At 45.3% G+C, this 144179-nt stretch overlaps 1 protein-coding gene across 4 annotated transcripts; it reads left to right on the top strand.

Moving 5' to 3' along the window:
• The first annotated feature begins 24426 nt into the window (after positions 1-24426).
• On the top strand, positions 24427-106597 carry LOC144791170 (uncharacterized). Of its 4 annotated transcripts, none has more exons than XM_078665820.1 (4): positions 24497-24564; positions 27431-27860; positions 103162-103222; positions 103890-106597. In XM_078665820.1, exons 1-4 carry the CDS (start codon positions 24514-24516, stop codon positions 104119-104121), a joined length of 774 nt encoding a protein of 257 aa, XP_078521946.1. In that variant the 5' UTR covers positions 24497-24513; the 3' UTR covers positions 104122-106597. The 4 variants fall into 4 exon arrangements, 1 of the variants encoding a protein (XP_078521946.1); XR_013602318.1 differs by lacking the exon at positions 27431-27860 and adding an exon at positions 58249-58293 and having other exon boundaries at positions 24498-24564; XR_013602317.1 differs by lacking the exon at positions 27431-27860 and having other exon boundaries at positions 24427-24564.
• Positions 106598-144179: the final 37582 nt, after the last annotated feature.

The following is a 144179-nucleotide window of genomic DNA, read 5'->3' as shown; positions in this document are numbered from 1 at the left end:
TGCCAAGACTGGGATCTTTGAGCTCCAGCCTTTCTTTTAGCTCAGGTAGAAACTTGAAACACGGCTGTGAAAGGGACTGCCTGGAAGAAGGAGGATCTGCCTGCAGTATCCAGGAGGTCAGTGCTGTCTTAAGGCATTGTCTTGCTGGATAGCATCTTGGGGTCCCCACGAGCATAGAGGCACCATGCAGACCAGAATTGAACACAAATGTTCCGTTAAACATTTTTATTCCTGTGAGTGGTTGTGTAGGCTGGGCCCAGTTTGCTGCTTTGCCCGTGGGCCTATAATGCTGTTAAGACAGCCCAGCAGGAGTGCCTGCCTTATGGAATGATCAGCCCAGTAGTCTGGTGACACACGGTTGTGCACAGGAGCCTGCCAGAGTAATGGCTGTACGGGCGAGGAGATCATAGCATAGCGGCCTGCTATTTGAAGAGGCTACTCGGAGGGTCTAAAAAAACCTCTATCCATCATCACTGCTAGGCGCAGGTGAGGGTCAGCCCTACAAGGACCTGTGGTAAGCCAGCTTCAACAATGGTTTGCTCCTGGGTAACCTTAATGGTCCTCGAGCCTGCTTGGTCCTCCTCCCAGGCAGGGTGTCTTAAGTGGAGTTGCAACTTTGGTTGTAAGCTTTCAAACCCTACAAACTACGTCCCAAATGTCCCAAAGGTTGTGGGACTAACAGAAGCATAGCAAAGGGTGGCCGGGAGGTGGGACGGACTGACCATGGTAGCACAAATTTTGGGGGTGGTGGCCGGTGGCCCCCTGCTCTTACCTGTGGCCGTCACAGGGCTGCAGGAACCCCAGCACCCCCCACTCTTAGATTAGGCCGCTGCGAGCAGCAAACACAGGGGTGGCCATGGGCGGCCTAAGGCCTAGCTACGCCACTGGGGACTAATTGAATTCAAAGTCCACAGTATGCACTTGTGCGCTTGTTTGTAAATAACATCTCAGGAAAGAAAGCAGTTACTCTTTACTTTCATACTGTCATACATGAAACCTGCTATCAAAGCTCAAGGGAAGTGGGTGACTGGTTGTGAAGATAAATCTAATAGGCAGTAGCTTGGTGCTTATGAAAAATCCCTTGTGGAAGTCTGTATGCAGAGGCTGATTTATTCTGAAAAACCTGCTGTTATACTCAATAGGCAGTGTCTTATTTATTATGAAATCATTTGTGAAAGAAAGGCAGTGGGTAAAGATATGTTAATTGTGTAAAGCCTTCATTTGCTGCTTGTTTCTCCAAGTACATTATATTTGAATCTGTAGTATTTAACTTTATTTTTAATAAAGTACTTTTCCATTCAAAGTAAAAGCGGGTGACGCTCGTAGTTGTGTGGTGCTGTGGAGAACTGTGGAGTTTGGTTGCTCACTTGTGCCCTGGGCAGCTTTGGACCGGCATTTTGGCAGTAAAAAGACGGAGTGGGACTGCGAGTCCCAGGCGTGTTAGCGGCGTCCTCAACAGCCGCACCTGGAGACTCTTCCCGCCCGACCCCGCCTCCCGGGAGCTTTTAACCACAACTCGCGGCCCCCGCTCCGCGAGTGCTGCTCGTAGTTGTGTGGTGCTGTGGAGAACTGTGGAGTTTGGTTGCTCACTTGTACCCTGGGCAGCTCTGGACCAGTATTTTGGCAGTAAAAAGACGGAGTGGGACTGCGAGTCCCTGGCGTGTTAGCGGCGTCGTCAACAGCCGCACCTGGAGACTCTTCCCGTCCGACCCCACCTCCCGGGAGCTTTTAACCACAACTCGCGGCCCCCGCTCCGCGAGCGCTGCTCGTAGTTGTGTGGTGCTGTGGAGAACTGTGGAGTTTGGTTGCTCACTTGTGCCCTGGGCAGCTTTGGACCAGCATTTTTGCAGTAAAAAGACGGAGTGGAACTGTGAGTCCCAGGCGTGTTAGCGGCGTCCTCAACGGCCGCACCTGGAGACTCTTCCCGCCCGACCCCGCCTCCCGGGTGCTCTTTACCACGACTCGCGGCCCCCGCTCCGTGGGAGCCGCTCGTAGTTGTGTGGTGCTGTGGAGAACTGTGGAGTTTGGTTGCTCACTTGTGCCCTGGGCAGCTCTGGACCAGCATTTTGGCAGTAAAAAGACGGAGTGGGACTGCGAGTCCCAGGCGTGTTAGCAGCGTCCTCAACAGCCGCACCTGGAGACTCTTCCCGCCCGACCCCGCCTCCCGGGTGCTATACCTGCCCGTCGGCTATAAGATCACGCCCCCTGACGCGCATCGCGGAACGCGCGCGGGACGACGCCGGGCGAAGCCCGGGCCAAGGGCGGGCCCGTTGTAGCCCATTTGAGCCATGGAGAGACCGGACCGGGCTACCTCTCTGGGCCCTCCCTGTTGGAAAAGCACACTTAGCATCCGAGTGTTCCGTCTCACCGGGTATCCAGACACGCCAGGATTAACGTTCCATGACATCAAGGGAGACACGGAGTAAAGCTACGGCTGCGTCCATCATGGCCACAGGTACTTTGGATAGCTTTCTTATCAGAGCTAATACCGTAGTAAATAATGAACTCTCGGCCTTAGAAAGACAGCTAGCAGATGGCATTGAAAGTACTAGCCACCCTAAAACACTAACCTTAAACACCGCATCCCCGGAGATAATGGAGGCCTCTCATCTATCCCTTTTGGATAGTATAGATCAAACAATTGAGTCTGTTCTACAACAGCTAAGGACTTCCTCAATTTCCCAACGTGACTCTCACCAGTCCGCACTTGAAGTCACCCCACCTCCATTATCTGATCCAGCCCTGATTCAGAGTGAAGGGAGCGAACTAAACCTATCTCATGTACGGGGTCTCCGAGAAGGTGCTATTCCTAAAAGGAAAAGAACTAGACAATCTAAGGCGGTTAAAAGGGCAAAACTGGATCATGTCCCTAGTAGTGTTGTTAACATCCCTCATACTTTGGATGCCTCACCACTAACGACTGTCAACGAAATTGTGACTCTAATACAGCCTTCTCAATTGCCGGTGTTAGGGGATGCGGGTCCATTCATCTTCGGTGAAGGGTCTTGTGGAGGGGGGGACCAGCCTATATCATATATTGTCAGTGTGTTGCGGAAGCTCCTAGAACCCATTATTGCGCGACTCGATTGTATTGACACTAGATTACAAGCAATTGAAAATGTCACTGGGGGTATGAAGGAACAACTAAGAACTTTGGGTAATAGCTTCAGTGCAACAACAGCGAGTGTGGGGAGTTCTCCTCACTCTAATTTAGTTACTACCCCAGCTACAGGTCTTACTATATCACCTACGATAACAACTGTACCTATAGTTAGTCCTCCTACCCCTGGCCCCGTGCCCCCCCGAGGAAAGTTCAGCCAGTGCCACTAGTGCGAAAATCAAAGTTACCTGTGACAACAATCCCACCAACGCAAGAAAAAACGCAATATAAGATCGGCGACCGCCCCGCCCAGAACGTTTCTACCCTAAATCGGCCACACATAGTCAATCTCCCTCCAGAGGCGGCAGCCTACACTGTAATCCTGGCCGGTGTACCGGAACTTTCTAGCTTTGTACCAGAGCCTTTTGATTCCTTAAGAAACAAGGTGATTAGCTGGTTAAACATCCACAGGCCTCTCCCGCCAAACTTAAGAGGGGAAATACTAATGGTCAGACGGGTTCCTTGGGTGGGGCATACAAGAAAGGAGATTAAGGGAGATTGCATTTTGGTAACTTTTAGAGATTCTCAGATTGCCACCCATATCACCAACTGATTGGGCAGTCTGGGAAACACCACTATACAACTGCTACCATTGCCCTTTTTCTATCCGCCTAGAAACCACAACTTGCATCCCAGGGCCAATGATGGTTGGACAAGGGTGGGTTTTGCCACTGATGGTACTAGGTATAGGCCCTCACGGCAGGAAATGTCAATGCAGAGTAACTATTTGCATCCCAACAGGTATAGCTGTCTCGAAGAGGTAGATTGACTGCACCGAGATGTATGTAAGGGAGGAAGCGATAGGGCGGTGCCTTCCGCAGAAATCCTAGAGACTGCTTCGGATATCACTGATATTGTAAACTCTCCCGTTGCCCTTGTGTCTAATGACCAGCCGAGTATTACTACTTTAGAATCCCCCACACATTCTCCAAAAACTGCTCCTAACTCCCACCCATTAAAAATTCTTTCCTGGAACATAGCGGGTCTATGTAACAAATTGCCCTGCCCTGACTGGGGGTCATACAATGACTTGAATGACATATGCTTGTTCCAAGAAACATGGGCACGGGAGGAACAACATCGTTTGGGATTCGCATCATTTTCAGTTGCCGCTAAATGGGCGGGAAAAGGTCGCCCGTCCGGAGGGCTAACAATTTGGGTGGTAACCCATCTGGGCTGCAGTGTCAAAACCATGGACACAGCCACAGATGATGTCCAGTGTCTAATTTTGGAATGGCCAAATGGATTCAGATTGGCAGTGGTTAACATCTATTCAAGACCTGTGAGCGCCTCGTCTGAGTCTGGAACCATTGAGGAATCATCCTCCTTTTTAACGAACATCCCTGAGGGTCTTATGTATGTGGTGGGAGGTGATTTCAACTCTCAGTTCGAACCACTCGACGGTCTGTTAGACGCCATAAATCAGGAGGAGGATGATGCTTAGGAAATTCCTCAAGTATCAGGTCCCTCAGCAAGAGCATGGTCTCCCCTAGCTCTACAAATTACTTCACTGATGCTGACCCATTCGATAAGGGCGTGTAACGGGCGCTCTAAGTCTGACACACCACCTGCCTTTACTTTCCATCAGTTAGGGAGGAGGGCACGCCTTGATTATATTTTTGTGGAGTGCAGGGCTTGGAAAAGAATTCTAGATTTTAGGGTTACTCAGAGGGGGGAGAGCGACCATAACCCATTAATCCTAGATCTTATAATTCCGGGTCCTGACAGGGGCACTCTATCGCCTCAACCTGACATTCCTAACACGTCCACCCTAACAAGTAACAGACGAAGGGTAAGATGGGACAACTTGGCTAAAAATCCTAACGGGTTAGCCAAATTGTATACCCAGATAATCCCAGTATTGGAGAATGTTGAGGTACTAACGGAAGAGCATCCCATGGACTATTTTCATGAAAAACTGGGAGAATTACACACTGCATTATTAAGCACCATAAAAGAGACCTTAAATCCCATAGGACCAAGTAATGGTGGGCTTCACAGGAATCCATCCTGGTATAATTAGGCATGCAGGCAGGCGAAAGGTGACCTCCTAGAGGCTTTAAAGCAGAATAATATTAGGGACCTCATAAGAGCCAGGAGACAAGCATACAGGAACCTTATACGTCATGCCAAGGATGAATGGGAAAATGAGAAATGGGCAAATTTAACCTCAGCAGTTGCGGTCAAATATGCACGTAAGTTCTGGTTAATTGTGAGTACTGGCTCCTTCGAGCCAGATCAGGCAGTAACACCTAACATTGCTCCTGAGGTATGGGAACAACATTTTGCCGACCTCTATAAGGAAGATATCCATGGTACAAATGCCCATATGCCGGATATAGTAAGCACTCTGGCCTCCGACCCGCATGACTTCAGGTTTTCCTTAGCTGAGGTCCGTGCGGCCATAGCTAAGCTCCCTATGGGAAAAGCCCCAGGGTTGGACAAGGTCCCGGGGGACCTTTACAAACAGGAACCCGAGATATGGGCCCCTTATCTTCAAAGAATTTTTAACGCAGTCCTCGGGGGGAATGGCACATCCTAATACTTGGTTGGGAGCCGAGCTGGTCCCAATCTTTAAGAAGGGATCACCTCTCCTCCCACTCAACTATAGGCCAATCAGCCTAATAGATGTATCTCAAAAACTTTTCTCAAAGCTGATTTTGGACCGTCTTTTAGATTGGGTTGAGGACTTAGAAATCTTGAACAACTACCAGGAAGGCTTCCAAAGGAATGTATCCACCACTGACCAGATCTTTAGATTAAACATGCTCTATTGGAAAGTGGTCAAAGTCCAGGGCGGTTTGCTCTACACAGTTTTCGTTGACCTCCGTGTGGCCTTCGATTTGGTCCCACGGGGGAAACTTTGGAGCGTATTGAGGGATTTAGGCATTCCAACCCCCCTCTTAAATATTCTAATTCGCCTCCATTCTCAGAATTTCGCGAGGGTAAGGTGTGGGAGACATGGTATTTTGTCTTCTAGCTTCTCCGTTGGCAGGGGGGTAAGGCAGGGTTGTGTTTTGGCACCAACCCTGTTTTGCCTCTTTGTCAACGGAGTAATCAACCACCTGAACTCGGTCCCCAACAGAGTGACCCCAAGGCTCGCTGGCGAAGGGATCTCTGCGATTATGTTCGCAGATGATACCCTGTTGCTGGCTAAGACACCAATGGGCATACAGCAAGTCTTGGACACTTTCGTCTCATTTTGCCATGACCGGGGATTAGAAATTAATAAATCCAAAACTAAGTTCATGATTTTTAATTCACCGAAAACATCCCGCCCGAATCCTGCTATAGGAGGTGTTCGTTTAGAGAGAGTCCAAACGTTTGAGTATCTGGGACTAACTCTAAACGAGGATATGACTTGGGTACAACAGCAGATCAAAACCCAATTAAAACTCTCCCAAAAAGCAGGAGGGATTCTTAAACTTCTGAAGCAAACTGCCTCTAAACCTATTTCCTCCCCCCTAGAAATCTACAAGATGCAGGCACGGGGAGCAGTGATCTATGGTGGTGAGTTATGGGGCTATAATTGCCACCCCGATATCACCACTATAGAAAATAGGTTTCTTAGGCAGATGGTATCCCTGCCAGCCAGTACGCCCCTACTTCCCCTTAGGATGGACCTGGGACTCAGACCCCTCAAGGAAGAATTGGGTCTTAAACCTCTTACCTTCTGGAGACGCCTCTGGGTAACACCGGAACTTGCCAGCTACTTGCGAGAGCTTGCAGAACTTTTAAAAACATCAAATGTTTGGAACTTGCCCTGGCTGAAATACATTAGGCAAGAATTCGATAGATTAGGATGTCCCTTATTATGGACTAACCCTGAAGAAGCGTGTAGAGGGTTATCCTGGCGGGAATTGGTTAGCCTGTATTATGATAAAAACATGTCCGTCTGTCTAACCAATGCCAAAACTGGAACATTGACAAGCTCCTTTTTGTGACAAAAGGACTACTATAAATTGGAGTCTGCTTTTGATATTATCAGCCCTAATGGCCATAGGAAGCTATATCTCCAATGAAGATATGACTCCCTACCGATAAGGGCTTTGACCTCACGCTGGCATCCTAACGCCCCCAGAAATTGCCCTGCGTGTAGCGCCAAAATTGAGTCTGAGTTACACATGGTTTTCTTTTGCCCTTCCTATAAGTTTTCTAGGAAGAAGTGGATTATCCCTATCGGCAAAAACCTGGGTATTAGGCAGTGTTTTCACTCCTATCGAATATTAAAAACTGATTTGTCCCCAATAATTGTTTTTGCGGTCACGAAATTCCTGGCGGCCATATGGAATACCAGAAGAAAATTTTGGGAAAATTGAGATGCATATAGTTGTGTAATTTGTCTTGGTGTTCAGGGGTCCTGATGAACTGAGCCCTTTTCCGGGGGATTGCCTTATGATTTGTTGTTGGATAATGCTTTTTATAATAATTTTAACACTAATGGAACTTGCTCTCCTTTTAACAATTGTAATGGTATACGATGTATTTTATTCTGTATTCTTTTATGACATCATCTTTGTCGAAATAAAGATGAAATGAAAAAGCGCTGTGTGGAGTGCAGGTGTTACCAGTGGTGCTATGGTCTCTGCAGTGTTCTCACTTTCCAGCCTACACCACCTCCCTGAATAACCCTTGGACCGGCATGTGTCCAGTTTTGAGTCAATAGTATGGAAACTTGAGGTAAAGGGCTCCAATTAACACAATTGAAACCATATAGCTCCTCACCATCCTGTGACCCTCTGAACCAGATTCCCTTATGTGCTGACAGCCTTCAAAGCAAATAAAGGCCCAGGATAAACAGTTGCCTCATGAGTGGTACTGCTAGAGATCGCGGGTCACCCGACCAATAACTTCGCCACTTCTGGCTTCGGGCCCATACACTTTACTTTATCATATACATTGATCAGATGACCACGCAATCTACTACCAATAATTGTGAGTTCCCTTTCGATTTTCCAGTGTACCCAACTTACCATCCACCGTTATGGGTACCTATGACAACGATGGGTCAGGGAGCTAGCTGTAAAAGGAAAAGGCAGCAAAATATACATATGACTTTACTTTTATGAAATGACCACGGACAACTGGAAATTTTGAAAGCTTTATCTTAAATTCAAATAAAGGGCAGTCATACAGCTTTATCAATAGAATACTAGTGCGACAGGGAACCCGCTAAGTGAGAGGAAAACTAAGATAAGGGCAAAGTGAACACGCTATAAATCTGAGTTACTTTAGTCAGTTTACGAGAGAAAAACCAAGATCATAACAAGAAGTTGCAAACTGCAATACAGAAATGATTTCTAAAAGGTAGGGTAACATAGGAACACGCTATGAAAATCAAATGCAATGACTTTATGAAATGCAATGGTTGCAGGAGAAAGCATGGAAAATTATTCACGTGCAAGGTATGTCTTTATTAAAGCAAAGACAGAAAAATAGAAAGGTGCAGTTTAAGAACTCAGAGCGATATTTACCTAGACTGGTGTGAAAACCAACCCTGGCCACGGGTCAGTTTAAGGACAGGAAAACCCTCAAGGAAGGATAACCCTCAGTGGGACAGGAGGTGCAGAATGGACACCCCAGGACAGGACAGGAAACCCAGATTCGGATCAGGACAGGACAACCAGGATACGACCAGCACCCACAGTTTGGAAGCAACGCCTGCGCTCCACCCTCTCTGCAGCTATCGATCAGGACCCCGATTGGGTCAGCGAATTCCCAGAAAAAGTGCTCTGCCAGCACTTAAGGTTCAGTAAAACCTTCAGAGTCTATGGTCAAATTTCGGACAGAGAGCTCCGCAGCACCTCTGTATCAAGTCACCTATTGAGTGCGTTGGGTCAGTGACAGGTCAGCTATTCAGACAAGTCGGACAATTTCTCTAGCTAAACCTAGGCTAGTTATACTGTTTTGGGACAGGGTACCACCCCCCCAAATGTTGCAAAGTGTCAGAATCCCCAATTTGGATTGGTCCTAAGGTAGGCTTGGTTAACACACCAATCAGAACAGACTATTCTAAGGCCTAATTTGCATCCTAAGGTGCCGCCTAGCAAGATTGGGGTTCCCACGAGAAGTCGCACGGAATACAATGAAAATGTATACAATGTATTACAATATAGCATAATCTAGATGCTTCTGGCTGGGTGAAGGTGCATGTTCCCAGGCAGGCTCTGCCAACAACCTTCTTTGGCTTGGTTTCAATGCCGTTTCACTGCATCTGCTCATGCGCCGATCTGCCCTCCAAGATGGACTCCCCATCCCCATTCACCCCTCAGTGCCGAAGATACATGAAAAGTAAGCGAAAACAAATTAGTACATAAAAATAAATGAATGTATTACATGTCATGATTTCACATTTCAGGTTTATCATTATAAAAATATACTATGCATTATTGGTAAGTGCAACGAACAATTTCACAAGAGCAGCAGCACAAAGCTTCACCACGTTATCAGCGCATAGCCATCTTATTGCTTATTACGCATGCGCACCCTTTCCCTCCAAAACTATTTCTACACGAAGTCACGTGAGTGTGACTGACGCATGCGCAGAAGAGGAAAGTCAAGCAGCGGCCATTTTAGAAACACGGATTAATCGTATTAGTAAAACACATAGGCAAGCATCTCTATGATACCCACGCACATCCAAAATACATAAAATTAGTAAAATGAACAATTAAGTTACGAGATTATAATAGATTTTCGAGGTTCTTGAATTGAGCAAGTCGCGATGCGAAATCTTGCTCTATCAATCCCTTCTTTGATGATATTTACTATCATCACAAAAAATGGAACCAGATGCCAACTTTCTTTCACACCTTGTACATTTCTATCTCTTCCAACAGACGATTCAATTTTTCTTTCTCATTTAAAGTAGGGTGTGAATTTTTCACCTTTTTATAAATCTTATTATTCATTTCTTCTAATTCAAGCTCATCCGCACTTCGTTTCACTCCTCTCGCATTCACTTGGTATTTCTTTCGGTGTTTGCGACATTTGCAACAGACGAATATGAGAAATAGGATAAGACCTATCACTCCAATTGGCACCAGTACCTTAAACAATAAGCTTTTACCTAAACTAGCAAACCAATGACCTACATTGGAGAGACCATCAACCAGTCTCTTCCAGGCACTGTCAACCTCGAGTGGTTTGAGTTCCTTTTCCAAATTAGTAATGTTTTTCACATATCTTTTGAGCTGTACGCTCTTGTCCGGAATGTAAGTGCAACAATGTTGCGCTTTCAACATCCGGCAGACTCCGCCCTCTTTTGCTAATAAGGTGTCAAGAGCAAGTCTGTTCTGCAAAACCATTGATCTGATCGCAACCATTTCAGTATTGACCAGCAGGAATCCATGAGCTGTGTCAGTAGACAACACATCCACTATTGTGGACAATTTGCAAATTCTGTGAGTGTTCAGAACCACTCCCACTCCAGGTATCAGTGCACTAAAAATACTACCCATTATTTCACCTACGCTTTCTCTTTTGCTACGCACTAAGCCATTAGTATTTTCATTGCTTCCAGAAATTTCATTCACATGGTATATTTTCGGAAAGACAATGCCAAAATAGCAGCTTCCATACCAGTGATCCGGCAATTTGAAATAAGCCTTGTCTCCACATATATAATAAATTCCAGGAAACACAGGCTCTGACCCATTTTTGAATCCCCAACCTCCAATTACCTTGTAATTGTGTTCACATTGACTGGAACCAATGAAAATGTTATTATAATAACTAGTCTTCTCGCGATGAAGACAGAGTTTCCCTTTCTTTTCGAAATCCAGCAACAAAGCAGGCCCTGCCCCGCCATTTGAGGTGCTTTCCATGTTCTCAGCCCATTTAGGTGTTTTCTGCCTTTTGTCATTTGCCTTCCTTTGGAAACTCTCCCTTCTTTTCTCTGCCATGTTTAAAAATATCTTTTCTTGTTCATGTAATGTACAGGTCAAGTTATCTCTGTGTGCTTCAGCTATGTCTATATTGCCTATAGTCAGAAAATAGTCTCCCATATATCGTATTACGTCACTTTTGGTATGTACAGGATTCAGATTTCCACGAATGGGAAGTTCAGAAAAGATCACGTCATTATTAGAATAATAGTACTGTAACGGTCCTCTTTTGTAAAATAAGCTTGCTAAAATACTACAGGAAATTCCATAGGTCAGAGGTAGATGATGATATGTCACGCCTTCAGCCACAGAAGTAGGCAGCTTCATGCAGACATAACAATCTTCTATTTCCATAGTTTCTACGTAATGCACTAACAAATTTGCGAAAACATTTAAGTGTGTCTTGTTTCTAACTCTGTGGTAATGTAGTCCTTCCTCATCTGATGCTTCTAAGTCTCGTTTTGTCTGTCTGAGTGCTTTTTCACGTCTTTCTACACTTCGTGTTGTCAGTTCTTCAGTGTCGGTAATCTGAGTAGGGTCAATATTAGTATTTTTGCTAACCATAAAGGGAATGAAAACTGTTAATCCTATCCAAATTAATATTACTATAACTATACTACATATACACACTTTGCAGCATGTTTTGCAACAACTGCGGCTAGGTCTACCACTCACGTTTGAATCAGACATTTTGGCTCAGAAGGAAATTTTAACCCCTCTTTGCAGCTTTTCCCAGGTATTTTTATGGCTGACCAATTTCACGGAGGTTCTTCCTCTTCCTCTGCAGAGTAATCAGGAATGGGTTCTCCGTCGCTTTCATCAGTAATATCAAGATCCTCAAAGTTTTCCAAGATTAAGTAGGTCCACTCCGGATCCTTGTATTTTTCGTTTTGTCTTTTTATTCTTTCACTCCTTCTCTTGGAGCTATCCTCGGGTATTTCCGCAATTCGGGGACTTCTTCTTATGTCTGCAAGTTTCTCTTGGACTGTTTTTATTCTTAATCTTAGTCTTTTAATATACCTCGGCTCAATGTGCTTCTTTTTCTTGAGTCTTTTAGCTGGCACTGTTATTTGGCTTTCTTCTAATGTCCTTTTATTTTCACTTGTTTGTGGCACTTCAATTTCTGTATTCTCCCTTTCTGTCTGGCTAGTCCCAGGTCTTGTATCTATTTCTTCTGCCTGGTCGCTAAGCTGGCCTGGTTCAGGTATTTTTTGTGTTTCGCTTTCAACTGTCTCTGTTTCTATGTCCTGAACATGTTCTCCTAGTTCTGTCTGATCCTGCTCGAGCACTTCGATCCCTTGATTTTCTTCTGCTCGAACTATTACACTATGTCTAGTCTGTCCCTTTTCGATATCAGGAGTCTGTGGAGGAGTATCGATCACTTGTTCTGTCCCTGTCTGACCTTCTTCTCCGTCCTCAGATTTGATGTGAATCTCAATGATCTGAGGGTCTTTGCCTGTGCCTTGCTCGACCTCTCTATTCCACTCTCTGTCTTTCCTTATTCGCTCTCTTGTTCTCAGTGGATCTCCAGTAAGATCGATTATGGGTATCAAATCTTCTGGCCAAATCCTCTGCAGCTCGTCATCAGCTACTTTCGGACCAACGTCTGTGGGATCCTCGGCAGTACTGGTGCTTGGCCGTACGTCATCAACTGCCTCTGGACCAACGCCTAAAGGACCCTCAACGGGACTGGTGCTCGGCCGTCTGATATCAGCTACTTCAGGACCAACTTCTGTAGACCCCTCAGCGGGACGACCTTCAGCTCCAGGCTTCCTCGTCTGGTATCACCTTCTGGGTATGGCTGGCATGGATCCACTTGGGAACGCCTGCACACTTCACTGCTGTCGCCGTTACCAGGATTACTTGGCGCTTTTTCCCCCACCTTGGCGCAAGGCAACTTGAACGAGTATGCTTCCTTATCTTAACCCAGTCACCAGGAACCAATTTGTGAATTGGAGTTGTCGGGTTGGCGACGGCGTCTGCCCCAATCTGGCGAGAGATAGAACGCACTTGGTCACCCAGTTGCTTGCAGTATTCAAGTACCAAATCATCAGAAATGCTTAACAGTTTGTATCCTGGTACCCATGCTTGTCTCATCACTCTTCCCATCAATATCTCATGGGGGCTCAGGCCTGTTCTTCGATCAGAACAAGAGGCAGGGCATTTATCCAGTTCAAGCCAGTAGAATCACATATTTTTGCCAATCTATTTTTTATTGTACCGTTTATCTGTTCTACCACTCCAGAAGCCTCTGGATGATATGCACAGTGCAGCTTTTGTGTGATGCCAAATGCTGTACAAAGCTGGGCCAAAATTTCATTCTGAAAATGTCCGCCTCTATCTGAGTCAATAAAGACTGGAACCCCGAATCTAGGTATCAACTCTTTTAGTAACAATTTGGCTACTGTTATGGCATCATTCTGTGTGGCAGGGTAAGCTTCCACCCATTTTGAAAATAAGCAGACAATGACAAGGACATATCTTTTTCCCTCACATCGTGGCATGGTAATGAAATCAATTTGTATTCTCACAAAGGGACCCCCTGATCTCCCAATTTTCATCAGTTCAACTTCTGTTTTCTTGCCAGCGTTGAACTGCTGACATGTCAAGCACCTCTGGCAAAGGGACTCTGCTACCTTCCTGAATTTCTTGTTGTACCAAGTCTGTTGAAATACCAGAACCATGGCGTCCCTCCCAATATGTGATCCCTCATGTATCAATCGAGCCATTGGGGCAAGCAGGTGTCTTGGTAACACAGGCATACCATTTGGGCCCACCATGACACCATCCTCACGTCTCGGTTTACAACCTTGTTCTTTCCATTTCTCTTTCTCTTCCCAGGGCGTCACATGCTGCCATTCTCTCACTTTATCCCAAGTAGGCACTTCTTCAAACATTCTAAGTTGGCAGCTGTTTCCAACCCCACCCCGATTGGGATTTATTCTCAGTCGATCCTTAGCACATTGTTTTGCCACCCGATCAGCGAAATCATTTCCCAAAGATACGGGGTCAAGGCCCTTCTTATGAGCAACACATTTGACCACTGCCAATTCTTTTGGTAATTGGATTGCCTCTAAAAGGTCTTGGACAACTTTTCCATTCCGAATGGGGGTACCTGAAGAAGTCAGGAATTCTCTTTGTAGCCATAATTGGCCAAAGTCATGCACAACCCCGTAACAGTACTGACTATCAGTATACACTGTTACTTTTTTGTCTTTTCCCAATTTGCAAGCTCTTATCATGGCGATCAATTCAGCTATTTGTGCAGACTTTACTCCAAATAGATAAGATGCTTCTTCAATTTTGCCTAACGTGACCACAGCATAGGCAGCACTTTGGCCTCCTAGTTCATGTCTTAGGCATGAACCATCCACGAACCATTCCACATCATGTACAGGCAAAGGAGTTTCTTTGATGTCTGGGCGAGGTTTGGTACCGAACTCTGTCAGGTCAATGCAGTCATGCTCATTATCTCCCTTATCTTCCATTACCATTGAGTCAGGGAGTAGAGTGGCAGGGTTTAAAATGTTACATCGGGTAATAACGATATTTGCAGCACCCATGAGAATCCTCTCATATTTAGTCAGCCGACTAGGGGTGAGATACTGAGTTTTTGTACGAGTCAATAGGATCACAACCGCATGTGGAACATATACAGTTACAGGATGTCCCATAATGATAGACTCACTTTGTTCTAAACTGGTGCAAGTTGCAGCTACTGCTTTTAGACATCCAGGTAGTCCAGCAGCCACTGGATCCAAAGTGGCAGAAAAATATGCCACAGGCCTTCTGATCAACCCATGCTCCTGAGTCAGGACTGACAATGCACAATTGTCACGAGTGTCACAGAATAAGCCAAACTCCTTGGAGTAGTCAGGCATTCCCAGAGCAGGGGTTGTACACAGGCAATTTCGCAACTGTGTGAAAGCTGTTAGGCTCTCGTCATTCCATTCAACTGGGTCCTTTGCTCCTTTCTTTGTCATTTGTATCAAAGGTTTTGCAAGAACTGCAAATCCCACAATCCATTGCCTGCAATAACCTACAACTCCGAGGAACATTCTGATTTCTTTCTGAGTACGGGGTAACTGCATATTCTGAATTATTCTGACTCTCTCTGAGGTGACTTTTCTGATACCTTTTTCTATCTGGTGTCCCAGATATTTCACTGATTTCGAACAGAACTGTAATTTCTCATGGGCCACTTTATGTACCTTTTCACTCAGGTGATTCAGTAGGGCAATGGTGTCAACCACGCAATCCCTATGGCTTTTAGACGCCACCAATAGGTCGTCAATGTACTGTACCAAAACAGATTTTCCAGTAAGACTAAAGTTTCAAGGCATTTTTTCAAGATCTGATTAAAGATAGAGGGGCTTTCTGTGTACCCCTGGGGGACCCTATTCCAGACATACACGTTACTGTTGAAAGCAAATGAGAAAAGAAATTTGCTATCTGGATGCAATGGGATCGAAAAGAAAGCATGACATAGGTCTATCACAGTGAACCATTCAGCATCCCAGGGAATCTGATACAGGATGACTGCTGGGTTTGGGACAATGGGACAGCAAGGAACCACAATTTTGTTTACCTTTCTCAGGTCCTGCACTACTCTGTACTTGCCATTAGGCTTTTTGATGCCCATAATGGGTGAATTACACGGGCTACTCATTACTTCCTGTATGATGTTTGCTTCTAGCAATTTCTGTACTTCAATGGCAACACCTGCTCTCACTTCGGCACTCATTTTGTAAGGCTTAGTGTTGGGGTAAACTGCATTTTCTTTCATTGTTATCTGTATGGGATCTACGTTTTTCATCAACACTACATCCTTTCCAGTAAAGTCCCACACTTCTGACTTCACTGTCTGCTGGAGTTCTTCAGGTAAGTCCTGTATAGTCATTCGTTTTATTTCTGAGTCAGGTCTAATTAACATTAGCTTGTAGATACCGTCCTCATCTGGTGTTTGAATTTCGACGCCCTTTGGTGTGCAAAAGATGGTACAATTCATTTTGCACAGCAAATCACGTCCCAGCAAATTTACCGGACTGGTATCACAGACAACAAATCTGTGCATTTGTTTAAAGTTTCCAATTGAGATCTCCATGGGTTCGGTAACAGGTGTACTAATCAATTGATTAGATACTCCTACTACTTGGATTGCTTCTCCCGAGAGGGGTAGGTTTGGAACGTCCACTGTTCTCACAGTAGAACGGGTAGCACCAGTGTCCAATAGAAAGGTGACATCATTTCCATCAACCTTTCCTTCAATATATGGCCCTGACTGGTCTACCGGCAAAGAGGCGCCAAGTACGCACTCCTCGTCCTCCCCTCTCGGGCCCCGTCAGTATTGGTCATCACAGAAAAAGGTGTCGTTCAACAAATACTGCGAAGTTGCTGTATTTCTATCCTCATTGCCTCCCCAGACTTCTACATCATCCCCCTGTGGTGACTTCCCTTTAAATATAGGCTTTGGCGCTTGAGGCACTTGAATCGTTTTGACCTGTTGCTGGGTCTTTCTTTGCTTTTCATTCTGCGTCTGTGGAATTAAATCAGGTGTTTGGGCATTATCAACTTGTAAATACGGACACTCGTCTCGCCAATGTCCAATTTCTCCGCACTGATGGCAGGGAAATTTCTTTTTGGCTTCCTCTCTACTCATTTTAGGTCGGGGCTTTCCTCCATTCCCTCCCCCAGGACCTTGGCTCTGAGCCACTTTATTTAATTTACTCAGTTGCTTTTCCTGTTGTTCTGCGAGCTTTACTTGAGCCCACATCACCTTCTCCTTCAGGGCCTTTTTCTTTTCTGCCATTTCATCCTCACAGTACTTGGCGTACCGTAGGACCTCATCTATCTTTTTGGTATGCCAACAGATTTTATTATCCTTTATCCACTGACAAATTTCGGGTCTTAAACCGTTTACAAACCTGTAAATGAAGTGGGTCATGTCCTTCATCTCGATGTTATCTATACCACTGTATGTTTTGAACACCTGCAACAGCCTTTCATAAAACGAGTGCACTGTCTCGTCCCTTTCCTGCGTGGTTCTATCTATCTTGGTCCAATCAGTTTCTTTTGCAGGTACTTTTATTTTCAAATGTTGAATTACCTGTTCATAATTCCTCATCACTTCCTTTGATGGTTCCCCTGTTTTGTCATCTCTCGGGTATTCCTCACTAGGCCAGGCGATGGCTATTTTACACTCAGTCCACAGATCTACAGGGACCACTATGTCGAAGAACCCATCCAGGTCTTTCCATAGGCATTTCTGCACTTTTACGAATCTTTCTACCTGCCGGTACCAGTCGACTGGTTTTTCTCATAATTTTGGGAAGTCATTTGTGAAGGACACAATATCCTGACGGGACCATGGGACATGTACATATTTTCCCCCTGGTACTTCACGCATAGGGCATAACTGTTCTGGCTTTTCAGCTTCTCTTAGGGCGAATTCGGGAGTGACCTGCCTAGACCTGGCCTCATCTTTTTTCCTAGCCCATCTGGCTTTCCATTTTTCCACGTCTCCCCATTTCTGCAATACTGTCAATAGTTCCTTGACCTGTGCCTTTTTCCCTGACACATTCAGGTTTTCCAAATCTTTGTCTGAAAATTCTGCTCGGTAGGGTTTCTGCAAGGCTTTCGATTTTGAAATGTCTATTCCCATACTAGCAGCAGTATCAGTCAATTTTTCATGAAGTACTCGGACATTTCGGGTAAGACTTTTGCACATAAACAACAGCTCTTCTTCAGAGTAGGTATTTAATCTGTCTAATCCCACGTTTCCTGCCATTAATTCTTCTATTTCTACTCTCAGTTTGTAGAGGTCTAAAGGTTTCGTTTGCAAAGTTTGTTTCTCTAATTCTTGACTCCATCTTTCGATTTCCTCAGGTGTGACCAAAGTGACACTTCTAGTACCCGAAGTCGATTCCATTTGAATCTCCCTCGCATTGAAAGGATTATGTCTTTTCTGCATTCTTTTCCCTGTATTTCTAATGGGCAGATCCAGCAGTGAGACTTCAGATTCACACTCACTCGTCTGTTCATCTACAATTAAGGGTTCTGGTCTGGGTTGTGCTTTTACGGGAGTAATAACTGGAGGTTTTGGACTTTCATGCCGATCCCCGTACAATGAAACTACGGGTCCGATTGTTACTGGGATTGTCAATGCTTCAGGACTGGTATTTAACTGGGTCATTTTCTGAATGATCTCAGCTCTCTGTTTTGCTAGAACCTCCCGCTCCTTTTCTTCCAGTAATCTCTCTATGGGTTTGTCATGTAACACCTGCGGGGTTAGTGTGGGAGCATAACTTGGGGCAGTGGGATGAGTCTCACTAGGTCCTTCACCATAATTTGGTTTTGGGAATAAACTTCCTGTACCTAGGGATCTTCTTTCTTCCTCATACTGTGACTGTAATAACGGCATTCCTGAACTTGAGGGTCTCATCTCGCCTCCGTAGGGAGGTCGAGAACAAAAATCTCCTTCACGGGAATATCCGGTCTCCCCACTAGCTGACATCCTGGGGTAAATGTTTCTGGTATCCACTGGTCCTAGACTCTCGGTATAGGGAGGAATGTGGTAACCCCCTCCTACACTTGCGGACCTAACTTCTTCCTGAGGAGGAAGTCTTCGGGAAATATCTCCTGTACTGGAAGGTCGATGTCCCTCATTATAAGGAGGCGGACTTCTTGTACATAGGTCATCTAATAATTCATCATCCGACTCTCCGATGGGTACCCAATGTTTAGATTTTTCCAATCGTTTCTGTCCCCCAGAAGGATCATCTGCTGGCATCATGGGAAACAATCCCTCCACTATCATATTCTGCCTCCACTGTTTCATCTTTTTAGCTCGTGCTTCCTGCTTCAACTTTGGATAAAATTTAGTTAACCCTTTTTCCATCCGTGGCTTATCCCTTTCGAAAGCCTCAATTTCCCATTCCTCTAGCGCTTCATACTGCGTTAATCTAGGTCTGGGATGTAAATCATTCATTCGGGTTCTCAAATTAAATAGAATTCTGCTGTTAAATGTTCCATCTAACGGAAAAGCCAATACTCCGTCATCTTTCGTGTATTTCACCCAATTCTCCAACCATACACATGTGTTGTACCCTTTATCAAACATCATGAAAGATGCGGGAGTGTTGGGTTGCGGTATGACAACACCTTCTCTAGTTTTAATCGGCTTGTCCTTTTTGAAATAATTCTTCACCTTATTTACAAGAGATACTTTTCTCATAGTTCCGTACATAATGTCGTTTTTAACTCCTTTCCACTGATCGTTCTCAAATCCCATATAACGTGGATCAGGTCTGGTATGCGGTCTATACGAATGCCACATACGATTTTACGAGTGATTTTTGTTTACAAAATCACTTCCAATCCGAGTGCGTCTTTTATTTTCGTGCGACCAATGAAATGCACGAGTTCAAATAATCTCGACCAATGGGTGCGCGGCCCTTTCGTGAGACAGTTCCCACGCTCCGGCGCTCGCCCCTCCTTTACAATTCCAGCTCCGCTACCAGCCCGCTGCGTCTACCAATCCCAGCGCGGCACGGAGTGACGTCAGAGCAGCTTCGCGACTGACTCCCTCCTTCACAAGGTAACGGAAACTTTCTTTCTTTCTAAAGTGCTTAGTGCTTGGTTATTTTACAACGAATACACATTCGCCACTGTGCTCAAGTGTCTAGACAGGAAAGAATTTGTTTCGCTGCAAGTAAACTACTTCCATTTACTTTTCACTCACTACGGGTAGATCTCTTCTGCCTACCCTTCACACTAGCATTGGAGAACCTGTTACTCCCCTAGACTTATCCACTTCTCCGGGATATATCTGAGACTAAGGTTTCCCCCAGCGAACCCCTTTGCTTTCACGCAAGCTCCGATGAACCCGCTACTCTTCCGATGTGACCCTGACTAGGTTACGCCACAACGGGAATTTTGCCAATGAACCTCGTTACTAACATTTATTCAATCATATATTCAGAAAAAACCCTAGTTAGTGCTTCCAGTTCTGCCTAACCTGCACCAACTTTCCTTAAAACAGGTGACCTCAACGCGAATGGATTCTATTCACCACTCGCTATTCAATTCCCCGGGGACTTCCGACACAACAAATAACGCTTAACTTACAACTGTGTTAATACATATATCAGTACAATAATAGAAAAAAACAATTTAAAACATTTCATAACTTTTCAAAGCAAACACTTCAAGAGAGTGATCAGATCACCCGAATTGCCTACTCTTGTTAGCAGCATCCGACTTAGCTAGACTAACTAGTCCTACCTATCCTTTAACTAGTCCCTAACCATAACTCTGCTACCAGAAAATTACTGCTAGAGATCGCGGGTCCCCCGACCAATAACTTCGCCACTTCTGGCTTCGGGCCCATATACTTTACTTTATCATATACATTGATCAGATGACCACGCAATCTACTACCAATAATTGTGAGTTCCCTTTCGATTTTCCAGTGTACCCAACTTACCATCCACCGTTATGGGTACCTATGACAACGATGGGTCAGGGAGCTAGCTGTAAAAGGAAAAGGCAGCAAAATATACATATGACTTTACTTTTATGAAATGACCACGGACAACTGGAAATTTTGCAAGCTTTATCTTAAATTCAAATAAAGGGCAGTCATACAGCTTTATCAATAGAATACTAGTGCGACAGGGAACCCGCTAAGTGAGAGGAAAACTAAGATAAGGGCAAAGTGAACACGCTATAAATCTGAGTTACTTTAGTCAGTTTACGAGAGAAAAACCAAGATCATAACAAGAAGTTGCAAACTGCAATACAGAAATGATTTCTAAAAGGTAGGGTAACATAGGAACACGCTATGAAAATCAAATGCAATGACTTTATGAAATGCAATGGTTGCAGGAGAAAGCATGGAAAATTATTCACGTGCAAGGTATGTCTTTATTAAAGCAAAGACAGAAAAATAGAAAGGTGCAGTTTAAGAACTCAGAGCGATATTTACCTAGACTGGTGTGAAAACCAACCCTGGCCACGGGTCAGTTTAAGGACAGGAAAACCCTCAAGGAAGGATAACCCTCAGTGGGACAGCAGGAGCAGAATGGACACCCCAGGACAGGACAGGAAACCCAGATTCGGATCAGGACAGGACCACCAGGATACGACCAGCACCCACAGTTTGGAAGCAACGCCTGCGCTCCACCCTCTCTGCAGCTATCGATCAGGACCCCGATTGGGTCAGCGAATTCCCAGAAAAAGTGCTCCGCCAGCACTTAAGGTTCAGTAAAACCTTCAGAGTCTATGGTCAAATTTCGGACAGAGAGCTCCGCAGCACCTCTGTATCAAGTCACCTATTGAGTGCGTTGGGTCAGTGACAGGTCAGCTATTCAGACAAGTCGGACAATTTCTCTAGCTAAACCTAGGCTAGTTATACTGTTTTGGGACAGGGTACCACCCCCCCAAATGTTGCAAAGTGTCAGAATCCCCAATTTGGATTGGTCCTAAGGCTTTGGTTAACACACCAATCAGAACAGACTATTCTAAGGCCTAATTTGCATCCTAAGGTGCCGCCTAGCAAGATTGGGGTTGCCACGAGAAGTCGCACGGAATACAATGAAAATGTATACAATGTATTACAATATAGCATAATCTAGATGCTTCTGGCTGGTGGAAGGTGCATGTTCCCAGGCAGGCTCTGCCAACAACCTTCTTTGGCTTGGTTTCAATGCCGTTTCACTGCATCTGCTCATGCGCCGATCTGCCCTCCAAGATGGACTCCCCATCCCCATTCACCCCTCAGTGCCGAAGATACATGAAAAGTAAGCGAAAACAAATTAGTACATAAAAATAAATGAATGTATTACATGTCATGATTTCACATTTCAGGTTTATCATTATAAAAATATACTATGCATTATTGGTAAGTGCAACAAACAATTTCACAAGAGCAGCAGCACAAAGCTTCACCACGTTATCAGCGCTTAGCCATCTTATTGCTTATTACGCATGCGCACCCTTTCCCTCCAAAACTATTTCTACACGAAGTCACGTGAGTGTGACTGACGCATGCGCAGAAGAGGAAAGTCAAGCAGCGGCCATTTTAGAAACACGGATTAATCGTATTAGTAAAACACATAGGCAAGCATCTCTATGATACCCACGCACATCCAAAATACATAAAATTAGTAAAACGAACAATTAAGTTACGAGATTATAATAGATTTTCGAGGTTCTTGAATTGAGCAAGTCGCGATGCGAAATCTTGCTCTATCAGTACAACTACACCGGATGGCTTCAGGGAGTCCCTCCTGAAATACACTGTAGGTAGAGTGACCACCTCACTCCATGTCCTTGCGGACACTGCTTCTTATTCTGGGTGTTGTAGTCTTCATTTGCTTCCTTTGAGCTCACTAGAGGGACACCCCTGATGCCTATGTTAGTTAAAACCCCATGACTGGAAACATACCTATGGTGATTTTTGGTGACGTGGTCACCCTGCTACGGGTCATCTCTTTCAGGGCTTTCTGCATTCTTCACCCACAGATTCATTCTTGGAGGCCCTCCAGAGACCACAGTGATGAAGCAAAGCTCCACGCCCTTAGGCCCAGTCTGTGTGTGCTTTTTTCCTCCAAATCCCTAACCCTCTTACATGTTGCATTTTTTTTCAGTTCAGCCCCCACCTTCTCTCCATGCTTTTGAACACGCTGACTGTCAAAACAGAGAAAATACTTCAGACCCATCTCTTTGATTTTTCATTCCTCCTGCCTCCGCTCCTGCACTCAAAGAAAACACCTTGAAAGATTCAAGTCTCAGAGCTGCACTTTTCAAGTGGCTGATTCTGTTGTTATGAAGTGTTATGCGCTTTTTTTCCAACAGCTCACTCAGTCCCTTGGTGTAATCATTCATTCCTCTCTGCTGAATGATCTCTCACCATATGTAGGATGAAAGTTACAGGCGTGAATCCTGGTCGGGTGACTCAGCCTTTCATCTTCCCGTGGTCGATAAGAAGACCATTCATTTGAGCATTAGAAGTATCTTTTTAACAAAGCCTCACAGAGCAATCCTGTTTGTGGTGTTGGTTGAAAAATGCTTAACAATAAAAATATACTATTTCCCTGCTGTTCCCACAAACATTGCATGCAGTAAGCACGAATTCATGCAATTCCCTATACCTCGCAAACGCCTCTACCGTGTTTACTCACCAGTTGAAAACTGTCACAATTTGCAAATATGGGCCACGTGTTTCACTATCTGATTCAGTAATGGATGCCACTTGTTTAAACGCCGGGGACTATTTTCTGTCCCCATTTGACCCTTCGCAGAATTGGTCCCTCTACTCTGACTGGAGCTGTCCTGGCGCCAAAACTCATTCTCAAAGTCTCCCTCTGTCGACGACAAAACACATTATAGGAGACCTGCTGAGGTGAGACCTGGCTGCTGAAGTGAAACCCGCTGTCCCTGGGCTCTAAAAACTGGCATTCCCTGCCAACACGAAGCCCCAGTGCACTGCGAGCGGCGCACTCGAGCCAACTACCCTCAAACACCTGCTCGCTGCTCCTAGGCCCAAGCGCCCACCTTTGCTACTGTGGACAACCCCACTGAGAACCCTTGAATCCTGGTGATGGCGACTCTTGTAACCGAGCTTTCGAGCTCGGAACACTCAATGAAGGGCTCCTCTCATGTTAGTCTGTATAACAATAATAATGCACTTTTATACAGCTCGCAGCAAAGGGTGGATCGCCTCTTCTGTTCACTGAAATAAATATTCACCGATACTGAACTTTTATAGTTATCTTTTATTGGTATTTGTAGTTCATGAAAGGAAGGAGGAAGGTTACTGAACAATATTCTAGGGAAGGAGCAAGGCAGACACAGGATGTGAATGCGGCTCGGTAAAATCGTTTCATATGTACATCAATGGAGCCCTGTGTAGGTAGACTGTGACAAGGAGATTTAAGGTGAAAATATCATTTATTTTACAGGAAGACTAAGGAAGGGCCACATTCTAAAATTCAATTGAAAGGTACCTGTCTTTCCCGTGCACCAGAAGCATTACCCTGCAAATGGAACACACTTATGCTATCACATGCTCTTCAGTGTGATGTCACGAAGCCCACGGTACGAGAAGAGAGTGGGGGGGGGGGGGGTTACTGCAGCAAAGGGAACATGAGAGCCCACTATTGGGGTACTAAGTCGTGTAGGAAAAATACGTCTTTCGGGTTCATCGAAGGATCATTTTTTGTGACAAAATGGTTGCATTTTCTCAAGAAACATGAAAACACGCGTGTCCCTGTTAACCGTAAACACATGGTATCACCCGCAAAGTGGTGCTGTATGATGACGTGATGAAAAGGATCCATTGTGACGTGTCGTCGGTTTGAAAGGCTGGTAACCAGGGAGCGGCAGCATTGCACTCGAGGACACCGGACGGAGAGGACCACTGCTGGCGGCTGGAGGCGCGACAGTTACGGGCCGAAATTATAGGGAATGAGCAGGCCCCTAAACAAGGAAAGGGATAGGGATGGTGTAAGGGCCAAGGTGAGTGAAAACAAACATAAACGAAAACTGAACTGAACACCAAACTGAACAGAACACTGAACAGGAACTGACGACTTTCCAATTTACCTTGAATCCTTAATTTCTTCACCCCATTCTTTCACACAAACTCTTGGAATCCATAGCTTCTCAACCCTCTGCTTCCCTTCTGTTAAGATGACCGGGCACAGGTAGGTTTACAACTTCATTCAATTTAAGTCATCAGGTACAACACACCGGCAGGAGCGACTGTTACAGCTGCCGGCCAGGGTTCAAGATAGTCAACTGTCAAACTGGTTATCAGCTGGCATTGTAGAACGCCAGCTGATGTCACAGGGTGAGCGCGGGGGCAGGGGACGCGCGAGGGGACAACAGAAGCCTACAAGGGAACACAGTACTAAAGAACGGATTATAGATAGCTCAACACCTTTCCCAAATGTATAGTTCACGTTTCTAAAGCAATGCATTCCTTTCTCTCCTAACCCTTGTCCTGCGTCCTGCCGGCTTCTCTACCCTATGCCCTGTTCTCCCCTTTCTCTCACTCCCTCAACAAATGTTCCTCCCTAATTCTCCAGTAACTTTCCTACTACTTCCTTCCTTTCTTTTGGTTTTACTCTCGTCCCATTTCCTGCAGCCGTTCGATAAACTATCCCTTTTTTCCCTGCCCCTCAGCTCCCACTACATAACCCTTCAACCTCCTTTCTTATTCTTTCCTCCCCTTTCCTCCCTTTCCCCATTTAATCTTCCTTTACATCCACTTACTTCTCCCATCCCCATTCTTCTATTATACTCCATTCCTTTCCTCTCTCGATCCCCTTTCTTCCCCTCACCTTCTTACAGTTCCTTACCCTCTCTATCTCTCCTTCCCTTCTGTATCATTCCCTTTACCTCCCCTAATTTTCGAACCCCTTATCCCATCCCTTGCATTTCCCTATCTCTCGCTTCCCCGTCTCTCTCTCACTTCCCCTTCATAGTCTCTTCCTTTCCCTCCCACTCTTTTCCCATCCCCTCTTATTCGTCTACCTTCCTTCATTTAATCTCTCCTCTTCTCTCCCCTTCACTAGCCCTTTCCTTTGCCTCCCTCCCCGCTCATTTCTTCTCCCCATCACTTACCCTTTCGTTCCTTCCTTTTCTATCTCTCCTCCCTTCCTCTCCCCTCCCTTCCTTACCTCTGCTCCTCCCATACAATCCTCAACTGTTTCCTCCCACTTCCCCTCCATCTCTGAGTCCTCTTCTTTCCCCTCCACTCCCCTCCCCTTTCCTTTCCTCTCTTCACCTTTACTTCCAATGCCTTTCCTACACTTTCCTTCACTCCACTTTACCTCCCTACCCTTCTGTATCTCCCCTTTCTTTTCATCTTCCCTCACCATTGTATATCCCCTTTCTTATCCTCCTCCGGGAAACGGCCACTACAACGCGGCCGTTTCCACGAATACATTAACCACGCATGCATTACAACGCATGCGTGGTTAACACGAAAGCCTTTACCACGCATACCTTTACTACGAGGTATGTAGTAAAGGCATATGTGGTAAAGGTTCAAAATAAACAAGGGGGGCTTCGGGGGGTCTCCCCCCCAAATAAAAACCTCACCTGAAATCACGTCATATTATGCCGGCAATCGTCGTCATTTAAGAGGAAACGGAAAAAACTTTCCGTTTCCTCTTAACGACGTACGACATCACCACACAAGAATTAGAGGAAAAGGTTATGCGTTAAAAAATCATTCCGTTGTAACGCATGAGTGGTAAAGGCATGCGTTGCAACGGAATGCGTTGTATAAACATACAACCTCCTCCTCCCTCATCACACCTTCCTCCTTATTTTAATTTCCCTCTCCCCTCCTTCGTTTCTCCCCTTTCCTTCTGTTCCCTTCCCTTCCCTACTCTACTTCCCTTCCTTTTCCTTTCGTCCCCTTTGTCCTTTCCTATCTCTGCTCCACCTCTTTCCCCTTCTGTTCCCTCCCATTCACTTGTACACCCTCCTATTCCCTCTCCTATACTCCCTCCTCGTGGCTTCCGTATCATTCCATTTGCATCTCCAAATTTTCGCTCCCCCCTTCTCTTGCATCCTTCCCTATCTTTCGCCGTCCCTCCCCTCCCTTCCCTCCCACTCTTTTCCCTTTCCCACTTTTTCCTTTCCTTCCCCTGCATTCCCTTCCTCTCAAGTCCCTTCCCCTTCTATTCCCTTTCTTCAGTTAACCTCCTCTTTTCTACCCTTCACTATCATTTTGCTTTCCCTCTCTTCTGTTCTTCCATTCTGTTTCCTACCTTAACAGTCCCTTCCCTTCCTATTTCCTTCCTTTCCCTTCTGCTTCCCTTTCCTTCAGCTCCATACCCTTCCACCCTCTTTTCTTTTGCCTTCTTCTTTTCTGTTTCCATCCTTAACAATCTCTTCACCTCTCTTGCTTCCCCTCTGCTTCCCTTATCTTCCCTTCTCTTATCTCTCTCCCTTCTCTTCCCTCCCCAACTGTGTGATGATTAATAGTTGTGTTGCTACTATCATTCCAATGCTGGCTGGGTCCCCTCTCCTCCCCATCATTTTGCATCACGTTAGTCTTGTTCTGATGGATACATCTGCCAGTGGATTCCTCACCTTGTGAATATCCCCCTGCGTCAGCAACATTAGAAAATTCTTTTGTAGCTCTTCACGCCGACGTGGACGACGTCACAGAACGCACGGCTTTGCGCGCGCGTCTCTGCTGACGTCACTGACTCCTTATTAGGACCCCGTCGGCGTGATGACATCAGTTCCCTTTTTTCCGCGTCATCGACCCTAACGGTTTTCGAGGGATCCTCTGTAGCTATTGAGTAACTCTGTTACTGTTTGTTGCTTTCAGTGTTTTCTTGTTTCTTTGTCTCCTGTCGAGATGTCCTCGAAGAAGACCGGATTCAAGCCGTGCGGAGAATGCGGGAAAATTATGTCAATCACGGACTCGCATGAAGATTGCGTATGGTGCCTGTCCTCAGACCATGATGTCCAAGGGTGTCCATGCTGCAAGAAGATGAACCCCAAGGCCCTTTGTGAAAGAGAAGTGAAGCTCTTGGTTGCCAAGATGAAGGGTAAAAAGGACAGGAAGAGCTCGAAGTCACGATCGAGGCGGTCGAGGTCCCGTTCGAGGTCGACTTCGAGGTCGTCATCGGGGCATGCTTCCAGGTCGACAAAAAATAAGCATAAGAAGAGGAAGCATGGATCTCAACACCATTCTGGGAAGGATTCGGATTCAAGGCCGAAGTCGCCAGGTAGAAGACATCATAAGGATGATGTATCTCCTCTTCCAGATGTTCTGGATCCGGAAGGTGAGGCTTTGCTCATGGAGTCGCCGGAGCATTCCCTTCTTTACCATTCACATTCCTTCCACGCTTTCGTTCCATTGGCTTCCCTTCCTGATCCTTCATTCCCATCCACTTCCACTCAATATCCACACACTCCCTATTTCTGCCTTCTCACCTTTCTTCATTCCATATTCTCACCTTGGATTGCAAACACACTCCTCCATTTTCCTCTCTCGAACCATACCTTAATATTTGGAAATTGGCAAATATAAAGTGCAAACTCTTGGTCTGCAGATTCTCTTTTGAATCAGGCAGATCACCAGTTTTCTGATGGTGCTGCCTTCACTAACTCAGGGGGCGTCTGAGTAAGGGTCTCAGATCACCTGCTCAGTTTAGAGCAGGGGTCTCCAACCTCTTCTGGAAAAAAGCAACTATGTTCATTTGTCTTCCCAAACTACTGTCTGAAATTATCAGTGCTGTGATAGTGACCAAGTCCATTATGTTTACATTGTCGGCCAACCTATGCAAGATTACCTATAGTGAATACCTAAATGCATCAGGTAGGGTTGCTGGAGTAATGTATAAAAAGCTTCAGTTTGGAATGTTCCCTACAAGGGCAATGCCATAACATCTCTAACTAGGTGCAATGCCCCTGCCTCCAGGCTAAACACGTTGGTAATGAGTCTCCCCCACTACCAGCTTCAAATATATTTAGGTCATTTGCATACATTTCTCCAAGCGTTCTGAAAATGTGCATTCAGTATGCGTACTAAATTCAAGAAAGCAAATGCTTCTAATTTAGTAAGCTGGGCAGCATATAGGAAAGCTAATTACTGGAAGTTGGAGAGTTACCAGTAGCTCATGAGCCACATGTTGGAGAAGCTTGATTTAGAGTTTTATGCAGTCTGATGTGCTTTTTTCTGCCTTGTCACAAACAGAAAAAACGAATTGCCCCAGACTATGGGAGTCAGATCTGAGGACGTGGGACCATTAGTGTTTTGCTTTTCAGAAACAAAGTGCTGTGGGTGCTTATTTCCGAAAAACAAAGACGTGTTCCGTGAAACATGACAGACATGAAGGAAACGTTATTTACCTTCACTGGAGACACTATGGCGGTGGATCCTGTGAAGATAGATTACATCAGGGCAGGTGAGCATCTCCAGATATGGACAACGACCTGCTTGCCATATCTTAAATCAGTCCCTAAACCTTGTTCTATCTTCACTTTTACCCAATGAGAGGTATGCTCACCTATCTACATTGCATCCATACCACCTATTCACCTCTGCCAAATTCACTGTATACTACAGATCAGGCATTAAACTTCATAGATCCTGTCTCCCCTTCCCTATTAATGAAAATGTATGTTCAACACCTCACTCTCCCCAGCCTCTAAGCCCTTTTCACCCTCATCCTGCAAAGTCAATTCTAAGCATGCTTGAATCTGTTCTAGATCACTCTTTACCTTAAACTCCTCGAAACACATATTTTATCCTTTCACCATTCTCTCATATCTCCATCCCAACTCTGGTGGATTCTTCTAAATTTCAAAGTGATGAAGAAACCGTTTCTCCACATCAGGGGTCACATATGGGAGTTCAACCTGATCCATTCTTGACAGAAACAGGGTTGAGTGATGATGCACTACCCATATTAGATGAGAACCATCCTACTGGTTGTAAGATACAATATGAGAGTCGTCCTGCAAAAAAGGCTGGAGACATTGTATTCTTAGTCCACAAAGTTGCCTTGGTGACCAAACAAAGGGAATTTAAGCCTCTGAATGTGCTGGGATTGTCAACCAAATAAAATGAAAGCTACTTCAAGCCTCAAAACATACACCGTTGCATGAATCGACCATTAAGTACTTCTACCACCAAAACCATAAAACTGGCAGTGGATTCCAGCACCTGCACTATTACTCAAACAAAGGTCTGACAAGCTGGCATCCGAATCTTTTGTCAGCTTGCTGTGACTTGATGGATACCATACTGGATAAAACAATGAGATTATATCAATGTGAAGTGATCGAATTATTTTTATGTATATTTTCAACTTTGCAGTGAAGGGAAGTGGGACCGGCTCTCTTCGCGAGTGGCAGAAAGAGAGCACTATGTGCTTTTAAAATACCCCTCACACACTAAGAATCCCTTAGTGTCATGCTTCATCATAGGGGTCTTCCCGTCCCTCTACGGGGCGGGGCGTGCTACGACCTACGAGCTACGCGGGAGCACTGATATTAATGACGATAGGCTATGTGTGGTGTAGGACAGTGATAAGTGATATGAGTGTAGGGACCTAAATACGTGAATGTAAAAATTGTTAAAAATCCCCTGGCTAATGGAAAAAATTGATTTAATGAATTCCCTAGCTGGGAACAGTAAAAAGGGGGTTTGAGAGGTAGAACAGAATACGTTAACTACCTAGTCGACATGACATGTTTCGTAAGCAGTCCCCTACTGCTTACTCATCAGGACCTCTGATGGTCCCTACTTGTAATACTCAATTTCTAAATACAGTATGCCTAAAGTCCTAAAACCTAGTAGCAAAAATCGGCTACTTGGTTAGGCTTCTGGACTTGAGTGGGCCCTCAGTGAAGTGAAAAAATGTATTGACCTGTAAAGGAAAAATGAAAAAGAAAATACAGTATTGTAAATGCACAAAAAAGATCAGCACATATTCCTTATAGTCCGCAATTTGCGTGAGTCACATTGTGGCAAAGTAGCCATGTCTTGGTTAGAGGCTAATGCCTCGTAGGTCAACTAAGCATGTAGACAGATAGTGATATATTTTTCTGCCCCTCAGGTCGTGGGTATAATAACCCTCCAAAGTATCACACACTCGAATGTGGCAGAACCCACCACATCACACGCACACATTCAGCAGCGTTCCCATAAAATGTGAATTGATAAAAATGGAGTAGCTGCTTGGAAAGGTTCCATGATAAAACCACAGAGACTCAATGTTCAATGAGAAAAGACAATCCGTTATCTGAGAAGGCGTAAACTACACCTTGTCGTAAATGCATGCACATGACATACAGTGTTTACATACAGTTCTTTTATATGCTGTGTGCCCCATGAGACTGCATCCTGGGGATCGCTATCTTGCGGTCTACTGTAAAAATACAAAACAAGGTCGGGTCTCACGAGGTGATCACTGAGAAGCGTGGCCCATTAATTTGCGTCTGACCAGGTTTTTAGTGACCCATGGACAGGGTCTTACTTATGTAACCGCTACAGATATTCTGGCATTAATCCTACCCCTCGGCAGCTCCATGGCATCAAAGGATGGCCGCCCGGGCTCAGTATTTATGCCAGAAATACTTCCCTCGGCAAATGCTGTGTCATCCCAGGTTTAGTCGGAGAGCTAGAATGCTGACAAAAATGGCCGTTCGTCGTGGCACGGTCGGGGCGGGTCACCCGACTGTGAAGTCTTTCTCCCATCCTTATGCTTTCTTTTCGTGTGGGAGATATGTATACCATAAGTCAATTTAGTACAAGAATTCGCTCGAAAAATAGAATTAGATTGGCCATATCAGTGTTGTGCCCCTATAGGTAAAGCAGAGCGCGATCTAGCAGAGGAGCTCAGTCCTCATAGACTAGTGCGCTAAAAAAAATGGCCGCCCGATCTGGCAGGGTCTCAGAAGAGAATCCGGAGTTACAGTCTTTCTTCTATCACTATACATGCTAATGTGCAAAAGGAGAAATTAGATAAGAAAAAATGTTAGATAAGAAAAAATGGTACAATAATGCTTGGTATATACTATATTAGTAAGTAAAAATCTTGTAAAAAAGTGGATTGCTAAAAGGGGGATAGTCCTTTTGTGGAACTACCACAAATGTCTGTCCCTCCGTGCAACGGATGTTATGGATGTTGTATGATGTTCCAGTGGGTTGGCATTCATGTCTAGTGATTGCAGTTGGATGATGACATGTACAGACACAAAGTCATATCTATTCAGACTGATATCGCTGAGACACATGGTAATTAGTCATATATACCCATCCACGTTGCGGCAAGTTGGTTCTACGTCTACCAGCAGATGCACTGTGATAGTCATATGGGTGCTGTAACAAGGCCATATAGGGGCATTTCTTGTGTCCGGATTCGGTTCATACCCGCCCACCAGTCTTACTCTCTTAAATGGTTAGCAACAGTTTGGAAAGTTTTCTCAGAGCTGGCCCCACAGAATCTCGTCGTTCAAGCCAGTGTTGTTAGTATCCAGGCGAAACACCCATCTTTGTTGTTTTTCCAACAAGTGTTCTTCCCTTGCCACCTGTTCAATTATGGTCCAGGAGATGTCTTCCAGTTTATGGTCTTTGTCCAAGAAGTGGGTTGTTAATTTGGTACTGGCTCTGTGACATTTAATGGTACTCTTGTGTTCTGCTATCCTGGTTTTTATTGCCCTGCTGGTCATGCCTACATACTCTAGAAGGCAAGGGCATGTGATAAGATATACAACGTTGTTGCTGTTGCAAGTCGTGAAACATCTTTGTTCCCAGCTTGTACCATTGCGGAAAATCAGTTGTTTGCTCTTTTTTGTCAGACAACAGACCATACATTTGCCACATGGATGGTGGCCTTGGACGAAATCAGTGTTCCTCTTGGGGTTGTCATTCGGGTTTCTCGGTCGGGTGTGCACCAGAATATCTTGTATGTTCCTCCCCCTTCTGTGGGAAAACATGGGTTTTTGGAACTGCAGGCCACCACTATTGAGAATTTTCCAATGTTTATTTATGATCTTGGTGACTTGTTTAAAACTCGTATTATATGTAGTTATACATATTGGTCTTTTCTCTTCCTCTCTGGGTATTCTTTACTCCAGGAGGCTCTCCCTGCAGTTATTTTGGGCCCTTTTGAACGCTTGATTGATTACTCTATCTGGGTACTGGCGGGCTTCCAATTTCTTCCGCAGATCTTTGGATTGAACTTTGAAGTTCTCAATTTCAGTACAGTTACGCCTTACGCAGAGAAATTGCCCGTAAGACAGGTTGTCCCGTAAATGTTTGGGATGGAAGCTCTGGTACATGAGTAAACAATTCTTGGATGTACATTTGAAGTGTGTGGTGGTCATTAGTCGGCCATCTTTGGGAAATATATTGAGGTCCAGAAAGACAAGGCTGCTGTTAGAGCACGTGCTCGTGAACTTTAAGAAATCGTCCTGTAGGTTCAGCCACGTCAGGAATTGTTGTGATGTTCGTTCATCACCATCCCAGATTATGAGGATATCGTCGATATACCTCTTCCAAGTTCTTATGTTCTGTCTGAAGGGGTTGCTGGGGTGGAGTATCCTGGTGGTTTCCAGATTGTGCACGTAGAGACCAGCTATACTGGGAGCAAATGTGCTCTCCATGCTGGTCCCGTGCTTCTGTAAGTAGAGGGTGCCGTCATATTCGAAGAAATTCTCTTTCAACGCTAGTGAGCAGCATTCCATGATCACATTCCTCGGTGTTTGGTAATCCCAATCGTCCTCAAATAGGACGTCCTCAATAATGCTGAGGGTCTCGTTGTGTGGGAGGCTGGTGTATAGACTCTCCACGTCACAGCTTATCAATAGTTGGGTGTTGGGGTCAAATGTTAATTCCTCTAAAAGGCTCAGTACGTCCTTGGTATCTCTCAGATAAGTGGACGTCCGTTGGACCATGGGTCGTAGGAAGGCGTCAGCGAATTTGGAAACAGGTTCCAAAACCGATCCAATTCCAGAAACAATTGGACGGCCAGGTGGGTTTTCCAACCGTTTATGTATCTTTGGTAAAGTGTATAGATATGGGGTTCTTGGATTCTTTTGGCAAAGCAATTCACCTTCTTTTTTGGTGATCCAGTTATGGGCCAGTGCTTCCTCCACCATTGTGCCAATTTTCACTTGTACTCCTTCCGTTGGGTCAAAGCGGAGCACCTCGTAGTTCCATCGGTCCTGTAGGAGTCTCACGCATTCATTCTCATATTGTTGTTTACTTTGTATGACCGTCGCGCCACCCTTGTCCGCTGGTTTTATAACAAGACCAGCGTTCCCACTCAATTCTTGTACTGCTTTTCGTTCATCGCTGGAGATGTTCTGAAACACCCTCCTGTCCATTGGATTCAAATCGGTCAGGTCCTTCATAACCGCTTTTTCGAAGGTTAGAAGTTCGATAGGTAAGGTGTTGTCCATTGGTGTGAAAGTGGACTTAGGTCTTAGTCCAGTGTCGCCTTCAGTGGTACCTGTTTCTTTGTCTTTGAAGAAGACTTGGATCTTCAAGCGTCTCATAAACTCCTGCACTTCATTACACAGAAGGAATTTGTCCATATTGGCTGTAGGAACATAGCCTAGACCCTTTTCTAGTACTTTTTTCTGTGCCTCTGATAGGTTAAAATCGGTTAGGTTCACTATGAGGCTCCCTTCCGGTTCTTTGATGCACCTGTCATGCTTCTAGTTGCCATTCTTAGTGGCTCCTCTTCTCCAGTAGTCCAGTGGACGGTTGTGCCCCTCCGATTGCGTCCCTTGTTCCTGCCTTGGCGCACCCCTAAAAAAGGATTCTGATCATAGTAGCCATAGTCTTGTTGTTGGTATGCCCAAGAGGGGTAGGGTCCTTGTGGGTGCTGGAAAGGAGGGGGTCCATACTGTTGAGGTGGATACATCATTGGTGGTAGGTAGTTGTTCCATCCTCTCGCCCCATGGTGGTTGGGTCGCTGATAGTTAGGGCGTATTCCCTGGTACCTAGGGCTCCTTCCTCTGCTCGAGTTTTAGCTATTGGAGCCAGAGTCAGATGACTCATCGTCAGTGATGTTGTTCCTGGAGGATCTGTAGTCATCCTTGATGTAAGGATAGATTTTCTCTTGTGTCTACCTCGCGGTGTCCTTTTTAAATTTTTCATATTTACTTAGTTTCAGCGACGTCCCAAATTCGTTGAGTGTTTTATTGAGCTCCTCAAGGATTTTCTTCAGAATTGCCGGAGACTCATAACTCTTTAGTCGTACCTCGATAGCTTGAATCTCAACCTTGAGTTCAGTGGCTAGTCTGCTGGCAGTTTTTATTATAAGAACAATCCAGCCTCATGTGCATCGCCATGAGATCTGGGACCAATCGGTTTTGAAAGTTTTGTCATCAAGGAAAATGTATGGTTCATTCCGTACCACCAGACCCGGTGGGGCTGTGTTCACTCTTAGATATTCAGACATGAGTAATCCATGGAGCGCAGTTTTTATTTGTGTCCTTCTTAGTTCCTCTAGTTCATCCCAGTCACTGTTACTGGTGGATGGTACAGCAGAGTTTAGGCCCTCGAAGGTGCCTAGTGATGACATAAGATTGGAAATCTCATCATCCGTAAAGGCAAGGCCCACGTTGGCCATGTTTCAATAAGTCTCTTGTTAATGGAACCTTTCGTGAAAAAGTACATGGAGTGTGAAGGTACGGCACTCATGGTGAAGGTATTGGTGTTAACAACTGCTGCAGCTGCACGCTGCCCTTAAAGATCCAAAGAACAATTGAGGAAGTGTAGAGGTAGTGGTGATAGAATCACCCTCCAAAACGATATGAAAAAACAATGAGATTCTATCAATGTGAAGTGATCAAATTATTTTTATGTATATTTTCAACTTTGCAGTGAAGGGAAGAGGAACCGGCTCTCTTCGCGAGTGGCAGAAAGAGAGCACTATGTGCTTTTAAAATATCCCTCACACACTAAGAATCCCTTAGTGTCATGCTTCATCATAGGGGTCTTCCCGTCCCTCTACGGGGCGGGGCGTGCTACGACCTACGAGCTATGCAGGAGCACTGATATTAATGACGATAGGCTATTTATTTATTTATTTATTTATTTATTAGTATTTTGTAAAGCGCCTGGTTACACTAGCAAGTGTGTCCCCGCGCTGTAAATGCTAATAGAAGATGTTCGTTGCTGACGCTTCTTACGATTTTAGTTCTTGGGGAAGAGTATTGTTTTCAGGTCTTTCCTAAATTTAGTTTCTGAAGGTTCGGTACGCAGTTCTACTGGCAGTTGATTCCATTTCTTAGCCGTTTGGACTCTGAAGGATTTTCCGCCCATTTTAGCTGTCTGGACCCTCGGGACATGCACTTGTCCCGTCCCACTTGATCTCAGTTGGTGGGTGGGTTCATACCATTTCAGAAGACCGTGGAGGTAATTGGGGCCTTTGTCATGCAGAATGCGATGACCCATGCATAATGTCTTAAAAGTCACCCGTTCCCTGATCGGAAGCCAGTGGAGGGTTTTCAGAGCTTTTTTTGATGAAGCTCTCCTGGGTAGTTGTAGGATCAGACGTGCCGCTGCGTTTTGTATTCGTTGGAGTCTGTAAAGACTTTTTTCGTTGGCTCTGAGATATAGGACGTTCCCATAGTCTAGTCTAGATGTTATTAGGCTGTGGACTATGGTCTGGCGCACCGATACAGGCATAAGGTCGAGCGTTTTCCTGAGGACTCGTAGTATCCCGAAGCAGGTTCCTGCTACCTGTTTGGTCTGGTGGTCGAGCGTGAGGTTTGTGTCTAGCCAGACCCCTAGGTTCTTTACTAACTGTCTAGGTGTGGGCAGATCACCCAGCTCTTCCGGCCACCACGCTGATGTCCATACTGATGGGGCTTTGCCTATGATCAGTACCTCCGTTCTGTTGCCATTTAAGCGAAGGCAGTTGTCTGCCATCCAGAGTGCCACCTTCTGCATACAAGCTGCAAAGTTAGAGGCGCTTTGCTTCTCAGGTTGTGTTAGGGTTACAGTCAATTGCGTGTCGTCCGCATACGACACTATCTCAACCCCAAACGTCTCTGTAATTCCTCCTACAGGGGCTACATATAGATTGAAGAGAGTGGGGCTGAGACTGGAGCCCTGTGGCACTCCTTGGTTGAGTTCTATTTCTTTAGACTTGAACTGTCCCTGGGCGACCTGGAAGGTTCGGTCGGTTAGGAAGGATTTCATCCAGTCCCAGGCTTTCCCTCTCACTCCTCCATTTTTCAGACACTGTAGCAGTGTGTGGTGGGCTACAGTGTCGAAAGCGGCACTGAGGTCAAGGAGAATTAGTGCCGCCATCTGGCCTTTGTCAGCATATCCTCGTAGGGCTTCTGTTGAGGACAGCAGGGCTGACTCGGTCGAGTGATGGACTCGAAAACCCGACTGAGAGGGATGGAGGAGTCCACTAGCTTCAACAAATGCTGATAGCTGCATATTCACAGCTTTCTCAGCAATTTTAGCGAAGTACGGAAGAAGGGAGATGGGTCTGAGGTTGTCCAATCTGTCAATGCTGATGTTGGGTTTTTTCCTCAGAGGCAGGACAGTCGCTTTTTTCCATACGATGGGGACTTGTCCTGTACTAAAGGAGAGGGCCAGAAGGTGGCTAATGCGGGGCTCCAGGATGGAGATGCTGTCATGGAGTCTTTTAGGGGTTGCCGGATCACAGGTTGATCCAGATTTGATGCTATTAGCTATACTGCATAGTGTTTCTTTGGGCGGAACTATAAATGCTGAGAGGCATTTATCCTCCTGTATGTGAAGGTGGTTGTCTACCTGTTCCCCGCCTGCTCTGGCCCTGTCTGGGAAACTAGCGTAAATTTTGTCCACTTTGTTAGCGAAGAATTCGGCTATTTGGTCGCACGTTTTGACTGATCCAGTCGTGGGGGTGACTAGTGAAGTGAGATCGGAGAGTTCCCTGTAGACTAGAAACATTTCCTTCATAGAGTTGTCAGCGTCTTTGATTCTGGTACAGAGGTAGGATTTCTTGGTTTTTCGAATGAGTGTGTGGTATGTTTTGAGCCTGTTCTTGTACTCCATTCTGTCAGCCTCGTGGTAGTGTAGCCTCCATTTTCTCTCGTGATTTTTGCATTTTGCTTTTTGATCTCGGAGTTCACCGTTGAACCAAGGGGCAGATTTGGTCCGTCTGACCAGAGCCTTATAAGTCCATGGTGCTGTATGGTCCAGCGCCTTTACGATCAGCTTGTTAAGATTTAAGCAGGCGGATTCTATATCTTTATCTCCAGGGGGAGCTTCTAGAGTTATGATTTTGTTGAAGGCCTCTGTGGAGAATTTATCCCATTTCCTGCGTTTGTTAGCGTAGGTGGGTTCCTTGTGTGGTCCATCATCTGGCACCGACACCCTGAAAGTTATAAGGAGGTGGTCTGACCATATAACTGGAATGGGAGGGTCTATGGTTAAGGCATCCCAGTTGGCAAAGATGGGGTCAAGGAGATGTCCCTGGCAGTGAGTAGGTAGTTCTGATTTGAGTAGCATCTGGATGCCAGCTAGCTCCTGTTTGATTTCCTGGGCCTCGTTGTTCTTGGGGTCATCAAAATTATAATTTAAATCCCCTAACAGGAGTAGTCTATCATGTTCTAGAGCAGAGAGCGTGAGGGTTTCCAGCAGTTGGGTGGGGAAGGTGGCTGCGGGGCCTGGGGGGCGGTATATAAGGTAACCCCTAATGCAGTATGCCTGGTGAACTGAGATGGAGAAGAGGCCAGTTTCGCTTTTGTCAAGGTCCCTTCCCTCTAACGTGCAGGCCAGGTCCTGTTTATGAATTATAGCGATTCCTCCCCCCTTTCCTTTAAGTCTGTCTAATCTTTTGATATCGTATCCTGGTGGGAGGGCCATCAGAATGTCCGGAGCCGAAGTGGCGTTTAGCCACGTTTCCGTGAGAAAGAGGGCATCTGTTCGACCATCAGTTAAGTAGTCGTGCACCTCCATCTTGTGTTTTCCTAGGGAGCGGCAATTTAGTAGGGCCATGTTCAGTATCTTCCCTTTGTGTCTTGGTCCCAGGTTTCTTTTGACGGAGAAAGCACAGTGTGCACATTTTTTCTCTTGATTATTTACATTTATACTATGTCGGCAGGGACAGTCTAGAGGGGGACATAGCTTTCGCAGGTCTAAGGCGCTATAGCTTTTTTGGGGGGTTGAAACCAGCAGGGTGTCCTGCCCCTGCTCCCGGGCGGTCACGGACGGGCACAGACGGGCTTGCCTTTGGCGCGCCTTTGGCGCGCCCGCTGCGCCCGTCCGCTGCGCCTCCTGTGAGAGTCAGACATTTATTGGAGGAGTGCCTCGGGGTGGGCGTGGCCAGGCAGCAGCAGCGCTCCCCTCCCACCTCCCTCACGATGGCGGCTGTTTTCTCGTTTTTCCTGTCCCCTAGCAGGGCTCAGATTGGCTGCGGGGGGGGGGTCTAACAGGGGTCAGAGGTGAGTGGAAGTCACGCGCTAAAGCAGCGAGTGCTTTAAAATATTTGTGAGCTAAAGTCCTAAGTCAACAGAATGTCACAATTGCACAAGTCCTCGAGGGCAGATTAAAAAGATTGGCAGGTTAGCCACAATTTACTTACAATACACAGCTAAAAGTCATAAAATCGAAGTTTAGCTAATACACAGCGTGTCTCTCACCTCCCGGCTTTCCTCCTCAGGAGTAGAGAGTAAGCATTTTCCCCAGCGTTAAGGAAGGTGGTGTTTTATGGGAGTGCCTCGCGGTGGGCGTGGCCAGGCAGCAGCAGTGCTCCCCTCCCGCCTCCCTCACGATAGCGGCTGTTTTCTCGTTTTTCCTGTCCCCTAGCAGCGCTCAGATCGGCTGCGGGGGGTCTAACAGGGGTCAGAGGTGAGTGGAAGTCAAGCGCTAAAGCAGCGAGTGCTTTAAAATATTTGTGAGCTAAAGTTTTAAGTCGACAGAATATCACAATTGCACAAGTCCTCGAGGGCAGATTAAAAAAATCGGCAGGTTAGCCACAATTTACATACAATACACAGCTAAAAGTCATAAAATCGAAGTTTAGCTAATACACAGCGTGTCTCTCACCTCCCGGCTTTCCGCCTCAGGAGTAAGCATTTTCTATGTGTGGTGTAGGACAGTGATAAGTGATAGGAGTGTAGGGACCTAAATACGTGAATGTAAAAATTATTAAAAATCCCCTGGCTAATGGAAAAACTTGATTTAATGACTTCCCTAGCTGGGAACAGTAAAAAGGGGGTTTGAGAGGTAGAACAGAATACGTTAACTACCTAGTCGACATGACATGTTTCGTAAGCAGTCCCCTACTGCTTACTCATCAGGACCTCTGATGGTCCCTACTAGAAATACTCAATTTCTAAATACAGTATGCCTAAAGTCCTAAAACCTAGTAGCAAAAATCGGCTACCTGGTTAGGCTTCTGGGCTTGAGTGGGCCCTCAGTGAAGCGAAAAAATGTATTGACCTGTTGTGGTCCCTGTAAAGGAAAAATGAAAAAGAAAATACAGTATTGTAAATGCACAAAAAAGATCAGCACATATTCCTTATAGTCCTCAATTTGCGTGAGTCACATTGTGGCATAGTATCCATGTCTTGGTTAGAGGCTAATGCCTCGTGGGTCAACTAAGCATGTAGACAGATAGTTACATATTTTTCTGCCCCTGAGGTCGTGGGTATAATAACCCTCCAAAGTATCACACACTCGAATGCGGCAGAACCCACCACATCACATGAAGCATGACACTAAGGGATTCTTAGTGTGTGAGGGGTATTTTAAAAGCACATAGTGCTCTCTTTCTGTCACCCGTGAAAAGAGCCGGTCCCACTTCCCTTCACTGCAAAGTTTAAAATATATATAAAAATAATTCGATCACTTCACATTGATAGAATCTCATTGTTTTTTCATATAGTTTTGGAGGGTGATTCTATCACCACTACCTCTACACTTCCTCAATTGTTCTTTGGATCTACCATTCTGGATATTCAGAAATAGGAAAGGGGGCTATTGCAATAAAGTGAGGATCCTAACATATTTACCTATATGGTACAGCCATCACTTGAAGATCATCATAGAACATACGGCAATCAACCCCATAGTTCTTGAATCTGGTCTTCACCCACCCTCAATGCCCACATATGTAGAAATGGGTGCCAGAGCTGCAAAATTGTATTTTCAATACTGGCCAGGTATAACTAATCTACCGGATCACTTGTCTCAGTGAATATGTGATGTAACAACGCGATCAAAACGATCGCGGTATGTTACATTGCAGTCTTTAGTAGTAATATTTACTATTCCAACACCAGTCTACATACAGTATGGAAGGTGTTGGAATAGTAAATCTTACTATTCCTTAGGATATAGCGCCATCCAGCGCAAGTCGCTTGCGTTGTAACAGCTGCGTTGCAACGGCATCGCGGTGTAATCACCGGGATGTAAAGGATGTTTCCCATCTCAGTATCAATAACCTCGCACCAACGTGTAACAACTTCATGTAGAAAACATTGAATTACACCTGAGGCTTATGGTGTAAGGTATGTGCTCCAATGCCATCTGAGTGGAGGAACTATGATGCATTAGTGGCATAAAACTGAATACATGGGAGGCATTTTAACAAGGGTAATACAATAATCTCTCTACCCAAAAAGCGCGATCTCCTGGCAGAAAGTCATACATGACCTATGTTCCGCTGAAAAGGAAACTGCCCTGAAGGTTGACTACATTGTTATACTAGCAACCATGATTGTTAAAACCATGAACTTAGCTCAACTGATCAGAGCGGCGTTCTCAGCCCGATTCATTCGGCTCCAAACTCAGTGCACGCGGGTCGCTGGAAAGTAATTGCACGGCGTCTCCGGCATCCCCGTCCTCAGCCCGATTAATTCGGCTACAAACTCAGTGCACGTGGGTCGCTGCAAAGTAATTGCACGGCGTCTCCATCGAGACTCATCCGGCTCCCACGACTACGGATTGCTCGCACCCGTTGTTCCACGATGCCACGAATTGTTCTTTAGTGGATCGCGTGTTATGATTTGTCGTACCCAAGGCTACAAAGATATCCCGCGTGTGATTCTGGGTAGATACACTGGATGGCAAGAATCTTTCGGCGTCCACTGTTCCCAACCATCAGTACTTATCAAATCTACAACCAAGGTTGCTGGCCCCGTAATATGTCCTGATGAAGACCCCACAGCAAGGGCACAATTAATTCCTGCAAAACTTAGAGGGTCGAAACGTCGACAACATTTTGCTTGACTGTTAACTTCACGCCATCATATTTACATTTATTGTGTTATGTGAAGTATAACGTTTCGTTGATTCTAATTTTGAACCATTGGTCTTTGTTTGGTTTTGAGTATATCTAACCAATATTCTGTAGTGAATTTGCTGATTTTACTGTCACTCATTCCCTCCCATCACTATATCCTCACTTGACCACCTCCCTTCCTCCTCCCCTTTGGGGCACTGCACAACCGTCCAGAAAGTTTTGATAAAAATTGTCTGTATATGAAGTATACCCCATCCCATTGTGAATAAAACATTGTGGATGCATTTATTGTTTTACGAACTGAATTTTCAATTAACGTTCTACTACACTGGGACCCCCTCCTCTCAGTACTTATACAACCCAGGTCCCAGTGACTATGTTTGGGTAAACCCCCTCCTCTTTACACTAGCTCAACTGATAAGCAGAGAAAATATCCCCTTGAAGTAGAATCACATGCACTCAAAACCTTTTTCACACGCTCAAATGGCTCTACACTTGCAATTTCAGAATTCAAACTACTAATCACCAGTAAACCCACGTACTGTGGCATAAAAATTAAACCCCACGCTGAAATGTAGTCCTAGCACAATTTTATTTAAATAAAAAGGAAGCAAAATATGCCTCAATCCATACACATGGTAAAAACTTTCATGAATACCTGAGAGGATAAGCCTGAAATGGTGCATATACTTTTAAAAAACCAATACAGTACTTTTTATAAAAACATTTAAACATTAAAAACACATTTTCAAGAAAACGGAGACCCATAAAGTACAGTTATCATATTCTGATATAACCCAATGAGATCCAAACATAGTACATTATACAGAGATCTTTTGGTAAAAAATATTATTCTTATCCAAATGTCCCTTGTTTTTTGGATTCTTTGTAGGAGAGTGTGTCAACGCGGTTCGGTGGTATTGGAGCTTGTTTAAAAGAACCACCCTCTTCAGGACCAGATTTTTGGGAGGGTCAAGTTTCTCCAATTTATAAATATTTTATCTACATGAAAATAAGACAGGTATCAGCCAAGCTTTTCACATCACATATATAGTTGTTATTATCATATTCCCATTATCCCGGTGCCCTATGTAGACGTGTTCAAGATTACATGCCCTCTAGGTGCCCACTTGTCCGTCTAGAGGATATCATATCTACATGCACATCATTTCAATTTAGAGCAAAACAAAAGGGTGCCACTCCCTTATATTGCATATTACTCTCATTCATCCCTATTTTGCGTTATTTCATACCATACTCAATCATTCATACTTAAATAGTTCCCTTTTTCTTACTTGTTTTACTGACCGTAGCAAATGAAGATTTATATCATACGATCCATGTGCGCAATGTCTTATTCATAAACCTTCCTATGAAGGAGGCTACTACACCCCATTCAAACTATATCAGGGAATAGAAGGAAAAAGGGTAAGAGGATCTCCTATTGATTCTTTATAATTTTCTTAATAGAAGTATTATCGTCTTTATCCCTGCCTCTTATCTCTTACCTTAAGGCTGGGTATATATAGGATGCACCTCCGCTTATTTAATATCACCGCTAAAATGGCCCACCTTTCGTCTTTTCAAATAAACACGGTGCTGTGTATGTAGCAATTTGGCAGCCACACCTTCAATGAAAGCATTAACGAGAGAGGGAAAGAGACGCATTTTATCTCTATTTTCATATAATTACTAGAGTTCTACCCCGATGGTAGCTTGACTGGGATTTTCTGGTTGGCTAAGGCTGACGCCAAAGCCAGGCAGAAACCACCATTCTAGTCAGGGCAAGGGAGTCACACACCAAGATATCCCCTGCTCACCCCTTGGTAGCTTGGCACGAGCAGACAGGCTTATCCCAGAGGCAATGTGTGAAGCATTTGCGCACGCACACAACAGCAACAACATCGTAGGCACACCACAAAAGGAACTCCACACAAGGTTATATAAAAATAACTTTTGTATTGTCAAAACACATCAGATAGTAATCAAACAATATACATTGTGCCAACTGGTACGGGCAATATTCACAAGGGATTATTTACAAGACAGGGCCACATGGGCCACTGTCAGAATCAGCACTTAGTAGAAATAGCACTTCTAGAACATAGAATATAGGATGTAAAATCACTGTAGCACAAATTAGCAAGCATAGCACACAACCAGTAACTACTGGTAACAGGTAAGTACCACCTACGCAACCCTAACCACCTTAGGAGAATGACACGCAGGGAACCAGGGCCTCACTAGGACCACCTGTACTAGAAAGAACAACCACCTAAGTATCACAATACAATTAGGGGTATCAGCAAGAACACATTACACATGATGCATCACAACATTCAGAGGTGTAGGGAAGGAAAACACATGATGCATAAAACATACATTCAGCGGTGTAAGTACAAGGAAGACACATGATGCGTAAACACATTCAGAGGTACCAGATCACAACTCAATAGCGCAAAAACACATGATGCCTAAAAACATTCAGAGGTGTAAGATCAAGGTGCCTAATCATATTAAATGCATTACATTTCCTAGCACCACATCACATTGCGCAAAACTCACATTAGGCCATTACCATCATAAACATAGCAGGTAACCACATTGCGCAGAAATTACATACCAGCCCCCTGGCCAACTGGCCTTGCAAGGGCTCAAATGCCCGTAGTCCAAATGTCAGGCAGGCTGCGCAGGCAACCAAGAACACAAGCCTAAATGCGGTAACTGCCCACGAAGTGCTGGGCAGTTGAAAGCAATGTGGATGCCAACGTTGGAGCCTCGTGGGCTCAAGGACACAAGGGGGGCAAAACACTCGTGACCCCTAGAGCCTCGTGGCTCCAAACAACTAACTGCCCCTCAAGAGCCTCGCTGGGCTCTACACAAACAAGGTGGGCTGTGAGCCTCTCTGGGCTCTAAATACGAAAAGGGGGGGGGCACGCTGAGCCTCTCGGGGCTCGAATACCAGGTAGTGCCCTCGGAGCCTCCTCAGGGCTCTCAATCATAAAATGCCGCCTTGGAAGCCTCTCAGGGCTCAGGAACAATGTAATGCCCTCAGAGCCTCTCATGGGCTCTTAATCACAAGTGCCCTCACACGGAGATGGAGCACACTGGGGGGGACGGGCACCGGCAATGTGCCCCGACGCCCCCCCTTCTGCAACTACCGGGAACCACTCACCGGTCTCTTCGGTACTCTGCACAAAGGGCGCCTTGAGCCTCCCGTGGCTTGGGAAACAGATGCGGCGCTGTAAGCTGGAGTCCCCCTCCCGGGGACTCCCAAAGACAAAGGTGCTCTTTGAGCCTCTCGGGGCTCTCAGCAAGAATGCGGCTGCTGTTGGAGTCCCTCACGGGGGACTCGAACACAAGCAATGCCCCTAAGCCAAGACGCCCGCCCCACACTCACCAGCTTCTCTGTGCGGCGGCGGCTCCTGGGGCGGCTCTCTTCCGGCGGCTCGTCGGCGAGGGCAGCGCCCTCCTGTTCACCCGGTCCCACCCCCGGGGGCTGGGTACTGCTGAAGGTGGCGGCCGCGAGTTCCACTGCATCCCGGGGCTCTATCGGCAGGCGCGCTTAACTTGCGGGGCTTCCCTCTCCCCCTTGGAAGCCCCGCCTCCCCGCACACCACCTCGCCTGTCTTCCGGGTCACACCGGCAGCGGCCCGGAAGAGGATTATCTCGCAGCAGCAATTGACAACAAACTGAGGGGTGGGCACCCTCGAAACGGCAATCCAGGGGGGGCAATGCCGGGTGGGCACCGACCGTAAATGGAAAGCGCTCCCAGGCGCTATAAGGACAAAGAGCGCTTCCAGGCGCTGGTGATAAGGAGAGTGCTCCCAAGCGCTGGGGACAAAAATAAAGCGCTTTCAGGCGCTTGTGGGCAATGAAACCGCGCTCCCAGCGCTAGAGGCAAAGATAAAGCGCTTCCAGCGCTAGAGACACAAACAAAAGCGCTCCCAGCGCTAGATGTACCCAGGGGTCCTGAAATAAAAAGGAAAGCACTCCCAGGGTGCTAAAAAGGATGCAGCAAAGTCTTGGGACCAAGAGTTGGAGAAACCAGCCCATCAGCAAAGAAAAGTCCTCCAATCCCCCTAGGCAAAGCAGAGGGGTCCCAGCACAGGGTCCATCAGGCATCCAGGGGCTGGGCAGGGCCCAGGGAGGTAAGCCTCCCCTGGGCCCAAGCAGCAGCACGCCCCTGGCAGGATTCAAGTCAAAAACAAGAACATTTCCAGAGTGTCACAGCACCCTTTTTATACCCAAAAATCCTTTGTCTAAAGGGTGCAGGCAGTGTGAGAAACAGCTACAACTGGTTATAGGGAACTCCTTTCAGTGTGAGGGGCAGAGGCGACAGCCGCCCAGCAGAAGGTGGAGCCAGCATTGTGGCAGGCAGGCACAGCCCTATTCACTCCTAGGTGCTATCTCCTCCCACCACTCTAGTTGCAGATGCAGTCATTCAACCAAGGGCTGACTCAGACAACCTCCTGGGGGCTCCCCAGCCCCTGTCACCCTCAAACCAGACAGCCAATCCACAATCAGGCCCAGGCACACTCCTGGAGCCACGCTCCAGCCAATCACACGCCAGGCACAAATTACACAAATATGCCAACTTCTAAAAGTGGCACTTCTACACTAGACACAATCATGCCGCATACATCATTACGCAGCATTCAATCTCACGAGTTCGCACATACCAAACTCGACCCTGCACTCCCCACACATCAGGAACTACCATGGTCACACATATTTTCCATGCATTCCTATGGGAGGGCAGGTTACTCACCACACATACACAGAGAGCTCACGCACTTTACACTATACCACAGTGAAAAAGTGCGCAAAGGCCTAAAATCACCAACACCAGGTTCCAGAAACAGGCTAGGAAAAAGCAAAAAGTTTCGGGGTGAACCTGCCAAAAAGGGCCAGGTCCAACACAACCCCCTTCCAGCCAAAACGCAGGGTAGACCAATCACTCCACTAATGGGCTTCCCTGCTTTGGGCGACAAAACACGGACACGGGCCCGCACGGCAGGGACACCGTCCGGTTCTACTCCATTTTAACCCACATGGTTACCTCCAAACCAGAACTCTCTGACCCAACTAGGATACCCCACTGGTACTCCCTAGTCATCCACAGCCAGGACCAGGCCCTAGGCCATCCAAATGTCACAGGTCCTAACCACTCCACAGAGTGTGGGGCAGTAACCCCTCGCACACAATAGCCATTCTCCACTCTCCCTCTCAGTGTAGCTACAACTACCACTGATCCTTCAACCTAGGGACCATACCCTCAGGCTGACCAGAGGTCACGGGCAAGAACGCCCCACCCTACCTCTACTTCTGGGGTTCCGCACCCTCCCAGGGAAGCACCCACCAGAACACAACTCTCCTACCAGTTCAGGACCTCACTCCATCACTGGTCTACCTCCTGGGATCTGGAAACTATTTCACTTCGGAGGTACAAAGCACACAGCACAGTCCCTCTTCAAGCAGGTGGGGGGACACATCACACAGCAAAGTCCCCTTTCCTCTACCTCAGTGGAAACAACAAACTGCAGGTGGGCCCCAGAACACACAGCAAGGGCAGCCCCCTCAGTCTCTTCAGCTGATCTACTTTGGCAGAGATTCCTTCTTGACCTGGAAGTTTCCTAATCTCCCAACCTAGGACCTAAACCCTCAGGTTGCACCGGGGTCCGAGACAAGGACACCGTCCCTCTGCACCCCCTTCCAGAGTTCTTCACCCTCCCACCTTGGAGCGGTACCCCTGGAAGCCAAAACCGGTCAGGACACTGATTACAGATGCCCTTCCCTCCAGGTCAGGCTGAACCTGAACCTGGCCTCCCCCCTCCTCGGGGAACGACCTCCAGAGGCCCCACAAATGGTCAAGCACTCTGGACGGTCAAATGTCCAGCGAACCAGGACTTCTGCACCCACCACTTCGGAGCGGTACTGCCCAACACCAGGACCGCCGGAGTTCTGGTTACAGACACTCCCCGTCATCAAGACACAGGAATATCCTCCTCAAATGACCTGTAAGTACAGCCTAGACCCCTGACCTGGCGCTCCCTTAGGGAACCCTCCAGGCCCTGAGATAGGGTTTCGGGCCAACGTGGGACACACCGTCCCACACTCACTCCGCCTCCACTGAGACAGGACGTGAGCCCCTACACCCCTACCATCCTACTGGGACCTAGCTGGGCTACACATGAACCTCTTCCCCTACACAGGATCATCAGATACACAAGCCACTCCTTTTAGAATCACTCCCCAATGCCTCTGCAAGACATCTAGCACACCGTCAGACGTCCACCTACTTGTCCAGTGCCTCTGCAGGACCTCCTGCACAACACCAGAGGTACACCTCCAGTGCAAGCTTCTTTGATCACACAAAAAAATTCACACCAACTCCTCCAGTTCAACACACCACTCATCCACGCACTCCCCCTTCAGACTGGTGAGACAGTTCCTCACTGCCCCTGACTCTCAACCTGTACCCCTCTTACTGAGCACCAGGCACCATACTCTGGGAACTGGGAATGGGACTTCACGCACTGGACACATTTTAGCTGCCACCACTGGATCCTACCATACTGGGGAATCCAGACACACACACTACACTCAGGGGATAACCACCCTCCCGAGCAAGTCGTTTCTCCTCCACACTCCCTCTCTTCCATCTACCCACACAGGGACAGGAACAGGGATTGGGCACTGGACCCAGCAAGGAATTCCTAATCTATGGGAACTAACCCTGGGCGGCCAGATACGCTCCGTGCACGGAGTGCACGGAGTGCCGTCTCCTACGCATTTTGCGTAGCCGGCGTAGCCAGGCGGCACTACGGGCGCTCCGCACACGGGGCGTAGCCGGCTGCCACCCGCCTCCCTCCCGCCCTCCCTAAATACATAAATGAAGGCATAAAAAGCTTTTAAAAACACTTACCTTGTCTGCCGCGTCCCCGGGGCTCCCTCTTGCCGTCCCGCGATGCGCGCCGCCATTTCGGATTCTAATGCGCATGCGCGGGCGGCCGCGCATGCGCATTTCTCGTGAGGAATGCGCATGCGCGGCCGCCCACGCATGCGCACTAGGATCCGATGCGGTGGCGGCGCGAATCGCGGGACGGCGATAGGGAGCCCCGGGGACGCGGCAGACAAGGTAAGTGTTTTTAAAAGCTTTTTATGCCTTTATTTATGTACTTAGGGAGGGCGGGAGGGAGGCGGGCGGCGCGGAGTGGGGCTACGCGGAGTGCGTGGGTGGGCATAGTTGTGCGCCCACTTCACGTAGCTCCACGGAGCCCCACTCCGCCCAGGGTTAATGGGAACCTCCCCCTCTACTGGCGTCCCGCCCTGTCATTTTCTCTCATCTGCCACCAAACATAAAGCGCAGGAACACCATTTGAAAATGACACTCTTGAGGAAAAACAAAATCATAAACAATAATCCCAAACACGTGACTATCTAAAAATGCAGAGTTTTGTAATGTAGCCAGCTGTCGCTGTGGTACTGCGCAAACACAAGACCTAGGGCCACATGTAGGTAGGACTTATTTACCGATTTTTAATTACCGAATTTTACCGATTCGGTAATTAAAAATCGGTAAATAAGAAGGGGGGACATGTAGGAACATCCAGATGTTCCTTTTACCGAATCGGTAAAAATCGGTATTTACTGATTCGGTAAATACCGACCGGTAATGCCCATTCATTCCTATGGGCTTTGCAGCCCATAGGAATGAATGGGCATTACCGATTCGGTATTTACGGAATCGGTAAATACTGAATTCCACAAGGGTGCAGGGGGTGTCACTTTGACACCCTCTGGCACCCCCAAAAGAGGCTTGGGTGCCATGTGGCAGGCATACCTGCCCTAAGGGCAGGTCTGCCTGTCATATGGCACAGGTGTGCATGCACACATGTGCATGCACACCGGAATCGGTATTTTACCATCAAATATATTTGATGGTAAAATACAGATTCGGTAAGGGTTGTGGGACTCAGAAGAGTACCACCTACATATCAAATTAAACTAATAGGTAAAAATACCGAATCGGTATTTTACAGATTCGGTAAATTTACCGATCGGTAAATTTACCGAATCTGTAAAATATGTGGCCCTACATACCATTCCTGCAATACCGGTCGGTAACGGCCGAAAATACCGATTTTCGGCCGTTACCGACCGACCTACATCCGGCCCCAGATCCTCACCGCTGTCCACCAATGTTAGAACTGGGATTTTCTGGTTGGCTAAGGCTGACGCCAAAGCCAGGCAGAAACCACCATTCTAGTCAGGGCAAGGGAGTCACACGCCAAGATAACCCCTGCTCACCCCCTTGGTAGCTTGGCACGAGCAGACAGGCTTATCCCGGAGGCAATGTGTAAAGCATTTGCGCACGCACACTACAGCAACAACATCCTAGGCACACCACAAAAGGAACTCCACACAAGGTTATATAAAAATAACTTTTGTATTGTCAAAACACATCAGATAGTAATCACACAATATACATTGTGCCAACTGGTACGGGCAATATTCACAAGGGATTATTTACAAGACAGGGCCACATGGGCCACTGTCAGAATCAGAACTTAGTAGAAATAGCACTTCTAGAACATAGAATATAGGATATAAAATCACTGTAGCACAAATTAGCAAGTATAGCACACAACCAGTAACTACTGGTAACAGGAAAGTACCACCTACGCAACCCTAACCACCTTAGGAGATTGTCACGCAGGGAACCAGGACCTCACTAGGACCACCTGTACTAGAAAGAACAACCACCTAAGTATCACAATACAATTAGGGGTATCAGCAAGAACACATTACACATGATGCATCACAACATTCAGAGGTGTAGGGAAGGAAAACACATGATGCATAAAACATACATTCAGCGGTGTAAGTACAAGGAAGACACATGATGCATAAACACATTCAGAGGTGCCAGACCACAACTCAATAGCGCAAAAACACATGATGCCTAAAAACATTCTGAGGTGTAAGATCAAGGTGCGTAATCATATTAAATGCATTACATTTCCTAGCACCACATCACATTGCGCAAAACTCACATTAGGCCATTACTATCATAAACATAGCAGGTAACCACATTGCGCAGAAAGTACATACCAGCCCCCTGGCCAACTGGCCTTGCAAGGGCTCAAATGCCCGTAGTGCAAATGTCAGGCAGGCTGCGCAGGCAGCCAAGAACACAAGCCTAAACGTGGCAACTGCCCACGAAGTGCTGGGAAGTTGAAAGCAATGTGGATGCCAACGTTGGAGCCTCGTGGACTCAAGGACACAAGGGGGCCAAAACACTCGTGTCCCCTAGAGCCTCGTGGCTCTAAACAACTAACTGCCCCTCAAGAGCCTCGCTAGGCTCTACACAAACAATGTGGGCTGTGAGCCTCTCTGGGCTCTAAATACAAAAAGGGGGGAGGGGGGGGGGGGGTCACGCTGAGCCTCTCGGGGCTCGAATACCTGGTAGTGACCCCGGAGCCTTCTCAGGGCTCTCAATCATAAAATGCCGCCTTGGGAGCCTCTCAGGGCTCAGGAACAACGTAATGCCCTCAGAGCCTCTCACGGGCTCTTAATCACAAGTGCCCTCACACGGAGATGGAGCACACTGGGGGGGGACGGGCACCGGCAATGTGCCCCGACGCCCCCCCTTCTGCAACTACCGGGAACCACTCACCGGTCTCTTCGGTGCTCTGCACAAAGGGCGCCTTGAGCCTCCCGTGGCTCGGGAAACAGATGCGGTGCTGTAAGCTGGAGTCCCCCTCCTGGGGACTCCCAAATACAAAGGTGCTCTTTGAGCCTCTCAGGGCTCTCAGCAAGAATGCGGCTGCTGTTGGAGTCCCTCACGGGGGACTGGAACACAAGCAATGCCCCTGAGCCAAGACGCCCGCACTCACCAGCTTCCCTGTGCGGGGGCGGCTCCTGGTGGTCAATAACGTTTTTCTTTTTTTTAAAAAGGGGCTTTCTGCATACACAGTATAGTCTGATTACTGAAAGGGTAGCATTCTTAACGCTGCATGCAGGACGAGCGAGCAGGATATTTTCCCTAGAAATCTAGCTAAGCGACCTATTAAAGAGACAGGAGGAACGCAATATATTTAGAAGCCAAGAGTGGAGAAGAAAATAAAGTCGGTATATCTTTACCATTCACAGATACAGCGGGCAGGTCTGAATTATCAATAACCCGTGAACCCAGATAGACATATCAGAAGTCTACGGGAGTAATCTCAGTATGTGGGCAGAATAACGGACCCCCACAGTACGTTGTGCAGAGCAAACAAGTATTTTAATTTAAGGTAAGCAACTCAAGCTACCATCGAGGGGGAACTCTAGTAGTTATATGAAAATAGAGATAAAACGAGTCTCTTTACTTCTATTTATAACGTGGAGAAACTTGACCCTCTTAAAAATCTTGTCCTGAAGAAGGTGGTTCTTTTAAACAAGCTCCAATACCACCGAAACGCGTCAACGCACTCTCCTACAAAGAATCCAAAAAACAAGGGACATTTGGATAAGAATAATATTTTTTACCAAAAGATCTCTGTATAATGTACTATGTTTGGAACTCAGTGGGTTATAACAGAATATGATAACTGTACTTTATGGGTCTCCGTTTTCTTGAAAATGTGTTTTTAATGTATAAATGTTTTTATAAAAAGTACTGTATTGTTTTTTTTAAAGTATATGCACCATTTCATGCTTATCTTCTCAGGTATTCATGAAAGTTTTTAACATATGTATGGATTGAGGCATATTTTGCTTCCTTTTTATATAAATGAAATTGTGCTAGCACTACATTTCAGCTTGGGGTTTAATTATTATGCCACAGTACGTGGGTTTACTGTTGATTAGTATTTTTAATTCTGAAATTGAAGGTATAGAGCCATTTGAGAGTGTGAAAAAGGTTTTGAGTGCATGTGATTCTACTTCCAGGGGATATTTTCTCTGCTTACTGGTTATAAGAGATCTAGGTTCCCTGGAACTTTTTGGGCCACCTCTCTTGTTGTTTACTTAGCTCAACTGAGATATCAAGGTACGATGAAAACCATAGCACACGTATGAGAGAATCTGATTTCTAACTTAGATTAGTTGGTGTATGGGACATGGTGTCTTGATGTCATCTCTTCTAGACCCCAGGAAATGCTGAAAATACAGTGTACATTATTAGTGAAGAATGTGCCCACCTTGGGCTACAGTAAACTGTCAGAGGTCTAATTCATAAAGGTACATACATGTGTATATTTATTCATGGTTATATTTACTACTACACTGTCACAGGCCAGAGGACGGTATAAAAGAACTACTACTTCATATGAGTTGAGGATCGTGGTCTTTATTTACACAAAAATTAGATAGTCTTGTACTGAGGATTAATTCTTCAGTTCCTTTTTTATATTTATTTACCTTCACTCAGTTCCACTGAAGTATGCTTCCATTTGATCCTAGTCCTTCTGTCTCCTTATGGGGCCATCTTTCCTCTGGGCTGGATGCCTATGACAGTCAACAAGTATGGGTAAGTATACCTGTTTTCTGGTTGGTTCAGGAGTCAACCTCAGCATTAGCTGGAGGTGGCGTCTATTTCTGCTTGGCTTTCAGGTTCTGGCTGGTTCTCCCACAATGTATAATTTAACCTTCTTGTACTTCAGATGAGCGGGGGGGAACTACCTTCCAGAACCATGATATTTTCTTGGTGACCAGTTCATTACCTTTGCTGGAGGTTATCATGGTCCCATTCGTTTGGGTGACAGTCGACACACCCGGCTCAAAGGGTGTCTGGAACTTCCACCCTGGTGACAACATCCGGTGGACGGTTCGCCGCCTGACACTTGCACGTACATTGGTCTGATTGCGAAGGGCTTGAGTGCTCACCGGGTCATACTGTTGTGGAGACCAGATGGGATGGACTGGGATTGTGTCTCATCAATGGAGTACTTGGAATAATTGTCAACTATGACTACGGTCGTTCTCCCATCCAGGAAACTTCCTAGGTTCAGACTCACCATGGCGATGAGCACGGATCTTTTGTCATGATGGGTGCTGGCACCTCTTGAGAGCTGGCACGAAGGGCATAGCCTTACCATTGCGTCAATTTCAGCTTCGACACCAGGGAACCAGACAGTTACTGTCATGCAGGATTTCAGCTTTGCTGTCCCCTGATGTTCGCCGTGAGTCAGCCCTGTCACGTGGTGCTGTAGTATCGCTCTGATTACCAAGCGTTGCCCTTTCAGGATGAGCCCATTTGTTGGGGCAATTAGCCCATTGCATACTCACCAAATGTTTGTGGGTGTTTACTTCTCTAGGGTTTGCCATTCATTGGAGTCTCATAGGAAGTTGTGCCATGAGTCGTTACGAAGAGCACCCATCACTTTTTCTTTCTCTGGGTCTGTTGCAGTGGCATCTCTGATGTCCTGTAGGCTCAGAGCTTGTGGGTAGGCCCTTGGGGATACTATGACGATGTAAGCTTTGGTGAAATCCGTGTTTTGTCATTGTTTTTGCTAACCGATGGGGGTGGATGGGGTGGAAGAAAGTCTGCTGGGTTTTTGGATCCTTGTCAGTAGACAACCTCGTTTGATAGTGCTGTAGTTGGATGACCTAGCATTCAATTCATGGCAGAGGTTGCGGGCAGAGACAAAAATAAGGAGTGGTTGGTGGTCTGTGACTACTCTGAACGGCCTGCCACAGAGGTACAGGTGGAAGCGTCTGCACCCCCATTTAATGGCTAGCGCTTTGCTCTCTACTTGGGAGTAGCGTGCTTCCACCGACCTCAATTATTTGCTGGCAAAATCTAACAGAGCCCCACCAACCAGGTTCTACGTCTTGGGTGAGCATGCCCCCCAATCCAACAGGGCTGGCATTGACCAACAATTTGGTTTGTTTCTTTGGATGGAAGTAGGCCATGGTGGCTTTGCTTAGCAGGGTTGACTTCACTGTTTGAAACTTGCTTTTTTCAGTGGAGCCCCATCTCCATGGGATGTTAGGACTTGGGGAGGGCTCTCAGGTGCTCGGCGATGATAGCCAACTTTGGGATAAACCTACCAGAGTAGGTGGCCGTCCCCAGGAAGCTTCGGAGTTCTGAGACAGTAAACTTCAGAGGATTGACTTTCATACCAGCCTGATTGAACACAGCCCAAAAAAATTCTGGAAAAAAGAAAATTTTCCTTGGTGTAAAGAAACACTGTGCTCCCAGAGGCATTAGTGTGGCTCGCAGGTGTCTGTGGTGTTCTTCTGCCATTGTGGAATATATTAAGCTTTCGTCGCTCATATTCATGACACCCTGGAGGCCGGACAGTGTCTCTCTGATGGCATCCTGGTAGACCTCTGCTGCAGTAGAGATGCCAAAATTCTGAAATTTTTACCGGCGCAGCCCCAAGTGTGTTGAACTTGTGGTGATATACCTGCTTTCTTCAGAGAGGAGCAGTTGGTGATATCTGAAATTAAGGTTTAGGTTGGAGAATCCTCTGGACCCATTGAGGTCAGTGATGATGTTGTCTATCGTGGCACATGTTGATGCAGACATTAATCTTCATTGGCTGTTTTGGCTTCTCTTCCATGACCATGGGGGATACCCAAGGTGATGGCCCAGATACTTTCTTAATGACGCCTTACCTTTCGAGCTTATCTAGCTCCTTTTTGACTAGGGGCCACAAATGAAAAGGCACTCGTCCATGGCGAAGGGAGACTGGCATAACTGACTTGTCAATGTGTAATTTAATTTGGAGGGGCTTTCAGGCACTGCAGTTCTTTGAAGAGTTAGGGGAATTGGCTCAGGAGCTCATCGGCCTGGCGGGCTGCCACGTTTCATTTAAAGGACACTAGGCCTAGATCTTCCAACGTTGGGCTCTCGATGAGAGTGTCAGCCTCCTTGTCGACCACGTGGAATAAGGTTGTGACTTCTTGATCATCCAACTTTACATGGAATGTTATCCGCCCTTTCAGGGGTAGTGGGGTCTGGCTGCCTTAGGTGAAGATTTTGGTATTTGTTGGGGACAGAGGTGGTCTTGGCTGGAGGCATCGGTATTGATGGATTCCCATCACATTCACTGAGGCACCAGTGTCAATGAGGGCTTTGATGTCTGCAATCTGGACCATGCATGTGGGCTGTCATTACAAGCCACTGGAGAATGAGATGAGGAATGCTTTTTCTTCATCTGGTTACAAGTCCTCTAATCGAAATCAGTGTTGTTGCGATGACTTGGTGACGTTCTGCGATTCAGAGTCATCCAGTGTCATCTAGTGTCAGCTGTCGTATGGCTTTGGTGGGGGTTCACCTGCCCATAGTGCCTCTTTCACAGGACCTACTTCTTCACACAGTAGAAAAGTGATTTGCCTTACCACAGTTTGAATACGTGCAGCCCTGTGCCAGGCAGTTGTCAAGGGGGTGCTCTTTGCAGCCACAATACCAGCAGCGGCGCCCTTGTTGAGGGTTAATTTGAGTCTTAGGCTTGTTCTGCCTCTCCTTTGGGTGGATGGCATCTGCACGCTCAACTTTCACTGTGGGGGGTTTCTCAGTCTGTTGCGTGATTGCGACATCCATTTTCACTGCTTGTGCTGCAGACATGTCAAAGGATCTTGCCATGATGAGGATATCATTGAGGCTGATGTTAGGCTGCCTGAAGTCTTGTTTCTGCAGCCTTGGATGTCATGCACCCTTATCTCATTAGGTTGGTCAACGGCTGTGCACGTGCTGGCAAGTGCGAGTAGGTGCTCATAGAATGCATCTATGGATTCTCCTTCCTGCTGCGGGCTTGGTGAAGTTTGAAACACTCAAAGTCTGCGTTCAATTGTGGATCAAAGGGCATGTAGAGCGCGCACACAGCAGCGTTGTAGTGTGTGGCAGCGCCTGTGTTTGGGAGATGTTCGAATAGTTTGTATATTTCTTCGCCTGTGTAATGAAGCAAGAGGGAGCACTTGATGGCTCTATTGGTCTCGCGGGTTGCGACAAAGAAGTTCTCCAGCCTCCCAACCCATGTCTTTCAGCATGGTAATGCTTTAGCTGGGTCAGCATGCTCACTGAACAGTTGCAGCACTCCCACGAGCGCATGCTGAGGGGTTGGTTCTCCCTGTTGTAGGCCTGGCTGGGGCCCAGCAATGGTGTTGTCAACCAATGGTAGGTCGATTCTCGTGTGCACTCTTCTGAGTGTGAAAGCTTGCGGTACTGTTGTCTGAGGCTGTGTTGGCAAGAGCTGGTTACTTGCCTACCTCGGGGTGTGGCCACTCTGCAGGGCCGAGGTTGGGAATGTTGTTTAATGTATATAACAGAGACAGTATTATGCCTTGCTTGTATGTCATCTGCTCCCTTCTATAATTCGCCTTCTTTACTTTGAGGACTCAGGCTACAAATCCCTCTTGGCATTAGGCTCAGGCAGTTCCGCTGTGCAGCAGACAGGTGGTCTTGAAGGGAGAGTTCTGTTCCTAGTTAGACCACTCACTGGGCTGTTGTAGCGGGGAGGCACCCTCTGAGGCGTGTCAGACTGGAGGGAGGCCTGTGATGCCAGAGCAGGTCACGCGGTGCAGGCAGGAGGCGCGGTGCCGCACAGCAGTGTGAAGGGCTGTTGTTTGCTAGGAGGATCTTAGCGGCGGTGCTCTCAGGTGCCGCAAGCTGATGCAGCAACATCGTGTAAGCGTGGACGGTGCAGGCAGGCAGGCAGGCAGGCCACGGAGTGTTATGTGGCTCGGAGGCACATCACCTGGTACCTCGGGCGTTGACTGTGTGCAGCAGGCGTGGAGATGTACACCTGTCATTGCCATTGTCATTGGGACACGCAGGAAGGCCGAAAAGCTTCCGTGATCCAAAGAAATACACACACACGCCCCTGAAGGTTGTATGTTATTACAACGAATTCCGTTGCAACGCATGCCTTTACCACGCATGCGTTACAACGGAATGCTATTTCAACGAACAACCTTTTCCTCTAATTGTTCGTGGTGACGTCATACGTCGTTAAGAGGAAACGGGTTTCTTTCCGTTTCCTCTTAAACGACGCCGAGTAACTTTAGGTGAGTTTCTTTTTATTTGGGGGGGAGACCCCCCCAAGCTCCATTTTTTAATGTTAACCTTTACCACACATGCCTTTACTACGTACCACGTAGTAAAGGTATGCGTGGTAAAGGCTTTCGTGGTAACCACGCATGCGTTGTAATGCATGCGTGGTTAATGTTTCCGTGGAAACGGCCGCGTTGTAGTGGCCGTTTCCCGCCCATGAATTATATAACCGCTGGCTGCGCCTGGCTTTCGGGGCAGACCTCCAACACGGGGGGGGGGCTAGGTGGTCACAACAGTACCGGTGTCCTGCCAGTCCTTTATCACGTTCCTTGTCCTTGCCTGAATTCCGTCTCTCTCCTTCCTGTCTTCCCCCCGTGAAGAAAATGTGTGTTGGTTCTCTGTTATTTTCCGTCCTATCTGTTTGTCCATCACCCTTCATTAATGTTGTTTCTTGGTTTCTTTTCTCTTTAGGTCTAGTAACGTTGGACCCTGTGGAGCCTATCGATGGTATATGGTGTCAGTATTCTATTCCATCTGTCTCTTGCTCGTCCCATTTCTGACATAAAGCTAGATGTAATTGCACTTTTTGCTATTCACCGTTTTTGAGTGTATCTTTATACCTAGGTGTAGACTTGCATGTCTCCATTCCCATATTGGGGGCTGGGGGAAGCTCTAATAATTTTTCACTCGAAGGCAAGATCTATGCCACTGTGGTGGAGATATCCCTGAGGCAAAGAAAAGGGAAGATTCTTTTAAACAATATTAGAAATATTCAATGTCTAATATGAATGTAAATTAATTTAAAATATTTTCTAACCTGAAACTAAATTTTCATAGCAAATTAACTAATAACGTTACATTTGTTTTAAATAATTCACATTTAAATATATTAATTTAATGTCTAAATCATTTTAAAACAATAATTTTATAAATGACAATTTAAATTATTTAAATGTTTTTTTTTATTTCAAAGAGTTTTATTGAAGACATTTTATAATACAGTACAGTGGTAATGCAAGGGGCAATACAGGTGAGATACAAGCGCCTTCGTGGCTACAATAGGCATCACCGCAGGATTGGCTCTGTAGGCCCCAGGAGAAGGGAAAGAGAAGAGCGAATGAAAGTTTAAAAGTTTGTTTCAATTATTTTAATTCCATCTCCATTGTTTTCTATAGCAGTCACAGCACCTCTGAGTAGCCATGTGAAGTGACTGACTTACTCACAGCATGGACTGGGGTACATGTATATTCATTTTGACAACTTTATTGCAAATGTGAGCAAAGAAGTATAGTTTTTAAATAACATTAGTCTTACTCTTTTGTGGGTGTATTTGTAAACACCTACTTAAACTTCCCTAAACCCCTCCAGTTTAGTACAGAGTACCGCCCCTTTGCCAGTCAGTCACCCTTGTCTCTCCCACATTTGTTACATAAATTTACTTGTGCGAAGATATCTATACAAAAAAGATAGGAGAGGCAGAGAAGGAGGTCTCCAACCGTAGCTTTTTTCTAGCAATTTGACTGATGCGGCTTTCACATCAAGTGAGGTTATCCTGAAACTGGAAAGGTATTTTCAGCCTATGGTATTCCTTAATAACTTCAGGCAGATCCACGTTTTTGGGCCCACAATGGCCTACATTTCAATGTGCATATTGTCCAACACCTATGCCAATCAAGCATCAAATATCAATCCGTCACCTCTGACGGGCCAGTGTTAAAGCATTCCTGCAGAAATCCCTGTGAGAAGTTGGCCTGGTATATGATGTCCACAATTCTGTGGGCAATATAACTTCAGGCAGATCCACGTTTTTGGGCCCACAATGGCCTACATTTCAATGTGCATATTGTCCAACACCTATGCCAATCAAGCATCAAATATCAATCCGTCACCTCTGACGGGCCAGTGTTAAAGCATTCCTGCAAAAATCCCTGTGAGAAGTTGGCCTGGTATATGATGTCCACAATTCTGTGGGCACCTTGTATCAGTCCAAACAATCCCTTATGGTGATGGTTGTAAGTCAACCTTAAAAGACAAGCTATCCTAGGGGTAGCATGGACTAAGCAGCCTAAAAGGCTTAACTCAAGAGGGCATGTGAAGCCAGCTGTTCTACCATATGCAATCCTGTAATATCAAATGAAAGGACACCACACAAATTATATATTATAAAAATATATGTATTTATTCTCAGAATAATCCCCTATACTCTGTATGAGTAAAGAAGCACAAGCGTTTAAACAAAAGCACAATATAACATATGAAAGTTGCACAATTATGGATATGGCCGGTGGCCACTCAAACCATATATAAAAAAATTGGTATAAGTATCACTATTCGATCAGTGGTAAGGCCTAGGGCCTTGGGAATCGCTGGGACTACACTGGACTAACAGCAGTTAGGACGGGAGTAGCCCGCGGGATTCGGGTGCAGCGCTTAAAGCACACGCATGTACCAATGCAAAGTCAATGGTGCGTAAAAGTTATCGAGTTACAGTTTTAAGGGTCTTCCGACTGGACTAGAAGGACAAAACTTTAGACTTAGACATTAGAGGTGTAAACCACTACAGGAGCACCGGCGTTTAAGAGTTACCTCACCCACAGGAAGCGGGTGCACAGGTGCAAAAGCGTGTCGGATTTCGTCGTGAAGATCTATGGAGCCTGGAGATGAAGATGCTGCAGGCGGCCAGAAGAGAAGAGTCCGGTGTGATCCAAGGGTGGATCGAAGATGTAGAGTACCTGAAAGCAGGGTGGCAGAATCTGGGTCACTAGCCAGTGACCAGGAAGGAACCAGGAAGGAACCAGGCGATGTCGGGCGCAATCAGGTGGTTGTCGTGAAGCTTGTCTCCGCTGCCACGTGGACTCTGGGGCACCGAGGATGTCCAGGAGTGGATCACAAGCTGTCCCACAAAGGTTCTCGCTGTCGGCGGTGTCGGCTTCCAGATCGGAGTTAACAAGCTAAGCCAAGGGCAACCCACGCAGGATTCGAAGATCGCTTCTTACTCGGACCAGCAAGGTCAGATCGGGTTCTCCTTTTCAGGGGAGCGAGGGCCAGTCTGGAGCAACCAGACTAACAGAGCAAATTCAAAGGTTCATCGGTACTGGGGCCACTAGCCAACGGGCAAGCGACCGGACCAACGCGTCAAGCAGAAAAATGCAAAAGGGCCCCACGCAGCACTCGGTGAGTATGGAGGGGTGAGCTTCGGTGCAAAAGCTGCTCGGGGCTGGAGCTTCTCAAACTCCAATGCACAGCTTCGAGGGATCCTCAGAAGCTGCACGGTCAGTGCTTCGTAGTTTTTCCAAGTTGGCCGGCCCCACGCTTCAGGTCGCCTCCACGGGTCTCAGCTTTGCAGGGACTGTGGATCGGGCTGTTGGAATGCAGGAAAGCTGGGTCTTGTTGATCTCTGTCACTTGGGTTCCGGCGGGAACTGCAACAAAGCAAATGGTGAGGTGCTGGACGGTGCCTGTTTGCACAGGGTGGTCACTCCTTGACCACAAGGGAGATTCTTCAGTCTTCCACGTCGAGTGGGATGTCGAAGGGTCCAGAGTTTCGTTTCATAAGTTTCAGTCAGGATAATCTGATGTGCATCAGCACAGCTCCTACCTTTATTCCAAATCAAGGGGCTGGATTACCTGCTAGGTCCCTCCTATGGGTGGGACCCAGGAAGGGGGTGGTTACACTCATTTCCCTTTGTCCAGTTTCGCGCCAGGACTGGGGCTGGAGTGCCCCAGAACCGGTTTGACTGGATTTTGCCTGGGACACCTTGTGCGCCCAAAGCAGTGTCTAGTTTCTTTCAGCCCTCCCTGCTCCAATCCACTATCTCCTGTCTGGGGTGGTGTAGCACCTCCCTGTGACAGGAAACCCTTTGTCCAGGCCTCCCCTGCCAAGTTTCGGTCAGCAGCAGGAGGTCAGACTTGTGTCGGGGCAGCAGCATCCAATTTGTGATGCCGAGGCTCTGGTTAGGATTAACCGCGTTTTAAGTAAAGTAACATGTCTTCTCCCTCTAGAAGGGTGGAATCCATCAATCAATCAATCAGAGCATTTATATAGCGCACTACTCACCCGGAGGGTCTCAAGGCGCTGGGGGGAGGGGGTCCGCTACTGCTCGAACAGCCAGGTCTTGAGCTGCTTCCTGAAGGCGAGGTGGTCCTGGGTCAGGCGGAGGTGGGTCGGAAGGGAGTTCCAAGTCTTGGCGGCCAGGTAGGAGAAGGACCTTCCTCCTGTGGTGGCTCTTCGGATGCGGGGGACGGCGGCAAGGGCGTGGCTGGTCGATCGAAGCTGGCGTTTGGGAGCGTAGAAGTTGAGGCGGCTGTTGAGGTATCCTGGTCCTTGGTTGTGTTGGGCTTTGTGTGCGTGGGTGAGGAGCCGGAAGGTGATTCTCTTGTTGACCGGGAGCCAGCGCAGGTCTCTCAGGTGTCCGGAGATGTGGCTGCGGCGGCGGATGTCCAGGATGAGTCGTGCTGAGGTGTTCTGGATCCGCTGGAGTCTCTTCTGGAGTTTGGTGGTGGTTCCGGCGTAGAGGGAGTTGCCGTAGTCCAGACGGCTGGTGACGAGGGCCTGGGTGACCGTCTTCCTGGTCTCGGTGGGGATCCATCAGAAGATCTTACGTAGCATGCGCAGGATGTTGAAGCACGACGAGGAACTGGCGAGGGGGTAGTATTACAAAGTGTATGACACCAAACACGACATGTTTTGATAAAGCCAAACCAAAGTTAGCATTAACCGCGAGGATTATAATGCACTTAAGAGTTTATGGTATGGCAGTATCACTAGAACAGCTGTACGGAAATGGTTCCGACCTCTGCAGACAGGCTCAGCTCATGCTAGAGCACCATCTCACATAAAACCAAGCACTCTGCATCCAGGATTGTTAAGGCCTGCCATAAGAGTGACTTATAGGTATATATGTGTCCAGATATAGGTTTAAATATAGGTATACTATATCTAAGCAAGGGGTGATTACACCACCTTGCCCCAGCTGAGTGATCAGCCAGTTGTGTTGATTTAAGTACCAGTCAGGGGTGGCAAAAGATATGCTGCAGCCCCTGGGAGGCCTTGGATGCACCTATGCCCTGAGCACCTATAGTGCATGGTACAGGGGCTGACAAGGTGTCCAGTACCAAATTGGTGATGTACCTAGGGTACAAAGAGTCCATTTAAAGAGAGAGCAGATAGCATGGGACCTTGATTAGCAGGATCCCAGGCCAACTAAATCGAAAACCAGCTAAACACAAGGCAAAAAGTCTGGGGTAACCATAGTCAGGTATCCACCCTCCTACATAACCCCCCCCCCCAAACGAAAGAAGATAAGGCTATCCTTGACCAGGTAAGCCTATATTACCTGAGTGGCCATATAAGGAGGAACCTGCACTGGCATGGTTACCCCCTGTGTCATGGTCCACCAAGTAATCCCTCACCCTAGGGGTATCAGAGGGTCTCCACCATAGGGAATCACTGCCTGTGGTGTGTTTTGGCAAAGTAAAAGGCTGGTGTTGAGATGGAGTACTGAAGTGAGGCTCCACTAATGTAGGGCTCAGCTTCCTCCAATCAAATTCCACCATGTGTGCGTTTCTTTCCTTGACTGAGTTGCACTGTGCTCTCAGGGTCAACCTCTGGCTGCCTAAAGCTGGAGGCTGGGTCCCTTCTGTTGGCTTACTGGAGGGACAGGTCAGGTTTGGGGCCTTGGGGTCCCAGGTTTGGCTGTGCCCAACAGTGTCCATTTGGGGGAGGTCCCTAACTAGTGGTAAGGGGGATCCCTCAGGAATTTTTTAAGTTTTCACCTTGCTAGGGCTGCTAGCTTTGGTGCCCCTAATCTGCTGATGGGGGTGTTTAATTTGGCAGGGGGCCCTTTGGGGCTCACTGACCTCCTTAACCTCTGCAGCCCTGGGCTGACTGAGGCAGGGTAGAGAGGGGCAGGTTACCTGCTCCAGACTGGGTCCCACCTTGGAAGGGTCCACTGACACCAGGGGCTCTGCCAGGCTAGGCCTGACTACCTCTGGGGCAGTTTCTTCACAAGGGGTAAAACCAGTTCCCTGAGGAGGCTGATCCTTTCCTAATGTCTGTTGGGAGGGAGATTTCTCTTCCTCCTCAATGCTCTCTGTTTGTGTGGAGTGATCCATAGTTTTAGGCTTCACAACACATGAATCCGTTTGAGTTTGGGCTGTGGCCATCACAGCCCCACCAACCTTTTCAGGAAGGGACTTAGTTTGGGTATGGGCTGTTACCATAACAGCTCTGCTAACTTGTTCAGGGAAAGAATCTGTTTGAGATGGGGCTGACACTAGCACAGCCCTACCAACCTTTTCAGGAAGGACATCTTGGACTGGGGCTGTGGCCATCAAAGCCCCACTAACCTTTCCATGGAGATTTACCATTTTAGAATGGGTTTCTTGTTCCACCTCAGCCCAGGCTGAGATTTCTAAATCATTCCCAAGTAGACAACCTACAGGCAAGTTTGTTGACACTGTCACTCTCTTTGTGCCAGTGACACCTCCCCAGCTGAGATTTACCACTGCCATGGGATGATTTTTCTGCACACCATCAATATTAGTCAGCTGATATGTGGCACCAGGTAGAAGTTGCCTTGAGGGGACTAGGTTCTCAGTCACCATAGTGATACTAGCCCCTGTGTCTCTGTAGGCCTCAACTTTTTGACCATTGATGAGGGCTCTTGCCTGTACCTGCTCAAAGTGTTTGGGCAATCAGGGAAGTTGGCAAACCCCATGCCATTTTCACAGACAAGAGTAGCTGTATTAGGGGACCTGGTTAGGCCAGAGTCCACCTGAGTTCCAAAAGTAAACCCACCCAAATTCTTGGGGGTGCTCCCGCCACCTGGGGGATTACTGCTAACAGCAACAGGAGGCGTTGGAGCTCTACTTGGAGGTATATTTTCTTTATTGTTATTCTTTGGACAACAGCTGTCTGTTTTCCAGTGGCCAGTCTGCTTACAGGCATGGCAGTAAGGTTTCTTCTGGATAGAGGAAGTGTTTTGGGACCCACCCCCATCCTTGGAGATTTGGAGCTCTGTGGGAGATTTTTCTTTAGATTTATCCCCACCCTTCTCTTGAGCCTTGGAAGTATCCTTATTTTGGTCATTACCCTGATTCTTAGGCCTAATCCTGGTTCTGACCCATTTGTCTGCCCTCTTACCCAATTCTTGTGGAGAGGCCAGATCTGAGTCCACCAGGTGCTGGTGCAAAAGCTGGTTCTGACAATTACTTAGGATCTGCTCCCTCATACTCAAATTATACAATCCTGTATAGTCATGTACTTTGCTGCCATGTAGCCAACCCTCCAGAGCCTTAGTAGCACAATCTACAAAATCAGTCCAGTCCTGAGTCTGAGCTTTTTGGGTGTCTCTGAACAACAACCTGTATTGTTCAGTGGTTAAGCCAAACCCATCAATAAGAGCACTCTTTGGGACTGTGTAGTTTTTAGCATCCTCAGGTCTAACTGTGAGGAGCTTATCTCTCCCTTCCTCAGAAAAGGAGTACCATAAAATTGCTGCCCACTGTTCTTGAGGAACCTGCTTTACCATGCAGGCTCTCTCCAGAGCAGTTATCCATTTGTGGATGTCATCCCCTTCCCTATAGGGGGGCACAATCTTTGTCAGGTTTCTAGTATCATAGGACCTGTCTTTCTCTTTGGGAATAATGCTGCCACCAGTGGGTTCTAACCCACTCAATTTTTGTTCCCTTGCTAAAGCAAGTTTGGCTTGGGCCAAGGCTACCTCCTCCCCCTCTATCTGGAGTTTGACAGCCCTCATTCTGGCCCTATACTCTTTTCTCTGGGGGGAAGTCATTCCCCTTTGAGATTCCCTTGAGGCACTAGAAAGGTGAGAATCCCTGGAAGGAGATCTCTCCCTTCTATTGCCAGGAAGTATTCTGTTATGTACTCTGGGGAGGTGCTGGCCCTCTCCATTTCCATGTAGGTCCAAGTTGACTTGGCTAGGGGGAAAGATGGCGGCCGGTCCATAAGTCCGGTCGGGAGCTCCGTGCCTGAGGTTAATGCCGGAGTGAGAGAGCCTCATTGCCGCCCGTTGCTGTTTTCCGCTTACCCTCTGAAACGCCGGAAAAGTTATGCGTGTCTCTGTTGGTGCACTGGAGGGGAGACGCGGGATCTAGGAGGTGCCGTTTTTCAGATTCTGATGACGGCTGATACGGCTCCGCGGCTCTCGGCTTCGCGCTGACACAGGCGAGTTACAGCAGCCTCAATCCGCTGCAGTTCGGCGGTCAAAAGGAGGGAGGAGCCCGTAAGCGCGGAAGCACAGAATGGTATGCGGAGCCGGGCAGACACTAGGAGACTGAGAGAGCCGTTTCAGCAGGTAAAACAGAAAAACAAACAACTAGGAGTTTTTTTTTCCACCGCTTTTTGACAACAGCTTTTGACAACAGCTACTACTTGCAGTGGAAGATGAGGTGAGGTGACGCTTTCTTCAGAGAGTGTAGAGCGCAGTGGAGGTTGAAAGGTGGCGAGGCAGGTGAGGAGGTGAGGCAAGCAGGGGGGAAGCGACCCAGTCTGGCTTTGAGCAGTTTTAGCATGTCAAATAAGGAGAGAGCCAGGGGGTGATTAAGGGAGTGATTCAGCGAAATATAGGTCATTAAAGGGGGATGGTTTTCACCACAGCGGTAATTTCTAAGTTTACAGGTGCCGCCTGTGAGCACCCGAGCCAAAGCGCTACTACCTGCCCGGAGAGTGGTTTAAGACGGTGGCGGATAGCACTTAGAGCTAGAAAACAATGTCTACAAGCTCTTAGTAAAGTAGCCCAAACACTCAGAGGGAGTGCGAGTAGGGCAGAATTATGGCCAAGACTCTATCAGTACTCTGCTGATCTAGTCGGCTCGAATGAAAATCCACAGGCCGATCTGCTATTCTCAGTCCAAGAACCCAAATGTGGGGAAAAAAGAGAGATATGTCAGGTGTCTAACAATCTGCCCTCTTTGTTTGATGTCCCTTGTGTAAACAATCTAGAGGTAGCAGAGCAGTTAATAAGGCCGTCTGGCTTAACATATATCAGTGAGGCAGAAGAGGCAGAAGAGGGTTTTGTTCAGGTATCTGCAGCGTCAGATCCTTTTGGTTGTTTGGGCATATTTGATATAAAACTTGGCGTTGTAGGCGCGCCAGATGGTCTAAAACTAGAGGGGCTGAGAGGGGACAAAAGAGCATCGCAAGCTGTATCTAAAGATCTAAAAGAGGTTATACCCCCAAGTAAACAGTCAGGACCCCTCTCTTCGGTAGTCCTAGAGGAGGAGAGAGTTGAGCAGAACTCAATTCTAACTGAGGCAGAGACAGAGGCAAGTAAGGCAAGTAAGGCCAATACGGTTAAAACGGCGGGGTCTGACACTACAGTAAAATCTAGTTATAGCCTCAGAAATAAGCAGTTCCTTAAAACCTTGGCTCCCCCTACTCCAAAGCAGGCGGTAATCCCTAGAGTTACAAGGAGAGTTACACGGAAAACATTGAACTTACAGGTAGGGGTTGCCGTAAATAAAAAGGGAGCGCCGGGCGAAAATTTGGCCCTAGGAAAGAGAGGAATAGGTGATAAAGTAAAAATTACGCCGTCCTTAAGATCTTACTTTAAAGCACAGGAAAGGATCAGTGGTAAAGAGATGGCAGAATGCGTGGCTCTTCAAGTAAAACTGATTATCACTCTCCTGAAAGCGTGGGGGGGCAGGAGAACCTAGTAAACTCAGTAGCTTCTACAAACGTGCAAGATCCCCAATCCCTAATGGTGCAACCGGAACTTTCGGCATCGACACCAGTGTCATCACAGACCCTTATTCAGAGTCGTCCTGAGCAGGACCTTATAATGAGATTACAGCCTGACTCTCTGGAACCCTTATCAATAGGGTCTAGTACCCTATCTCAGCCAGTTACCCATCCAGTTTTCCAACTCACTCCGTTAGCTTACGGCGACAACCCGCAGAGCATCCCCGAAAGGGTTCTGGTAATACTACAGAGGCTTTGCTAGAGCTGATGCTGGAGGAGATGAGGTCTAGGTTTAAAGTCTCTGAGGAAAATCAGAATAAGCTTCATGAGAGATTTGAATCTTTAGACAATAAGCTTTCTACTTTGAACGAAAGGGTCTCCTTAGTGGAAGCTGAGACGGAGGGGTTGGCAAGGAGAACAGAAGTTTCAGAGAAGAACATCAGAGACTTAAGGGCAAAGGACAAATCAATAGAAAAGAAACTGGAGTCCCTAGAAAATCAATCAAGGAGATCTAACCTAAGATTTCTGAATATACCCGAAGGGCAGGAAGGGTCCGATATAAGAAAATTTATTATTTCCTTGATTGAAGAACATTTTCCTTGGAGCAAGGCTTTAAACTTGGAAGATGATATCCAACGAGTACATAGAGATCCTTTTAGGAAAACTAAAGAAAGGAAGAATCCAAGGAAGATCTTAGTAAATTTTAAGTCATACACTACTAAAGAAAAAATTCTAAATGAGGGATTGAAAAATGGAGAGTACAGCGGAGGTAGTTGGTCTTTTAAAATCCGCTCGGATATTGCCAAGGTAACACAGGATAGACAATGGGAGCTGGGCCAGAGAATGCCGGATTTAAGATCACTGGGGGCTACAGTTCAAATGAAATTCCCTGCCGCATTGAGGATCATGTGGAGGAATAAAATGTTCAATATAAGAGACCCGTTGGAAGTTGACTCTCTGCTTGAACAGATCCGCACTGATATCCAAGTGAATCTTACTCATAAAAACTGATTTACTTTATAAACATAAACATAAACATAGCTAAAAAAAAAAAAAGAGAAGGGGTAGGAAAGGGGTATGAAATGATTGTAAATAGGGGGCGGTAGGGGTGAACTCACTCATTGGCATTTTCTCTTATATATTTTTTTTCTTTCTTATCCTTTTGGCACGGGCTCAAAACGGGCTAAAGTATAGCCCAAAGAAAAGGGAGGCTTTCCCAGGGAGGGAATGTGTTTCCCCGTGCCTTTTCTTTTCAACTTCACATTTTTTCAACTATTTTACAGTCTCTTTATGAATATACACGAGAGGGAAAGGACGGGGAACACAAGGGGGTGGGGAGCAAACTAGGGAAAAATGGAAAAGAAGTCCTCATCATGCCCTCTGTAAAGGAGAAACATTGTCTAAAAGTTAACTTACCCAGCTTTGTTAATATTGCCATAATCAATAATGGATAAAAAACAAAGATCTTTAAAAGTAACAACATGGAATGTTAATGGTCTAAGAACCAAGAGTAGGCGCCGGAAATTTTTTGAATATCTAAAGTGTCTAGACAGTGAAATTATAATATTACAAGAAACACACTTAGTTAAAAAAGAGTGGGAAGAACTAATTAATACCCTCAAGTGGGTCGACTGTTATATCTGTACAAACCAGGAGTGTGTTATTAAAGGGGTCGCAATCTTGTTTAAAAAATCTCGGAATGTAAGAATTATCTCCACTGAGACAGACCCTAAGGGAAGGTGGGCAATAGCCAATATAAGTATTCTAAATAATACTTTTACGGTGGCCGGATACTATGGGCCCAACTTAGACGATCCAACCCCACTTCAATCTCTATACTCCCACTTGATTTCCACTACATCGCCCGTAATTTTGGGAGGGGACTTCAATATTATCTTGGATCCAAGAACGGATCGCTTCCCCAGGGGTAATCAAAATAGTGTACCAAAAATGAGGGTGATAGGACGCGCGGATCACCTGACCAATAATTCGCCACTTCTGGCTTCGGGCCCATATATTTCAAATCACCATATACATTGATCAGATGACCTCACGGTCTGCTATCAGATATTTGTGAGTTCCTTTCGTTATTCCTCAGAGTACCCGACTTACCATCCACCGACACGGGTACCTATGACCACAATGGATCAGGGAGCTAGCTGTAAAAGGAAAGGCAGCAAAATACAAACCCAACAAATAACATTCAATACCTTTTGTAAAATGACCACGGACAACTGGAAGTTTTAAAGTCTTTATCTAATTTAGTAAAATTCAAAAATCATCAAATTCACAGTAATTAAGCAATCGATAATCAGAATAACAGAAAGTACATAGCTAAATAGCAAATAAGTCAGAGCAACCATTTATAAACTAATGGAACCAGGACACATTTCAAATGAAGGATCAGGAATTAGAACGTTTAAGATGAATCACTAAAGATGGGATAGGCTTTGATTAGGACTGGTATTCTAGAATTATCTCAAGGGAATGAGACAGGAGTTCGGGACATTTATACAACTAGGAGAGTCTATGAAGAGAGACACGCTATGTTTAAGGCGAAAGTTCTTTAGACAATTTAAGTAAGGAGGTTCTAGACCATATCAGGAAATGACAAACTGCAATGCAAAATATAATTTCTAACAGGTAGGGTAACATAGGAACACGTGGATGTATGACGTTAAAACGCATACTTTTACTCCGCAGACCATTACAACGCGACTTTTACTCCGCATACCGTTACAACGCATAGCGCCTTGGGGCGCTGGATAGTGGTAAGTATAATTTACTATTCTAACTCCAGTCCCTGTGGACCCTAGGGAAGGTGTTGGATAGTAAATTATACTTATCCCCTATCCTAGAGCGCCCCCCAGCGCAATGCGTTTTAATGGTATGCGGAGTAATGGTCGCGTTGTAATGGGTCTGCGGAGTAAAAGATCCGTTGTAACGGGTGTATACCGAACACGTTATGAAATAAATGCAAATGACTTTATGATTCAATGGTTGCGGCAAAGCATGGAAAATTAACATGTGCAAAGGTATGTCTTTATTAAAGCAAAAGACAGAAAAATAGAAAGGTGCAGTTTCAGGAGATTCAGAGTGATATTTACCTAGACTGGTGTGGAAACCAAACCCTGGCCACGGGTCAGTTAAGAACAGGAAACCCTCAAGGAAGGATACCCCTCAATGGACAGCAGGTGCAGAATGGACACCCAGGACAGGACAGGAAGACCAGATTAGGATCAGGACAGGACCCTCAGGACAGGAACCCTCAGGACAGGACCGGCACCCACAGTTCGGAAGCAACGCCTGCGCTCCACCCTCTCTGCAGCTATCGACCACGACCCCGATTGGGTCAGCGAACTCCCAGCAAAGTGCTCCGCCAGCACTTTAAGGTTTAGTAAAACCTTAGTCTATGGTCAATTTCGGACAGAGTACTCCGCAGTGCTCTGTATCTTCAGTCACCTATTGAGTGCGTTGGGTCAGTGACAGGTCAGCTAAACCAGACAAGTCGGACAAATTCCCTAGGTGAACCCAGGGTAGGTATACTGTCTTGGGACGGTGTACCACCCCCCAATGTTGCAAAGTGTCAGAATCCCTCAATTTGGATTGGTCCTAAGGTAGGCTTTGGGTAACACACCAATCATAATAGACTATTTGGAGGCCTAATTTACATCTCTGGGTACCGCCTAGCGAGATTGGGGTTCCCATGAGAAACTGTACGGCAAACAGTAGCGCTACACACATTGTATCATATAAGGAGCAACTTTCTCCGTTCTCGTAGGGCAGAGGTGGCTTTCCCATGAGCATCTTGACTGTGGCTGCCAGCTGGCTGAGTTCCACTGTCCAATGTTGCCACCTTTCAGTGCTCCACGAGTATGCGCAGAAGGGACCTTCAATATGGCTCCCAACCGGTTCGGGCCCCCATTCCCCGCAGTACATGAAAAGTAAGCGAGAACAAATTAATACATAGAAATAAATGTATGTAAACACATCATTGGTTTTGTACTTTAAACTTATCATTATAAAAATATACTATGCAGTTTAAATGTTAGCAACATATACACTCTCACAAGAGCATCACCACGTTATTCACGAAAGCTGTGTATTACGCATGCGCACCCTTTCCCACCAAACTTATAACTACGTCAGGTCACGTGAGTGTGACTGACGCATGCGCAGAAGAATTTTCCAAGCGGCGGCCATGTTTTAGAGACATGGATTAATTGTATTAGAAATCACATACGCAAGCTTCCTCTACCTCGTTCGAATATAAAAAATAAAAGATTAGTAAGACGTACGAAATATTAATTGATTACACACGGGCGAGGTTCATGACTCGAGCAAGTCGCGATGCGATGCTTGCTCTATCAATCCCCTCTTTGATGATATTTACTATCATCACAAAAATATAATGGAACCAGATGCCAACTTCTCACACCTTATACAGCTCTATCTCTTCCAACAAGCGATTTAGCTTCTCTTTCTCATTTTTGGTAGGGTGAGAATTTTTCACCCTTTTGTATATCTGATTATTCATTTCCTCTAGTTCAAGCTCATCCACACTCCGTTTCACTCCTCTGGCATTCACTTGATGCTTTCTGGTGTGCTTACGACATTTGCAACAGACAAATATGAAAAATAGGATAAGACCTATAATTCCAATTGGCATCAGTACCTTGAACAATAAGCTTTTACCTAAACTAGCAAGCCAATGACCTACATTTGAGAGACCATCTACCAGTCTCTTCCAGGCACTGTCAACCTCGAGTGGTTTGAGTTCCTTTTCCAAATTAGTAATGTTTTTCACGTATCTTTTGAGCTGTACACTTTTGTCCGGAATATAAGTGCAACAATGTTGCGCCTTCAACATCCGGCAGACTCCGCCCTCTTTTGCTAATAAGGTGTCAAGAGCAAGTCTGTTCTGCAAAACCATTGATCTGATCGCAACCATTTCGGTATTGACCAGCAGAAATCCATGAGCTGTGTCAGTAGACAACACATCCACTATAGTGGACAATTTGCAAATTCTGTGAGTGTTCAGAACCACTCCCACTCCAGGTATCAGTGCACTGAAAATACTACCCATTATTTCACCTACGCTTTCTCTTTTACTACGCACTAAGCCATTAGTATTTTCACTGCTTCCAGCAACTTTGTTCACATGGTATATTTTCGGGAAGACAATGCCAAAGTAGCAACTTCCATACCAGTGATCCGGCAATTTGAAATAAGCCTTGTCCCCACAAATATAATAAATTCCAGGAAACACAGGCTCTGACCCATTTTTGAAACCCCATCCTCCAATTACCTTGTAATTATGTTCACATTCACTGGAACCAATGAAAATGTTATTATAATAGCTAGTCTTCTTGCGGTGAAGACATAGCTTTCCTTTCTTTTCAAAATCCAGCAACAGAGCAGGACCCGCCCCACCATTTGAGGTGCCTTCCATGTTCTCAGCCCATTTTGGCGTTTTCTGTCTCTTGTCATCTGCCTTTCTTTGTATTTTTATTCTCCTTTTCTCTGCCATGTTCAGGAACATCTTTTCCTGCTCACGCAAAGAACAAGTCAAATTATCTCTGTGTGCGTCACCTATGTCGATATTACCTATAGTCAGAAAGTATTCGCCCATGTAGCGAGTAACGTCACTTTTGGTATGTACAGGATTCAAGTTCCCACGTATAGGAAGTTCAGAAAAGATCACGTCATTGTTAGAGTAATAGTACTGTAACGGTCCTCTTTTGTAAAATAAGCTTGCTAAAATGCTACAGGAACTTCCATATGTCAGGGGCAGGTGATGGTATGTCACGCCTTCAGCTACAGAGGTAGGTAGCTTCATGCAGACATAGCAATCTTCAATTTCCATAGTCTCTACATAGTGTATCAACAAGTTTGCGAAAACATTTAAATGTGTCTTATTCTTATCTCCATGATAATGTAGTCCTCCCTCATCTGATGCTTCTAGGTCTCGTTTTGTTTGTCTGAGTGCTCTCTCATGTCTTGCTACACTCTGTGTTGTCAGCTCCTCATTGTCAGTATTTACAATCTCAGTAGGGTCAACGTTAGTATTTTTGCTCACCGCAAAAGGAATGAACACTGTTAGTCCTATCCAAACTAATATCACTATAATTATACTACATACACATACCTTGCAGCATGTTTTGCAACAACTGCGACTAGGTCTACCATTCACGTTTGAATCAGACATTTTGGCTCAGAAGAAGTTTCTCGACCCCTCTTTGTGTCTTTACACCAGTAGCTTACTTTGTGCAAATTCACGGTGGCTCGTCTTCTTCTTCGGCAGAGTACTCAGCGACTGGTTCTCCGTCGCTTTCGTCAGTTATATCAAGATCTTCAAATTCTTCCAAAACGAGCGTCCATTCAGGAGACTTGTACTTTTTGTTTTGTCTTTTAATTCGATCGCTCCTTCTTTTGGAAGTGTCTTCTGGTTGCTCTGCTATGCGAGCACTTCTCCTTTCTTCTGCACGTTTTTCTTCTACCGTTTTTATCCTCAGCCTCAATTTCTTTATGAATCCGGGCTCAATATGCTTTCTTTTCTTAAGTCTTTTAGTTGGCACTGAGACTTCGTTCTCTTCTCTTGCCCTTTTATTTTCATTAGTTTGTGGCAATTCTGCTACTTCGTCCCTTCCTATCTCACTAGTTCCAGGACTTGCATCTATTTCTTCTGCCTGGTTACTAATCTGGCCTGGTTCAGGAGAATTTTGTGTTTGCTTTTCAACTGTCTCTGTTTCTGTGTCCTGAACACATTCTTCTAATCCTGTCTGATCCTGTTCGAGCACTTCGATCCCTTGATTTTCTTCCGCTCGAATCTCTTTACTAGGTCTAATCTGTTGTTTTCCCCACTTCTGGAGTTTGGGGAGGTGTATCAATTATTTGCTCAGTCCCTGTCTGACCTTCTCCTTCCTCAGTTTTGACGTGAATCTCAAGAGTCTGAGGTTCTTCGCCTGTGCCTTGCTTTCCCTCTCTATTCCACTCTCTACCTTTCCAAATTTGTTCGCTTGTTCTGATGGGGTCTTCGGTGAGGTCAATCAAGGGTATCCACTCATCTGGCCATATGCTTGTCAGCTCGTCATCAGCTACTTCTGGACCAACTTTTGGGAACCCTTCAGCAGGCTGGACTCTTGGTAGCTCGTCATCAACTACTCCTGGACCAACGTCTGCAGACCCCTCAGCTCGACTGGTACTGGGCTGTGCGTCGTCAGTTACTTCTGGTCTTACTTCTGCAGGCCCCTCTGCTGGACCGTCTTCTTCTCCAGGCTCTTTGTCGGGTTGTACCTTCTGGGTGTGGCTGGCGTGGATCCAATGGGGAACACCTGCACACTTCACTGCTGTGGTCGTTACCAGGATCACTTGGCGCTTCTCTCCCCACCTCGGTTCCAGGCAGCTCGACCGAGTATGCTTCTTTATTTTGACCCAGTCCCCGGGAACCAGTTTGTGGAGAGGAGTCGTTGGATTGGCGACGGCGTCTTCTCCGATCTGGCGAGAGATATAACGCACTTGGTCACCTAATCTCTTGCAGTATTCAAGCACCAAATCATCAGTAATACCCAACAATTTGCTTCCTGGCACCCATGCTTGTCTCATTACTCTTCCCATCAGGATTTCATGGGGGCTCAGGCCTGTCTTCCGGTCTGGAATACTTCGGAGTCCCATCAGAACCAGAGGCAGGGCCTTCACCCAGGTCATGCCAGATGCATCACACAGTTTCGCTAGTCTCGTCTTGATAGTCCCGTTTATTTGTTCCACTACTCCAGATGCCTCTGGACGATATGCACAGTGGAGTTTTTGCGATATCCCAAATGCCTTACAGAGTTGGTCGATCACATCATTCTGAAAATGTCGGCCTTTATCTGATTCAATAGTGACTGGAACCACGAATCTAGGTATCAGTTCTTTCAGTAAACACTTCGCTACTGTCAGTGCGTCACTTTTGGGAGTAGGGTAAGCTTCCACCCACTTTGAAAATAGGCAGACAATGACAAGGACATAACGCTTCCCTTCACAACGTGGCATGGTGATGAAATCAACCTGTATTCTCACAAAGGGACCCCACTGACCTCCCAATTTTCCCTAGTTCCACCATTGTTTTCTTGCCTGGGTTCATCTTTTGACATGACAGGCACCTCTGGCAGAGGGACTCTGCTACTTTCCTGAACTTTTTACTGTACCAAGTCTGTTGGAATACCAGAATCATGGCGTCCCTACCAATGTGTGATCCTTCATGTATCAATCTTGCCATTGTGCCAAGCAAGTGTCTGGGTAACACAGGCATACCATTTGGGACCAAGATGACACCATCCTCACGTCTTGGTCTACACCCTTCTTCCTTCCACTTCTCTCTCTCTTGCCACGGTGCCGCCTGCTGCCATTCTCTCACTTCATCCCATGTAGGCACTTCTTCAAACACTCGAAGCTGGCAGCTGGTTCCGGCCCCCCCCCGTTTTGGATTTATGATATATCGATCCCTGGCGCATAATTGTGCCACTCGATCAGCAAAATCATTTCCCAATGATACAGGGTCAAAGTCCTTCTTATGGGCAGCACACTTGACCACTGCCAATTCCTTTGGTAATTGGATTGCCTCTAAAAGGTCTTGAACAACTTTTCCATTTCGAATAGGGGTACCTGATGAAGTCAGGAACTCCCTCTGTAGCCATAATTGGCCAAAGTCATGCACAACTCCAAAACAGTACTGACTGTCAGTATACACTGTTAGGCGTATGTTTTTTCCAATTTTGCAAGCTTTTATCATAGCGATCAATTCGGCTACTTGTGCAGACTTTACTTCAAATAAATAACCTGCTTCTACAATTTTGGTTAAGGAGACTACCGCATAGGCAGCACTCAGGCCTCCTTGTTCATGTCTTAGGCATGAACCATCCACAAACAATTCCATGTCATGTTTAGGCAAAGGTGTTTCTTTTATGTCTGGGCGTGGTTTTGTGCAAAATTCTGTTAAGTCAATGCAGTTATGCTCCTCTTCCTCCCCATTTTCCATATTCATTGAGTCGGGAAGCAGAGTGGCGGGGTTCAGAATGTTGCACCTGACAATGTTTATATTCGCAGCACCCACGAGAATCCTCTCGTATTTAGTCAGCCGACTAGGGGTGAGATACTGAGTTTTCGTTCTTGTTAACAAAATTACCACTCCATGTGGAACATACACAGTTACAGGATGTCCCATGACAATGGATTCACTCTGTTCTAAACTTGTGCAAGTAGCAGCTACTGCTTTCAGACATCCTGGTAATCCAGCAGCCACTGGATCCAGGGTATTTACAACAAGGGGTGGTGAGGGACAAAGTCTCTGAATTAAGCAGAATACTCTCACCCAGTCAAGAGATCAGGGCTAGATCCAACACCGTTTTTTAGCTAATTGCACCATCCCAGTTTCAGAACCTGGCTGTATGCAAATTAGTCTGTCCCTGGCCCAGTGCATCATGGGAACAGGGCAGACCAGACTACAAAAGCCAATTCTTACACTGGGAAGGAAACAAGCTTCCGGGGACCGGTTTCTGGCATTACAGCCGTCTTCGGCCCGGCTTGCTTGAATCCTGATGGTGCAATGAGCAAGGGACTCATGTCTGAGTATACCCTTCCACGCTTAGGGTGGACAAAAATATTTACAACAAGGGGTGGTGAGGGACAGAGTCTCTGAATTAAGCAGAATACTCTCACCCAGTCAAGAGATCAGGGCTAGATCCAACACCGTTTTTTAGCTCATTGCACCATCCCAGTTTCAGAACCTGGCTGTATGCAAATTAGTCTGTCCCTGGCCCAGTGCATCATGGGAACAGGGCAGACCAGACTACAAAAGCCAATTCTTACACTGGGAAGGAAACAAGCTTCCGGGGACCGGTTTCTGGCATTACAGCCGTCTTCGGCCCGGCTTGCTTGAATCCTGATGGTGCAATGAGCAAGGGACTCATGTCTGAGTATACCCTTCCACGCTTAGGGTGGACAAAAATATTTACAACAAGGGGTGGTGAGGGACAGAGTCTCTGAATTAAGCAGAATACTCTCACCCAGTCAAGAGATCAGGGCTAGATCCAACACCGTTTTTTTAGCTCATTGCACCATCCCAGTTTCAGAACCTGGCTGTATGCAAATTAGTCTGTCCCTGGCCCAGTGCATCATGGGAACAGGGCAGACCAGACTACAAAAGCCAATTCTTACACTGGGAAGGAAACAAGCTTCCGGGGACCGGTTTCTGGCATTACAGCCGTCTTCGGCCCGGCTTGCTTGAATCCCGATGGTGCAATGAGCAAGGGACTCATGTCTGAGTATACCCTTCCACGCTTAGGGTGGACAAAAATATTTACAACAAGGGGTGGTGAGGGACAGAGTCTCTGAATTAAGCAGAATACTCTCACCCAGTCAAGAGATCAGGGCTAGATCCAACACCGTTTTTTAGCTCATTGCACCATCCCAGTTTCAGAACCTGGCTTTATGCAAATTAGTCTGTCCCTGGCCCAGTGCATCATGGGAACAGGGCAGACCAGACTACAAAAGCCAATTCTTACACTGGGAAGGAAACAAGCTTCCGGGGACCGGTTTCTGGCATTACAGCCGTCTTCGGTCCGGCTTGCTTGAATCCTGATGGTGCAATGAGCAAGGGACTCATGTCTGAGTATACCCTTCCACGCTTAGGGTGGACAAAAATATTTACAACAAGGGGTGGTGAGGGACAGAGTCTCTGAATTAAGCAGAATACTCTCACCCAGTCAAGAGATCAGGGCTAGATCCAACACCGTTTTTTAGCTCATTGCACCATCCCAGTTTCAGAACCTGGCTGTATGCAAATTAGTCTGTCCCTGGCCCAGTGCATCATGGGAACAGGGCAGACCAGACAACAAAAGCCAATTCTTGCACTGGGAAGGAAACAAACTTCCGGGGACCGGTTTCTGGCATTACAGCCGTCTTCGGCCCGGCTTGCTTGAATCCTGATGGTGCAATGAGCAAGGGACTCATGTCTGAGTATACCCTTCCACGCTTAGGGTGGACAAAAATATTTACAACAAGGGGTGGTGAGGGACAGAGTCTCTGAATTAAGCAGAATACTCTCACCCAGTCAAGAGATCAGGGCTAGATCCAACACCGTTTTTTAGCTCATTGCACCATCCCAGTTTCAGAACCTGGCTGTATGCAAATTAGTCTGTCCCTGGTCCAGTGCATCATGGGAACAGGGCAGACCAGACTACAAAAGCCAATTCTTACACTGGGAAGGAAACAAGCTTCCGGGGACCAGTTTCTGGCATTACAGCCGTCTTCGGCCCGGCTTGCTTGAATCCTGATGGTGCAATGAGCAAGGGACTCATGTCTGAGTGTACCCTTCCACGCTTAGGGTGGACAAAAATATTTACAACAAGGGGTGGTGAGGGATAGAGTCTCTGAATCCAGGGTGGCAGAGAAATACGCCACTGGCCTTCTGGCTGTGCCATGTTCTTGAGTTAGGACTGACAACGCGCAATTATCGCGAGTGTCACAGAATAGGGCAAATTCCTTGGAATAGTCTGGCATTCCCAATGCAGGGGCTGTACACAGACAATCTCGCAATTTTGTGAAGGCTGTTAAGCTTTCATCATTCCATTCTACAATATCTGGTGATCCTCTCTTGGTCATTTTTATCAAGGGCCTAGCTAGGACTGCAAATCCCACAATCCATTGCCTGCAGTATCCTATCACTCCAAGGAACATTCTGATTTCTTTCTGAGTACGGGGTAACTGCATCTTTTGAATTATTCTTACTCTTTCTGACGTTACTTTCCTGATGCCTTTCTCTATCTGGTGCCCCAGATATTTTACTGATTTTGCACAGAACTGTAATTTTTCAGGGGCCACTTTATGTCCCTTCTCACCCAGGTGGTTTAGTAGGGCAATGGTGTCAATCACACAGTCCTTATGACTTTTGGACGCCACCAAGAGGTCGTCAATGTATTGCACCAAGACAGAATTTCCAGGTAAGACCAAAGTTTCCAAGCATTTTTTCAAGATCTGATTAAAGATAGAGGGGCTCTCTGTGTACCCCTGGGGGACCCTGTTCCAGACATACACGTGACTGTTGAAGGCAAATGAGAAAAGAAATTTGCTGTCTGGATGCAAGGGAATGGAAAAGAATGCATGACATAGGTCTATCACAGTGAACCACTCAGCATCCCAGGGAATCTGGTACAGAATCACTGCTGGGTTCGGGACAATAGGACAACAAGGAACCACTATTTTGTTTACCTTTCTTAGGTCCTGCACTACTCTGTACTTGCCACTAGGCTTTTTGATGCCCATAATCGGTGAGTTGCATGGGCTACTCATTACTTCCTGTATGATGTTTCCTTCTAGCAATATTTGTATTTCCAGGGCAACACCTGCTCTCACTTCTGCATTCATTCTGTAGGGTTTAGTATTAGGATATACTGCATTGTCCTTTATTGCTATCTGTATGGGGTCTACGTTTTTCATTAATCCTACATCTTTTCCGGTAAAGTCCCATACCTCTGGCTTCACTGTTTCTTGGAGTTCTTTGGGCAAATCCTGCATAGTCATTCGTTTTATTTCTGAGTCAGGTCTGATTAACATTAATTTATAAATGCCATCTTCATCTGGGGTCTGAATTTCAACACCCTTTGGTGTGCAAAAGATGGTACAGTTCATTTTGCACAGCAAATCACGTCCCAGTAAGTTCACTGGACTGGCGTCACAAACGACAAATCTATGCATTTCTTTAAAGTTTCCAATTGAGATCTCCATGGGCTCGGTAACAGGAGTACTAATCAATTGATTAGATACACCCACTACTTGGATGGCTTCTCCCGAGAGGGGTAGGTTTGGAACGTCCACTGTCCTCACAGTAGAACGGGTAGCGCCAGTGTCCAACAGAAAAGTGACATCATTTCCGTCAACCTTTCCTTCAATGTATGGTCCGGACTGGTCTACCGGCAAGGAGGCGCCAAGTACGCACTCCTCGTCCTGCCCTCTCAGGCCCCGTCAGTACTGGTCATCACAAAGGAAGGTATCATTTAGTAAATACTGCGAAGTTGCTGCATTTCTGTTCTCATCGCATCCCCAGACTTCTACGTCATCACCCTGTGGTGATTTTCCCTTAAATACTTGCTTTGGTGCTCTGGGCAACTGAATCGTTTTTACCTGTTGTTGTGTCTTTCTTGGTCTTTCTTTCTGCGTCTGTGGAGTTAAATCAGGTGTTTGGGAGTTATCATCCTGCAAATAGGGACACTCGTCTCGCCAGTGTCCAATTTCTCCGCACTGGTGGCAGGGAAATTTCTTTTTAGCCTCCTCCCTGCTCATTTTGGGCCGGGGCTTGCCTCCACCCCCACCCCCAGGACCTTGGTTCTGAGTAGTTTTGGCCATTTTATTCAATTGTTTTTCCTGCTGTTCTGCGAGCTTCACTTGAGCCCACATAACCTTCTCCTTGAGAGCCTTTTTCTTTTCTGCCATTTCGTCCTCGCAGTACTTTGCGTACCGCAGGACCTCATCCATCTTTTTAGTATGCCAACAGATTTTGTTATCTTTTATCCACTGACAAATTTCGGGTCTTAAACCATTTACAAACCTGTAAATAAAATGTGTCATATCCTTCATCTCGATGTTGTCTATACCGCTGTATGTTTTGAACACCTGCAACAGCCTTTCATAAAAGGAATGCACTGTCTCGTCTCTTTCCTGCGTGGTTCTGTCTATCTTGGTCCAATCAGTTTCCTTTGCTGGCACTTTTAATTTCAGATGCTGAATTACTTGTTCATATTTTTTCATCACTTCTTTCGATGGTTCCCCTGTGTTGCCATCTCTCGGGTATTCCTCACTAGGCCAAGCTATGGCTATTTTACACTCGGTCCACAGATCTACCGGGACCACAATGTCGAAAAACCCATCCAGGTCTTTCCACAGGCATTTTTGCACTTTTACGAACCTTTCCACCTGCCTGTACCAGTCAACTGGCTTTTCGCGCAATTTGGGGAAATCGTTAGTAAAGGACACAATATCCTGCCTGGACCATGGAACGTGCACATACTTTCCACCTGGTACTTCGCGCATAGGGCATAACTGTTCTGGTTTTTCAGCTTCTTTTAGCAAGAATTCGGGAGTTGCCTGCCTAGACCTGGCCTCCTCCTTTTTCTTGGCCCATCTGGCTTTCCACCTTTCCACATCTCCCCATTTCTCCAGTACTGTCAATAGTTCTTTGACCTGCGCTTTCTTCCCCGACATATTCAAGTTTTCCAAATCTTTGTCTGAGAAATCTGCCCTGTATGGTTTTCGCAGCGGTTTCGATCTAGAAATATCTATTCCCATGCTAGCAGCCGTGTCTGTCAGTTTTTCATGAAGTACTCTGGTACTTCGGGTGAGACTCTTGCAGATAAACAGCATTTCGTCTTCAGAGTAGGTATTTAATCTGTCTAATCCTACGTTTCCTGCCATCAATTCCTCTATTTCTATTCTCAGCTTGTAGAGATCTAAAGGCTTCGTTGGGGACGTTTGTTTTCCCAATTCTTGACTCCATCTTTCAATTTCTTCAGGAGTCACCAATGTGACACTCCTAGTACCTGAGGTCGATTCCATCTGAATTTCCCTCGCATTAAAAGTATTTAGTCCTTTCGGTATCCTTTTTCCAGTCTTTCTAATGGGCAGATCCAGCAGCGAGACCTCCGACTCGCACTCACTGGTCTGGTCGTCTATAATTAAGGGCTCTGGTCTGGTCGGTGCAATGACAGGAGTAATTACAGGAGGTTTCGGACTTCCTTGACGGTCCCCATACGACGGAACCACCGGTCCGATTGTTACTGGGATCGTTAAGGCTTCGGGACTTGCATTTAGCTGTGAGATTTTCTGTATTATCTCAGTTCTCTGATTTCCTAATGCTTCGCGTTCCTTTTCTTCCAATAACCTGTCCAAAGTGTTTCCATATAACACCTGTGGGGTTAGAATGGGAGCATAACTCGGGGCAGTGGGGTGTGTCTCACTTGGTCCTCCGCCATAATTAGGTTTCTGAAACAGACTTCCTGTGCCCAGAATCCTCTGATCTTTCTCAGTCTGGGGCTGTAATAACGGCATTCCTGGGCCCACGGACCTCACCTCACCTCCGTAAGGGGGACGAGGGCAAAAATCTTCTTCACGTGAATATCCCGTTTCCCCACCCACGGGTCTCCTGGGGTAAATACTTCTGGTTTCTACGGGTCCCAGACTCTCAGTATAAGGAGGAATTAGATAATCCCCTCCCACACTTACGGACCTGACCTCCTCCCTTTGTAGGGGTCTCCGGGGAATATCTCCTGCACTCGAAGGTCGGTGTCCCTCATTATAAGGAGGCGGACTTCTCATGCATATGTCATCTAATAATTCGTCATCTGATTCTCCCAAGGGCCCCCAATGTTTGGTCTTTTCTGTTCTTTTCCCCCCCCCAGGAGGATCTTCTGCTTGCATCATGGGAAACAGTCCCTCAACAATCATGCTCTGTCTCCATTGTTTCATCTTTTTATCTCGGGATTCTTGTCTCAGTTTTGGGTAATACTTTGTCAGCCCTTTATCCATTCGCGGCTTTTCTCGTTGGAAAGCCTCAATCTCCCATTCCTCTAATGCCTCATACTGCGTTAGTCTCGGTCTGGGATGTAATTCATTCATTCGGGTTCTTAAGTTAAATAAGATCCTACCATTAAAGGTACCTTCTAACGGAAAGGCCATTATTCCGTCGTCTTTTGTGTATTTCACCCAATTTTCTAACCACACACAGGTATTGTACCCTCTGTCAAACATCATGAAAGAGGCGGGAGTATTAGGTGGTGGAATAACAATGCCCTCTCTAGTTTTAATCGGCTTGTCCTTTTTGAAGTAATTCTTCACCTTATTTACAAGGGACATTTTTCTCTTAGTTCCGTACATAATATCGTATCTATTAGCCTTCCACTGATCCCTTTCAAACCCTTGGTTTCTTGGATCGGGTCTAGTCTCTGGAGTATACGAATGCCACATACGATTTCTACGCTTAACTTTGTTTACAAATTACCTCCAATCAGAATGCGTCTTGCAATTCCGTGCGACCAATGTGGTGCACGCGTTCAAATATTTTCGGCCAATGGGTGCGCGGCCTTTTCGCGAGACAGTTCTCACGCTTCGGCGCTTACCCCTCCTTCACAATTCCAGCCCCGCTACCCGCCCGCTGTTTCTACCAATCCCAGCGCGGCACGGAGTGACGTCAGAGACGCTTCGCGACTGACTCCCTCCCTTCACAAGGTAACGGAAACTTTCTTTCTTTCTAAAGTGCTAGTTCTTGGTTATTTTACAACGAATACACATTCGCCACAGTGCTCAAGTGTCTAGACAGAAAAAAGAGTTGTCTTACTGCAAGTAAACTACTTCCATTTACTTTTCACGCGCTGCGGGTAGATCTCTTCCGCCTACCCTTCACTCTAGCATCAGTGAACCTGTTACTTCCCTAGACCCATCCACTCTTTCCGGGATATATCCGAGTCTAAGGTTTCCCAGCGGACCCCTTTGCTTTCACCCAAGCTCCGATGAACCTGCTACTCTTCCGATGTGACCCTTACTAGGTTACGCCACTATTGGAATGAACCTCGTTACTAACATTTATTCACACATGTATTCAGAAAAACCCTAGTTAGTGCTCCTGGTTGTACCTAACCTGCACCTAACTTTCCTTGAGCCTGCGACCTCAAGGCAATGGATTCTATTCACCACTTGCCTATTCAATTCCCCGGGGAGTTCTGACAACACTGAACAACACGTTTTACGTACGCATTGATTAATACATATAACAATATAAGAACAAGAATAACAATTTTAAAACAATTCATAAATTTCAAAAGCAACGCATCTCAAGAGATTGATCAAGTCCCCGAAACGGCCGCTCTTATAGCAGCAATACTGTTTAGCAGCTACCGGCTTGGCTAGTTTAACTCGTCCTACCTAACCTTTAACTATTCCCTAACCATAGCTCTGCTACCAGAAATACTGATAGAGCGCGCGGGTCACCTGACCAATAATTTCGCCACTTCTGGCTTCGGGCCCATATATTTCAAATCACCATATACATTGATCAGATGACCTCACGGTCTGCTATCAGATATTTGTGAGTTCCTTTCGTTATTCCTCAGAGTACCCGACTTACCATCCACCGACACGGGTACCTATGACCACAATGGATCAGGGAGCTAGCTGTAAAAGGAAAGGCAGCAAAATACAAACCCAACAAATAACATTCAATACCTTTTGTAAAATGACCACGGACAACTGGAAGTTTTAAAGTCTTTATCTAATTTAGTAAAATTCAGAAATCATCAAATTCACAGTAATTAAGCAATCGATAATCAGAATAACAGAAAGTACATAGCTAAATAGCAAATAAGTCAGAGCAACCATTTATAAACTAATGGAACCAGGACACATTTCAAATGAAGGATCAGGAATTAGAACGTTTAAGATGAATCACTAAAGATGGGATAGGCTTTGATTAGGACTGGTATTCTAGAATTATCTCAAGGGAATGAGACAGGAGTTCGGGACATTTATACAACTAGGAGAGTCTATGAAGAGAGACACGCTATGTTTAAGGCGAAAGTTCTTTAGACAATTTAAGTAAGGAGGTTCTAGACCATATCAGGAAATGACAAACTGCAATGCAAAATATAATTTCTAACAGGTAAGGTAACATAAGAACACGTTATGAAATAAATGCAAATGACTTTATGATTCAATGGTTGCGGCAAAGCATGGAAAATTAACATGTGCAAAGGTATGTCTTTATTAAAGCAAAAGACAGAAAAATAGAAAGGTGCAGTTTCAGGAGATTCAGGGTGATATTTACCTAGACTGGTGTGGAAACCAAACCCTGGCCACGGGTCAGTTAAGAACAGGAAACCCTCAAGGAAGGATACCCCTCAATGGACAGCAGGTGCAGAATGGACACCCAGGACAGGACAGGAAGACCAGATTAGGATCAGGACAGGACCCTCAGGACAGGAACCCTCAGGACAGGACCGGCACCCACAGTTCGGAAGCAACGCCTGCGCTCCACCCTCTCTGCAGCTATCGATCACGACCCCGATTGGGTCAGCGAACTCCCAGCAAAGTGCTCCGCCAGCACTTTAAGGTTTAGTAAAACCTTAGTCTATGGTCAATTTCGGACAGAGTACTCCGCAGTGCTCTGTATCTTCAGTCACCTATTGAGTGCGTTGGGTCAGTGACAGGTCAGCTAAACCAGACAAGTCGGACAAATTCCCTAGGTGAACCCAGGGTAGTTATACTGTCTTGGGACGGTGTACCACCCCCCAATGTTGCAAAGTGTCAGAATCCCTCAATTTGGATTGGTCCTAAGGTAGGCTTTGGGTAACACACCAATCAGAATAGACTATTTGGAGGCCTAATTTACATCTCTGGGTACCGCCTAGCGAGATTGGGGTTCCCATGAGAAACTGTACGGCAAACAGTAGCGCTACACACATTGTATCATATAAGGAGCAACTTTCTCCGTTCTCGTAGGGGAAGAGGTGGCTTTCCCATGAGCATCTTGACTGTGGCTGCCAGCTGGCTGAGTTCCACTGTCCAATGTTGCCACCTTTCAGTGCTCCACGAGTATGCGCAGAAGGGACCTTCAATATGGCTCCCAACCGGTTCGGGCCCCCATTCCCCGCAGTACATGAAAAGTAAGCGAGAACAAATTAATACATAGAAATAAATGTATGTAAACACATCATTGGTTTTGTACTTTAAACTTATCATTATAAAAATATACTATGCAGTTTAAATGTTAGCAACATATACACTCTCACAAGAGCATCACCACGTTATTCACGAAAGCTGTGTATTACGCATGCGCACCCTTTCCCACCAAACTTATAACTACGTCAGGTCACGTGAGTGTGACTGACGCATGCGCAGAAGAATTTTCCAAGCGGCGGCCATGTTTTAGAGACATGGATTAATTGTATTAGAAATCACATACGCAAGCTTCCTCTACCTCGTTCGAATATAAAAAATAAAAGATTAGTAAGACGTACGAAATATTAATTGATTACACACGGGCGAGGTTCATGACTCGAGCAAGTCGCGATGCGATGCTTGCTCTATCAAGGGAATGGCTGGGGGTATACAAGAGAGACCTTAACCTTATGGATATATGGAACAAAAAGGGGATCAAACAGGATAAGTTCACTTTCTCTAACAAAAAGTTGGGCATCCACTCCAGAATAGACTACTTTTTAATAGATCAGTGTCTTCTGGATAGTACTTTGATGGTAAAGCACCTTCCCGCACATCTTTCTGATCACTCAGCTGTTGAAATAAACCTGAAAATAAATAATGACTTAGATCCACCAAGATGGACATTTGATCGGTCCATCCTTCTAAACTCGGCTATAGTGGAGCTACTCAAGCAAGACACAGAGACATACTTCAAAGAAAATAAGGGTAGTACGGTACCTCAAGCTGTGTGGGAGGCTTATAAGGCCGTAATAAGGGGCAGAATTGGAGGGTTAGCCTGTAACAAAGCTAGAGAGATGAAAAAAGACATTCAAAAATTACAGGAAAATATTACGTTTATAGATCGCCAGTTGTCCCTGTCACCTTCTTATCTTCAAACTCAAGAACTATCTAAAGAAAGACAGGAAAAAAAGGAAAATCTAACAGAACTACTGGAGAGCAAAATTAGAGAAAGATGGGACTGTAGTAAACTTGCCCACTATGAGTATGGTGAAGGTTGTGGGAAGTTGTTGGCCTGGAAAACTAAAACAGACTTGGTAAGAAATAAAATCAACTGCATAGACCCAAGAGATCTCTCTCAAAATGGCCTAGAAGATACGGTCATTAAACAGGAATTTATGGCCTTCTTTTCGGATTTATACTTGGAGTACTGTAATCCGGACATAGAAGAGATTAACAGGTTTTTGATTGCTCAAAACATTCCCACTCTTCAAGAGGAGGAAAAAGAGAGACTAAACAGTCCAATCACAACAGGGGAAGTAGAAGCAGAAATAAAAGATCTAAAAAGAGGCAAAGCGGCAGGCCCTGATGCTCTACCTTATGAGTTTTATAAACATCTGAAAGTTGTCCTAATCCCCCATCTGACCGAACTCTTCAATGAGATATTTTTAAACAACAGAAAAATTCCAGAAACATGGAATGACGCAACTATCTCAGTCCTTCTAAAACCTGGCAAGAACCCAAAAAAATGCGAGTCCTATCGCCCTATCTCAATACTAAATTGTGATTACAAAATATTCACTCAAATTATGGCCAAAAGATTAGGGAAAATTGCAGGAATTCTAATAAATTCCAACCAAAAGGGCTTCGTGGCAGGAAGACTCCTTCAGGACCTTACGCAAGAATTGATTGGGGCAATAGATATTGCCACTACAGAAAAAAGTTCCTCTATCAATAATCGCAATAGATGCGGCCAAAGCATTTGATAGAGTTTGCTGGAAATTACTTAGTGAAGTGTTAAAACAATTTAATCTGGGAGACAACATAGTCAAAATGGTAGAAAACATTTACAACTCCCCCAGGGCCAAAATCCTGATCAACGGTAAACTAACTACCGATATATACATAGGTAGAGGAACTCGTCAAGGGTGTCCTCTTTCCCCCCTCCTTTTTAATATTTATATTGAACCTGTGGCAGAATGTTTAAGGAATCTTCCCTCAATCCAGCCTTTTTTCTATCAAGGATGGCAAAAAAAAATAGCCCTCTATGCTGACGACCTCATGATTTTTACATCAGATGTGAGGGGGGCTTTAAGAATAGTAGAAGACACCTTACTAAGTTTTGGTAAAATATCTGGTTACCAGGTGAACCAGACTAAAACAGAAGTTATGAGCTGGAACGAGGTATCTGTTCCCCCATTTGGTAAGGAGAAAATGAGATATCTAGGAATAGACTTAGTAAAAGATATAGACAAGATCTCACAAATTAATCTACAGAGAGTAGAAACAGAAGTTAATAAACTTCTGAAGGTCTGGAGTAGTCTCCCGCTTACATTCCTAGGAAGGTCTAATATAATGAAAATGACAATTTTGCCAAAATTCACTTTTATTTTTAGTGCAATTCCTTTAGAATTTAAAAAAGAGACATTAAAAAAAATTCAGGGGAAAATATCCATGTTTATTTGGTCTGCAAAAAGACCAAGGATAGCCTGGTATAAGTTAAGAAGAAAAAAAGAGCAGGGAGGTATAGCTAGCCCTGACCTATTAGAATAATGTCGGGCATTTCAATTTAAATATGTCGGGACATTGTTGGGTCATTTCGAACTTTACCCACAGTACTTTCAAAGCATAACAAACCATACGAGTCACTTCCTTTATAAATTTGGTCACCCAAAATTCTTCAAAAAGATAAAACTGAAGACTTTAAAAGCAGCATCAAAATTATGGTATGGTGTTAGATGTACCTTGGGTATTTCCCTATACAGTGAGAAAGCCCCAATCTGGGATTCACCAACTACACCAGATTGCCTTAAGGACAGACTTGCTGGTCCACTTAAACAAGCAGGCATAATAGAATGGGGTCAACTTCTTTTCCAAAATAAACTTCTCGAATGGGAAATTCTCTCACGACGGTCAAATTACACACTCTCTAAATTTAAGTACTATCAGATGTTGAGCTGGTCGAACTCTTTAAAAGAAACCAGAAAAGGAAACCTTGATCTGGAAGTTAAACTCCTGGAGACTAATCAATTCAAGAAAGAAATATCCTACTGGTACTGGGCTTTAATAATAGCAGGAGAAGACGACTTTCGGATTCCGGAGAGTATCTGGGGAAAAGACCTGCCGACGTTGGATCTAAATAATACATGGCAAGTATATATGAGCAAATGCTGGTCTATTGTATCTTCTGCTGCCCTCAAAAGAAATCATTTATTCACCACACACAGAGCATATTGGACTCCGAAGAGGCTTTCTAAACTGAGTGGAGATGCATCGAAAAGCTGCCCAAAATGTGGTATGATTAAAGCGGATGACTTGCACATGTTCTGGCAGTGCCCCAGCCTCGAAGGTTTCTGGAAAGGCGTTGGTATGATATTAGAACGAGCCTTAGGAAAGCAACTAATTGTAAGTACGGATTTGGTTGTTTTTGGGGTCTCTTGTATGCCGGCTATGAATGCTTTATCGAAAGCTGAGGAAAACTTAGTCTTTATTCTAATCCTGCTGGCTAGGAGGGAGCTTTGTATTAAATGGGTAAGCCCGGTAGCTCCCTCTCGAAATGAATAGCTAGCGTCAATTTTAAGGGTGTACAAATTAGACAGAAGAAAAGAGTGTGAGTTCGAAAAAGTTTAAATTTTGGGATATATGGGAAGACTTTAATAAGGGGTGACTAGGGATATGGGATGTAGTGGGATAGTGAGATTTCGTATATATATATTTTTTTTCCTAACATATGTCCAATGATTACGCTGTCGCAATGAAATGGAACTGATGGTACTTCGAAGTAGCCATCATGGCTAGCTTATCTCAGATCCGGGGAACGAAGACCTCTTTTTCTTAAATGTATGGAAGTAAGGGGTGCACTTTGTCTGAAACACCAGAAGGTGTTGGTTTGGGTATCCGAAAAGACACATTCTGGCTGGAGTAAGAGAGAGTGACTCTGAGATTCTCCTACATTAAAATTAGTTGGGTAATGAGGACAAAAAAAAAAAAAAAAAAAAAGTTGACTTGGCTAAGCCTCCCAACTGGTACCTGGTTATCCCTTTGATCCTGATCTGACTCTTCCTCTTCTTCTTCTGATTCAGGGTCTATCACCTCAACATCTGGGGTGGTGTTCTCAACATCTGGGGGATTCACTCCTGCTCCTGACCCTGAGGGAACTGGACCAGTTTTCTCAAGATCATCCTTCTGCAAGATGGCTATCAGGATGGGAATGGTAGGGTTGTGACCCTTTCTCAGCCCCCTTGTAGTGCACAAGGCACTCAAGTCCTTATGGCTGAGCTTGTCATAGCTGGAGGGTGCCTTGGCCAGGTCACCTTCCACAGGCAGAGCAATGGGTTGCTCACCTGTCCCAGACATGACTTTAGTGAGGTGTAAGTGATGCACTTACCTACACTAAGTGTTTTCCTACTGTACCTTGCTAGTGAGTTGTAGGCAGGGTGTGCTAAGCCCTTTGATCTACAACTACTAAGTTCAGTAGAACTTAAATATGTAAGCTTTGTTTATATGTACCTAAGGTACTTAATGTGATCTTTCAATTTGATAAAAAAGATTGCAATGGTAAAACAACAGCAAGCTCAAATCCCACCGCTGCCACCAATGTGAGAAGTTGGCCTGGTATATGATGTCCACAATTCTGTGGGCACCTTGTATCAGTCCAAACAATCCCTTATGGTGATGGTTGTAAGTCAACCTTAAAAGACAAGCTATCCTAGGGGTAGCATGGACTAAGCAGCCTAAAAGGCTTAACTCAAGAGGGCATGTGAAGCCAGCTGTTTTAGCATATGCAATCCTGTAATATCAAATGAAAGGACACCACACAAGCTATATATTATAAAAATATGTGTATTTATTCTCAGAATAATCCCCTATACTCTTTATGAGTAAAGAAGCACAAGCGTTTAAACAAAAGCACGATATAACTTATGAAAGTTGCACAATTATGGATAGGGCCGGTGGCCACTCAAACCATATATCAAAAAAGTGGTATAAGTATCACTATTCAATCAGTGGTAAGGCCTAGGGCCTTGGGAATCGCTGGGACTACACTGGACTAACAGCAGTTAGGACGGGAGTAGCCCGCGGGATTCGGGTGCAGCGCTTAAGGCACACGCATGCACCAATGCAAAGTCAATGGTGCGTAAAAGTTATCGAGTTACAGTTTTAAGGGTCTTCCGACTGGACTAGAAGGACAAAACTTTAGACTTAGACATTAGAGGTGTAAACCACTACAGGAGAACCGGCGTTCAAGAGTTACCTCACCCACAGGAAGCGGGTGCACAGGTGCAAAGCATGTCGGGTTTCCTCGTGAAGATCTATGGAGCCTGGAGATGAAGATGCTGCAGGCGGCCAGAAGAGAAGAGTCCGGTGTGATCCAAGGGTGGATCGAAGATGTAGAGTACCTGAAAGCAGAGCGGACAGAGTCTGGGTCACTAGCCAGTGACCAGGAAGGAACCAGGAAGGAACCAGGCGAAGTCGGGCGCAATCAGGTGGTTGTCGTGAAGCTTGTCTCCGCTGCCACGTGGACTCTGGGGCACCGAGGATGTCCAGGAGTGGATCACGAGCCGTCCCACAAAGGCTCTCGCTGTTGGCCGTGTCGGCTTCCGGATCGGAGTTAACAAGCCTTGGCAAGGGCAACCCACGCAGGATTCAAAGATCGCTTCTTACTTGGACCAGCAAGGTCAGAGCGGGTGCTCCTTTTCAGGGGAGCGAGGGCCAGTCTGGAGCAACCAGACTAGCAGAGCAAATTTAAAGGTTCGTCAGTACTGGGGCCACTAGCCAATGGGCAAGCGACCGGACCAATGCAACGAGCGGAAAAATGCAAAAGGACCCCACGCAGCACTCACAAGTGTGGAGGAGTGAGCATCGGAGCAAAAGCTGCTCAGGGCTGGAGCTTCTCAAACTCCATTGCACAGCTTCGAGGGAGCCTCGAGAGCTGCACGGTCAGCGCTTCGTAGTTTTTGCAAGTTGGCCGGCCCCACGCTTCAGGTCACCTCCACGGGTCTCAGCTTTGCAGGGACTGTGGATCAGGTTGTTGGAAGGCAGGAAAGCAGGGTCTTGTTGATCTCTGTCACTTGAGTTCCAGCAGGAACTGCAACAAAGCAAATGGTGAGGTGCTGGATGGTGCCTGTTTGCACAGGGTGGTCACTCCTTGACCACAAGGGAGATTCTTCAGTCTTCCACGTCGAGTGGGATGTCGAAGGGTCCAGAGTTTCGTTTCATAAGTTTCAGTCAGGATAATCTGATGTGCATCAGCACAGCTCCTACCTTTATTCCAAATCAAGGGGCTGGATTATCTGCTAGGTCCCTCCTATGGGTGGGACCCAGGAATCGGGTGGTTACACCCCTTTTCTTTGTCCAGTTTCGCGCCAGGACTGGGGCTGGAGTGCCCCAGAACCGGTTTGACTGGATTTTGCCTGGGACACTGTAAGAACTGGGACCACCAGTTTTTCGTGGGGGTAGCTTGGCTCGAGCAGGAAGGCGGCCAGGGGCTTACGTGTAAAGCAGCTACTCAACACACGCATCCAATGAGACTTGAAGTGGGCGCAATAATGGAGACCACACCATTAGTTGTCTTTGAAAATCAAGATCTTTTATGTAGGCTTTAGATCAAGCAAATAATGCATTAGCGAATCATCAGCATTACTTTAAAATACCACATTAAAACATTTCATGAACGCCTTTTAAAATGCATTTCCTATAAAAAGGATAAACATTTCATTAAGTACTTTCAGTACAGCAGAAAACTCCAAATACACAGCCTGTCACGTTAAACTATTCAGTAGGCTGGAAGGTAGTTTCATAAACCATGGGTTAACCTGTAGGAAGCAATCATAAGCATTTCCTCTTGTAAATATCAACAGTCTTGCGACCAAAATCAGATCATCAGAGTAACATTAGAATGCATCAATAAGTACCACAATCCGGCCCCATCAGGAACTGTAGATGCCCGCCCCTGCAAGAAATTCAGTACGGTGAAAAGGATCACCATTCCATTAGCAGGCTTGTAAATATGAGCACTACAGGCCGGAAACTGGCAATAAGGCAGTTCAATGCCGTGGGGTAAGTGTCTGTCCCCAAGCCTCCAAATTCTCGAGGCACATTAAGGGGGGGGGCAACGGGGCCCAGTCTCAGTTCACCCCGGGGGAGGGGCGACCACGGGCCTTACTCGGCCTACCGCCCTCCTCCCCGGGGGTTACCTTAGTACTTCGGCCCTTCGGGGCCCTTGCGGTGGCTTGAGGTGGAGGGAGGAGCTTCCTTCCGAACAGGGCCCGCACGCTGCCCAGCGCGGTGCAGGGGCTGTCGCACAGCACCGGCCCGGGGCAAGGCGACACAATGCGGGGCAGAGCGGAGGGGGCACCGGGCCTTCTCCACCACCCCTCCGCGGCGAATCCTGGCTCTTCTCCGGGTGTCGGCACTGATGAGGGGCTCGATTGCAGCCACCAATGGCTGCGCGGCTCTGGCGGGGCGTGGCCGGTGACGCGGTCGCGCTCCCAGTCACGTAAGGGGGGACAGCTTGCCTTCAGGCCTACGTGGCCTGGTCCACTCGATGCGGCGGCCCTCTCCTGGCACACGGGGGCCACCGAGGGGGAAGTCAGTGACGGCGCGGGCTCCGCTTGGGCCGTGAGACCCGGCGCGAGGGCAGGCAGCAGCGCTGGCGGCCGGAAGCGCCCCGGTGCATCGAAGGAGTGGCGCCAATGCCGCGCTCGTCACAGGATTCCCTCAGGCGCCTCAGAGGGGAGCAAGGTACAGCGCTTGGGAGGTGCTTCACAGCGCTAGGCGCGGCAGGGCAAGGAAGGCCATTTCGATAGTTTCTGATGAACAGGCAGTCTCTGGCACAGCGCTTGAGGAGGGGACCATTTATAGCGCTTTTCAAGTGAGACAGCAAGCAATGCAGGTAGAATGGAAGGCAGAGAGAGTCAGTCAGGGGGGAGACAGGTGGGGCTGTTAGAACCCAATGCAGGCAGGGGGTGCGCAGGGCAGCACAAGTCCAGTACCTGGTCGATCCCCCAGCAATCTCTGGTCATAGGAAAATAGACTTCTTGGCGCTTGGATTGTTCTGCGCCCTTAGGTGATGGTTTCTTGAAGTTACAGGGGGGGGGTGTGAGTTAGAGGCTTGATGAGTTTTTCCTCAGTCACTGCAGATGGACCCTGGGGTTCCCTACCGCTGGCCCAGATCAGGGGGCTAGTCTAGGACACCTCACCCAGCTTAAGAGGCAGCACCTAAATCCTGTCAGTCCCAGTAGCATAAGTTCCTAACTAGGCCCTCCCGCCTAAAACTCCTGCGTGGGTTCCCCAGGTCAGTGATGCCCCAACTGACTAGAAAAAGTTCCCTCCCTTGCTTATATATGCCCAGGTCAAGTGACCACTCTCTAAGGCGGCAAAAATCAGCTCCGCCTTTCTTCTGGAAAGTTCCAGGAGCTTCCCCACTCTACCTTTGGACAGGGGATGGGTGGCTGGCATTGCAACATTGTATGGGGATCCAGCCTGCTCCTGGCAACTAGGGTGCTACACTAAAAAGACCACGCTGCAGTAGCAGGGGCCAGTGGCAGCCATGTTTGAAGTAGAGAGCACCTGCACCTTAACATAGATTAGCCATGAAAAAGGTGCCCGAAGACCTAAGGGCCAACAAAAAGATGGTGGGAAAAATGAGGCAAGGGCAAAAAAAAACTACAGGGAAAGACCACCCTAGGGCTGACAGGTCTAACAGACACCTTGTGCGCCCCAGGAAGTGTCTAGTTCCTTTCAGCCCTCCCTGCTCCAATCCACTATCTCCTGTCTGGGGTGGTGTAGCACCTCCCTGTGACAGGAAACCCTTTGTCCAGGCCTCCCCTGCCAAGTTTCGGTCAGCAGCAGGAGGTCAGACTTGTGTCGGGGCAGCAGCATCCATTTTGTGATGCTGAGGCTCTGGTTAGGATTAACCGCGTTTTAAGTAAAGTAACATGTCTTCTCTCTCTAGAAGGGTGGAATGCTACCCCCGTCACCAGAACTGGCGAGGGGGTAGTATTCCAAAGTGTATGACACCAAACACGACATGTTTTGATAAAGCCAAACCAAAGTTAGCATTAACCGCGAGGATTATAATGCACTTAAGAGTATATGGTATGGCAGTATCACTAGAACAGCTGTACGGAAATGGATCCGACCTCTGCAAACAGGCTCAGCTCATGCTAGAGCACCATCTCACATAAAACCAAGCACTCTGCCTCCAGGATTGTTAAGGCCTGCCATAGGAGTGACTTATAGGTATATATGTGTCCAGATATAGGTTTAGATATAGCTATACTATATCTAAGCAAGGGGTGATTACCCCACCTTGCCCCAGCTGAGTGATCAGCCAGTTGTGTCGATTTTAGTACCAGCCAGGGGTGGCAAAAGATATGCTGCAGCCCCTGGGAGGCCTTGGATGCACCTATGCCCTGAGCACCTATAGTGCATGGTACAGGGGCTGACAAGGTGTCCAGTACCAAATTGGTGATGTACCTAGGGTACAAGGAGTCCATTTAAAGAGAGAGCAGATAGCCTGAGACCCTGATTAGCAGGATCCCAGGCCAACTAAGTCAAAAACCAGCTAAACACAAGGCAAACAATCTGGGGTAACCATAGTCAGCTATCCACCCTCCTACAATCCCACAATGCCAATCAAAATTCTGTAGAAGAAGGATGATCCTGAATAGTATGGGTGGCCACATGCTACCTTGATGGCTTACTCATCCAACATTGTGGGTGAAAATTCCACCACGGTGCTGCCATTATGAACCTTGATGCAAGAAGTGGTGAGACTGCTCGTGGATGGCAAGTGCGATAAACCTTCATCCTAATCCTTGTCCTAGGGGACTATGAAGTTGAGTGAAGACACCTCTTGCCATGTATATACTAATTCTTAACTTTCTAGTCCAGGGCTCTTTAAGGTTTTGTATACCAAGAGATACTTCTAATCGATAAAACTAGACCTGAACTATTACTGTCTTTGAACTTTGCTGCAGTAGTGACCACATTGGATTTAATCAAAATATTGTCCTCATTTTGCAGGATTATTGGTAGTAACCACACAGATGAATGTGACAAAATATCATGATGACAAAATATAACATCCAGAATATTGAATAATACAATTTCCTGATGCTGTTTACGTATGTGGAAAATATTGATTTACTTTTTTAACTCCACATGTATGTACTTTGAAGATAAATATATATAAATAAATGTGAAGTTAAGAATATAAATTAAAATACATTTAGCTATATATAATTACCTTCCTGGGATTTCGTATAAAATATTTTGGCTGTATTATATTTAAATTTTGATATTGTAGTAGAACTCCATCCACCTTAATGCATAAAACATCAGGAAAAGCTTTATCAATATCACATGCTTCCACATTATTTATGAAATAACAGCAAGCCCACAATGGCACAAAGAAAGAATTCAGTTATAAATCCCTCCAACTCGATAAAAACTAATATTCAAATCAGAACTTTAAATATGTTTTGGATTGTCAATCATTTTGCACCTATATATGTTGTTTTCCTAGTTCAAATGCATCACATTGACATATTCTACCACACCTGCTCAGGTATCCCCATCACATCCTGGTATGCCCACCATAATGCTTAGGCTGCCTGGTAAGGATGTCCACCATTAGTATTCCAAGGATGGCCATGATTATGTGGTAGATGGCCACAGTTAGGCCAAGCTTACTCACAATATGGGAAGGAAAGCTGTCATTATGCTATGATTAGTCCAAGGATGCCCAAAATATATCAAGTTTTTCCATTCTTATGCTTGGCCCAACATTATGTCATGGATAGTCATAATGGTGCCAGGCACAAACTCCTTATAGTAGAGCACCAGAAAAATTTGGTATTCTCTGGCAACAGGAATTTGGGAGAAACTGTTTTCCGAGGAGGGACATCATACGAACCCTACGCAAAACACATACATAGGACTGCACATATGTGTACACATGCACACAGAAATAGTTAAACAAATACACATAAACACATGCAAACTCAACTCCCAATATCTGAAACAAACAAGGCCTTTACCTGTCTCTACTCTCAATCAAGTCTCCTTGGCCTCAGGATTGCTAATGAAAGTTTCTCACAAACTTCCACTCTATCGCCAGCTGTCCCACACGTTAGCCACTCCGTTCTTGCTGGAAGGTGAAGGTGACCTCGGACACATCCATTCTGCTGGACACGGTGTGTGTGTGTGCGGGGGGGGTTCTTTCCAGGTAAATGCAATGGGCAATGGGTATTGAATGAGTCATAAACAGACTGATTATACTAATGTTTGCTGCAATGTGTTTATGTATTGCCTTGTTATATTTTTAAGTTGATGGGTGTTTACATAATATGGTTTATATGATATGCATAGTTTATGTATGGGCATATGATTTGCAAAAACCGTAATGGTTCTTTATTGTATTAAATATTCTGCTGTTGTATGTATATAAACAGGTCTCTCTGGGGTGTTCTCCTTGTAATTACAGGTAACAGAATGTGCTTATTTGTCACACTGCTTGACAGTTAAGCGGTCTCAGCAAGCACTGGGTTTCCTTTTCACTGTGATCGATGTCACCTCTTAACTGCCTCTAGAAAGATTGTGTAAGCTACATTTCTTAGTAGCAGAATTTGAAAGTGTTTATTTTCAACAGGTTTACAACCCCTAATTGCATGGAAATATTTTGAGGCTGCGATATTGATTACAATCCTGCATATCAAACTTTTGTTATTGATAGTTACGTCCATACTTTTTTTTTCTTTACTGCCTGCCCCTCTCGTATACAAGTTGCTATAAATCTCATGCCTATCCGTCTTAAGCTCTTTTGGATACCACACCTATCTTAATAATTCCATCAAGCAATTGCTTCTAAATAGCCCCCTCTCGTGACCACAGCTGTGCCAATAATGAACAACAAAGAAACTGGCATGAATGCATGGCATGAGCATGCAAAACTAACCTAAAAAATTAATGAACTGACCACTTACTTTGGGCGCCCGGGTAGCGTGCTACTTGCCATAAAGTGTTTCGATACCTCGTCTGAGGTAGTGAGCACTATATAAATTCAATTTATTCTTTTATTTTTTTTAACTTCTTTTCTGGCCCAGTTTTCACATGTATTATATGACTGCTAGAGTGGTGCCTTCAAAGTGACTAATTTATAAATAACTTTGCTAAATTGAGATTGGCGACAGGTGGTTATGTTGCAGTGTATTGTTAGTGTGAACATGTGTGACCCTGTCATTGGTTCATCTGGTGGTCACTCCAAGGACAAGGAGATTTGTAGCACTGACTAGACCATGTAAAATATGTATTGTGTTGGCTGCTATTCAGGAAGCCACTTCCAAGGTACTGGCTAGTATGTGCTCGGTCACTGCAGTCACACCTTTAAACGGTCTCAGCCGTACACCCCCTCTCTATAATGTATCCACCCTTTCCAACTGGGTATTTATTCTGTTTGCCACTGTATACCCTTACCTGTAAAAGTTTAATAAATCACCTTGAACAAAAAAAAGATTGTGGATGTTGGGTCACTGTAATCATGCCCTTGCAAGGGCTCAGCTAGCTGGCAGAGATAAAAGCAATTGGCCGGGTTATGTATGTTGTCTTATTGTGCTCACTCTGCCACTGGGGGACCCAGTTACTTACGTTGACGTATTGCTTTTGATTTTGTTTCACTTATGACTAGCCAAGCCGATGTGATCACGCTAATATCTTCTCTTATGCCTCCAAGTTTTGTAGCATGCCTTCGAGCAGAGGTAGAATATAACAAGCACGTTATTGCTTTTACAACCGAGTGAAGACAGCTTCTAACGAATGTATGACGTTACAACGAATTCCGTTGCAACGCATGCCTTTACCACGCATGCGTTACAACGGAATTCGTTTTCCACGCATAACCTTTACCTCGAATATTCCTTTACCACGCATACATTTACAACGTTTTTCGTTGTAAATGTATGCATGGTGAGGGCATACTCTTGATAAAGGTTATAACTCTCCCCTTAAATGCCCCCTGCCTGCACTCCTTATATTTACCCCTGTCCTTAACCCTTAATATATATATATATATTTATTTTACTAAAATGCCCCTTACCGTTTAACTCGCCTTCTCTCCTTCTTTGGTTACGTCGGTCGTACGTCGTTGAGAGGAAGCGGAAGTTAATTTCCGTTTCCTCTCAAACGACGTTGATTGCTTCAGCTTCGGCTCTTCAGGTTAGTTTTGTTTTTTTGGGGGGGGTGACCCCCCAGCCCCCCTTTTTATTCCAACGCTTTATTTTTATTTTTATGGGGGAGACCCCCCAAACCGCCCATTTTTTTCTTTTCATTTACCACACATGCCTTTACTACGTATTTCGTAGTAAAGGTATGTGTGGTAAAGCCTCTCGTTGTAACCACGCATGCATTGTAAAGCATGCGTGGTAAAGGATTTCGTGGAAACGGCTTCGTTGTAGAGGCCGTTTCCCCTTCTAACTAGCCGAGCTCAGACCTGTATACAGTAAAGCTCAATTTACATTTGAGTTTTATCGTTCTCTCCCGTTGAGTTATTTCAATTTTTTTTAAATACGATCCTGCATGTTCAGCCTAGCTAATTCGATCACGTATCATGGTAACAGAGTTGCAGGACCCTTCACTCCGTATATACCCACGATAGAAGCAGTAACCCTTTTAAACACCCTTATGCTACTGCATGCTCACGACACGCTCACTACCAGCAGAGTTCAAGCCAGCACATCCATGTGGATCACAGACCGCAGGGTCCATCTGTCCCGCAAGGACTACCGTTCCTAGTCCTACCACGAGCAGCTACAACCATCTAACCCAACGTGGTCTCGAATGCGGCAGATTTTTTAAATATAATCGGCGATTTTTCTATGGACTTCATGCTCTGCCATCTAGTGACACAACCTTTCCCTGATCCAATTCGTTTGTCATTTATTCACAGACTCAATTTTGTTGACTTTCGAGCAACATTCATCGGGAGAGTAATGACCCCTGATGGTTGCCCCTTTTCCACAGAGATCTCAGACTCTGTCATGTTGACTCTCTAAGCAACATGCCGTTGGAGTTTCACTGCCCCACATCGCTATCGTCCACCACAGTGAGTCTCCTTCTTTCTAACACTCATTTTACCAAGGACATTCCATGCCACCTCTTCTCTGTAACACAGAGACTATACATCTCATTACAGATATAAAGGAGCGGTTCCATGCCAACAAGGAACGTTCATTGACGGTTCTTTTCCAAAAGTAGGTGCCTTCCTTTACCAACCTGAATTTTTCACTACACTATAGTTCACACACTGAATTCAGTTAATTATTTTCAGGTGCTCCTTACAACATCTTGTCCAGAGGAAGACCCCAGAATGAGGAACTAACAACCCTTCACTAAACAGCGGTCGATATGTAGACTACTACATACCCTCAAACCCATAGGAACAGAATAAATCAATTTATTGCGACCTATGTGTTATGATTTTATGGGATCTGTGGACCTTTTTTTAGGCTGTAAAGGTTCTACTGTACATAAATGCAATTGTGCCTATGTCACGACACCTTTACCCTGTCCCTCACTTGTCCATTCACCTCCATTTTCCCAACAAACCTTCTTTTTCTCTCTATTACACTGTGAGCACTGTAAATATCACATGGAATAGAAGTATATTCAAGTAGATACATGAAGTAACATTGATGCTTTGAATTGGAAGAGCATCTAATGAATGTTTCACTTAGTAGAATAAACCTATGTTCCTGGTGAACAGACTTTGAACTGTTTTTGTGGTGAATTGTTTGTTAAAGTTTAAGAATATTGATACTACTTCGACCCTTTCTCGAACGTATTGGGGTTGTGAAATTGGCACCTCTTTCTGACCCAGAACCGGGACTCAGCCAGGACCAAGGTAAATGTGTTGCATTTGTCCAAAAGCGATAAGGCCCTCTTTATCACGAGTATCATCCTGACTGGGAGCTATGTGGAGCAAAACACCTAGATGCCAATGTAATGGAGAGATTGTTATCACTTCACAAGTACATAAAAAATCTGATCTGAAAGCAGGTGTTTATCGTTGCTCAACTCCTATATGTATGTGATATGCATGCTTAGTAAGAACGTCAAATGTCCCTGTTTGTATGAGTAATAAACAAATAGCGATTTAAATAGCACTTAATGCTTTGTTTTTTATTTCTGTTACACATACTATTGTAGGGATATAACCACTTTACATCACACATACAGCTTATACAGAGGCATTACATCATACAGGTGTGTAAATCAATGTACAGGAAATATTACACAAGGCAATGAGGGTTACAACATGAGTCTCATATCGTCCATGCTAGTTGTGGGCATTATATGTTAAGAGTGCATTGTGGGGAGAAACACAAAGTCAGGATTTAAAATGTAACACAGTGGTTAGCTTTTTCTGTGCTATTAAGACTTTATTACTACCTAAAGCAACCCTTTTTAGCAACATTAAATAAAAACAGATTGAGAAAAAAAGCAATAAGGTTCTAAACCCAGGCCTTGCATTTTGAATGCAGTTCCGTGCAAGTTTATAACTCACTTTGCTACATTAGAATAATTGCAACTTATGAACTGCAAAAGGATAACTGTGTCGAAAGCAGTAACACGCATGCCAATATACATTAAAAACAGCATGTTGCACATGTGCTTTGCAGCAGGTATAGTAACTCTCTGTGCTACTTTATAAGTTAAAACCGTGACTATACAAAGCACAGCTCTTTCTAGCAGGTGCATTAACCACAAAAGCTATCTTATTATTATTATTTACAAACTGTTGCATGCAGTGTCTAGATGTTTCCAAATTTCTAGCAAGTGCATGAACTATCTCACAATTGATTATGAGGATTCTCATGATCACTGAGTCTGGTTCAGAGGACCGATGGCATATAATAGTCAGCCGATGAATAGAAATTATGTATCCCTCCATGAAAGCATGATAAAAATGCTTTTTAGTAAATGTTTTCATACATATGAGTTTAAATTCATGGGCAATGAATTTAAACTCTTTCTGGTATCACCACATCCCAAATCATGAGAGAGACATGAGGTGACATTCCCGCTAGCCCAGTGCCTCTCAACTGGATAGGCTGTTCAGGAATGTTCTCTCTTGCTTCAGACCCTGATTTTGCCTGGGACATCTAAATCTCATTAACAGTTGAACTTAGGTCATTTTCTTGTCATCAGATTCAAGGTACTGTTGTCTTTAAGTTTGATTTCCCAATAGTGTCTGGGTCCCAAGTCCTAATAACTAAAGCAGACTCCCTGTATTCTTGTATTCATCCTCAAGCACTTATAGCAAGCTTTAAGCTTCACACAGTATGCCATAGTGGGTATACATCAAGAGGGCATGACATTGGGAAAACGTTGAGGATGGAAGGGCTTCAGGGTTTGGAGGATACACTGTAGTCTCCATTCTTCTCTGTTGGAGTTAGGTTTGAAGGAGTAAAACAGGAGTTATTAGTCTAAAACATATTGCAGAGAAAATAAAAAGATATGATTCATGTGAATCCCAGTTGACCAATGTTAACGTTGATTGGAAAATCAAACATTGCAAAATCTTGCAAATTGACGCTGCACACTCTGGTTCAAGATAAAGCCATCCATCATCACGGTTGGCCCCACCATTATCTTCCAAGTCTCCTCTCACCTCTCCTACCATGTACATCTAGCTGCTTGGAAGGATGATGTCTTCATGATTTGAGATTGGATCTTAGAATGAAATAGATTTTAGATTCTGGTGTTGGCTATTATGTTCTGTAAAAAGTCAACCAAGAGGGAAAAATATTTCAACCCCCAGAAGATTATATTTCTACATTTCCTAGGTAGGTAAATCAGGTATCCTAAATTTGGTGATAGTAACTTCTGTTATTTTTAGCACTTTGGAATTGGAGAAATGTGGTATGAAGCACTATAAATTTGCATTATGTAGTTGTCCATAAGAGTGATGTTCTCAAGAGTATTATTTCTCCTCCACAGCAGATGGCAAGAGGATCCCAACCTGCACTTGGCTGTCCTGCAACATACCCTCAGCCAGAAGGTAAGAAATGCTTCTTCATTTAGGTGAAGGGCCTCTTTGCAATGGTATATCAGAGATACATTTCTTTTTGGTTGAGGCTGTGTGAATGGGTGTGGAGACTTGTGAGCGAATTCCAGACAGATTGTACCAGCTGTGCCAGATGCAACCTCTCTCTCCTTATGCTTATGCAGGTCAGTTGGGGAATAGAAGTTCCTCAATGTAAAGTGTTGTATATTCTGTGAATATGGGTTACACAATGTGATGTGTCTGTAACAACGCACTCTTCACAACTGGGTGGGTTTAGAACTGGACTAACCACAATGCTAATCTGTTCCAAAAATATAAATTCTAACTACAGTGCTTAGTACACATGGGTACTACATTTATCAGTTATCTGCCTGGGGATATCATGACTGACACTGCCTATTGACAGCCATGCCTTTTTAAGGACAAAAACATTGTTTTCCATCCAGAAGCAAGCACAATTCAATTGTTGAGCAAAACATTACTACATTGTTTTGTTTATCATTAAGAAATCGGCATGCTTTTTTCCCTGAATACTAGTTTGACTACACTTTAGTTCCCGCACAGATAACGGGCTTAACCAGCTAAAGCTCTTTAGTGGTCAGTATCATGATTCTAAAGGATGCTACTCTCAAATCTTACATCATATATTAATTATCAACAGGTTCAAGAGAGGAAATCAGCAGATAGTTTATCAGCAGGAACCAGTGAGGAAAGCAGCAGATAGAGTAACAAAACCTACCACAGAAGAGCTCAGCAGAATGATTATCCACAGGTGCAAGAGGAACTCAACAAATAGTTTAACAAAAGGAACCAGAGAGAAACTCATCAGAAATGTTATCCTCAGGTGTGAGAGGAACTCAACAGGCGCTTTATCAACTGGCACCAAAAAATAACTTACCAGAAAGGTTATTCACAGGTGCCAGATGACCCTAGCGGATAGTTTGTTAACAGGCACCACAGAGGAACTGAACAGAAAAGTGATCTACAGGTGCCTAAAAGAAACCTGAAATAGTTACAAGGCCATATCACAAACAATGGACAAACAGTGATTTGTACTTGTGTAAATGATTTCTTATTAGTATATGTATGGTATTTTAAGAAGTATACTCTGTTTTTTTTTTTTTTATTGAGTGTACAATCAAAATAGAGTTCAGGTTTTCTTCATTTCATTTTATTGTTTGTCAAAATTATCCCAGTTGACAATTTACTCGCAAAACCATTTTTGGGATTGACACACATAGATAAACCTAGGATGAAAGCATTAGATCCAGATACACCTGAAATAAACATTGAACAGTCTGCCAAAGACCAAGGTAAGGATTACACATGCAGGTTTGCTAGGAAATACTACCAGCACTTTCAAAAATGCTTTGTTCTGTTTCCCATGCTTGCTCTACGGGAGTTAGGTTTGCAGGACTAAAACAGGAGTGACTTGACTAAAACATTTTGCAGAGAAAATAAAAAGATATGATTCAAGTGATACCCAGTTGACCAATGTTATCTTTGCTTTGAAAATCAAATATTGCACTGCGTTAAATGAAGTCTATCGCCAAGGAGTAATCATGAGGAACTTGATAGACACCTTTACATTTTATCAAAACTGATTGTTTGAAACTTTATAAAGCCTTTGAATTGTCATTGAGGCACCATTATGAATCCAAAGATTCACTCAATCCTGGCATATTCAGAGGGCTGGTTGATTTATTGCCCAGCATAGACAGTGCAATAGATGCACACTTGAAAAGTACAACTTTGTTTAAAGGTACTTTTCAGTCAATTCAGAATGAGTTGCTAGGCTGTATGCTGAAGGTATGCTGAAGGTATCAAGAGAATATTGTACAGCAATTGAGAAGTCCTGTTTACATGGCTATCCAGGCAAATGATACAACTGATATTGCTACCAACTTCCTTCAGTACTAGTTTTCTCTTCATTGGTGGACATTGCAAATAGTGGAAATATTCTTTGCTTTTCATACCTAAAACTTCATCTGCCGAAACAAGGTCTACAGGTATACTTAATGAGCTTAATCTCATTTTACCAGAACACTGTGCTAAAGAAAACTTAATTGCTTAGAGCTTTGATGGAGTCATTGTTATCCATGGTACATCCGGTGAAGGGCCAAAGAAAATCAGGGACGTGTACCCAAAAGCACTCTATGTACACTGCTATGCCCACCAACTATCTTTAATTATAGAATAGTCTGCATCCAAAATATTCAGAGTTAGGGTTTTCTTTAAAAATTTAGAATGGCCCATTCTGTCCCTTTAAATAAAGCAGGAAGCATTCATACACCTAACCCGTGATCAAGGAGTGCATGAACTCCGAAACGCGGTGGACTTGAAATTTGAGTGGTGGCTCTGTGATTATCGACCCGGGATACTTTTGCTGGGTGTCATTGAAGTTTTAGTTGGATGTGTGAGGTTCGCTGCCTCGCCGCACACTCCTCATGTTAAGTAGGCTGGAGCAGATGCGAGTACTTGAGGTGGAGATATATATATATAAATACAGCAGCAAAGGTGTCAGCATCAAGTAATGTTCCAGACCAGCCAGACGCGTTTCGGGGACAAAATCCCCTTCTTCAATGGCTAATGTTGCTCGAAAACACAGACAGCATAGCTCCCAACACTTTTCAATTAGAAGACCCCGCCCTAGTGGGCGTAACCATTACTATGGAATTCTGGTTCTTGTAGTGCGGGTGCTTACTTCTCAAGTGAGTCCATCTTGTGTTCAAAATTAAAAGCCGATTTTCTCCATGTGGGCAAGGACGGCAAACAGGGCGGAGTCTACGACATACAACCTGGAGGGGCCCATCGGAAACTACATATATTCTTATTAATATAGGTCCAAGTGAATGCTGTACCACAGGCAAGATTGAGCTAAAACTGCCCTAATAAAGATTTACTAAAAAGCTGGGGAAACTGGGAGTCGCACAGACAAACCCACGTGAATCATTCAAACTATCTAAACAGTTCACCTTAGTGCGTTCGCACAGGTGGCTCACTGGATGCGGAGAAACTATATCTTTTTGTCCTGAAGAAGGATTCTAGAATCAGCTAAAGCTTCAGAACACGTCGACGCATTGTACATTTGTTAAATTTGGAGTGGTCAACAAACATTTGGTTATAGGGAAGATAAGCCCTACTGTGTGTTGCCCACATTGGGTTCAAATTAACAACGACAAGACAAAGTTTACTGTCTTCACCCACAATTCTTTCTCCTGTGCCATTACTTGTGAAAAAGAATTTTTAATTGTATATATTGTTTTTAGCTGTGTAATTCAATTGCAATGAAGATTGTGTACTGGGTATATTAATGACAATACCTATGGTATTTTTTAAATTATTATGCAAATAAATAGTCTGTTTTTTCATAAAGATTGTTCTTGTAAGTGTTTCACGTGATGATGGAGAGAGTCTGAATCCCATACAGAGTTGGTAATTGTGTGATATGAGTGAATGAGCTGAGCGCCATATAATTATTCCCAAAAGGAAAACCGCTTTTTTTACTATATATTTTCATTACACAACTTCCGGTAGGAATGAAACAGGCAGCCACGGGCGGCCCGAGTCGGGATACCGGAGATCCCAATTATTTTCTCCACAAGTGGCTGTGTATAACAGGAGACACTCGGACTCCTCAACGTACTGCAAAAGTCTTTTAATGGCAGATTAAAAAACGGCACAGTTCGGCTTTACGCCTTGCTCACGCTCATTGAAGCCAAACAACACATATGATTATATCCACTTCCTTCCAATCATTAGAAGATGGACTAACCACCTCCAGTGTATGTACAAAACTAGCAACTGTGGTGGCCATTTTATATAGTGGAAAATTCATTCAATGCATATAGAACTCTTGTATAATGGATACATATAATATGTCCATAATCAATACACTTGATATATTTAATCTCAATCAATGATAATGAGTAATCCAGTGTGTATTGCTGCTATTGGACTTAGTGTCCAGAAGACAATATCCAATTTGCAGCAGGTCGCAGTCATGGCCGTCTCGCCCAAGTGGGCATTAACAAAAGAGGGGGTCCAATGCACAGTTCAGGTACTATGGAATACTGTACAGAAAACAATCTTTTCTCCGCAAACACATAAAAACACAATCATAACGTAGCGGTCTCGCCCAAGTGGGCTAATGCCTATTATGTATTGAAAGACATAATGGTAGGATAATAGCCCAGCAGTGCAACCCATGTGGGCATTACTGTACATCATGTCCTGGTAATTGTAATCCAAAGTGTCCCAGTAAATTCATCATCATATGCCCAAAACAAAATTAGCCACATATGGTTCTTTGAACAGTTGATAGGTGAAGTGCCCAAACCTAAAAAATAAATAAAAGATTAAAATTACTAGAATCATAAACTGCTGCTATATACATGAATTAAGTTCAACATTATTAGTCATACAGATGGATTGCTAACTCCTCACTCGAATGTAAACCTTTAGGTGACATACTCTCAAGGTCTATAATGTATTGTGATTCAAGCTTTCTTAGGCAAAGTTCCCTATACTCCCTCTGGCTCCCAAGGTCACAGAGTCAATAACAACCATACGGACAACAGTCTCATCTTGAAAATTACAGGCATGAAAATGACAAGCTACTGGGTATTGCTTGTTGTTCCTTATTGCACAAATGTACTCCAGTACCCGCTTCTTGGCCTGATGTATCCTGCTCCCCACATACCATTTGTTGCAGGGGCAAATCAAAACATACACACAATATGCTGTGTTGCACGTTAATGTTTTTCTAATTACAAACTCCCTCTTGGAGTTAGGTACCAACAGCCTGTCACAGTCAATACTACATTTGCATGCTTTACAGTTCCTACAACATTTAAATCCAGGTCAGCCCGTTGTACCCCCTCTCTCTGCTTCTGTGACATGATTGTGGCTCAGCTCATCTTTTAACGAACAGCTTTTTCTGAAAGTAATCTGGGGGTTACTACCAAGATTTTTCTTTAGATGAACATCTGTCAACAATACATGCCTATCTTTGTTGAAAATCCTACACACTTCACTGGCCTGACCTGAAAACGCAGTTATGAACCGTATACATTCACTACTCTCTTCCTTTCTTCTGGGATGCAGCAGTTCATTCCTAGTCACCCTCTCTACTCCGGATACAGCCTCAGAGATGGTCTTCTCACTGTATACCGTTCCTTGAACCGTTTGCACATGACGTCCTCCTCACCCTTATAAGCAGCACCAGTGCTACAGTTTCTTTTAGCGTGTAACAGTTTCCCATAGGGGATTATGTACACGAGATTGCGAGGGTGTGAGCTATTGGCACTCAGGATGCTATTCCCAGCGGTCTTTTTCAGAACAATTATTTTCTAAAGTGTCACATTTCACCTCTAGGTGTACATCCAAAAATGTCATGGAGCTCTTACTGATATGTTCTTGAATGAATGGTTAAACATATTCACGTTCACCTTATCAATAAAGCATCTGGCCGACTTCTCATCCCCACTTAAAAATTAAAAACTATCATCAATGTATTGCAGCCACAGGACTACACTGCTTTTAAATTCCACCATTTGCGAGGCCACCTGCTCCTCCCACCAGCCCATGAATAAATTCGCATAGCTGGGGGTGAAGCAGGTGCCCATCACAGTGCCCTGTGACTGCCTGTAGATAGTATCATCGAAGATAAAAAAGTTGTTAATCAAACAAAACTCAATCATGTTTAAAATCATCTGAGAGTGGTGAATCAATGAAATGGATCGTGTTTTTAAAAAATGTCGAACAGCCTCAAGTCCTAGCTTGTGTTGAATACTGGTATACAAACTACTCACATCAATGTATTGATGGGATACATTGGGAGAACAAATTACTCTTCTTCTTTTGTGATTCTTGGGTGAGCTCTTGGTTAACTACCATAGTTGATGCGTCTTCTTCTTTTGTGGATCTTGGGTGAGCTCTTAGTTAACTGCTGTAGTTCATGCGTCCGATAGACTCCCATCAGAGATGTCACTCACTGATTTCTCTAACAACTGCAGTCACGCTTGTAAGGCCAAGCGTGCCTGCAGTTGTTAGAGAAATCAGTGAGAGTGACATCTCTGATGGGAGTCTATCGAACGCATCAACTACAGCAGTTAACCAAGAGCTCACCCAAGATCCACAAAAGAAGAAGAGTAATTTTTTATTGCATTTTGAAATGATGAACCAAAGCACGAAAGAGTTTCATCAAGATCCAGTGGCACAGAGGGGCAGAGGACGAGGAGGCAGAGGAAAAACAAGAGGAACAGGCAAGCCAAAGAGAGGAGGAATAAGCGAAGACAAAGCTCCAGTGGGAATGGAGACAAGGGGCAGAAAGCAGAGCATATCACTGTCGTGAATTTATCCCAGCGGTCTCTTTCCAGTGATGAAATTGAGACCCTCTCTTTGGGGCTATCCTTCTGCCCGTCCTTGAATATCAACTATGCCCAGACGAGAATTGATTTATTTTTCTTTTCGAGAAACCTTAAACTGAAAAAATAGTTTGACACCCGACCATACAGGCACAAGGATGGGACCACTTCGGATGGAGTGAGTAACTTGAATATTGCTGACATTGTAATGCTGCATTTATTGGATGCCCTGGGGAGCAGCGAGCCATCTGATGACAATGTATTATCTAATTCTGAGACTTTGGGGGAAGAGCTAGGGATTAACCCGGGCAGTTAGTTCAAACCCAAATCTGTGTTTCTTCCAAATGTACAATGTGAAGTGATTGATGTGTTTGAAAAGGGAGTTTTAACAGATTTGAACAAAATACGATACAGTAAAATCCCATGCAATAAAAAGAACCTAGCTGTTGAACAACTAGCTGCTATAGACAACCTGAAAGCTGACAATACTATTGTAATCCGCCAGTCAGACAAGGGTAGGAACGTGGTGATTTTAGACAAACACAAGTACTTGGCGAAAGGGAAAAGACAGATGAGTGATGTAAAATGCTACTGTGAATCCAGCATGGTGGAAATATTAAGATCGAACACCACTTACAGAGAGTTGTTGGTAGAATGGAGAGAAAAGGGTTTGTTAGAGTTGGAAGAGTACAACTACCTCCAATGTGCACACCCTAGGATCCCCATTATTTATGTACTCCCAAAATTGCGCAAAGATACCCAGAACCCTCCAGGGAGACCCATAGTTTCTTCTATGGGTTCATTACTGGAGAATACTTCCAGGTTCATCGACCACTACCTAAGATCGTATGTGGTAGCACTACCTGCCTACTTCAGGGATACTACACATTTTCTCTCCATCATTGATGGGATACATTGGGAGAACAATTACACCTTAGTTACTCTCGATGTGAGTAGTTTGTATACCAATATTCAACACGAGCTAGGACTTAACACAATCCATTTCATTGCTTCACCACTCTCAGAGGATTTTAAACATAATCAAGTTTTGTTTCATTAACAACTTTTTTATCTTTGTTGATACCATCTACAGGCGGTCACAGGGCACTGCAAGGGGGACCTGCTTCGCCCCCAGCTATGCAAATTTATTCATGGGCTTGTGGGAGGAGCAGGGGGCCTTGCAAATGGTGGAATTTGGAAGCAGAGTAGTCCTGTGGCTGTGATACATTGATGATATTTTTTCATTTGGAGTGGGGATGAGAAGTCGGCCAGATGCTTTATTGATAAGTTGAACGTGAATATGTTTAACCTTTCATTCACGGAACATATCAGTAAGAGCTCCATGGAATTTTTGGATGTCCACCTCGAGGTGAAAGGTGACACTTTAGAAACAAAATTGTATCGAAAAAAGACCGCTGGAAATAGCATCCTGAGTGCCAATAGCTTACACCCTCGCAATATCATGTACAGCATCCCCTATGGGGAACTGTTACGCGCTAAAAGAAACTGTAGCACTGGTGCTGCTTATACGTGTGAGGAGGACATCATGTGCAAACGGTTCAAGGAACGGCGATACAGTGAGAAGACCATCTCTGAGGCTGTATCCGGAGTAGGAGTAGAGAGGGTGACTAGGAACAAACTGCTATATCTCAGAAGAAAGGAAGAGAGTAGGGAATGTATACACATTATAACTATGTTTTCATGTCAGGCCAGTGAAGTGTGTAGGATTTTCAACAAACATTGGCATGTATTGTTGACAGATGATCATCTAATGAAAAATCTTGGTAGTAACCCCCAGATTACTTTCAGAAAAAGCTGTTCATTAAGAGATGAGCTGAGCCACAATCATGTCACAGAAGCGGAGAGAGGGGGTACAACGGGCCGACCTGGATTTAAATGTTGTAGGAACTGTAAAGCATGCAAATGTAGTATTGACCGTGACAGGCTGTTGGTACCTAACTCCAAGAGGGAGTTTGTGATTAGAAAAACATTAACGTGCAACACAGCATATTGTGTGGATGTTTTGATTTGCCCCTGCAACGAATGGTATGCGAGGAGCACTATTCATCGGGCAAAGAAGTCGGTACTGGAGCACATTTTTGCAATAAAGAACAACAACAAGCAATACCCAACAGCTCTTATTTTTCATGTCTGTCATTTTCAATAGGAGACTGTTGTCCGTATGGTTGTTATTGACTCTGTGACCTTGGGAGCCAGAGGGGGCAATAGGGAACTTTCCCTAGGAAAGCTTGAATCATGATACATTTTAGACCTTGAGAGTATGCCACCTAAAGGTTTAAATTCAAGTGAGGAGTTGGAAATCCATCTGTATGACTAATAATGTTGAACTGAATTCATGTATGTAGCAGCAGTTTATGATTTTAGTAATTTTAATCTTTTATTTTTTAGGTTTGGGCACTTCACCTATCAACTGTTCAAAGAACCATATGTGGCTAATTTTGTTTTGTGCATATGATGATGAATTTACTGGAACACTTTGGATTGCAATTACCAGAACATGATGTACAGTAATGCCCACATGGGCTACACTGCTGGGCTATTATCCTACCATTATGTCTTTCAATACGTAATAGGCATTAGCCAACTTGGGCTAGACCGCTACGTTATGATTGCGTTTTTATGTGTTTGCAGAGAAAAGATTGTTTTCTGTACAGTATTCCATAATACCTGAACTATGCATTGGACCCCCTCTTTTGTTAATGCCCACTTGGGCGAGACCGCCATGACTGCGTCCTGCTGCAAATTGGAGATTGTCTTCTGGACACTAAGTCCAATAGCAGAAATACGCACTGGATTGCTCATTATCATTGATTGAGATTTATTATATCAAGTGTGTTGATTATGGACATTTAATCTATGTATCCACGACACAAGAGTTCAATATGCATTGAATAAATAATTTTGCACATTAAAAAATGGCCGCCACAGATGATAGATTTGTACATACACTAGAGGTGGTTAGTCCATCTTCTAATGATTGGAAGGAAGTAGATATAATCATGTGTGTTGTTTGGCTTCAATGAGCGTGAGCAAGGCGTAAAGCCGAAACGTGTCATTTTTTAGTCTGCCATTAAAAGACTTTTGCAGTATTTTTTGATTCACAGTGGCGGATCCCCACCCATCCCCAACACCTGCCCCCATCACTTTCAAACTTCTCCACCCACCACTGAAACCATACCTGTGGTGATCGTGGAGTGGTGTGGCTCACTGGTTAGAGGCGGCAGACCCGGGAGCAGAAGTCGGCCCGGGACCAGGGTTCAATTCCCGACGCGGCAGGGTCGTGGACCAGGGTCAGCGGACTCAACAATTCTCGCCTCGGTGCCTACTCTAACCTGGGGTCCCACTCGGCAACTCTGGGCATTAGCTTGCCTAATCTCCACAACGGCCCCATCAACGCCGGGGATGCCTGGCTCCACCTTGGGGATTCCCAGTAGGGAGCATCCCACAGGGAAAGCCAGGACGGGTTCCCCAGCGGTATACAGCGCCGGGACGCCCCTTTGCTGGGGCAGCTGTGCGCTTTACAAGTATACGACATTTAACATTTAACATTCATTTGACATTTGGAGTGAATAGTCACCATGCTCCAATTCCAGTGGGTACTGATCAACACGTTACATTCAATGCACTCTGTATTGCTCATCCACAGATTCATTAACAGAGGGCCTCAAAACACCTCAGTGATGAAGTGAAGCTCCACCCCCTGTGATCTTTTCCTCCAGAACTGTACCTCCCAGAACACGCTAGATTTCGCTTCAGTTCAAGCCTTCCCTTCTCTCCGTGCTGTTAAACACACTGACTGTCGAACCAGAGAAAAGAATTCAGACTCATTTTTTTTATTTTTTTTATTCTTCCTGGCTCCTCTCCAGCATTCAAAGAAAAGATCCTGGAAGGTTCAAATTTCAGAGAAGCATTTTTCAAGTGACTGCTTCAGTTGCTATTTAGTGTTTTGTGCATTTTGTTCAGCAGCTGACTCAGGTCCTTGGCGTAATCATTCATTCCTCACTGTTGAATGATCTCTCTCAATGTGCAGGATGAAAGTAGCAGGGGTGAAACCTGACCTTTCATTTTTCCTTGGTCAATAAAAAGCAGACTATTGATTTGGGCGTTAGTAGTATCTTTTATTAAAGCCTCATGAAGCAATCCTGTTTGTGGTGTTTGCTAAAAAATGATTAACAATAAAAAAATAATACTACTACTATGCAAACCCCCACATTGGCTTCAAAGTGTAGCTTTACTCTCAAACAAAAACATGGGTTGTGGTGGTCTTTAGCTTAATTTGGCAGTTCCAGAAGGGCTGGTCAGTGTATTGAGCCATTATTGGCTGTTTGTGGGCCTGTTTTACAGTGTGGTGGGTCAATTTTTACTCTTTATTTCGCTGATGTTACCACAAACACTGACTGCTGCAAGCTTCCCAAGCCTTGTAAAACAGCGATACAGCATCACTTTAAATGTTCAAAACTGTTCCCGATTTGCAAACGCTGGCCAAGTTTTTAACTATCTGATTTGCTAATGGGTGCCACTTGACTTTAAATGCCGGGGCCTATTTTCTGTCTCAGTTTGACACTGAACAGAATGGATTCATCTAGCCTCTGGCTGGAGCTGCCCTCGTGCCAAAACCCATGTACAACGTCATCCTCTGGCGACGATAAAACAAATTAAAGAGGAGACCTGGTGAGGTGAAACCCGGCTGCTGAAGCAAAAGCTGCTGTCCCTGGGCACTAAAACTGGCTTTCCCTGCCAACACCAAGCCCAATTGCACTGTGAGCTGTGCACTCGAGCCAACTACACTCAAACACCTGCTCCTTGGTTCAAGCGCCCACCTTTGCTACTGTGGACAAACCCACTGAGAACCCTTGAATCCTGATGATGGTTTTTCTTCTACCAAAGCTTCCAGGCCTGTGGAATAATGCTTGAGAAAGAGGTCTTCTCATGTTAGTCTATCTAACAATAATACTGCACTTTTATACTTCTCACAGAAAAGGGTGAAATGTTTCCTGACTTTTAAGCGGTCTTTGATTTTACCATTATCCAATTCTGTAGGATTTGTTTTATCGACCACAAAGAATAAATGGCTGAGTCGGTCCTGCCAGAATTTAAATGCGTGATCTGTGGCTTTGTGAGTGCACTCAGTGTATTTCAACAACGCTGGAGAAATCAGAATAATTTTGGTGATTCCACATTACTCTTTGACGCGATTTACTGATAATTATACGATTATCTTCTGAAGCCTCCGGGGGAAGTGCATTTTAATAGCTTTTGTATTTATAAAATCCAGTGTGTGCCTGGAGCTGAGATCTGTGGCACTATCATCTCCGCAGCTATTTCAGGTGGAGGAAAACCAATTCTGTAGAAAGGTTCTAGCAGTCCCCCATCCACCTCCCATTTTACATGTCATGAGGAACTGGCCTTGAGTTATATATAGGGGTGGGCGTAGTTCGCAAAGTAGCGCTACACGTATCTACGCGAAGTGCACTTCGTACTATGCGAGCTAGGCGTAGCACTACGCGAACAGCATAGTAGCATGTTCGCACTGTGCAAGATGTTGTTTTCAATGATTGCACAGTGCAGACATGCATCCGGCGCTGCGCAATCATTGAAAACATCATAAACAGAGTAGAATCCACTTGGACGGTGGACGTGATCCCTACTGTGGTGGGGAGCACTTAGTGTTTTTTAAAATACCCCTAACACACCAACAGGCCCCTTGGTGTCATGCTTCATCATCGGGGTCTTCGCACCCCTCTACGGGATGCGGCGTGCTGCGACGTGCTGCGACCGAGGACTACGTGGGAGCACTAATTCAGACTATGTGTGGTGTGTGTAGGGTAATGATTGTTTGTGAGTGGTGAGGTTTGGAAAGTGATAAGTGATAGTTAAAAAATACCTGGCTCGTAGGGTGAATTAAAAACTTTTTAATATGCCCCCGGGCTGGTATTAGTAAAATGGTGCAGTGTGAGGTTATTTGTGTATAATTATGTATATTAACCTCGTGTGTGCGTCTACATGAACATGTTTTGGAGTCTAAAACTCCTTCTTCAGGACGGGGTAGCACAAATCGCCACCTTACTCACATATGTATAAAAGTGTACGATACAAAAAAGTGAACTATAGGATATATGTACCTAATACACAGTGTTGGGTTGTTCGTAGTCTTTCGCCCAATAGGCGTTTGTTGAGAAAGACCTAGGAAAGGAAATAATACATTGTAATCATTATTTACAAGGGTTGTCGCGTTTCTTCCAGGTGAGGTGACCCTAGAAAAAGTGATGCGGTGCCGATTTCTAGACAGATTTGTCATCGTATAAGTGATCGTGCCCCCTGTAAAAAATTTGACAAAGACAGGACAGACAACACATAAAACAGAAAACACACGCTTCTATACTATCTTTGTTCCATGAGTTCCTGCATTCAGGAAAAAACAAGTGATGTAATATCTTGTATAATTCCTTACTCAGTATTAGTGGTTCATATGCTTTATGAGACTCATGGCGTTTTAGGGGGTCAATCGCGCCAATTTGCAACCTGTAAGTGAGAAGAAGACTGGCTCAGGGTTTCTACTCACATAGTTTCGTTGTTACCATCCTCGTTTAGGTGTATTACTCACGATGTAAATGTGTAAATGTGTGGGACTTGTAAAGCGCACTGCTGCCCGTAAGCGTCCTGGCGCTGAAGACCGCTGGGGAACCCGTCCTGGCTTTCCCTGTGAGATGGTCCCTTCTGGGTATCTCCAAGGTGAAACCAGGCATCCCCGGCGTCTGTGGGGGGCCGTTGTAGAGATGAGGCAAGCTTAATGCCCAGAGTTGCGAGTGTGATCCCTGGTTAGAGTAGGCACCGAGGTGAGAGTTATCGAGTCCGCTGACCCTGATCCACGACCCTGCCGCGTCAGGAATTGAACCCTGGTCCCGGGCCGTTCTTTGCTTCCGGGTCTGCCGCCTCTAACCAGTGAGCCACACCACTCCACGATTCCTGTAGGCTGGGTAAGTCTCCCTCCCCTTGACGCGGCTCCACTGGAACTGAGGTTCTGTGCGAGCCGCGTTTATTTATACTGGTGTTGTCCCTCTTAATGGGTGACGAGGGGCGAAAGTATGCCCAAACAAGGGCAAACCGGGAGGTAATCCCGCTAGTGTTGTTTGCGTTCATGCGCAAGTGAAGTTTGCTTCCTCCTTTGGAGGCGCGCATGCGTGTAGTCTTTCCCTCTGTATGTGCATGCGTGGAGTAGGAAACACGTAAGGCTTGACTCTGTGGTGATTGCGCAAGCGTGGAAGTGCTCCACTAACATGCGCGCATGCCTGTTCCAACGTATAATGGAAGTCCGAGCATTTAGATCCCATTGTTAACATTGAGATTGAAACCTGTTAATGTTCATAGATAAAGATGACTTCTGATAGATACATCTGCCGTGTGGATTCCTCACCTTGTGAATATCCCCCTTGCGTCAGCAACGTCCGGAAATTTTCTTCGTAGTACGCCGACGTGGGCGACGTCACAGGAGCACGGCATCGCGCGCGACTCCGTCTGACGTCACCGACCCCATATCAGGCCCACGCCGGCGTGATGACGTCAGTTCCCTTTTTCCGCGTCTTCGACGCTAACGGTTTTCGGGATCTTCTGCGATACTTAGTATCTAGCTGTTAATTATTTGTCACTGTTTCTCTTTTGCGACTTGATTCTTCACCGAAGATGTCGTCGAGGAAAACAGGCTTTAAGCAATGTAGGTCTTGTGCCCGCATGATGTCTATCACTGACCCACATAAGGATTGTTTGTGGTGTCTTGGTTCGGGTCACGACGTCAAAAACTGCAATTCCTGTTTTAAAATGAATCCAAAGGCGCTTCGGGAGCGTGAAGCTAAATTACTTTTGGCGAAAGTAAAACAGGATACTGGAAGGTATTCGAGATCGACGTCACGAAGATCGAAGTCGAAGCAAAGGTCTCGATCGAAGTCGGGATCGGCGTCGAGATCCAGAGCGGGTTCGAGATCTGGAGAGGAGTCGAGATCTAAGGCGAAGTCAAGATCCAGGGAAAGATCTAGGTCTAGATCTAAGTCGGCTTCAGGTCACGCTTCGAGCTCCTCGAGGAGAAAGCATAAGAGGAGGAAGCACAGTTCAAGGCATCATTCAGGGAAGGAATCCTCTGACTCGAAGAAAAAGTCTCACAAACACCGTAAAGACTTTGTCTCTCCTTCGCCTGCCTTGTCAAAAGAAGGTTCTCCGACTCCGGAGCCGGAGCCGGATCCGGTATCTTCGCATCCTTCGGAGCATGAAGAGGAAGAAGAGGTGATTCCTCAAGATCCGGCTCCAATGGAGACTCCTGTGGACCCAGAAGGTCAGAGTGAGAATGTGTCGGAACGGCCTCCATTGGAACATCCGGTAGGTCCGTACCCTCCCTTTCCTGGTCCCGGTCAGGATCCCTCGCATTTTCTCAATGCGATGTTTGGAGTATATTCTAGGGCAATGTACCCCGCTGGAGCGCCTGTTGGTCCCATGGGTCCATTATCGTACAATCTGGGTATTCCTCAGTCGTACGCCCCAGCTCCATTTATGCCTTTCATGCCGGCGCCTCTTCCACCTTGGCTCGGTACGGCTCCACCGAGGTCTTCGACTCCGCATGCGGCTTCGCCGACTCCGGATCGACCTCGTAGTCGAGATCGAGGTTCCACACCTGTTCATGATTCTCGTCCTACTGCTCCGGCTCCGTCGGAGTCGTTACCGGATCCGTCGACTTCGATTCGATTGGAGTGGTCGAGGCGAAGAGCTCAGCGTCTTCTTGAGCAAAGAGATGATGAAAGTTCTGATGTGGAAGAAGGCGAGCTTCCTGATCATGATGATGATTTCGATGAACTTCGGGATGCTAGTGGTCTGGAACTCTCTCCCGAGTGGGGTCTACCTTCGACTTCTGATGCTCCGTCTAGGGATGTGGCACCCTATCACGTGGTTATTAGGAAGGCTGCTGATCTTCTTAACTTAAAGCTGCCCACAGTGGAATACAAGCCCAACATCCTCACTGAAGTCTTGCACTCTCCCTCTTCAATTGTTGAGCCTACACTGCCATTTACTGATGCCTTGATGGATCCAATAAAGGAGATTTGGAAGAGGCCATTATCTGCTCCTGCAGTTTCAAGAGTTATTGCGAGGCGCTATAGGGTGGCTCCTGATGACCCTGCATTTCTTTCTACACATCCATCTCCAGAAAGTCTTGTGGTACAGGCGGCTTGCTCTAATAGGGCTGCAGGCTCTTTCCCTCAAGTGCCAGCTGACAAAGAATCTAAGAAATTAGATCAGTCTGCGAAGAAGACTTTCTCTTCTGGGAGCATGGCTCTTAAGTCATCAAATGCTACTTGCCTTTTAGGTAGGTATGTGCATGCACTAATGGACTCAGTGAAGCAATTGTCATCAAAACTTCCTGAGGAGGATAGGAAGAACTTTAATGAAGTGATCTCTGACACTCAGGCTGCTGCCCGCATGGTCATTCAGAGCGGCATGGACACTGTGGATTCTGTTGCTAGAATTATGGGTTCATCTATTGCGACCAGGAGAGCCGCATGGTTAAAGTCCTCAGATTTCTCTGCGGATGTGCAGTCTACATTGCTGGACTTACCTTTTGAAGGAACTGGCCTTTTTGGTAAGAAGGCTGATGTAGCCTTGGAAAGGTTTAAGGACAGCCGTGCCACCGCGAGATCTTTGGGTCTGCAGATGAGAGGGTCTACGACTAGAAAATTCAGAGGATTCGGTAGATCTTCTTTTCGTCCCTTCAAGCAGGGCCAACAGCAACAGCAGCAGCAGCAGAACCCTCTATATAAGTCCTATAGAGGTAGACAGAAGGGTCGTGGACGTGGACGTCAAGTCTCCTCTTCCTCCACTTCCTCCAATAATGCCCAACCCCCGCCCGCATCAGCAAAGCAGCCCTAGATCCACCATTCTGGATCATGTAGGGCCAGTAGGGGGTCGGCTTACTCATTTTCTACGAGATTGGGAATCGGTTACATCAGATCTTTGGGTTCTCAATCTCGTAGAGAATGGGTATGCACTTCCTTTTCAGGAGTTCCCTCCCAATTACCCTCCTTGCCAAGGTTATTGTTCGGAGGACCACCTGCTTCTCCTGCAGGAGGAAGTCCTGGCTCTATTTCGAAAGGGTGCAATAGAGGTGGTTCCAGAGCAGGAGAGGGGGTCAAGGGTGCTACTCCCGGTATTTCTTGATTCCCAAGAAGGATGGCAGGCTTCGGCCGATCCTGGATCTCAGGATTTTGAACCTCTATCTCAAACAGGAGAAGTTCAAAATGCTCACCCTTGCTCAGGTTCTTCTGGCGCTGATGGAAGAAGACTGGATGGTGTCGATCGACTTGCAGGATGCGTATTTTCACATCCCAATCCTGAAGTCGCACAGGAAGTATCTCCGTTTTACGGTGGGATCGCAGCACTACCAGTTTGCGGTCCTTCCCTTTGGACTTACTACTGCGCCTCGAGTTTTCACCAAGGTGATGGCAGTGGTGGCTGCGCATCTCAGAAGGTCAGGGATTCCTGTATTCCCTTATCTAGACGACTGGCTGATCAAAGCAGAGTCGCCGGAGAAGGTGCTCCATCATCTGCAAGAGACAACTCAGTTGTTACACAGGTTGGGTTTTTCGATAAACGTACCCAAATCTCACCTGGTGCCCTCCCAGCGCAACCTGTTCATAGGTGCGGTACTGGACACTACTGTATGTCGTGCATTCCCTCCACCTCAAAGGATTCACGACATTCAGGAGATGATTCCTTTATTCTACAATGGAGCGGTTGTTCCGGTCCTGAAGGTCTTTCGTCTGCTCGGTCTGATGGCTTCTTGCATTCTGTTGGTCAGTCATGCACGCTGGCACATGAGGGCACTCCAGTGGTGCCTCCGCAGGCAGTAGTATCAGCACAACGGAGATCGCAGGGAGTCAGGAAGATCTCCAGAGAAGCTGCAGCGGATCTGTCTTGGTGGGGCGTGGAAGGCAATCTGTCGCAAGGAAAGCCTTTTCAACTGCCTCCATCAGTGGCCACAGTGATAACGGATGCATCCACTCTCGGGTGGGGTGCTCATCTGGGAGACCTGGAGGTCAAAGGTCTTTGGTCTCCGGAAGAAAGGTTGCTTCACATCAACCTTCTGGAATTGAGGGCGATACGTTTGGCGCTCAAGGCCTTCCTCCCTTCCCTTCGCGGTCGTTCGGTTCAAGTCCTGACGGACAACACGACTGCGATGTGGTACATCAACAAGCAGGGAGGAGTAGGGTCGCAGTGTCTCTGCAGAGAGGCTCTGCGTCTCTGGTCCTGGGTTCAGGACCATCAGATTTGTCTGGTGGCAAATCATCTGGCCGGAGTTCTGAACGTTCGTGCAGACAGTCTCAGTCGGCAGTTCTCTGCCAACCACGAGTGGAGGCTTCACCCGGAGGTTGTTCACGACATCTTTCAGATGTGGGGGACTCCTCGGGTGGATCTATTCGCCACTCGCGAGAATGCGCACTGCCTTTCATTCTGCAGTCTCCAGTATCCGATGCAAGGAGCATTGGGGGACGCGTTTCAGTTGAGTTGGGGAGATCAACTCCTTTACGCGTTTCCTCCCATACCTTTGATTCCTCGGGTTCTGAGGAAGATTCGTCAAGACCGGGCCCAAGTCATATTGGTCTCTCCAGATTGGCCAAGAAGGGTGTGGTATTCGGACCTACTCCACCTCTCCTCTCACCCGCCGCTCCGTCTCCCTCACAGGGCAGACCTCCTCTCTCAGATGGAGGGGCAGGTTTTACACCCCCACCTCCAGACATTACACCTTCATGCCTGGAGATTGAACGGGGCAACTTGAGTTCTTTTTCTCTCCCTCACGAGGTAGTGGATGTCATTCTCTCTGCCAGGCGTGACACCACTAAGTCCATTTACTCCTACAGGTGGTCAACATTTGTTTCTTGGTGCAGGGAGAGAGATATTGACCCTTTGAAGGCTCATTTGTCTAATATTTTACAATTTGCCCTTTATCTGGCGCAGCAAGGTTTGGCTGTGGCCACGGTCAAGGGGTATCTTTCAGCCTTATCGGCGTTTCTATGTTTGCCGGATCAGCCATCTCTCTTTAAATCTCCGGTGGTTTTGAGATTCTTGAGGGGTCTCATAAATATGTTCCCTCCTACTCCTTTTGTTGTTCCTCATTGGGATTTGAATCTTGTGCTGACCTTCTTAATGGGTTCTCCCTTCGAACCCTTGCACAAGTGTCCATTGAGGCTTCTCTCTTTTAAAACTATCTTCCTCGTTGCAATCACCTCGGCAAGGAGGGTAAGTGAGCTTCAAGCTCTAAGTTCCAAACCCCCTTTCCTGACCATTCATGCTGAAAGGATGGTTCTTAGGACCAGGGCTGCTTTTCTGCCTAAGGTGGTGACTCCTTTCCATCTTGGGCAGTCCATTACCCTTCCTACCTTCTATCCTCCCCCTCACCCGTCTAAGGAGGAAGAGAGACTGCATCGCCTGGACCCTAGGAGGGCGGTGTCTTTCTATCTGGACAGGACTAAGGACTTCCGGATGGACGACCAGCTGTTTGTTGGCTTTGCTGGCTGCAAGAAGGGCAGAGCGGTGCACAAGCGCACTCTTTCCAGGTGGATAATCCTGTGCATCAAAATCTGCTACTCACTTGCGGGTAAGGACCCTCCTGAGGGTATTAGAGCTCATTCAACTAGAGCAAAGTCTGCAACATCTGCTTTGTCTAGGGGTGTACCTGTTGAGGATATTTGCAAGGCCGCGACTTGGGCCTCCCTCCACACTTTCGCGAAGCATTACTGCTTGGATACCGAGGTGAGGAGGGATGGCCACTTCGCGCGCTGTGTCCTCCAAGATTTCCTGGTGTAGCAGAGTGGACACCCTCCTCCGGGAGTGGGGACTGCTGTGGGAATCTATTCACAAGGTGAGGAATCCACAAGGCAGATGTATCTATCAGAAGAACAAGTTACTTACCTTCGGTAACGCTTTTTCTGGTAGATACTATATCTGCCTGTGGATTCCTCACTGACCCACCCGCCTCCCCGTTGTCCACTCTGCTATACCTGGTCTTTCTGTATATATGGTTTATACTATTGTATTGATTTTGTTCTATATGTACTGTGTACATTGTATATTTGCATATTTGCTATCGTTGGTCCGTCCGTGTGCCTCGAAGGCACGGAAAAAAGGGCGGAACTGACGTCATCACGCCGGCGTGGGCCTGATATGGGGTCGGTGACGTCAGACGGAGTCGCGCGCGATGCCGTGCTCCTGTGACGTCGCCCACGTCGGCGTACTACGAAGAAAATTTCCGAACGTTGCTGACGCAAGGGGGATATTCACAAGGTGAGGAATCCACAGGCAGATATAGTATCTACCAGAAAAAGCGTTACCGAAGGTAAGTAACTTGTTCGTTATGTCCGAAAAAGTTTGGTATCAGTGCCTGACAACGTTATTTTGGCGCACCAATGAGCTGTATATAGGTCTCGTTGGTGGAAGTGTGTCCTCTTTATATTCAATAGGGTTATCACACATCATGGATTGTAGGATCATATCTTCCCTTAGTGGATATTCCCACCTATTTAAAGTACTGCTCACATAAAGCAGAAGGTGTGGCGAGAGAGGAGTTCACGTCCCCCAGTAATACCCTGGCATGTCTGCCCTGCAGATGCTAGGTACCTTACTTTGGTAGATAGATGTTGTTATTCAGAGAAGTTGGCCAAAAGGTATTGCGTCGTTCAGACCTACAATATTTGTTCCCAGGCGGAACACCCATCTCTGTTCCTTTTCAAAAAGGCCTACTTCTGATGGCAGCTGTTCAATTATAGTCCTGTTCAGGTCATTAACACAGTGTTGTTCCTGTAGGAAATGTGCTGCCATCTTTGTTGTGTTCTTTTTTCACCTTATGCTGCTTTTATGTTCGTTGATTCTTATTTTGGCAGCTCTGGTGGTCATTACTACATAATCTAAGTTACATGGGCAGGTGATCAGGTACACTATATTCTTGCTATTGCAATTCGTGAATTTGCGTTGCTCCCATTTGCTTCCATTTCTGAAGGTCAATTGACGGCTCTTTTTGGTTAGGTGGCAACTGCTACAATTGCCACATGGGTGGTGGCCTTGTATCCCTTGCAAAGTGGGTTGTTGTTGGAGTCTGGTCTGTGGTCTTGTGTGTACTAGAATATCTTTCAAGTTCTTGCCACGTCTATGAGCAAAGAGGGGTTTTTCGAAATTGAGTTCCCCACTGGTCAAAATTCGCCAGTGTTTGTTAACCATTTTTGATACCTGATTGGAATGTGTGCTGTACGTAGTTACACACACAGGTCTGTTCTTGTTGGATTCCTTTTGCACTTTGTCATCTAAAAGGGCTTCGCTGTTATTATTCCGAGCTCTTTTCATTGCGGTATTGATGACCCTCTCGGGGTACTGCCTCCGTTGTAGTTTGGATTTCAAATCTAATGCTTGTGATTTGTATTGGCCTAGGTCACTGCAGTTACGACGTAAACGCAGGAACTGGCCATACGGAAGGTTCTCTCTGAGGTGGCGAGGGTGAAAGCTGTCGCAACGTAACAGACAGTTCCTTGCAGTAGGTTTGAAGTGAGTCTCAGTTTTAAGGAAGCCTCCTTCGCTGTAGATGTTAAGATCCAAGAAGACCATGGACTTATTTGACACAGAATGTGTAAACTTCAGATAGTCATTTTGATTGTTCAGTCATACTAGAAAATCAATGACAGACTGTGGGTTCCCCTTCCAGATGACCAACACGTCATCTATATATCGTTTCCATGTTTGGATTTTTCTCTGAAGGGGTTGTTTTGGTGGAGAATTTTGGTGGACTCTAAATGGTGGACGTATAGTCCGGCCAGACTCGGCGCGAAGTGCTGCCCATGCTGGTCCCATGGCATTGGAGGTATAGAGTACCTTCGTACTCAAAGAAATTCTTAGTCAATGCTGTGGAGATGCATTCCATGACTACCCCTCGTGGAGTTTGGTACTTCCATGTGGTTGAGAAAAGGGCTTCCTCAATGATGAGGAGAGTCTCGTCGTGGGTCAGGCTAGTGTAAAGACTCTCCACATCAAGGCTGAGCAGTAATTGAGTCTCTGGGTCGAATGGGAAATCTTTTAGTAATTGTAGGACAGCCTTAGTGTCCTTGAGATACATGTCAGTGGTTTGGACTAATGAGCGTAAGAAGGCGTCTGCGAATTTCGACAGAGGCTCTAGGATGGACCCGATACCAGAGACAATTGGTCTTCCTGGTGGATGGTCTAGATCTTTATGTATTTTCGGTATGCTGTAGAAATACGGTGTCCTTGGGTTCTTCTGTGTCAGAAATTCTGCCTCTTTTTTTGACAGCCAGTCATGCGATAATGCTTCCTCTACCATCGCCCCAATCGTCGTGCGTAACGATTCAGTGGGGTCCCTTGGTAAGACTCTGTAATTTCTCCTGTCTGATAAGAGTTTTTGGCATTCTTGGTCATAGGCTACCGTTGTCTGAATCACTACCACCCGCCTTTGTCCGCGGGCTTGATAGTGAGTTCTTTGTTCATTGATCATTCTTTCATTGCTTCATGTTCCTTGCGGCTCATGTTTTGATAGCTATTTTAATTTGAGGTGATTAATTCACTCAGTTCATGCATCAGAGCTTTTTCAAAAGCCAGTACCTCCACAGGTAGCAGGGTGTCTGGCGGTGTAATAATAAGCTCAAAAAAGATAAAGTCCGCTTTACAGCAGAGAGAGCATATCCCTACACAAAAGCTGACTATGTAGCCAAAGATAACACGAGTGACACAGACAGCGTTGGTTCAGATGGCAGCTCCACAGGATCTAATTCCAGCAGTTACCAACAAAACAGATACCATAGAGGTGGCTATAGACAACAACGACCACAATACCCACGCCAAAGGGGATGGAGAGGCTACCAAGCCCCCCTCGTTACAACCAATACCAGGGCCAACCCCAATATACACACTATCAGTATGGCCCACCACCAATGGGTCCATTATATCAACAGTGGGCGCCAGAGTTTGCAGGTGGAGTTCAGAACCAACAGCCTTTTTTAGGGTTGGGACCTGGCCCCCGACAGGGCCGGAACAAGAAAGGGAACAATGTAAATTGGCAGGGGGGGAGACAAAACCGACCCCAAAATAAACACCAGAAGCATGACGGGGGCCCTACAAAACCAGGCATCCATGAGCAAGAGAGGGACCTAGTGATCAACATCACACCGTGGCCACTGACTGAGATACAAAACCAAGCACTCAATAAAGGACTGGGCTACGTGCCAACCAACAAGTTGGATTCATTCAAGTTGCACACGGAAGTACAGGAGTTCATCAGAAGTATAAAACTGAAAGCCTTCTTCCATAACCAAGACACACCTCAAAACAACTCAGACACAGGTTTAAAACCCAAATCAACATTTACACTGCCAGACACCCGACTACCTGTGGAGGTACTGGCTTTTGAAAAAGCTCTGATGCATGAACTGAGTGAATGAATCACCTCAAATCACAATAGCTATCAAAACATGAGCCGCAAGGAACATGAAGCAATGAAAGAATTATCAATGAACAAAGAACTCACTATCAAGCCCGCGGACAAAGGCGGGGTGGTAGTGATTCAGACAACGGTAGCCTATGACCAAGAATGCCAAAAACTCTTATCAGACAGGAGAAATTACAGAGTCTTACCAAGGGACCCCACTGAATCGTTACGCACGACGATTGCGGCGATGGTAGAGGAAGCATTATCGCATGACTGGCTGTCAAAAAAAAGGCAGAATTTCTGACACAGAAGAACCCAAGGACCCCGTATTTCTACAGCATACCGAAAATACATAAAGATCTAGACCATCCACCAGGAAGACCAATTGTCTCTGGTATCGGGTCCATCCTAGAGCCTCTGTCGAAATTCGCAGACGCCTTCTTGCGCCCATTAGTCCAAACCACTGTCACATATCTCAAGGACACCAAGGCTGTCCTACAATTACTAAAAGATTTCCCAGTCGACCCAGAGACTCAATTACTGCTCAGCCTTGATGTGGAGTCTTTACACTAGCCTGCCCCACGACGAGACTCTCCTCATCATCGAGGAAGCCCTTTTCTCAACCACATGGAAGTACCAAACTCCACGAGGGGTAGTCCTGAAATGAATCTCCACAGCATTGACTAAGAATTTCTTTGAGTACGAAGGTACTCTATACCTCCAATGCCATGGGACCAGCATGGGCAGCACCTTCGCGCCGAGTCTGGCCGGACTATACGTCCACCATTTAGAGTCCACCAAAATTCTCCACCAAAACAACCCCTTCAGAGAAAAAATCCAAACATGGAAACAATATATTGATGACGTGTTGGTCATCTGGAAGGGGAACCCACAGTCTGCAATTGATTTTCTAGTATGGCTGAACAATCAAAATGACTATCTGAAGTTTACACATTCTGTGTCAAATAAGTCCATGGTCTTCTTGGATCTTAACATCTACAGCGAAGGAGGCTTCCTTAAAACTGAGACACACTTCAAACCTACTGCAAGGAACTGTCTGTTACGTTTCGACAGCTTCCACCCTCGCCACCTCAGAGAGAACCTTCCGTATTGCCAGTTCCTGCGTTTACATCGTAACTGCAGTGACATAGGCCAATAGAAATCACAAGTATTAGATTTGAAAACCAAACTACAACGGAGGCAGTACCCTGAGAGGGTCATCAATACCGTAATGAAAAGAGCTCGGAATAATAACAGCGAAGCCCTTTTAGAAGACAAAGTGCAAAAGGAATCCAACAAGAACAGACCTGTGTGTGTAACTACGTATAGCACACATTCCAATCAGGTATCAAAAATGGTTAACAAACACTGGCAAATTTTGACCAGTGGGAAACTTAATTTCGAAAAAACCCTCTTTGCTCATAGACGTGGCATGAACTTGAAAGATATTCTAGTACACACAAGACCACAGACCAGACTCCAACAACAACCCACTTTGCAAGGGATACAAGGCCACCACCCATGTGGCAATTGTAGCAGTTGCCACCTAACCAAAAAGAACCGTCAATTGATCTTCAGAAATGGAAGCAAATGGGAGCAACGCAAATTCACGAATTGCAATAGCAAGAATATAGTGTACCTGATCACCTGCCCATGTAGCTTAGAATATGTCGGAATGACCCCCAGAGCTGCCAAAATAAGAATCAACGAACATAAAAGCAACATAAGGTGCAAAAAGAACACAACAAAGATGGCAGCACATTTCCTACAGGAACAACACTGTGTTAATGACCTGAACTGGCTATAATTGAACAGCTGACATCAGAAGTAGGCCTTTTATGAAAAGGAGCAGAGATGGATGTTCCGCCTGGGAACAAATATTGTAGGTCTGAACGACGCAATACCTTGGGGCCAACTTCGCTGAATAACAACATCTATCCATCAAAGTAAGGTACCTAGCATCTGCAGGGCAGACATGCCAGGATATTACTGGGGGACGTGAAGTCCTCTCTCGCCACACATTCTTCTTTATGTGAGCAGTACTTTAAATAGGTGGGAATATCCACTAAGGGAAGATATGATCCTACAATCCATGATGTGTGATAACCCCATTGAACATAAAGAGGACACGCTTCCACCAACGAGACCTATATACAGCTCATTGGTGCGCCAAAATAACGTTGTCAGGCACTGATATCAAGCTTTTTCGGACATAACGTCATCTTTATCTATGAACATTAACAGGTTACAATCTCAATGTTAACAATGGGATCTAAATGCCAGGACTTCCATTATACGTTGGAACACGCATGCGCGCATGTTAGTGGAGCACTTCCACGCTTGCGCAATCACCACAGAGTCAAGCCTTACGTGTTACCTACTCCACGCATGCGCATACAGAGGGAAAGACTCCGCGAATGCGCGCCTCCAAAGGAGGAAGCAAACTTCACTCGCGCATGAACGCAAACAACACTAGCGTGATTACCTTCCGGTTTGCCCTTGTTTGGGCATACTTCCGCCCCTCGTCACCCAATTAATCAACAATTAAGAGGGACAATACCAGTATAAATAGACGCGGCTCACACAGAACCTCAGTTCCAGCGGAGCCGCGGCAATGGGAGGGAGACTTACCCAGCCTACATGAATCGTGAGTAATCCACCTAAACGAGGATGGTAACAACGAAACTATGTGAGTAGAAACCCTGAGCCAGTCTTCTTCTCACTTACAGGTTGCAAATTTGCGCGATTGACCCCCTAAAATGCCATGAGGCTCATGAAGCATATGAACCACTAGTACTGAGTAAGGAATTATACAAGATATTACATCACTTGTTTTTTCCTGACTGCAGGAACTCATGGAACAAAGATAGTATAGAAGCGTGTGTTTTCTGTTTTATGTGTTGTCTGTCCTGTCTTTGTCAAATTTTTTACAGGGGGCACGATCACTTATAGAATGACAAATCTGTCTAGAAATCGGCACCGCATCACTTTTTCTAGGGTCACCTCACCTGGAAGAAACGCGAATACACTTGTAAATAATGATTACAATGTATTATTTCCTTTCTTAGGTCTTTCTCAACAAACGCCTATTGGCCGAAAGACTACGAACAACACAACACTGTGAATTAGGTACATATATCCTATAGTTCACTTTTTGTGTCATACACTTTTATACATATGTGAGTAAGGTGTGGATTTGTGCTACCCCGTCCTGAAGAAGGAGTTTTAGACTCCGAAACATGTTCATGTAGACGCAAACACGAGGTTAATGTACATAATTATACAAAAATAACCTCACACTGCGCCATTTTACTAATACCAGCCCGGGGGCATATTAAAAAGTTTTTTCTTCACCCCACGAGCCAGGTATTTTTTAACTATCACTTATCACTTTCTAAACCTCACCACTCACAAACAATCATTACCCTACACACACCACACATAGTCTGAATTAGTGCTCCCACGTAGTCGTTCATCGCAGCACGCCACAGCCCGTAGAGGGGTGCGAAGACCCCGATGATGAAGCATGACACCAAGGGGCCTGTTGGTGTGTTAGGGGTATTTTAAAAAACACTAAGTGCTCCCCACCACAGTAGGGATCACGTCCACCGTCCAAGTGGATTCTACTCTGTTTATGATATATACCCGGGGAGACCGAATCCACTTTCTTTTCTCTCCCTCCCTGCTTTGTTAAGAACACAATCATTGAAAACAGCATCTTGCACAGTGTGAGCTGTTCTTTTCTGCCGCTCGAGTAGATTTTTACTCAAGCTGCAGCTTTCTCAACGCGGACTGGTACTTTCACATCGCGAGCTGTCGCGAGCATTCGCGACCACTCGCAATGAGAAACCTGATCTCCCCGCGTTGAGAATCTCGCCGGGAGGTTTATTTTCCATGTTCGCGATCGGCAACTTGATGTTGCTGATCGTGAACAAGGAAAAAGTCTCGCGAGGATGTCATTTTGCTTGCTCATGGTCGCCAACTTGACGTTGAGGACCGCGAACAAGCAAAAAATGACCGCTGCACTACGCTGCGCTGCGTTACGTATGTTTGCACTGTGCTACGTGCAGTTCGCGTAGTGCGAAGTTGCGCAAACTACGCGAGCATAGTGTAGTGCTTCGCCCAGGGTTAGTTATATAGAGAATCATATTAGAGCTAGCCCCCTACTGTTGTGGTCGTCTATATTGCAAACCAAGAAAGCGGTTCTGAATCAAACTATTATTAGAGATTGTCTAGCATGTAACAAGGGCCTTAATATCCCATGGTTAGCATATGTGAAAAAAACCTCTCAGGGGATGGGGCTGTCTCCAATCTTCGCTAAACCATGTTCTCATGGATGTCATTTAGTGGTCGCCAGGGTCGCAGCTGTGACCCCTGGCTTGCCCCTTGCTATCCCCTGGCACTTTCCTTTCGACCCCTAGCCTCGGAGGCTGCAGAAGCAGTATTAGGAATAGTGAGAAAACAGGGCTTTCAGAGCTGTTTACTCATGTCCACGCATCCCCCTCCTTGTGAATCTGAGACATGCACTCTCCCGCTCATGGTCAGCAGCAACAGCATCATTTTGACCTGGAGAGCTAAGACAAAACTGTGAATAATTGAAAAACAGCAAGATAACAGGGTAGGCCCCAGCTATGATCTTGTTCTGCTTTTGAGGTGAACTGAAGAAAATGAGTTTTCCAAGCTCTGGTGGGATGAGTTTTAGCCTCTTTTCTTATATTGTATAACATTTCTGATTTGAAAGGCTCAGCCACCACAAGCCTTCCTGCACTTAACACCTGAAACAATGTAATAGATTTCAGGGATTTTTAGGTTTTTAAATATGAATATTGAATCTAAATTGAAATGCAATTTTGGTAAGACCCCTGGCCAATCCAATCTAAAGCTATTAGCCATTGAGCTATCAGCATATAAAACATGCCCATTGTAATCAATAACAGAACTACAAATACAACACTGGTAATACTGCTCCAGACTGGACCAGACTCTGGTCTGTGGTGGAATCTTTAAAGTCAAAACCATGGTAGGACGGTACCAGACAATGATAGAGTTGCAAGACCCTGCTGAAAGCATAGATTTTTTATGGGAGTGGAAGCCATCTCGTACAACACCTATGTTTTAATACTTTCCCTCATTTTATGTGTGCTGCATAGTATATAGGCAAAGTTGGAAAAATGTTTGGCTTTTTAAAGTTGCTTCTCTGTTACATCTGTCACCAGGAGGCATAATTTTCTTTATGTAAATTCCTATCTAAAAGTTAGTAGATTGGGTTTTGCATACACACTTTGGGGTGGTTGTATGGGAATGCCCATGTACAACCCATAATATACCGCTTTGACGTCAAGTTGCGCATTGCGATACTAAGTGCTATCAGGATTTGTGTTTGAACGTACATCCCATCACAACATTTTGCACTAGGTTTGTGTCTCGTTTGTGACCAAACCAGGTGCAATTGTTAGTAAATCTGGTGAAGGTGTCCTTTTAACATGGAATCATATTTTAACTCTAGAGATGCATTTGTAAGTTATGTGCTCCCAGTGTTTAGAAATCAGAGATGTTATAATTCAAGATTCAAGTGAATGGTGTGCACCGTGTGAGTCCCAGTACTGAGTTACATAAAAATGGGTGTTGTAGGACGGGTGGCTGTTTGGACCTGGCTTCTTATTCAGTTCCTGAGGCAATCAGTGGTAAATGGGTAGTTAATACTGATTAACTAATGTTTACCTCATGTGTTTAGGGGACTGGTTTAGAGTTTGGCAGATTGGAGACTCCATCACAAACGTGGTGGTTATCTTGACCCCTGTATTACATGTGCATTATATCCTATGGCACTTGACGTACGGTGGGCAAGAAATCCGTCATATCTGCAACGGATTATCCCAGCCACCAAACTCTACATCAGGCCCTATGTGTCTTGTTTAATAATGTATTTCACATAAGTGGAAAGTATTACTCAATGGCTGTATGGTGAGGTTGAGCATTTAAGGTTTAGTCTAGGAGCTAGAGTTTCCACCTTTCTAAGAGAAAAATTCTGGGCATATGTGCATGTTTTTTAGAACCTGCAACGGCGTGGACATGATACTCAAATAGACCTTCATAAATCATCTTTTTTCACGGTCTTTTGACTTTGATTACTTTAGTTATCGCTCTGGGATAATTAAGGAAGCTCTGAAAACACTTTAAAGTGTTTTCTCTATATATTTACTGTTTTTAAGTATGTACTGGTAAGGGGGGAAAATACTGACTTTAAATGATTATTATCCTAATTTGTGGACTCGCTGGGGCATGAAAATACTGTTCATGGCGGTAAAAAACAGTCAGGTGGCAACGGTACAAGGAGGAGATGAGTTTTAATGTCTGATTTAGTAAAATGTGGTAAATAAATAATTAATTACCGGTACTATTTTTGAATATATTAACAATAACAGATAGCTCAATAAATAAGAGGCAGGATCCGATGTGTCCGAGTTGAACAGGCTTTATTCAGGCAAAAGGGAAGGGACTGGAACGGGACAGCCTGGAATAAAATAGGAAGGAAGGCAGCTGCACCATTTCATTAACAGTGCAGTGTATATATAGTAAGACATTTCAAATACATTACATACAGTAGGCGTAACTTGTGACAAGCGTAAGATAAGAACACATGGGCGGAAACAGAAGGCGTGTACAGGGCGTGCACTGAGACATGTGATGTGAAACGTCATAGAAATGTCATGAGTGGGCGGAAACATGGAGGGGGCTACCTAAGAGCAGCTGGGACCTTTAACCTAGTGGTGCGCGCAAACGGGCAATGACGTGTTACTAGGGAGAACTGGGGCTATGACTTCTGCACTAGAAGAGGAGACTAAAGTCTGCGGTGTCAGGACGACATGTACCTATAGCATATCTGGTATCTGGTGTTTGGAGTACATGTCGATAGAATCTAAAAGTTATCAGGGCAAAGGCTACTTGACACTAAGGCTGGTGCATGCATATATTCTACATGTATTGCGTGTGCTAGGAATATTCTATGAATACTTAATACAGTATTTCTCTTACATGGAGACAGAAAGACTAGACTATAGCTGAACTGTTTATGCGGTTCAGTAGCTTAGGAATGCAGAGAAGGAAAGCTGGACTGATAACTGGAAGCATAACATATTCTTGGCAGACAGGCAGGCAGAGCCAGGCCGGGTACCGCGCTGCGAGGCAGGAAGTAAGTGAAGGGTCAGGGATGCAGGTGGGGGCTGCATCGCTCCTCAGAGTGGGTTCAGGAGACTGGAGCTTGAATCTGGTGTCCGGGCCCTTTTTAGGCCTAGAAACGGGGACAATGTGGTGAATTAACGTGCACACTGTAAAACGTGGCAACATAGGCCTAATACTCGTTGCTTTCACGAGAACTGGATACTGACATACTAGAGTTGGACACAACTATAATTGCGTCTTTAATCGATCATAGGGGAATACATGCATATCGATCATGCACATATAACATAGGATTGGGAACACGTAGGCACATATAACAAGGCAAAATATAATTTTCCTCATTCCCTCCTTGTGACCTAAGTTTCCATCAGGAAACATCAATATTCATGATACCATCTATCTGTTCATATAGCATCATTTGCTCGTCTCGAATTATCTTGGAACGGGACTTAGGACTAGGAATACAAGAGGTAGCACACAAGCCGCAAATCGCAGGGCCACATTGTAAACAGAGGCAGCAACTGAATATGATCATTACTGCTATACCTAGGAATGACAATACTTTCCATCCCCAGGCAGATATGATACTCCAGAGCCAACCAGACCATGTCCAGGTGCCTGGATTCTGGTGTAACTGATGGGCAATTTTATGAAGTCTGGTTATAGCTGAATAAACAGACGGCGCGTTATTAGGAATGAAAATGCAGCAACTAGATCCGATGACTCTACAAGCTCCTCCTCTATCGGCCAATATGACGTCAAGAACGAGACGATTTTGGAGCACGACAAATCTAATGGCAGATTGCTCTTCGGTTAAATTACCTAGAGCGGAAGTAGTCTCATTCACTACTGCTTCAAGGGTTCTGGTTAGCCTACGTATTAACTTACTATTCTGGACAGGACCTATGAAGAAAAAGAAACCTTTATTGAAGTCTTGATATTGTTCTAGAGTAGTTTCAGTTTGATCGACAATTGGGGACTCAGTCTCCCTTCTATCTCTAACGTGTACTAGATGTGTGTTTCGGTGATAATCAGATGGGGCTAGGAAAACTGGTGGCAGTAGGAAGGCAATGTAACATGTTCCATCCCAATCTAGGGGCAGACGAACATATGCGGTCTGGCCACATACAAAATAAGAATGACGTGAGGCTTTGAAAATAGATTTCCCACTGTCACTATACTCGACTACAGTAGTACAATCACTATAACCTACATGTGCGGAACCATTCTTTCTGACACATAATTCGCCTTTAACTGGTAGAACTGAAATAGCAGGCAAATCTGGAGTAGTCTCGGACTGAACATTCAAAACCATGAAATTCGAGGAATAATTACCTAAATCATATACTTCATTTTCTAGATCTAACCCTGTTCTATGGGAAAGACCTTCCTTGTCTGGGAAACATGTTCGATTCAGAAGGGACATATCAGTTAGGGATGACGTTAACGTGGACCATGCTCCACACGAACCATTATGTGAAAAAGGATAAGGAAAGAGTGGCAGAACTCCCTTCGGTGTCTGGAAAGGGGGGAGTCGACCACACACCCAACAATTAGTGGCATTGCTGGTCTGGTGTGAATAGTGCAGCATTCGGATAAAAGTATTATTACGCATAGCAAGACGATAGGATAACTCGTGAGGAGGCAGGTCACTAAATGTGTGCTCTACTGTAACATTAGAAAACATATGTACATGTGAAATAGGAAAGCATAAATGCAACGCATAACTTATGCATGTAACCATAAGGCTTAAGAATAATAAAAAGAACAGAGTAGCTATACATCGACTGCAAAGATTCTTTCGATAGCGTATTCTCTTAGAGTTTTGACTAACTCTTTCACTGTGTGGGTCTGTCTCATACATGTCAGGAACCTGTCTAACCGTTTCACCCGAGAGGGACTTAGACAATTAAACTGGCTGACTTACTAGACCTCAACTTGGATTTGTACTCCTGCTGCGGAGTTTTCTCTAACAGGGGAATTTTAGATTCAGTTTCTGGGCAGTCCTTGAGAACGGGGCAGTCCTTGAGAAAAGATTTAGCTTTGAGTCCATGGAATTTCTTGACGTGGCTGGCGTGTAGCCACCCTTTTCGGTTTTCAATCTTCACTGCTGTCCGGGTGGTGAGGAGAACGAGGCGGGGCTCACTCCAGCGGGGCTGCAGCGGACTTGAACGATCAAAATTTCTCACGAGGACGAAGTCGCCTGGTATGACTTCGTGCGGTTTCACTTCGGTGTTGTCTGGAAATGCAGCGGCAACCTGTGAACGACAAGATTGTAGTGCAGGCATCAAGGAAGCAAGGTAATCTGTCAGCATATTACTGTCAACATCGGTAATGATACGGGGTCTAGGTGTACCCCACATATTGGGGGGAAGTCCAAACACTATCTCATACGGGGACAGACCTGAACGGGAGTGAGCGACCATTCTCATATAGAAAAGGGCGACTGGCAGTGCTACTATCCAATCTACACCTTTCTCTGCACACACTTTAGCAATGCAGATTTTCAGAGTCTGATTATGTCTCTCTACGAGACCGGCTGCTTCAGGATGGCGTACACAAAGGAACTTCCACTGGTACCCTAACAGAAGGGAAACTTGTTTCATGAGCTCGGAGGAGAATGGCTGGCCGTTATCTGAATACACGACCCTAGGTAATCCATAGCGGGGAAAGAACTCACGAACCAACTGCCTGGCAGTGGTCGCGGCTGTGTAATCTGGAACTGGATATGCTTCTGTCCACCTGGACAAAGCGCATACAACTACGAGGACATACTTGAAACCTCGACATCGCTCCATCTAAATATAATCCATCTGGAGGACTTCAAAAGGGTGGTCGGGAGGATGGAATCCACCTTGTTCCACCGGGACACCTTTACCTGGATTGAACTGACAACATATCATGCAGGTACGCACTTTCTGCTTGGCTGCTGCTCGTAAATGCTTGTTAAACCAGATGTTCTGGATACTGTCTAACATGGCTTTTTCTCCTAAGTGTGCTGGACTATGTGCGGTGTTAATAATGACTTGAACCATAGAGTCGGGGAGAAACCATGTGGCTTTTCCCTTCGTCAACCATCCTTGATCTGTCTGGACCCCTCCTTGTTCAGACCATTTCTTGATTTCTTCTGGAGTGGCATGTAACTGTATATCTATTACATCTTGTGTTGGGTCCTTGACTGTCATACAAGTAGTCTGATCTGGCATGTCTGTCTGTGTCGTGTTAACTGGACTGTCTGGAGTCTGAGCTGTGAGCTTGGCTGTTTGATCTGCTAGATCGTTACCTTGGGAAATGATGTCGGTGACTTTCGTATGTGCCTTGCACTTCATGATAGCGATAGCTGTCGGTAAATGTATTGCATCTAACAGAGCTTGAATGAGGGGGCCATGTTGAATCTTGGTTCCATGAGAAGTCATAAAACCTCTTTCTTGCCAGAGGACTCCAAAGTCGTGTACGACTCCGAATGCATAACGTGAATCTGTGTATATGTTTACTTTCAAGTTCTTCGCTCGTATGCAGGCTTGGGTCAGAGCGACTAGCTCTGCTGCTTGAGCAGACAGGGTGTCAATACGATGTGTTTCTATAACTTCAGTGTCAGTAGTCACTGCATACGTGGCTACTAGTTCTCCTGTACTTGTCCTCATACATGAACCATCCACATAAAGTGTCAGGTCGGGATTAGGTAATGCAATGTCTGTCAAGTCTTGTCTTGGCTTTGTCATGGTGTTAACAACTTCCACACAGTCATGTGTGGCAGTATTAGAGGTAACTGACGGTAACAGCGTAGCTGGATTTAAAATGTTGCAGCGTTTAATTTCTATGTGTGGCTGGAACAGTGTCAGTTCATAACCTGTTAAACGTGCAATTGTCAAGTGCTGAGTCTGTGTTCGGTTTAAAAGAACTTCCACGGAGTGTGGAACTTGTACTGTCAGGGAGTGTCCTAACACTATGGAATCACTTTGTCTGATAGCTAGAGCTGTGGCTGCAACTGACTTGAGGCACGCAGGCAGAGCCTGGGCCACCGGATCTAATGTGCTAGAAAAATAAGCACAGGGCTTGTATTGTCCTGCTTGATCTTGTGTGAGAACAGATAATGCAGTACCATCACGTTCAGTAACAAAAAGTGTAAAGGGCTTACTGTAGTTCGGTGTTGCTATAACAGGTGCTTTACATAAAGCTTTCTTTAACTCATTGAAAACAAGTGTATGTTCCCTGGTCCAAGGGAGGACAGTCGATACGGCTGCCTCCTGTGTCGTTAACTGTATCAGTGGCTTGGCTAGAAATGCGTACTGAGGAATCCATTGTCTGCAATAAGAAGTGAGGCCGATAAAAGCTCGTACCTCCTTCTGAGTCTTGGGCTGTGGAAGACGTGCTATTAACTGGATACGGTCTGGTGTCAACTGCCTACCCCTCTTGGACAGTAAGTGTCCAAGGTAGACCACTTGCTGGACACAGAATTGCAACTTGGAAGGGGACACCTTGTGCCCCATCTCGGCCAGAAAATACAGGACTGTAAGTGACGCACGTTCGCAGTCACGTTCAGAACGGGCTGTGATCAGTAGATCATCGACATACTGGAGCAGGGCAGTGTCAGTTGGCATGTGAATATTGTCTAGTTGTCTTTTCAGTGCTTGACTGTAAATACTAGGACTTTCTATAAATCCTTGAGGAGCTCGTGTGAATTTATAGCTTCTTCCATTTAAACAGAAACCGAAAAGGAACTGGCTGTCTGGATGAATAGGGACACTAAAGAATGCGTTCTTGAGATCGATAACTGTAAAGAACGTGGCTTCAGAATCAATGGCTGTCAAGAGTGAGGAAATATCAGGGACCACTGGGTATTGGGGTATGATACATTTATTAAGTTCTCGAAGGTCAATCACTAATCGATAAACTGGAGGTGCATTTGGATCAGTACGTTTCAGGACTGGAATGATAGGAGAATTACATACATTGGAGTCAGTTTCTACAACCACTCCTTGAGCAATGAGTTCGTCAATAATTTTGGATAAGGCTGCTACAGCCTCAGGTGGCAATTTGTACTGTCGGATTCGTGGTAATACAACACCTTGCTTCAGGGTAACACGATGGGGTGTGATATGCATACAACCTACATAAGTTGGACCTTGCGCCCATAAATGCTGTGGTACATTCAATAATCTTGGATCAAAATCACGTAATACATAATGACCTTTAAAATCACGCAGAAACAAACTGACCCCTTCTGGGGAGCAGCATATGACTGCTCCTAATTCTTTTAGAGTCTTTATGCCTAACAGATTCTCTGGACAAGATTTCGTGAGTAACAAGTCTGTAGTTCGGGACAATGGACCAACTTCTAGAGTAACTGGTTTCGATATTTCATTAACAATAGGCTTTCCTGAAAATCCAAGGGAAACATTTCTAGAGCCTGAGAGCGGAGCCCCTGGAACCTCGTAATGACTGATGGTAGTCCTACTTGCCCCTGTATCAATCAGAAACTTTCTGTCTTTCCCTAATACTTGACTGTGTACATAGGGACCCTCTTGATCTACAGGAATCTCGATGAGAGGCAAGCCTACCTCCCTCTCTAGGCTGTTTCATGAATATGGCTGATAATCTGGATACTCTGACTGTGCATACTGGTACATCTGCTGTGTAACGTGTTGTGTTGCAGCGATAGGCTGCGGTACTGTAACTGTCTGTTGTGCATTCTGTGGTGGCTGGGAATTCTGTGAAACTTGTTCTTGTCTAGACGGACGTGGTCTCTCTTTAGTCTTACCAGTAGCTATGTTGTGTTTCAGAACTGCACATTCGTTTATAAAATGACCTGGCTGTTTACAGTAATTGCATGTCCCTTTAACGGGAGCTGCAGGATGGCTGGCTTGATTCGGACCCCTCTTCTGACTGTCTTGTGGAACAGATTGTGCAACTAGTACTTTCATTTTCGTGTCTTTCATACGTCTCTTTTCGTGTTCCTGCTCTTCCCTGATTCTGTTCTGGTGATACTGTAACATCTGGAGCATCTGTGACGGAGTATTAGCTTGCCAGGTACTTTCGACTTTCAGTACTCGATTTTTAACTTGTGGACTTGAATTCTCGACTAGTTTGGTAACAAAAAGATGAGGGTACGATTCACTACTTGTTTTCAGACCACTATTAATAATGAAACATTTCTCAAATCTAGAATAAAAATCACTAGTATCTTCGTCTTGTTTCTGTTTACAGGCTGAGATGGCATCCCAATCTTCCTTTTTCGTGGCTAGTAATCTTGGCAAAACTTGTATTAACAATTCGGGCAAAGCTTTAGCTTTATCCCCAAGACCGGTACCTGGTACTCCTGTATTATCTTCAGCTTCTAATGCTGTCCAATCTATCTTTTTCTCTCCCACCTCCCATTCTTTTTCTTTGAGTTTTTCATATATGCCCGCAGGCAACAGGACCTTTAACATTTTAATGATATCAGGATACGTGTATTCTCCCATACGGAGCATGTCCTTTAATTCACGGTGAAACCCTGCTGGATCTTTATCATGACAAGGAATTAACTTTTTCATTTCTAAGAGTTCTATTTTCGTGATAGGGGTGTAAACAAATACTCGTTCTAGACTACCATCTTCTCCCTTAACTGGATGCACTTCCCGTAACGGATTCTGTCTATGTAGAATGATTTTCTTTCTGGGGGTGAGGCGTGAACAAAATGTGGATTCAGAAATGTTCGGTATTTGTGGCGCTGTTCTAGAATGACACTAATTAAATCGGTACCTAGACCTTTCCATCTGTATTGGAGTAACTCGTTCAATACATCATGTAGAGGACCTGGATCAGAATGCTGTTCCTCATACAGTGTAATGAGGTGCTGAATCATATATGTACCCACCAGACGTTGCTCGGCTGGGGGCAGTTTCAGAAACGTTTGTGCCACTATTTCGTCTGGAAAAGTGGTAGAATCACTAGTCCATTGGACTGCTGATCGGGCGAGTTCTTGTTCATGCATTGTACTAAGCTCGCTATAACCTATTCGTGATTTCAGAATTTGATCGGTGGCCTGGAATACTTGTTCAAGAGAACACTGTTCTGGTGCAGGAGGAGGAAAAACTTTCTTGTAATCTAGGCGTGAATATCGGTCGGAAAGTCTAGTTCTACCTACATACGCTATTCTGGAGGGATTCTCGCTGTCTACCTCTTCACTAGAAGAGTCACTCTCTTTCTCGGTTGCTCTTTTTGCTTCTCGTTCCTTGTGTATACGTATTATTTCCTTACGAATTTTCTTATACATACTCTCTATACAACCTTGTGTCTTGTGTTTTCCCTCGGCTATATTGTCACTCCACCTGGTTAGGACTTTCATCTCGTCTTGGTCTTTATCTGGATAATCTTGCTCTCTTATTAAACAGTTAATCAGGAACTTTAAAATCATAAGTTGAACCTCGGCTTTCCTTTGTGACATAGCTTCGTGAATACTTTCTGGATTCTCTCCTGTACGGATGAAACGATATATTCTGTTCAGATGTTCCTTCATATCGGGCAGGGTGATCAAAAAGCTGGCCACCCGTCTTAAACGTACTGAATATAAGATCATGTGATCTTCGCCTGGAACTGGATCATATATACAGTCAGTAAGAAGTCGCTTGAGATCTGTGTATGTCGCCACTTTTGGCGTACGCTGTAACGCTACGTCGTGCAGCGTCAGACGTTTCGGTTGAGGCGGGGTGCGAGGAGCACTTCCCCCCGCGGCTCCTAAACTAGAATCGTCGGTGAATACTGTACGGGCTGGTAGAGTGACTGGCATAACGGGTACATTTACTGTGGGCTGGTCCGGGGGTGCTGGAACATGAACTTGACCCCCGGGAACAGTAGTTGGCGGGACAGGAATTACATTATTAACGGGAGCAGGCGGAACAGGCAGAACATGATTTGCATATGCTGGGACTGTGTCGTCCAAATAGGACGAAAGAAAAATTTCAGCTGCGGTCGGTTTATGACGTAGCTTAATCGGGACCATTGGCGGCGGTAAATTACCGGGTACTTCCGGGGTTGCCTTCGGCAAGCCCTCGGCAAGAAGAGGTTACATACCTTTAATAAGGGCATTTCTCTGTCGGTCTGACTGTTCTGCTCTAACTCGTTCACCTTCTTCTATTAATTCCCTTTCTTGGGCTCTTTCTGAGGATTCCCTACTTAATTCTGTTTTTCTGAATTCTTTTTCGGTTCTTTTATGATATTCTTTGCGCCATAACTCGATGGCATCTTTCTGGGACTGTCTGGCTTTCTTTTTCCATAATGCTTCTTCTACTCGCATGATGCACTCGGCATCCCATGTACCTGATACGGGCCATCTATATTTCTCTTCTAGTTCCTTAGTATAGTCCGCCCATAAGTCTAGATATATTATGGCATCTAAGCCATGTTTGTGATACATAAAATGTCCTGGACTGTCCCTAGGAGGGACAGGAACTGCTTCTTCGAGTAACCCTTTTCTGGTCTTTAACTGACGTAATTTCGAGAACAGAGGCATTTCAGTAATACACTTGGAACACAATACACAATAATCACAGTAATAGAATAGCAAACAAAACATTCATACCACGACATAAAAATACATTGATAACAGTTTGAACAGAATACTACCTGATACACTGAAAACAGAACACATGAATTTCTCGAGAACGAAACTTACTAGAATTACTAGATGCACTGCTAAAACAGTACAGAACATACCAGTCCCATAAAGAGACACGTCGGACCGTATCCACCTAGGTGAATACTTCGAACTGGATCTGTGTACCCAAACCCACCGGACCAGGAACAAACTAATGATCCTGTCTAGATACTTCCCCCGCGACGGTACTCACCGGAAAGCAGAAACTGGAAGGCCTCGGACTGGACTGGACTGCTACGACGTCGGACTACTACATACTTCGGAAACTTCGGAAACAGGTGGGCCTCCCGATACTTCGGACCTTGCTCTCTCGGCTTGGGCTCTGGTCGGGACGAACCGCATTCCACACCGCTTCGTCTGGATGTCGGACCGCAGTCTCCGTCTCCTCCGTGGGCCTGAGGGAGACTTGAAGCAGAAATATCTGCACGTGCACGGTATTGTTCCGTCACGGCTGCAGAGGGTCAGGGGACCGGCGTTGCATCGCCAGCGCGTGAGGAAGGGGTACGTCCCTATTCGGGCGCCATTTATGTGGTAAATAAATAATTAATTACCGGTACTATTTTTGAATATATTAACAATAACAGATAGCTCAATAAATAAGAGGCAGGATCCGATGTGTCCGAGTTGAACAGGCTTTATTCAGGCAAAAGGGAAGGGACTGGAACGGGACAGCCTGGAATAAAATAGGAAGGAAGGCAGCTGCACCATTTCATTAACAGTGCAGTGTATATATAGTAAGACATTTCAAATACATTACATACAGTAGGCGTAACTTGTGACAAGCGTAAGATAAGAACACATGGGCGGAAACAGAAGGCGTGTACAGGGCGTGCACTGAGACATGTGATGTGAAACGTCATAGAAATGTCATGAGTGGGCGGAAACATGGAGGGGGCTACCTAAGAGCAGCTGGGACCTTTAACCTAGTGGTGCGCGCAAACGGGCAATGACGTGTTACTAGGGAGAACTGGGGCTATGACTTCTGCACTAGAAGAGGAGACTAAAGTCTGCGGTGTCAGGACGACATGTACCTATAGCATATCTGGTATCTGGTGTTTGGAGTACATGTCGATAGAATCTAAAAGTTATCAGGGCAAAGGCTACTTGACACTAAGGCTGGTGCATGCATATATTCTACATGTATTGCGTGTGCTAGGAATATTCTATGAATACTTAATACAGTATTTCTCTTACATGGAGACAGAAAGACTAGACTATAGCTGAACTGTTTATGCGGTTCAGTAGCTTAGGAATGCAGAGAAGGAAAGCTGGACTGATAACTGGAAGCATAACATATTCTTGGCAGACAGGCAGGCAGAGCCAGGCCGGGTACCGCGCTGCGAGGCAGGAAGTAAGTGAAGGGTCAGGGATGCAGGTGGGGGCTGCATCGCTCCTCAGAGTGGGTTCAGGAGACTGGAGCTTGAATCTGGTGTCCGGGCCCTTTGAGGCCTAGAAACGGGGACAATGTGGTGAATTAACGTGCACATTGTAAAACGTGGCAACATAGGCCTAATACTCGTTGCTTTCACGAGAACTGGATACTGACATACTAGAGTTGGACACAACTATAATTGCGTCTTTAATCGATCATAGGGGAATACATGCATATCGATCATGCACATATAACATAGGATGGGGAACACGTAGGCACATATAACAAGGCAAAATATAATTTTCCTCAAAAACACAAAGAAATAGCACTCATTAAAAGTTACTATCCAGTCAGGAATACACAGTAGAGGTCTTTATACAGTAACATGTAGAAAAGCAAAAATAAATATAGACCTATTGACTTCTGGTGTGGAATACAAGCCCCAACAATTTAATAGTGCTTAGGCAGCTACAGTTCCGTAAAATATGGACATCTACACACAATGTTATTTTATGTGGGAAAATATTGAGCCTCAATGTAAAAGATATTTGCGCATATGAGTCTGACTTAGTGAGGCCACTACTTATTTTGATAGTAAAGTTAAAGGATTTTTCATTTCTGAAAAAGGATTTTGCTGCTTTGGCAATCTATTGTCTTATGAATATGGTACAGTTGTATGCACAGTATAGTATATATATATATATATATATATATATATATATATATATATATATATATATATATATATATATATATATATATATATATATATATATATATATATATATATATATATATATATATATATATATATATATTCACTGAAAAAACCATAGGTTATAGACCATATATAGTTAGGAATTAGCATTTACAAAACCTTGAAAATTCACTGAAAAAACCATAGGTTATACACC

The sequence above is a fragment of the Lissotriton helveticus genome, chromosome 11 (assembly GCF_964261635.1).
Source record: "Lissotriton helveticus chromosome 11, aLisHel1.1, whole genome shotgun sequence".
NCBI lineage: Eukaryota > Metazoa > Chordata > Amphibia > Caudata > Salamandridae > Lissotriton > Lissotriton helveticus.
This window is presented reverse-complemented; position numbering and strand designations above follow the sequence as displayed.

Bases quoted from the DNA above. Each gene is read 5' to 3' on its own strand.
- LOC144791170 (XM_078665820.1), top strand. From the start codon at position 24,514: ATGAGCAGGCCCCTAAACAAGGAAAGGGATAGGGATGGTGTAAGGGCC. The intron at 24,565-27,430 runs GTGAGTGAAAAC...TCTCCTGTCGAG, and splicing joins GGGATGGTGTAAGGGCCAAG to ATGTCCTCGAAGAAGACCGG. The intron at 103,223-103,889 runs GTAAGAAATGCT...AATTATCAACAG, and splicing joins AACATACCCTCAGCCAGAAG to GTTCAAGAGAGGAAATCAGC.